At 43.0% G+C, this 143,683-nt stretch overlaps 2 protein-coding genes and 1 non-coding gene across 8 annotated transcripts; all 3 read left to right on the top strand.

Moving 5' to 3' along the window:
* Positions 1-3,689: 3,689 nt before the first annotated feature.
* On the top strand, positions 3,690-68,861 carry TBC1D22B (TBC1 domain family member 22B). 4 transcript variants are annotated; one of them, XM_060162760.1, is made up of 14 exons: positions 3,690-3,876; positions 16,488-16,544; positions 24,421-24,728; positions 27,030-27,209; positions 27,745-27,815; positions 29,185-29,328; positions 30,585-30,650; positions 34,631-34,745; positions 52,800-52,906; positions 53,371-53,446; positions 55,751-55,878; positions 56,144-56,239; positions 66,659-66,713; positions 66,862-68,861. In XM_060162760.1, exons 1-14 carry the CDS (start codon positions 3,821-3,823, stop codon positions 66,933-66,935), a joined length of 1,533 nt encoding a protein of 510 aa, XP_060018743.1. In that variant the 5' UTR covers positions 3,690-3,820; the 3' UTR covers positions 66,936-68,861. The 4 variants fall into 4 exon arrangements, with proteins under 4 accessions (XP_060018743.1, XP_060018742.1, XP_060018744.1 ...); XM_060162759.1 differs by lacking the exon at positions 66,659-66,713; XM_060162761.1 differs by lacking the exon at positions 66,659-66,713 and having other exon boundaries at positions 29,188-29,328.
* On the top strand, positions 39,092-39,210 carry LOC132528272 (5S ribosomal RNA). The gene has a single exon (XR_009543156.1). It is a non-coding gene; the product is annotated as a 5S ribosomal RNA (ribosomal RNA).
* A 14,935-nt stretch (positions 68,862-83,796) lies between the features above and the next one.
* On the top strand, positions 83,797-120,751 carry RNF8 (ring finger protein 8). Of its 3 annotated transcripts, XM_060164164.1 has the most exons (9): positions 83,797-84,034; positions 89,617-89,745; positions 101,095-101,835; positions 105,037-105,099; positions 109,922-110,011; positions 112,065-112,172; positions 114,625-114,829; positions 119,708-119,748; positions 120,276-120,402. In XM_060164164.1, exons 1-8 carry the CDS (start codon positions 83,924-83,926, stop codon positions 119,716-119,718), a joined length of 1,458 nt encoding a protein of 485 aa, XP_060020147.1. In that variant the 5' UTR covers positions 83,797-83,923; the 3' UTR covers positions 119,719-119,748; positions 120,276-120,402. The 3 variants fall into 3 exon arrangements, with proteins under 3 accessions (XP_060020147.1, XP_060020146.1, XP_060020148.1); XM_060164163.1 differs by lacking the exon at positions 119,708-119,748 and having other exon boundaries at positions 120,276-120,751; XM_060164165.1 differs by lacking the exons at positions 114,625-114,829; positions 119,708-119,748 and having other exon boundaries at positions 120,276-120,751.
* The last annotated feature ends 22,932 nt before the right edge of the window (positions 120,752-143,683 follow it).

Below are 143,683 nucleotides of genomic sequence, written 5' to 3' on the forward strand. Positions count from 1 at the left end.
AGCTCTCTTGCTTTTAGATCCCAGCTTGACCTCGCCGTCCCTTTGGTGGTCCAACATTCTGCAGTGCATTGTGAGGGCTGCTGCTTGCTCTCATTTCTTAACCCTTCCTCTTAGCACAGGGTCCACTCCACTCCTACACTGAGGTTAAAGTCAGCCAGTGATCTCTTTGTAACTTAGTCCAAAGGCTTTTTTCTTGATTTTTATCTCCCCCTGGAGCTGCTACTCTGAAAGGTCCTTCAGGTCTTTCTCTTTCTTTGCCTGCATGTGTCTCTATGCACAGTTTATCTCTTCCATAGAACTTTCTCTAAGGATTGGGATAGCCCACTCTTTTGAGTGCGCATTCAACCCAGACATAGCTCATTCCCTTTGCTCCAAAGAGCTTGCAGGCAGACAATATTGAGAGTCTTCTACTTAGAGTTTCAAAATAATCAAACCTTTGTGATAAATTTAAGGATCATAGGCCATATTGTGCCAAGTAACAGAAGATCTACAAAGTGAGGCCCGCAAATCAGCAGCATCAGTGTCACCTGGGAGCTTGTTAGAAATGCATAACTGTAAGCTCCATCCAGGCCTGCTAAATCAGAATCTAGACATTTAACATGATCCCCAGGTGATTCACATGTACATTAACGTATAAGAAGCACCAGTATAGTGGACCAGTGAGTGCCTATCACTAAGAGTCTCCATCAAAAGTACTCCAAGGACCCCTTGGGAACCTCAAACCAATGATTTTCACCTTTAGTTGGGCAAAGTTTGGTGTGACGGTGATCTTGCTGTCACAGCTATCACCCTTTGATGGACAGGTGGCTAGGTGTGTGGCCTCCCTCCTTCATCATTTTAGGTACAGGTTTATCCCTCTGAAGATGCAAAACGGTTTGAAGAGGACAATCTTTCCCAAGCAAGGAAGACTGTTCTTCAACCAAGAGCATAGGTAAGCTTATAGACTCTTTGGTAAAGTGGACACATCCTGCTAGGGGTGAGAAAAATGGTTCCTATCATCTTTTCCAACAAAAAATGTGTGTGAACAACATAGAACCAAAAGACAAGAATAGTTTATACTCTTCATTCTCTCATTCAGTAAATATTAAGCACCTACTGTGTGCCAAGCACTATTCTAGGTGAGAATAGCAGAGAAGAGCAGAGAACAAAGCAGACAAAATCCTTGCCTTAGTGGAATTTACATTCTAGGGGGTGGAGATGGACAAGAAACAGGTATATAGTACGGAAGGTAGGGAGAGTGCTTTAAAGAAAAATAGAGTGGTGGAGCCCGCTATTTAAGGTGGGTGGTAGGGGCAGGTATCCCCAAGGTGAAGACACTTGGGAATATGGAATGTGGAGCAAGCCATCCAGATATTTGGGGGAAGAGAATTCCAAGCAGAGGAAATGGCTAATACAAAGACCTTGAGGTAGGAACATGCTTGGAGTGTTCAAGGAATAGCAAAAAGGCAATAAGTGTGGTTGGAGCAGATTAAGCAAGGAAGAGAGTGGAACCAAATCATGTAGGGTCTTTAAGGAGCTTGAATTTTATGCCAAGTGTGATGGAGCCATTGCAAGATATTGATCAGAGTAGTGACATAATCTGACATTCTAAAAGGCTCTCTCTCTGCTGTGTGGGGAACAGACTCTAAGGGGGCAAGAGTGGAAGCAAGAGGCCTAATAGCAGGCTGCTGTAAAGCTGTGGGTGGTTTCGATTTGGGTGGTCATGGTGGTGGTGAAAAAAGGCCCAACAATCTCAACTTCCCTAACAAAGAGTATTTTTAAAGTTATCGCTAGACAAGTAAACTTTTTTTTATCTTGGATGGGAAAATGGTTTAGATGTAAAAAATAAAGAGTAAGAATATTAAGGGCTTCTCTGGGTTGAACAATGTTAAGGCATCCCCTGGGAATTGGTGTTATTTAACATTTCATAAATGATCAAGAAAAAGGAATACTTTGAGACATTTCTAGGTACACAAATTATACTCTGCTTTCCACATAGGAAAATATCAAGTCAACAGGGGGCATCTCCTGGAACATTTCTAAAGCTATGTGAATTGGCTGGAAAGTGGCACGTCACTTGCCAGGTGGACAAGTGTAAGGCAGCTCACATAGGGGGAGACAATTCAGGTGACATCTTTAAGATAATGAACTCTGAACTGCCAGCTGCCACTGAGGAAAGGGATCAGAAGTTGCTGTAGATTAGCCCTTCAAGACATCAGCTCTTGTAAAATCCAAAATGCCAGTAAAAGTTCTGGTGGTCCAGAGTAAAGACAAAGCATCAGTTTCAACAAAAACCTCAGGAAATCCCTTTTGGATCTCAGTATGCAGTGCTAGCCACCGCATCCTAAGAAAAAGAGCCAAAGAAAGGCAGCTTAAAGGATTAAAAGGATAGAGCAGTTTTTGTTTGATGGAGCAAATGCCCATAAAGGTGACCATCTGAGACAAGATAAGATGAAAGTCTATAAAAAGATGAGAAATTCAGAGAAAATTAAAATAGCCCTTTTCATACAATCTCATGATTGTAAAATCAGGGGACAAAAGAAGCTTGAAAATGGAGGTATTTCTGTGTAGAAAGGGGCCATCAGAGGGCATATAAAAGAAGGTCCTTTAGACCTTCCAGTATGTGGAAGGACTGTGCTAGCAGTAACCAGGAGTGGGGTTGGAGAACGATCAGCCTATCTCATCAGTCCTTCGTTGGGACAAAAACTACTCTGGACTAGGGTGTGCTCCCTGCACCACCCCCACCCCCTGCCCGGCCCCACCTCAGTCTCTGTGGTATACAACCACAGAAACTCAAAAAGAGCAAAAAACACCGACAAGACATTAAAAGGATTCAAAATGCTAATATTAAATCTCATTCTGAGTCAAAACTAGGTTGAAAATAAATTCAAGGGCGAAGGATATACAATTGATTAATAAGGGACATTAAGGGTGTTTGAGGGTACATCCTTAATCTTTGTGATTCATGCCTTGGAGATGCGCTATGTCCTCTCAAGAAATGTTACTTTGTAGTCTGAACTGGATAGATAAAATAAGAAGTTTGTCAGCATCTGGGTTCTCATAGTCAGAAAGTGACAGTTATTGGTTGAAACAGAGATTTGATCATTTGAATTTCACCTACAGCACAAGTCCTTTAATAGTGATCAATTACCTGAGGAGAGCGAGGCTCTTGTGAACCAACCGTTACTCACGTGTTGAACAGTTAACAACTCTGGGCCATCGGGTCAGTATCGATCTTCCTCCACAAATTAAAATATATCAGGGTCCGAACGGAACGGGGGAGGGGAGAAGGTAATAACGAGTGTCGTTGAGTTGGGAGATGTTAAAAATGGGCTGCAACCAACACATGGGCCTTTATTTTTAGATCAAAGATTTATGTATATAAATATATATGCTCTCTCTTTCCAAAAAGTATTAGACTCAGGAACCTCATTACCCCCCAAAGAAAACAGCACCCTCTCCTCCTTCCCATAGGTCCCTTTCTTTACCTGCCGCTTCTCCTGCCAGGGTTAAGGAACTTTCAGCCCCGCCTCCCGGCTCGTCCAAGCTCCGCCTGACCGGTTCACCTGTGTGCCCAGCCCCTGACGTTACCGTTCGGCTTCAGCGGCCTGCAGGATTCCAGCTTCCGATTGGTCTGTCTGACCACAGCCTGCGCAACCCACCAATGGCAGCGGCGCTGGGTGGGAGGGTGCCCACATCCAAGATGGCGCCCCCGGGAGCTGGGAGAGGGTGACCGGCAGCGGGGAAGCGGCCTGGGCTGGCCCTGCGATTGCGGGGTCCTGGGGGCATCTCGCTGGGTACCCCCCTGGCCAGCCTACAGGGCCTTCCCCGGGCCGGAGCAATGGCCGCCGAGAACAGCAAGCAGTTTTGGAAGAGGAGCGCCAAGCTACCGGGGAGGTGAGCCTAGGACGCTGAGAAGAGGGGATTGGACCAAACCCTTCCAGATCCTAAACCCTAAATCCCGCGGGCCTGGGGCGTCAGCGACCCAAGAAGGCTGGGGGAACCTGGGCGGGGGGAGCTGGGGCTGCCTGGTGGCGGGAGGACAGCTGTCAGGCAAAGGAGCGGGCACCGAGCTTTGGAGGTGGCTGGGTGTGGGAGCAGACCCGGGACTGGGGGCGTAGGGCTCTGGAGCGGCTGCCCTCGGCCGGGAGGTGGCCGGAGTTCGGGCATAGGGGACAGTGGAATTGGGTGAATAATCAGTGTCGGTCCTGGGTTTGGAAGGCCATCCCCAGAGCTGCTTTTCACTTTAAACGGAACTCCTTCGTGGGGGGAGGGGGGTCTCCACCGCGCACAGGTAGTTGTTTGCACGAGGATGGCCCCTTCCGTCGCTCCCCCAGCTCTGCACGTACGAATTTTTCTCCTGGACTCCCAAAAAAGTTCTGGTGGGAGCGTCTGCGGGGGGACAAGAAAAGTGAGGAAAATTCTTAAGCTCGACCTTACTGTATCTTGAGTTGGCCCTTTCCCGTTAGGAATTATTACAGGGTGACCTAGAATTGAGAATATTTCTTTAGCGTTTTCTAAGGATTTGTTCAACCCCAAGTGACCTCTTCCCCTCTGCCTGGTAATGTACTTCTTGCATTAAATTGTTTAGTAGGAGAACGGACTTTCTAAGTTACTCTCCACTCCCACCATCACCCCCTTTTTGGTATATGTTGAGTCTCTTAGCAATTGTACATTCGTCAGTCTACTGTTGGTTTATAGTTTAAATCTGTTTGGGGGTAGTCCTAAGGAGTAAAAGGAATGTATATTACAGTCTTAAATTTAAGATTTCTGACAGCCACAGTCTACTTGATAATGAAATTCATGTTTGGTTGTGCCCCACGTGCTACCCTTCCTTATTGATTGATTCAGGGATAATCCTTTAAACCTGTGGGTTTTTTTTTTTTAAATAGCAAGAGAGAAATGAGGGTCAGTGGTTGTTATGCAGCAGTCTTATTTTATTTAGGATCCTGTTAGACATCTGGGGATCAGCTTTAAGTAATACAAGGTAATGCAGAAATAGCTTCAGGTTAAAGTGCTGTGGAATCCCAGTGTTAATATTAATGCTAAAGACTTCTATGTTTTTAGATAGGCACCACTTCCTGCCAACTGATTCTTTTTCCTTCCTGGTCTAGGGAGCTCTCCAGTCTCGCTAACTGCTGTTCTCTGGGGATTTCCATGGTGAGCTCATTAAATTTTGACATCTGAAGGTTATAATCAGAACCTATGGGAAAACTGTTAAATCAGGAAGCAGTGTTTGAGATGTGGGACATGGCAAAGTATTTTGTGCCTACTGACTGCTGGTCGTTATTAACAATTTTTGTTTTCATATTTCCTCTTTTGGATTGTAGAAACAGTCATCTTTTTTGCAAAGCACTACTTTTGTGAGATAGGAAGAGCAGTCTTTTCAGTTTCTTCAAGTTTCTGGCTTCCTTTTTCATTTTGAAGAGGAATATACAGGAATAGAAGAGAGAACATTTGAGTTCTGAAAGACTTGGATTATTATGGGGCTGTTATCTGTGTGATCAAGGGCAAATGATTTACTTAATCTCTTTAGGCCTCAGTTTCCTTATCTGTGAAATGAGGATAAAAATACTTTCTTAAAGGTTCCTGTGAGGACTGAATTAAACACCGTATTTGTGAAGAACCTAGGACAGTGTTTATTTAGCGCATTATAGTTGCTTGATAAATAGTAGTTATTAGTATTACTGTTATTATTAGAGAAAGTAAACATTTAAAAGAATGGTTCTCTGATCCTTACTCCAGTGCTAGGTATTTATTTTCATTGTTTATCTTAAGGCATTAAAATGTTGCCAGAATTCATAATAGTACCTTGCTTGTTGAAGAGAAACATTGTTCAGCTGTGTGCTTTTAGCAGGGAAGCTCCAGGAGCCCCTGGTTATGGGAGAAAACTAAAGGTCTTTTAGATAGAACGTGCTTTGATTTAAGGAAAATATTAGGACGTTTTCTCAAGAACAGAACTTTTGCATTTGTGCTCTTTCAGTCATACTGAAGAAAAACTTTCTCTGGTTGGGGAAATGACACAGATAACTGTGTCTAGGTCCATGGCAACCTAGAAGTGAAACTAGTTTACTCTTTGCAAATTGAAAGGTAAAAATTCAAAGAGATGGCAGATTACTTTCAGTTTCTTTGATCATGATCCAGCAACCTTAATTACAACAAATAGGAATTTTATGTAGTAAAATAGCCTCAAGTTCAAAATGATTTAAACATCCTTTTGGGGCTTCCCTGGTGGCGCAGTGGTTGAGAGTCCGCCTGCCGATGCAGGGGACATGGGTTTGTGCCCCGGCCCAGGAAGATCCCACATGCTGCGGAGCGGCTGGGCCCGTGAACCATGGCTGCTGACCCTGCGCGTCCGGAGCCTGTGCTCCTCAACGGGAGAGGCCACAACAGTGAGAGGCCCGCGTACCGCAAAAACAACAACAACAACATCCTTTTGTAAAATAATAGCTTTATTGAGATAATTCACATATCATAAAAATTCACCCTTTTAAAGTGTATAATTCAGTGGTATACAGTATATTCATCTAGAGTATAAATGGTTTTGTGCAGCCATCACCACTAATTTCAGAACATTTTCATCACCCCGAAAAGAAACCTCATAGCCATTAGTCACTCCCCATCCCTTCCTCCCTCTGGCCCCTGGCAACCACTAATCTTTCTGTTTCTATGGATTTACCTATTCTGAACATTTCCTATAAATGGAATAATGTGATATGAGGCCTTTTGTGCCTGGTTTCTTTTATTAAGTGTAATGTTTTCAAGGCTCATTCATGTTGTGGCATGTATCAGTATTTCATTCCTTTAATGGCTAACTAATATTCCTTGTATGGAAGTACCTCATTTTGTTTATCCATTCATTAATTGATGGACATTAGGGTTGTTTCTACTTTTTGGCTATTATGAATAATGCTATGAAATTCACGGTGCAGGTTTTTGTGTGAAAGTATGTTTTCTATTCTTTTGAGTATATGTAGGAGTGGAATTGCTAGGTCATATGGTAATTTGATGGAATTAAACATCTTTTTTAAGTTCTTTCAGTTATTCATAAGAGCCCCATGTACTTAATACATCAAATGGTCCTTGTGTGGATGCCTAGGAAGACAGGACGTAGTATGTACCATGTGGTTAAGAATACAGACTCTGGAAACTTGAAACTAGTAGATAAATAAGTTCTGGAGAGTTAATGGACAGCATAGTGATTATAGTCAACAACACTGTATTATAAACTTCAAAGTAGCTAAGAGACTAGATCTTAATTGTTCTAACCACAAAGAAGAAATGATAATTATGTGACATGATAGAGGTGTTAGCCAATGCGACAGTGGTAATCATATTGCAGTACAGTCAGCCCTCAGTGTCTGGGGGGGGATTGGCTCCAGGACCCCCTCAGATACCAAAATCTGCAGATGCTCAAGTCCTTTATATGAAATGGCAGTATGGTTGGCCCTCAATATCCGTGGGTTCCACATCCATCTGCAGATTCAACCAACCGTGGATCAAACTTCGGAGGGCGACTGTAAGTGTACTGAACCAACAGAATGTACATCTTAAACTTACACAATGTTATATGTCAATTATATCTCCAAAAAAGGAGAAAAAACAAAAAAGAATGCAAGCTCTGGAACCTGACTGCCTGGTTTCAAATCCCAGCTCTGCCACTTTCTAACTGTGTGACCTTGGGCAGTTACTTAACCTCTTTGTGCCTTAGTTTCCTCATCTGTAAAATGGGGACAGACTACCTTATAAGGCTGTTATGAGGATTAAATGAGATAATGCATAGAAAGTACATAGAAGGTACTCATTAATATTAGGCATTATGAAAATGATAGTTGTGATTACAGTAGCTCCTATTTTTATTTGTTTCTCCTAGTTGCTCTAGTTTCTGAAACTGGAATTGAAAAACTTTGATCAGTGGTGTGTCTGGAACCCCCAGTGAGTCCTGGGTGGAAAAAAATACCACCTATTGTTAAATAGGCAGAGGGTTTACGGAGGCACAAAGAAGCCCAATGCAGGGTCTCTGTGGCTGTCAGGTGTTCGTTAGCGATGAAGAGTATGATTTTGAGCAGTGGTTCTCAAACTGTAATGAGTCACTTGGAAGGCTCGTTAAAACACAGATTGCCAGGCCCCACTTCTAGAGTTTCTTTTTTTTTAAATTAATTAATTAATTAATTTTTGGCTGCATTGCATGTTTGTTCATTGTGGTGCGTGGGCTTCTCATTGCAGTGGCTTCTCTTGTTGCAGAGCACAGGGTCTAGGGATGCGGGCTTCAGTAGCCATGGCTCAAAGGCTCTAGAGCACAGGCTCAGTAGCTGTGGCTCACGGGCTTAGTTGCTCCGCAGCATGTGGGATCTTCCCAGACCAGTCCTCGAACCCAGGTCTCCTGCATTGGCAGACAGATTCTTAACCACTGCGCCACCAGGGAAGCCCACTTCCAGAGTTTCTAATTCAGTAAGTCTGAGGTGGAACCTGAGAAGTTGAGCTTCTAAGAAGTTCCGCTACTGCTAATCTGGGAGCTGCACTTTGAGAACCACTGAGAAAAATAGCCCTGAATTAGACTGAAAGAAACCTGATTTCTAGTGCTGGATGCTTTTGCCGTATGGATACTGAACAATTTTTTTTGGCCACACCACAAGGCATGTGGGATCTTAGTTCCCCGACTAGGGTTCGAACCTGTGCCCCCTGCAGTAGAAGTGCAGAGTCTTAACCACTGGACTGCCAGGGAAGTCCCTGGATACCATACAGTTAATGCATCTCTGTTTTGCTGTCTAATAGCATCTCTCACGTAACACATCCAAGCAGAACTCTTGATTTCCACATCTGCCCACTCCTGCAAAGGTATTCTGTCCATCTCACTTAATGGCCCATTGACCAAGTTCCTCAGACCAAAAATCCTAATGTCTTTCATCCTTCTCTTTATCTTCCTGCCGCATCCAATTCATTAGCAAGTCCTGTGTTGGCTTGTCACAATATATCCTGAATATGAGCTGTTCTCACCACTTCTCCCCCTACTACCAGGATCAGACTGAGTCCTCTCTTGCCTGGACCACTGCTATACCTTCCTAACTGGTCTCCCTGCTGTGAGTGGAGTCGGTGACCCTAATCCCCGTTGTTCAAGTCAGCTATAGTTAGGAGGCTACTCCAGTTAGTAGAGGGAGAGGTTAAGAGGGCTTGGACTAGGGCAATGGCAATAAAGGACATGTTTGGGCATATCTACAGGACTTGGTAAATCATTGGATTTGGGGAGTAAGGGAGAAGGAGGTGCCAAAGAGATGTCACCTTCAGGTTTCTGGCTTGGGTGGTCAGGTAAGATTGTGGTGTCCTATCCTCAGAAAAAGCCACATTTTTGGACAACGTACTAACTACTCCATGCTCAGTTTTCTTATCTATGAAATGAGAAGTCTGGATTAAGTGAGTTCTGAGGCTCTTACCAGTTCTGACGTTGAATGTTAAACTTGCCAACTCCAACTTGTGTCACTGGATATTTCTCTTTTGCGCTGTCACTCACAAAAGCATGATCTACAGGTAAGAGTAGGTTTGGGGGGGGCACGCCAGAAGTGGGTTTTTCTGTCTTGTGCTTTTGAAAGCAGTGAATCACTGGCCCCACTGAACATCTGAGTGTCACGAAATTGTAGAACGTTAGAATTCCACCCTAAGAGCACTGCCAGTGAGGAAACTGAGGCCAGAGGGGGAAAGTGACTTGCCCCAAAGGACACTGTAAATTTCTTGACTTCTGATCCACACTCTGCTACTGCTTCCCCCTTCCCTCAATCTCTGCGAAGATTTAGACACCGTCTGTCCAAGCACCTCATCCAGTCCAAGGGTGTGGACGCTGCCATTGAAAAGATGCGGATGAGACTTGGAGTAGGAGAGACAAATGTGAGCCAAAGCCTGGCCCATTTCCCACGTTCTCATTTCCAACCCTTCTGGGGAGGGCTTCTCCCTCTTTTTAAGCAAAAGTGTTTATTGTGAAAGTCAAGGAGCTCTTTGAACATTCAGTGAAGTTGAGAAAAGTGTCTAATCACTCGAATCACTTAGGAGCCCATGGATTTTTAACTGAAACCGTCTCTGTCATTTGGTCATTTTTCATAACACTAATGAATCTGATAGTAGACTCGGCGTAATGGTCCCAGCCTATCTGGGCAGGTACATTACCACCTATTCTTAGCTTGAAAATGCTTTATTGATAAAGTCAGTGACTAGGAGATACTGAATTATCCCTGAAACAGCCAGTTCTGGAAGACTTCCATCAAGTGAGTGTGTGACCCTGCATTGATTGCCAGCATGTTTGGCTTTGAATTGGATAGCTCTGTTCCCATGTTTGCTTTAGCTCCTCTGTCAGTGCTGAACAAACACCTGTTGATTTTTTTCCTGCCAAGCTTTACGCACCATTCCGACTACGTGAACCAGCTATGCCAATACATCCTTTGGCGTTGGTTTATTGAAGAGAACAACGGAGATTGACCGAGATTTTTGCTTCATTTTGTCTTTGTTGTAGCACAGCCCGTGGCATTCTTTTCTCTGTGTGTGCAGTGCGATTTCTCTGAGAGGCAGTGTGATTGCCTCTTGTTTTTAGGTCTAGCTAGACAGGAGTCAGCTTAAACAGAGGCCTGGGTTTTGTATAGTTCCAGCCTTGACTCACTAAGGATTGTTAAGTGCCTGCTGGTGTGTGTCATGCTCTGCCAGGTGGTGAGGGGACTCCAGAAAAAGACATGGTGCCACCACTGCTCAGTAGAAGCTGAAAAACTCCTTGGCAGCACAGCTTCCCCTGGTGAGGATGCTGCATATTACTGCCTTTCCAGTTTTTCCACTTAACATATGTTACTTCTGTAATCAGAAAAACTTAAAAGCAGAGCTGGGTAAAAACACATTGTTGAGTGAGAAAAGCAAGATGTAGACCGATATGTACATGCAGTCTTTTATGTAAAGTTTTAAAACATAAAAAAGATATTATATGTTGTTTATGGATACATGAATATATGTAAAAGTATAAAAGCAGACGGGAAGGATTTTGTACCCACTTCAGGATAGTGGTTATCTCTTGGGGAGGCAGGGGAATGGGGCTGGGGACTGCAACTGGGACTTCAGAAGTCTCTCTAACGCTTTATTTTCTTAAAAACAGAAATGTGACAAGTGCTAATATTTGTTAAGTCAGAGTGATGGGTACATGGATGTTATATCTTTCTCTGGACTTTTCTTTGTTTTTGAAAATGTGAATTAAATGCCTTTTACATTTGTGGTAGAGCAAATGTTTCTTAAATTTGTGTTGGAGAAATCAGCCAACCAGCCATGAAATTAAGTAGTATTTAAAGTAGCATTTATGATTTAGCGTCAAAGTAAGTCATAAATACAGTATGATGTCATTTATATAAAGTCTTTAAAACATGCAAAGCAACACTATATATTGTTTAGGGATACATACATAGAAAATGTAAAAACAAAAATGAGGGTGAAAAATGCCAGATTCAATAAAATGGTTTCCTAGGAAGGGAGGAAGCGTTGTGCTGGGGTTTCAACTCCATAGTGTCTTATTCCTTTTCTTTTTTTTGGCTGTGCCATGCAGCATGTGGGACCTTAGTTCCCTGACCAGGGATCAAACCCACGTCCCCTGCATTGGAAGCGCAGAGTCTTAACCACTGAACCGCCAGGGAAGTCCAATAATGTCTTATTTCTTATGTAGGTGTTAAGCACCTACCTGGGTGTACCCTATATTATGGTCTAAATCTAGTTTATTTTAAAAAATAGCTTATTTTTTTTAAAGCAATATAAGCCCTGATGTCTGCATTTTAGGGAATCAGAGAAGGAATGGGTTAGTGGATGCTCAGAGAAGGTCTTCTGGGGCAGTGGGTGTAGAATTTGAAGGAATTTTTTAGGACAGATAAGATTTTGAAAATGGAGTAGGCAGAAGAGCCCAGTTTAGTATTTAAGGTGTTTTTGGAAGGTGGAGTGGAGACCAGCCTGCTCTAGAGTTGAGTTTGGGTTTGGGAGGAGTGGATGGTACAGGTTGATAGGTGAATTATACATGCCAGGAAATTGAGCACCTTAATCACCAGGATCTTTCTGTCTGTCTTCATTTAGTCTTTGGATGGTAATTGATGCCTTTGGCCTTTAAACCTGCACAATTAGGATTGTTTTTTTTCTGCATGGATTACTGGCAGGTGGTAATACTCATTTATGGAGAGAACCTAAGGATTCTCTCATATTTTTCTACTCAGTCACCCAACCCAACTTACCCATTGAAATCTTCCTGCAAATTTTATTCTCTGATCTTTATATTTTACTAACATAGAAGCTTATGGACTTGGAGAGTTCAGGTGTACTCAGAGTATTTGCAAACATTAAAGTAGAAATCAATGTCCCTTTGGGTTTTCTAGTTTGTTTGTGCTTTTTGTTTTGTCTAAGCTTTCTCTCTCTAAGCCAAACTTTCCTGTATTCTTTAATCCCTCGTATTTTCTCTCTTCTTTTCCTCTGCCTAGGATACTCTATAAATACAGTCAAGTAGTACTGTTTGTATTTCTGTGGTCCTACGTGTGATGGTTAATTTACAAATTACTTAACCTTCCGGAGAAGTTTAGGGAGTAGGGATTCTTACAACTAAAAAAGTCAGGGACATAGTCATAACTAAAGATTGTACACAAGAATATTCCCTTTGGGGAACCTCTTGCACTGTTGGTGGGAATGTAAATTGATACAGCCACTGTGGAGAACAGTATGGAGGTTCCTTAAAAAACTAAAAATAGGGCTTCCCTGGTGGCGCAGTGGTTGAGAGTCCGCCTGCCAATGCAGGGGACACAGGTTCGTGCCCCGGTCCGGGAAGATCCCACATGCCCCAGAGCAGCTAGGCCTGTGAGCCATGGCCGCTGAGCCTGCGCGTCCGGAGCCTGTGCTCCGCAACGGGAGAGGCCACAACAGTGAGAGGCCGTGTACCGCAAAAAAAAAAAAAAAAAACCAAAAAAAAAAAAACTAAAAATAGAACTACCATACAACCCAGCAATCCCACTACTGGGCGTATACCCTGAGAAAACCATAATTCAAAAAGAGTCCTGTACCACAATGTTCATTGCAGCTCTATTTACAATAGTCAGGACATGGAAGCAACGTAAGTGTCCATCGACAGATGAATGGATAAAAAAGATGTTGCACATATATACAATGGAATATTACTAAGCCATAAAAGGGAACGAAATTGAGTTATTTGTACTGAGGTGGATGGACCTAGAGTCTGTCATACAGAGTGAAGTTAGTCAGAAAGAGAAAAACAAATACCGCGTGCTAACACAATAAAGACGAAGACATAGGGTATGAACTTGAGGACAAGGGGAGGGGGAAGGGTAAGCTGGGAGGAAGTGAGAGAGTGGCATGGATTTATATATACTACCAAATCTAAAATAGATAGCTAGTGGGAAGCAGCCGCATAGCACAGGGAGATCAGCTCCATGCTGTGTGACCACCTAGAGGGGTGGGACAGGGAGGGTGGGAGGAAGACGCAAGAGGGAGGAGATATGGGGTTATATGTATATGTATAGCTGATTCACTTTGTTATACAGCAGAAACTAACACACCATTGTAAAGCAATTATACTCCAATGAAGATGTTAAAAAAAAAAAGAATATTCCCTTTGGAATCTTAGTAGAAATCAATGTGAATTGGCTACATTTTTATTTAAAAGCAACTTTAGGATCACATCTGTTATGTCAAAGTAGGTACTTGGTAAACTTGTTCTATTTTCTAAATGTTAGGTAAGGAATAAATTACAAAAATTGGAAGGAGGAAGAAAACCAACATTTCTTAATCACTGAGTGTGTGCCAGGCAGCGTTCACCTCACTACTTGCTAGTGTTACTACCTGCAGAAATTGTGCTGAAGGGCTTTGTACACATTATCCCGTTTAAACCTCCCAACCCTCTTAAGATTGCTTAATTTATTTCTTAAAAAGGTGATAATGTACACAATACTAATTCAGAAAGGTACAAAAAGGTTTGCACTGAAAACTAAGTCTCTGTCACAGGGCCCTCCAGTCGTCAGTTCCACTTCCATACCACTGCTACTGGTGTCTTATGTGTTCTTTCAGAGATACACTATAAATACATAGACATGATCATATATAATTATGTGGATATATTTTATTTTAAAGATTTTTACAAAAATGGAGATATTATTGTGCATATAATGCTGCATCTTTTTTCTTTAAAATAAATTTATTTATTTTTGGCTGTATTGAGTCTTCGTTGCTGCATGCGGGCTTTCTCTAGCTGCGGAGAGCGAGGGCTACTCTTCATTGTGGTGCGCGGGCTTCTCATTGTAGTGTCTTCTCTTGTTGTGGAGCACAGGCTCTAGGGTGCGTGGGCTTCAGTAGTTGTGGCACATGGGCTCAGTAGTTGTGGCTCATGGGCTCAGTAGTTGTGGCTCACAGGCTCTAGAGCACAGGCTCAGTAGTTGTGGTGCCCGGGCTTAGTTGCTCTGCGGCATGTGGGATCTTCCCGGACCAGGGTTGCGACCCATGTCCCCTGCATAGGCAGGCAGATTCTCAACCACTGCACCACCAGGGAAGAGCCCTCTGCATCTTTTTTCAATGAATGTTTCATGTCAGTGGATGTAGAACTGCCTAATTCTTTTTAACAAATGTACTGTAATTTATTTAACCAGCCCCATTGACAATAATCCTTTTTCTTTTAATAGGAAAGTTCAGCCCATTTATATTTATTGGAAAGACTGATATATTTGGTTTTAGTTCTGTTTTTAATATTTTCTTTTAAAAAAATCTTTCACTATCAGGACAGTACTTGCTTTGGGAGGTGGGTGTGCGTGTGTATATTCTGATGATTTGAAAGGTTTATCTTTTTATTCTAGTGATTGCGTATAACTTTTTACCATATTTCTTCAGACAGTATCTATTGACTCCCTGCCATGAGTAATGATAAAATTAGTAGTTATATTTCCTGCCTCCTCCTCACTTGCTTTTAGTTGATTATATTATTTTTCTTAGTTTTATTTTGTATCTTGAAACATACTTATACCTATATTACTTGAGCTGTCAGCTTTAAATATCTTTTGAGCCTTGTCAGTAAAAGATGAGGAAATCAGTCTACTTATTTCAATCTACTTTTTCCTCCATCCCACTTTAACATTTGCCAATTACATTATTTTTACATTCTCTTCTGCAACCATAAAGCCTCAAATTTAAGACTCAGGCTTAAGGTAAAATCAATTAAATGCTCTCCATCAGTCCTTTTGCTATAGTTTCTCCATTTATTTCATTATTAATAGAAGTTTTTCCTCTAGTAGTTTCTTCAGGAAGGAGTCAGGGAGACCATATTCCCTGAGTTCTTACATATTGAAACATGTTTTTCTGTCACCTTTGTACTTAACAGTTTGGATTGATAAACAATTATTTTCAGAACACTCTTTTTTCTTTTTTTTTTAAAAACTGTGAACTACTACAGAAAAGTACATGAAACAATTGTTTGGTATAATACTTGATAAATAATCTCAAAGTGAACACCCCAGAATCCCCCTGTGTCTGTTCTCTCTCACACCTCCTTCCTTCCCCTCAGTGATAACCACGTCCTTTTATGTTAATCAGTCCTTGCTTTCTTTATAGTGTTACTACTATGGATGCATCCCTAAACAATAGAAATCATTTTTGTCAGTTTCTGACGTGTATATATATATATATATATATATATAGAATTATATAGTATCTACTCTTTTATTCTTTGCTTTTTTGCTCAACATGACATTTGTAAGATCCATTCACATTACTTTCAGCCTTACTCCATTTATTTACATTGCTGTAAAGTATTCTATTATGTGAACACATGACAGTTTATTTCTCTGTTGATAGACACTTGGGTTGTTTCTAGTTTGGGGCTAAAAGGATCCATAATGCTATGGACACTTTTATATGTATCTCTTGATACACATATCTATATATTTCTCTAAAGATATATATTTGGGAATGAAAATACTGGGTCTTAGGGTATGCATATTTTGTTCGTCCTAGATACAGCCAAACATTTTTGAAGTGGTTGTATCTCTTTATACCCCTACCAGCAGTGTGTGAGAGTCCCGTGGGTCACTCTACTCTTGATTTGTGGTGTTGCTTCACTGTCTTGTAGTCCAAGTGGTCCTTTGGGGTAGGTGATATTCCAATTTTATAGATGAGAAAGCATATTCAAAGTGGTCAGGTAATTTAATGCAAGTTTATAGAGGTAGTAGATACCACAACTGGCATTTGAACTCTGTTCTCTCCAACTCTAAAGCCTTTCCATGCTGCCTTCTTTACAGATAGAACTTCCTGACAGTCAGTTACGTAGGGCACTGAAACCTCACCAGGGAAGATGAACATTTTTTTTTAAAGAGTAGGGTGCTATCCTTTGGCTTGGGTATAGTTGTTCTTGGAGGCAACCTGCTTCTCAGAGTCCCTTCCAATGTTGTGATTCAGGTGGTACTCACCCAACATATTTACTTTCCTGACAACTTGCTTCTTCCTTTTTTCCTTGCTTTTAGCATCCAGCCCGTGTATGGAGCACAGCACCCTCCTTTGGACCCTCGGCTCACCAAAAAGTAAGTCAAGATATTTTTCCTTTCATGCATGTACTTCTCCTAAAACCCTGAAACCCTCCCCTACTTTGTTGAAATGACAGTTTCCACTTGGACCTTTTCTAGTGTCTCCTCTGCTCTGTTTTGGATCAGAAGATGAGCAATCTTCTTACCTCTAAGCAGTCCATTACTAAGTGGAAAATTAACTTACATCAGAGATTTTTTTCTTATATTGGAAGGTGGTATATGTAGGGGTTTGGTGTTGGATTCTCTGTTCTGTGAGAAGGTCTTTATTGATTAAATAGTGTCCTGAAATTGAATGATTGATGACCTTCTTCTGGTTTCTGGGGCCCATTGCTTCTGAATATATATATAGGTCTGCCCTCTTCCTTATTCTCTGAGAATTGAGGCAAATAGAACATAACTGTGGGACTGACAGTTTTCAGGTCCTCTTTCTCTTTGACACACTCAAGGAAACGCAGCCAGACAATGGAGTTAAAAGCTCCCTGGAGACTATTTCTTTTTTTTCTTTTTTTTTTTTAATCCCGCCCCACCCCCTGTCCTAGAAGAAGGCTATTTCTTCTAGTAAAATTCTAGTAAATTATTTTCTAACACAGCAGAGACCCTAGTTAAATCCAAGATGTGTGGATGTGTATTTGTATCCCCAGTTATCGCTTTATCACATCTTTCTCTCATAGGCCATCATTCAGCCACAATAAATTTAAATGAGGAGGTGGGTCGTCTTCTCGCATGTTCTAAGAACTTTTGCCTCTATCTTTGAGCAGGCTTAATCTTAGAGACTTATTTCTAGGAAAGTTGTTGCTTGTAATGAAAGCTGAATGATTTGAGAGGTACAGGAGACCTAGGTTCTCATCCTTCAGGGACCTGTGTGATAATATCTACCCTTTCTTTCTTCATAGTCAACGGGGAAGTAAAGATAATGTACATTAAAATATTTTGAATACCTAGAAAAATACCTTATCAAATATGCATCATCAATATTTTAATATTCTTTTAATAACTTAATGTGTGGTGAACTTTCTATAATTCTACAAACTCATTCTTTTTGCAATTTGGCCAATGTGTAGAAGGTACAGTCTTCTGAATTACTATAGAGGCATGACTGCTGTTCATTTCTGTAAAATGCACAATTTTTATATCAGGAACCGCTAGAGTGTAAGCTCTTTGTTCACCACTGTACCCTTAGCACCTAGACCAGCAGGTTGCACATGGTAGGCACTGAGTAAATATTTATGGAATGAAGGAATGAAGTCCCTGCATTTACTTAGACAATGGGTTTTTCTTTAACGTTTCTTAGTATGTACCTTGTATTAGATCTTCTTAAGGGGAAACATGTTTTCTGTGGTAGTTTTGTGATATTTTCATTAAGTATAATGAATTTTATTTCCTCATTTTACCATCCGTGGACTCTCTGGTCTGTTGGCCAGTGTAACAGGCACTGTTAATTACCTTCCCAACAGTCTTCCCTGCACCTGCTTCTTCCTTGCTCAGGAACCACAGTTCTATTCAGTTCTTGAGCCGGTGACAGTGTACTTAGAGTAGGTATCTGGGTTAGTTTAAGCCTTTTATAATAATTCCTTGGTAATACCAGTGACTGGTCTATGATGGGCTCATCTCATTGGTTCTGGCCAATGAGATGTAAAAGAAAGTCTCCTGAAGGAGGGTTCTTGGAAGGATTTTCTTTTTTTGACCAGAGAGAGAACATTTTGTGAAGAAAGCTGCATTTTGCCTCCACTCACATTTCCTGCTTTTCAGTGTGTTAGTGTGAAAATGAGATGCAAAGGACTTCCCTGGTGGCACAGTGATTAAGAATCCGCCTGCCAATGCAGGGGACACAGGTTCGAGCCCTGGTCTGGGAAGATCCCACATGCCGCGGAGCAACTAAGCCCGTGCGCCACAACTACTGAGCCTGCGCTCTAGAGCCCATGAGCCACACTGCTGAGCCTGCATGCCACAACTACTGAAGCCCGTACGCCTAGAGCCCGTGCTCCTCAACAAGAGAAGCCACCACAATGAGAAGCCCGCACGCTGCAACGAAGAGTAGCCCCTGCTTGCCACAACTAGAGAAAGCCCACGCACAGCAATGAAAACCAAACGCAGCCAAAAATAAATAAATTAATTAAAAAAAAAAAAAGAAAATGAGATGTGAAGAACTGTAACAGTTAACTTGTACCCTGAGGGAAAGACAAGAGAATTGCAGAGACACCAGCTCAGTGCCCTGACATCGTGGTCTTTACAACTTAAGCGTCATAGTTGAGTATTCCGTTCCTTGTAGCCAGTTCTGTTCGCAGCCAGGATTTGTTGATTAGTAATAGATCCATTACAGCATAATTTATAATGGCCTTTGATAAACACATGGCTAACGTAAAATCTGCCATCCACCTGTATATAAGGCAGTGGGATGTACTATCCTATTTTATGTTTGGGTCAGAGTCACCATACCTTCTCTGCATCTGTCATCAACTGAGTTTTCCCTGATTCTGTATTTAGGGCAGGTCTTGAGGAATATCACCATATCCCAGACTGCCAAGGCAAACTTTATATACTCTTGTTTTTCCCACCTATTTTTAATTTATTTTTATGTTCATTTTTTGGCTGCACCACAGCATGCGGGATATTAGTTCCCCGATCAGGGATCAAACCCGCGCCCCCTGCAGTGGAAGCGCGGAGTCTTAACCACTGGACCGCCAGGGAAGTCCCCTTTTCCCACCTATTAATGATATAAAACCATGAATGTTTCCACTGGTCATTCAGCAGAGTTGCATTCATACTTTCAGTAGAAGTAGTTATTCAGCTCTGCAATTTGGGAGGAATATAATTGTCACTGAATAAATTGCATCCCTTTTTTGTGCATGTGGTGGTTTGGTATTACCACTCTACAATCTGGGACAACATCTAGGTCTGCACTGGACCATTTTACAATTCCAGATTGTTACAATAAAACATTTATTGCCCTTATTTGAGTACCTTTGTTGGGACATTTTTATTACTTTCTCCGCTACCTGATTACCGTTCCATTTCAAGCTACCATTAATTACTGTGTGGTTAATCCTCATTACAGCAGAAGCCTTTACATTGGGTCTTCAATCATCTAAACTGCACGAGCACAGCAAGTCATTACCTGTCTGTGTATTTTGACTTCCATTTGCCAAATTATTACCATTAGTGATAATATTGCCTGCAATAATTTTTATAGCTCAGATGAAACTAGTCTTACCGCAGAGCGGCCCCATTGGCCACTTGATGGTATAATAAACTTCTAAACTTATTGTTTTCTGAATTGATATCCTAGTTCTGAGTTATAAATCTAGTTCATGTGAAGCCACACTAGTCATTGATATGACTGGATTTAGCAAATTCCCCACTTGCTGGGCTTCCCTGGTGGCGCAGTGGTTGAGAGTCCGCCTGCCGATGCAGGAGACATGGGTTCGTGCCCCGGTCTGGGAAGATCCCACATGCCACGGAGCGGCTGGGCCCGTGAGCCATGGCCGCTGAGGCTGCGTGTCCGGAGCCTGTGTTCCACAACGGGAGAGGCCACAGCAGTGAGAGGCCCGCGTACCGCAAAAAAAAAAAAAAAAAAAAAAAAAAAAATTCCCCACTTGCTTCACACCACTTTACCAGTGTCAAACGTTATTTTTCTAAATAAATTTGTGTTGTATTTCTATTAAGTGAACAGCCGTCTCAGTAAAACAACATAGTATTCATCAAATCACAGAATGATTGATCTTTTGTTTCCTAACCCATATAACAAACAAACTATAATTTGGCATACAGATGTAAGGAGGTATGGTGAAGGTGTCTATGCGAGGCCAGGTTGGTTGTAACTTTGATATAGTTCTGTTTAAGTAATTTTGGTTAAACTTCAAGCCACACTGTGGCATTATTGTGCCTCAGGTTAGTTATAGATTAGTTGGGACCATGTTAAAATTAGGCAGCCTATAAGCCAAAGGCACCCCCAGCTAGAATTACCTGGATTAATATTTTACTGACACTCACCATGGCCCATCTCTTGGTGCAGTATTTTTTTGTTTGTTTGTTTTTTAAATTTATTTATTATTATTTTCGGCTGCATTGGGTCTTCGTTGCTGCGCGCAGACTTTCTCCAGTTGCAGCGAGGGGGGCTACTCTTCGTTGCAGTGCACGGGCTTCTCATTGCCGTGGCTTCTCTTGCTGCGGAGCACGGACTCTAGAGCGCAGGCTCAGTAGTTGTGGCTCGCGGGCTTAGTTGCTCCGCGGCATGTGGGATCTTCCCGGACCAGGGCTTGAACCCAGGTCCCCTGTACTGGCAGGCAGATCCTTAACCACTGTGCCACCAGGGAAGTCCCTGGTGCAGTGTTTTGATCCACTCCAGGGTGTGCATATGCTTCACCCAATGTTAGACTAATAGCGTCTAGTCAATTCCTTGACCTGAGTTAAAATTCAGCTTCTTGATTCGTGGTTTATTTAAAGAATTCTTAAGACATCAAGAGGGTATTTAAGAAACATCAACCAAGGGAAAAAAAAATAACCTTGGCGTCCAAAGTACTCTTTATCACTCCATTGGAATCGTCCTGTGCAATCTTGAGGTACACGTGGTCTCTAAGGAGGAAAACAATAACAACAGCCGCATACTCCTATGCAGCATGTTTTTGATGGCAGATCTTTCTTACACATCCACCTATTTGTTCTTGACAGTGAACCCACTGGGGTGAGTACTGCAGGTTGTGGATCCTGGATCTCCTTTCACAGAGGAGAAGCATAGTGATGACTCCAGAACATACAGCCTCAAGAGGTCTGCAGAGAAGTAATTTGCCTCTGGCTCATGGATGATTTTTTTTTTTTAAATATTTCCAGATGCTTTTTTTTAAAAAAGAATCTTTATTGGGGTATAACTGCTTTACTGGCTCATAGATTTTTGACGTGCAGATTTTTGCGTTGCACTGCCTCAGTTTTGTTTTCTTTTATTTGGACTCTTGGTTTTTTTTTTTTTTTTTTGCGGTACGCGGGCCTCTCACTGTTGTGGTCTCTCCTGTTGCGGAGCGCAGGCTCAGCGGCCATGGCTCACGGGCCCAGCCGCTCCGCGGCATGTGGGATCTTCCCGGACCGGGGCACGAACCCATGTCCCCTGCATCGGCAGGTGGACTCTCAACCACTGCGCCACCAGGGAAGCCCCTCTTGTTCATTTTTGATTGTTCATTCAGTACTTTTACTTTGGGGATTGACAAAAGCCAACAAAACAACCTTTTCCAGTGATTAATAAAAATAATATGCTCATTGTAGAAAACATGAATAATTCAGAGAATTATAAAAATTAAATGTATCACCTATAATTTCATAGCCCAGAGATAAGCAATGTTAACATTTTGATGCATTTTATTCCTGGTCTTTTCTGTGCATATACTTTCTAAGAAATATAGAGATCATAAAAAATATATAATTTTGGTTCAATTTTCACTTTATTGAGATCATTTTCTAGTGTTATTAAATAGCCTTCAAGATGTGATTTTCGTTAAGCAGTATAGCATTCCATCTGGTGGCTGAAACATAATATATCTCATCATTTGCAATTTCTAGATGTTTATATTGTTTGTAGTTTTTAACCAAAATAAATAATACCATTATAAACTGTTTTAGATCACCTTTGTTTGATTCAATGATTATTTTCTTATGGTCAGAAATTATGAATCATTTTCAGGCTCATGGTGTGTATGTTGCCAGATTGTTTTCCAGAAGGTGGTACAACATACACCCCCACCTGCAGTATTAGAGAGCTGGTCTCACTACACCTTAGTTAGCACCAAAGAGGATGCATCTTTAAATCTTTACTGATTTAGTGGGTGGAGAATGGTATCTTGTTTCCTTCATGTTTTTTTTTTTTTTTTGCGGTACATGGGCCTCTCACTGTTGTGGCCTCTCCTGTTGCGGAGCACAGGCTCCGGATGCGCAGGCTCAGTGGCCATGGCTCACGGGCCTAGCCGCTCCGCGGCATGTGGGATCTTCCTGGACCGAGGCACGAACCCGTGTCCCCTGCATCGGCAGGCGGACTCTCAACCACTGCACCACCAGGGAAGCCCTCCTTCACGTTTGAACTGTTACTTCTTGTAATCTTATGTTATCTCCTGCATCCTCAGTGATAGCGTGATATATTTCCCTTTCCTTTGTGTGAGACTAGTGTTTGAAAATATGCCTCAGTGATATCTTTTTTGGTGTTAATAATAGGGACTTTCCGATGAGCTGTATGAGTTACGAGTCTGTATTTATCAATGTTAGGAACAATTATCTTTCAGAATAACTATTGGACATATCTAGGGAGATGGAATGGGTATTAGACCACCCACCTCTACCCAAAGGGAAGAAACATCTCTCGGAAATGGGGGAACTTCAGCTCTTCCAGCAGAGCCTTGTTTTTAGTCTAGAGTTGCCCTGCCTTGCTGAGGGAAACAGGCATTTTAATGATGTTTTTACGCCTCGCATTCCAGTCCTCAGGGATGCTAATTAAGACTGAATTAGAAATGTCCCAACTACCTAGTCCCCTGGAACCAGAATAAGGGCCCCCAGCCCTTAAGGAGTTCACAGAGAGGAAAAGTTCAGGGGGATTTCCCTGGCGGTACAGTGGTTAAGACTCCACACTTCCACTGCAGGGGGCACGGGCTCGATACCTGGTCAGGGAACTAAGATCCCGCAATCCACATGGTGCAGCCAAAAAAAAAAAAAAGAAGAGGAAAAGTGCAGGAAAGTAGGAAAGGTCTACATCAGTGGTCCCCAGCCTTTTTGGCACCAGGGACTGGTTTCATGGAAGACAGTTTTTCCATGGACTGGGGGGCGGCGTGGGGAGATGGTTTCGGGATGATTCAAGCGCATTACATTTATTGTGCACTTTATTTCTATTATTCAGTCATGTACTGTCTCCACGATTTTTTTGCTGTATTCTATGCTATTATTTATTAAATACATTTGAAAAAATAAACTTGTATATACTCAGTTAATTTATTTTTAAAATAAACCTTATTAGTTCCCTAAGTGGAAAACCAGTATCATTTGCCAAAAATAGAAAGTAACCTTAAAAATAAATACAGTGAAACACAAAACAATCTTATTAATTAAATTCTAAGCCAGATTCTGTCCTTACAAAATGTTGATCCTGAGACTGCCCTCACTTTGTTAAAAAACAGTTGTAAAGACAGAGTGGCAGCGAACTCAGATCTCTCCTCAAGGGCAGCAGGACTTCAACAGAATAAAAAGGGAACAACTTGTTCATTTTGGAACTCAGTGTTTCATAATACAGGTGGGCTACCTAAAATTGTCTCTTGTTCTACCAGTAGTTGATGTCCTGCTTTAAAAAATAGTTTAGGTCATGTTGTCATAACAGATTAACTCTGAAATCTCAGTGGATTGACACAACAAAGGCTTATTTCTCACTCACACCACCTGTCCAGAGTAGAGTCAGGTGCGTGTGGTGGGCAGGCTCTGCTCCACGTGGTCACTCTGTTATCCAGGCTGAGGGAGGCGCCACCATCTGGAGTTGTCATGATAGAAGAAAGCTTACAGAGAACTCACACCTGTTCTTTTATACTTTGGCTCCGAAGGGACTGCCTCACTTCTCTCCTTAGCCCATTGGCCAGAACTAGTCATATAGCGTCACCTAAGTGCCGGGGGGCTGGAAAGTATAGAGGAGCACATGGAATATTTGGAGAGCGTTGCTGTCCTTGTTTTGTCTGGCTCTGCAGCATAGAGGTGGTCTGGATGCATCAGATGAGGAATGGAAATGGATATTTTTTGTTTGAAGAAGGTAATGATTGTGCGTGAGATAGTTTATAATACTGTTAATATTATATTAAGCGAGTGAAGATGGTCAGATGTGTCAGACCATTCCTTCGTAACGGTGTCTCCTTTCTTAAAGCTTCATTAAAGAGCGGTCAAAAGTCAGCACGGTTCCTCTGAAGAATAAGAAGGCCTCCAGTTTTCATGAGTTTGCCCGGAACACCAGTGATGCTTGGGACATTGGCGATGACGAGGAAGAGGACTTTTCCTCCCCTTCTTTGCAAACTCTGAACTCAAAAGTTGCTTTGGCAACTGCTGCCCAAGTGCTAGAAAACCACAGCAAGCTGAGAGTGAGACCAGAACGGTCCCAGTCCACGACATCCGAAGTTCCTGCCAGCCACAAGGTTATAAAGTCCAGCAGTGACGCCCAGCTGTCCAGAAATTCCAGTAAGTCTGTCCAGCTCCCCTCCTTAGGCTCAGCCTCTTCAGCAGAGTGCATTTTAAATAAAAACAGGTTTTTTTAGGGCCTCCCTCAGATCTTCCACTGGGTGGTAAATAGGCGAGCTCAAGCCTGAGGGACATCAGTGAGCCTAACTGGTCCTGAGCTGTACTTACTCCTCCCACCTGGATGGCTGCCTGGCCCTGGGACCCGGGGTTTCACTTCCTGACACCCGAGTGTTGCCTGCCGTTCTCTTCTTCCTTTACCTGTGGTGGGGTCCAAAACTTCTGTGGTTTGGTTGCTTCACATTGCTTTAGGCCTGGTCAGGTTGAAGACTATTGACTATATGTAGTTACAGTTGTTAGTGGCCGAATTTCACAAATGTTTGGAACTGTTGGTTGACTTCCTCAGCTGTGGGGAACAGCCACTAGCATAGGTTGTCTTTTTCCTGTTCCTGAGGGACAGAGTCCCTGTGTCACGGCTCCCTGCCCACCAGGTTGGGTGGGGCGGGAGGAGATACCCTTTCTTTTCAGGAAACTGGCAGCAGTAACTGGTTGAGATGATGGTGGCTTTATCAGATGTTTGGGGATGCCCGGTGTACTCTTTTAAATATCCATTGCTGTATTTAATGTTGCCCTGAAGGGTTTTATGGAAGCCAGTTATTCTGAGCTGGAAGGGGAAGTACCCTCAAGCTGGTGAAAGTTCAAACAGCTGACTGGTAAAGGATGAAAAGAAAGTAGAATGCCAGAGCCCTGGCGCGTGTCCTGGCTCATGTTCTAAGAGAACTTCTTTTACAGTTTCAGACTAAGATTGTGGTCAGGAAATTAGGCCGAAAGGCCTTTAAAATCATTCCATAGTCACTTTCCGTGGCTGATTCGGGCCCCAGCTCGAACCTTCAATGACGTGCCCAGGACAGGCATTCAGTGTCTACTGACCGGGTGGCCACAGCTACAGGCTGTGGCAGTGTCTTCACACATGATTGAGGGTCTCCACAGGGTCCCAGTGTGAGGGAAGGCCCCACCACAATCCCTAATGAGCTGCCCTTGTGCAGCCAGGACTGCCCAGACCATTCCTGTTACGAGGTTCCCTCCTGGGAGCATCTGTCTGTCAGTCACTGATTCCAAAAGTGCGCGCTGGTCTGAGCTCTGCAGCGTGTGGTCTGCGTTTCCTAGGCCCCGTGTTACACTAGGCATCCAAGCCAAGTACTCCGTGGCACTTGTTTCTGTAAACCTTCTTGTCATGCTGGTTGATGAGTATTCACTCTTTTATTCTTGTTGTGACTACTACTTTTTAAGGCCCTAATATGTAAAGAATATGAAACAGTCATGAAAGGACAGTCAGAATTTAAAACTGAGTTTCATTTGGGGTAGTAAAATAAATAAGGGTTTTGGAGTCAGGCAGACCTAAGGTGGTATCTCAGCTCTCTCTTGCAAATTACTTAACCTCTCTGAGCTACAGTTTCCTAATCTCTAAAATAGCGATAAATTCCTACCGTATGTTGTAAGCATCAAATGAGATGTCATATGTAACTGTGACGAGCATAATGCCTTAATAAGCATTCAATAAATGTTAGTCCTATACTGCTCATTTCTCCTACCTACCATCTAGTTTAGAAGTGTCTAGAACTGGACACAGAGTTCAGCTTGAGTCTGTGTTCCTGTTATTTCAATTAGAGAAATGTGATTGGCTGGTGAGAAATATGCGAGCACAGAGGAACCTGCCTTAGGCCAGAGCCTCTCACCTGTGTGCAGAGCACAACTAGTGGGCCAAGAACAGGTGAGAGTTGTGCCAGAGCTATTGACCCTCTCAGCCCTTGGGGCAGCTGGCTAGGGCTGGGGCTTCGGGAGAGCAGCCACCTCCTTTCATTGCGGTGTGCTTTACAGTGTCATTTTCTCTGTGCTCTGTGACGTGGAGAAGGAAGGCAAGCACTGCCTTTGACTGCGTTGCCCCAAAACTTGCTATTAGGCGCCAAGAAAAGTTCCAGGTTGGGGTACAAAGAAAACAATTGATTTTCCTCTGAAGTCACAAAAAAATGTTGTCAAATTTGCTACCGCAGCTGGAGTCTCTGTTTGCACATAAGGTGCCTTGGTATGTATGATAAAAACGCAGCCCTTCCTCTGGGTGGATGAATGGAGCGCAGCTGGGTTTCCATCCCCTGGCCGTTTCACACCGAGCACCTTCAGGCAGCGCACAAACCATGAAGCCGCAGCTCTGGTGGAGGAGACCAGTGCTCGACAGTCAGGTTTAAGGTTTCTCAGAATCTGTGCTCTTCACACAGCTTGTTCTCTTTCTCTTTCAAATTATCTCAGGTGATACATGCCTGAGGAACCCACTCCACAAACAGCAGTCACTCCCTCTCCGACCCATCATCCCCCTTGTTGCCCGGATCTCGGACCAGAACGCTTCTGGGGCACCCCCGATGACTGTCCGGGAGAAAACCCGCCTAGAAAAATTCCGTCAGCTTCTCTCCAGCCACAACACCGACTTAGGTGAGTCCCCGTGAGCCCTGGGCCAAAGCTAGGACCTCTCGGTGACTGGAATTCTCAGAGACCTGGAAGCTATTGCTCTTTATTCTTCCTTCTTTTACTTTTCCAGCATCTCCTGATCTGGTGCCCATTGAAGTGACATGCAGGTATTAAGTCAGAAATATGTTACTAGGAATTAGGGACCAAATTAGGTGGGACTGGATTCTGTGGCCTGTAGCTATTCTGGCTTTGGTCTCCCCTACCTCCAGGTGATTCTTACTGAAATCCACACCTACTGGCCTTTCTCTTCCCCTGTAACTCTAATCTCTGAGCTGACTGGATCACTGCTGCAGAGCACTTTGCTGCTCAGGGCTGTGTTTTGGGCTTTTTCCCTGTGCTTGTCGGTAGCTGGTGGCGGTGGTGGCAGCGGCAGTGGTGGCGGTGGCGATGGCAGTCGTCCTACTGGAACGGTGGGAGGCACCAGGCGGCGCTGGCTGGGGCTTGTCTTAGGGCATCTGTGGGAAGGGCTAAATCCAACAAAGCCTTTATCTATTTGCAGATGAACTGAGGAAGTGTAGCTGGCCAGGGGTTCCCAGGGAGGTTCGGCCTGTAACCTGGAGACTCCTGTCGGTGAGTTCTACCCACTGTGTAGCGAAGCGTGAGCCTCACACAGCCCTTCTTACCTGCTGAGGTTAGTCTGGTCACATAAGTCTTGCACCGTAGACTTCTCTAGTCCTACCGGATGTGACAGACCTGTGGGACCGTAGTCCTATTGCTTTGCATAAAGAAACACATTCTTGAGAGTTTATTCCCACACATGTAGAAGAGCACACGTTTGTGCCTATAGTCCTGATCTCGCCTTCTCAGCACCAAGGAGGAAGAATACAGTGGGGCTGGGTGAGCCAGTACTTGTTTGAACAGGCTCCCACATTCCCTGGGCTTCCCTCCTTTTTCAGTAGGAATAACCAAGGTGGTTGAAACCCACTTTGCAACTGTGAAGAGTTGATAAACGGGCCTCCCTCAGAAGCCTGCACTAGTCCCACTTTCACTAAGTAACGGAGCACTGTGCCTGTCACTGTGATACGAACACTTTGATTTCCTGAGCCTGTAAAATTCATTCATTCGTTCAGTAAATCCTATAAGGATTTATTGAGGGCCTGCTGTTCGCCAGGCATGGTGCCAGGTGCTGTGAGGATATAGGGAAGTGAAGACGGCACAGCCCCCGCTCTCCAGGCGCTTGCTCGCTCGCTCGCTATGGAATGTATCCCTTAGCTGACTGCCCCCACCCCCAGTCTTGCAGCCGTGTAATCATTGCCCCAGCTTCTTCTAAGTTTGAATGCTATTAGAAGTAGATGTGGTGAGAATGGAAGGGGAACAGGAGATGTAAGAATTGAGAGTGGGATCTAGACCAGGGCTAAGAATGTAAGTTGGCCTGGAGCTGGGGCCAGGAGGGGGGCTGCTGCCAGCAGTTCTGTGTCTGGACGTTGCAGCTGCTGTGTCGCAGATTCCATTCAGGTTCCTAAGCTGGTAATTCTGAATGTTACCGTAGAAAAGAATGTGTAACCGGCACCGACTCACGTGGCACACCAGTGAGATATGCCACAGAGGTGGCCACCTCCCCGTGACCCTGGGAAGGTTTGCCTCGTGCACACGCAGCCCCAGGAGGTCCTGACTCGGGTCCAGTTCCCTCCTACTGACCTACATTCGCTTCTCTACTGTGCCAGCTCCGGAGCTCCGCAGTGCTCCAGTAGTACCCGCTCCTAGCGCAGTGCAGGGGGTGCAGGGGTAAATAACCCTGGCTGGCCGTGCTTCATCTGCCCACATGTGCATCTCATTGAATGAGGAGAGGGCAAAACACTGGGTGGCCAGAACCAAGACGGGATTTACGCTTGTGTCTTGGCAGCTTTCTTTCGGTTCCTTTGATAGTTTCCAAGCCACTGCTCAGGCTAAAATAAAAATTAAGGATTCATCCAACCAGTGCCTGTCCCCATCTGACTAGCAGTCCTGTCTACAGGGCTATCTCCCAGCAAACACCGAGAGGAGGAAGTTGACCTTGCAGCGGAAGCGGGAGGAGTATTTTGGCTTCATTGAACAGTATTATGACTCTCGAAATGAGGAACATCACCAGGATACCTACAGACAGGTACAGTCATCGCCTGCTGCCCTTTTGCTCACTAGTCATAATCTTAAGGTGTGGCTCCTGGAAGTGCTCTTGGGGTGCGAGTTTTCCAAGTCTTCAGGCTACAGTGTGCTGGTTAGGAATTAAATTTATTCCCAGAACTACTTCCCCTCTTTCTAATTCAGTAGCTCTTATCTTAGCCATTTTAAATAGATAGATTCTGGGGGGTCCTGGTCAGTGGCAGTGCTTCTCTGACTTTAATGTGCGTACACATCATCTAGGATTATGATAAAATCCCAACTAGGGATTATGGTAAAATGCAGATTCTAATTCAGGAGGCCTGGGGTGAGACCTTCACTTCTAATGAGCTCCCAGGTGATGCCACCTGCTGCTGGTCCACAGACCACACAGAGAGTAGTAAGGGTTATGGGACACAAGCTGAAAGATGAGTTCACTCTGTGGTCCATCCCTCTGGACTGTGACATCAGTGTGTCCTTCTGGCAGCTGCAGTGCCTCTTTAGCAACCGTGTTTGTCTGTCTGCAGGAGCCATAGCCCTCAGCAGCCTTAGCAGGGAGTGTTCTATCGTTGCGCATAGTGGTCCCCACAGCCTGCGGAAAGGTGGAGGGTGTGAAGGGGAGTCTCATGGTTGCAGAGGGGAAAATACTGGGGGAGGCAACTGTCTACAACAAGCTCCAAGAATTGAAGTAGCCTCTGCGGCTATTGACACAGTCCTTAGGATTGTTAGACATCTGGGAAATCCCGAAGCCAAAACCAATCATCATGACTTCTTTGGTAACAGAAGTCAGAACTTTCAGTGCCAGTTATTAAAGGCCAGCTCCCTCTAGTTCTCTATCCTGGCATGTTTTTGCAGCTTTCAGAGCTCTTTTACTTCTTGGGAACTGTTGAGTAAGAATCTGAAAGAGACATACACATTTTGATCATACCTGTTAAATAAGTACCAGCCCAGAGTAAAACAGATTCCAGACAATAGGAAAAAAGCGGGTGATTCTCTTAAGTTGTGAAGCCTGTTGCTGTTTGGTGTAAGTGGTTTATTTGGGAAGGTTCCCTCACTGTTCAAAAAGCTATTGCTGTCATGGGAATGTATTCCAGATGCACAGGTAGGTAGGTTTAGCTAGACTATTTTTGTATGTCAGTCAATTCTTTCTAAAGGTAAATTGTGCTCTCACTCTTACTCCCGTGATTTCCAGTTCCTAAGAAAATAACGTCTCAAAAGAACAAACTGGCATTTGTGTTTTTGGATACGGCTTCTCTTTTTCAGATTCACATCGACATTCCAAGGACGAATCCTCTCATTCCATTGTTCCAGCAACCACTTGTACAGGAGGTGAGGGAAGTGCTCAACATTCTCAGTCCCCCTCCCCCCATCCTTCTGTGGCACCATCTGTGTGGCTGTGTGCCTAGCCCTCCCTCCAGGCATGGGCAGGTTTAAGGCTAATCGTGATCGTACCTTGGTTCCCATTTGGAGCTTTGGTCCTTTCAGAGCACTTTCTTACGCATTCTCATTCAATCCTCATAACAAACCTGTGGGCTGAGTAGCACTTTGAGAGGCTAAGGGACTTGCCTAGCATCTTGAGTCTACCTGGTGACAGAATGAAGACAGAAACTACACCCTAGAATTCCTAGTCCTGTGTTTGCTCTGCTTTATCTAGCTGGTAGTGGTGTGTGTGTGTGTGTAGAAAACATACGTAACAAAATTTACCGTTTTAACCATTTTTAAGTGTACAGTTCAGTGACATTAAGTACATTCATATTGTTGTTCAACCATTACCACACTCCATCTCTACAACTTTTTTTCATCTTCCCAAACTGAAGCTCTGTACACATGAAACAATAACTTTCCATCCCCCAGCAACTGCCATTCTACTTTCTGTGTCTATGAAGTTGACTATTCCAGGTACCTCAAATAAGTGGGATCATACAGTATTTGTCCTTTTGTGACTGGCTTGTTTCACTTAGCATAATATCTTCAAGGTTCATCCATGTTGTAGCATGTGTCAGAATTTCCTTCCTTTTTATTTTTATTTATTTATTTTCTTGACCGCACCGCGCGGCATGTGGGATCCTAGTTCCCCAACCAGGGATCGAACCTGTGCCCCCTGCATAGGAAGCACAGAGTCTTAACCACTGGACCACCAGGGAAGTCCCTTTCCTTCCTTTTTTTTTTTTTTTTTTTTGTGTGGTATGCGGGCCTCACACTGTTGTGGCCTCTCCCCTTGCGGAGCACAGGCTCCGACGCACAGGCTCAGCGGCCATGGCTCACGGGCCCAGCCGCCCCGCGGCATGTGGGATCTTCCTGGACCGGGGCACGAACCCGTGTCCCCTGCATCGGCAGGCGGACTCTCAACCACTGCGCCACCAGGGAAGCCCCCCTTCCTTCCTTTTTAAGACTGAATGATATTCCATTATATTTGTATAAGACGTATTGTTGATCTGCCATCTGTCAGTGGACACTTGAGTTGCTTCCACCTTTGGGGTATTGTGAGTAATGCTGCTGTGAACGTGGGTGTGCAAATATCTGAGTCCCTGTTTTAAATTCTTTCGGATACCTACCCAGAAGTCAGTTAGTAGTGATATGTTGAGACCTAACAAGTTGGCAAAGCACATGAAAGGTTTCAGTGGGACTGTTAATCTTTTGACCAAGCAATAAGTATTGATATAAACTCCTGAAGATTAGGGATTTCCTTTGCAGCTTCATAGTAGCTAGGATACTGGATGTAAGTGCTCTTTGAATTATATTTTCACTCATCCTCATAATAGAGAAAACGTGATAAAAAATGCTCAAAATAATTTCTGTTTGACTTTAGATTATACTCATAATTCCGTTTAAATATAGATGTGTCTACTGATGGGATCCCTCATAACTTACCACTAGCATAAAGAAGATTTTGAGGGTGACACCATTATTTTACCTGTAAGAGTCAGCTCAAAGGAAGCTGAAAGCCGCCCGGGATCCCTTTGTGTCTCCCGTTCAGTTTCCCATGGCTCAGCCCTACTTATTCCTCATTTTAACTTGAAGATGTTCCGATTCTTCTCTCTTGCCTGTGCATGGTTACTTTAAATTTGGAGACAGGGAAAGTAGTTTATTTAAAAGGCTTCTCCTAGTAGTGGAACCTGCCTACAGAGAAAGAAATTCAAACTGTAGTCTTCCCAATTTTTCTTGAATCACCTTTCCATCTAGCAGACTGTAGTTATCATAAACAGAATAAATTAAGTAACATTGAGTATTGAAAAACTCGTTTTATAAACCTAAAGATACTTGAGAATTGACTATAGCAAGTGAGAATTACCCACACTAGTAGAAGAGGTGTCTCAGAGGTAGACAGGATTGTCCCAGGCTTTTTCTGTAGGGAAGATTCCATGGTCTCCCCTGGTAACCAGGCTTGGTGCTCATCTATTTCCATCTCTTTGGCATTTTCACTTGTACAGTGTGAGTACAGTGTCTGCACTGTCCCATCCTTACTAGAGAGGGATTATTGCAGGTCTCCTGATTCTGAATGGCTAGCTTCCCTGCGCTTGGCCATTGTTTAAGCCAGTCACCAGGGATTTGTGTATTCACAAGGAGCTGATAGTGTGGAGTAGAAGCCCTGATAAGTCCTTCAGAAGGATTGATCTGGAAGAGCTTTTAACAGAGACATCCAGACAGACACAGGCCACCGGAGGTGTGAGGAGACAGAGTGGAGCAGGGAACTCTTGAGATCTTCCTGGTGGGTCTAGCTTGAGCCACAGTTTCAAGGGAGGGAGGAGGGTATTTAGCAGCAAAGAATGTAAGAGGGGTCCCATTGGAGTGTCGGGCCTAACACAAATGAGGACGCCACACCCTTCGCTCAGCCCCGGGGAGCAAGTGGGCCCATCTAGTGGAGGCAGAGGCCAACTCCTTCCAGGCTGGGCTTTGCTCTCACTGCCTGCGAGGGCAGGGGTGTTGACAGTGGGAGTATTTCTTGGCTGTCTCTGCCAGCTGGAAGGCAGACTCAACACAAGGGCTGGGAAACATCCTTTATTGTGTCTAGATTCTCCACGTCTCTCCTACACTGGCTAACCAACTCCAAAACCATACGACCACTTCCTTTTTACTTTTCCCCATGGGAGGTTTTTTCTCCCTTGCACCTGACCTCCGAGAGGGCCTGTTCAATTTGCCTGCAGAGCTGACTGACTCTGGGCTCTGCAGAGCCAGGTGCTGTGGAGGCCCCAAATCTCCTGTCCCTCCGCATGTAGTCATTACCACCTCTGTCATCCCTCTGGTGTGGTTCAGAGACCTGAGGCAGCCCAGTCAAAGCCTGTCTAAGGAATGTATTGGGCCCAGGAGTTGTGGTCAGCAGGATGAAGCCAGGGGATGAGTGTCAGCAAGCTGAGAGAAGACAGGGGAAAAGCTCCAAGGGCATAGTGAAAACAGAGAGGAGTGTAACAGAGTGCGACAGGGCCGGACTCTGTAAAAGGACCATAAAGATCTTTTCAGGGACATCCCTGGTGGTCCAGTGGTTAGGACTCTGTGCTTCCACTTCAGGGGGCACGGATTCGATCCCTGGTTGGGGAATTAAGATCCTGTGTGCTGTGCAGTGCGGCCAAAAAAAGATTTTTTCTTTCTCCCCAGTCTAGTCCTCTGGCCTCTTGTGGCTAATGTACTTAACCCCAGAAGCTTTCCCCGTGGAGGCCCTGGCTGACATCTCTGTTCTCAAGTTCCTGGCTGGAGGAGTCCATAGGATTTGATTTATTTGACTTCCTGTCCCCAGTAAACGTCTGGGTTGCATCCTGATATGTGAAATGACTTCCTGCATTTAGAGTCTGTCACTGGTTCCTAGTCAAGCTGGGTTAGAACTAAATCCAGATCTAGATCTCCTTCCGTCTCAGCAGGGAGAAAGGGGAGTGTGCTAAAGAAGGCATTTCCTCTTTAAATCCTGTAATGACCAAAAGAGATTTAGAAAATGTATCAGAACTTAGATATTCTGATATCTTGCTCCTGGAAATAGAGAAACAGCATCTACAAATGAGCATGGTGGCCTGAATTAATGACATCCACAGCAAACCTTTTTCTAAGCCATTTGTGTCACTCTCCTTTGCGTTTCCCAATTTTATATCACGTTGGCTAAATACTGAAAAGAGAAAGGGCAAGAAGCACCTACCCCTGTTTAAAAACAGTTAGTGTCTTAGAAACTTTATATTTGTAGACTGCCTTTGTCCACAATATTTTAAAATTTTTTCTACAAATTCTGTAGCAACGCTGAGTTAAATTGTGACGTAGGTAAATGGAGGGAGGGAGAGTATCCCCGTGATTTAACATCATGTTGTCTTTTTTTCTCATTTTCCTAGATCTTCGAAAGAATTCTATTTATTTGGGCCATCCGACACCCTGCCAGTGGGTATGTCCAAGGAATTAATGACCTGGTCACTCCGTTCTTTGTCGTCTTCCTCTCAGAATATGTCGGTAAGAAGCATGAGTACCAAGTTGAACAAGCTATTGCTCTTTCTTATCTGTGGTCTGTTTGTTTTTCCCAAGAGTGCAGCCAGTGGGCACGTGTTGCTGAAAAAAAATAGTGGCTTTAGAATACACAGCTAAACCTCTTTTAACAGCAGCTGCAGCAGCAGCCAGGAATTTCTCTCTCGAGATGGTCACAGATCTCACCTAAGAAGACCTTTGCCAAAGAATGACCAAATTGATATATTTATGTTCTGCCATAAACAGATGGTTTGATGGTTTGAGGTTCCTTTTGGATTATTTTGAAGTCGTCTCAAATGCAGGCCCTCATCTGTGAAAGCTGGAATTTTAGATTATACATTAGGCCTTCACACTTCAGTTCACATGCTGTATCTTAGGAGCAGGATGTGGACGTATAGAGCAGGAAAGGTGCCAGAATCCAGCTCACACTGGAGGTAATGGAATGGGCCAAGGAGAGCTCTGGGACCTTGGTTTCTCCTCCTCTTTCTTCACCTCTTACCCCACTGGGTTCTTGTCACTTTGAACAGAGTGATTCGCTGTCACGGCAGCAGTTAGGTTTTCTTACAGCTCCAGCCACCTGCTCCAGCCAGGCCTAAATCAGGCAGAGTCTTAAAAGGCATCGAGGATCCTCCACTTTTTTGGTTTCCTCAGTCACTTGTGCTTCAAGACTCATAGGAAAACCTATCTGTCATGGCCTGGTGCTTTGTTCTCTTAGTCAAAGAGAAGTTCATGTGGGAACAAGAGCATTGAAAAGGATTTTAGAAAACTATCCGTCTACTCCCCTCATTTCACAGATGGATTGTGAGATTCCCTGCCTCCTTACTAGTGGCAGGGCTAGGACCAGAACCCTCTTCTTCAGACTCTGAAGGCGGTGGGTTATTCTTTTCATAGAAAGCCATTGCAGGGGGTAGGATGGTAATGAGAAGGGGACTGGAGTGGAGCCCCTTGGAGGGGGAGGGCATAAGAAATGTCTCACTTGATCCTTCCCATTCAGGTTTTCTGGTGGGACTCAAAGGCGTGGTGTTTTGGTCTTTCATGAGGCAGCCTTTTTTATTTTTCATTACTCAAAACGTAAGGCAACCTAATGATGCCATTCCTTGTTCCCCTTAAGTGACAGCAGCCAGGGCAGAACTGGGAGTATGGGTGGAAGGTCACACTCTTGTCCACTCTGTCCAGTGACCCTAAGCAAAAGCACATAAATAAAGCTTTTGCTGGAGAACTTTCATTTTCCCCTCACATTAATAGGTCAGTTTTCAGAGGCACCTTAATTCTGTGTGGTTTAACTTTATTAAAGAGTGGTGCAGCTGGTCTGTTGGGATTTGGGGGTTGATTCTTGCAGTAGTACTATTCTGAAATGGTATTCAAGGATGAGCCTAGGAAGGTATTAATCCATTCATTAATCTACATTTGAGGTCTGAACGCTGGCATTGCCAGTTTTTATGCCAATTAAGGGAAATCCTCAGCAGCTGCAGTTCTAATTGGATATTAACTATCTTGTTAGCTGTCATTTATATTTTGTACCAAATTTTCCTTTACCTTCTATAGGCGCCCATCCCTTTGCTACCATCAACCCCACCAAGCACTGTGCCTTTCTCTTTTGTTTTTTAATAAATTTATTTATTTATTTTTGGCTGCATTGGGTCTTTGTTGCTGTGCACGGGCTTTTTCTAGTTGCAATGAGCAGGGGCTACTTTTCGTTGTGGTGCGTGGGCTTCTCATTGTGGTGGCTTCTCTTGTTGCGGAGCACGGGCTCTAGGCCTGTGGGCTTCAGTAGTTGTGGCTCATGGGCTCAGTAGTCGTGGTTCGAGGGCTCTAGAGCGCAGGCTCAGTAGTTGTGGCGCACGGGCTTAGTTGCTCTGCGACATGTGGGATCTTCCCAGACCAGGGCTCAAACCTGTGTCCCCTGCATTGGCAGGCAGATTCTTAACCACTGCACCACCAGGGAAGTCCACTCTGCCTTTCTTTGATGGATATGACTGCATTCTGATCTGGGTGTTTAGTTTGTCAGTCTCACCTGCTGACCAGTGAGACCATTGCTGACCCACAGCGTTTACACAGTGAAGCATGTGCTTCTCTGCCCCTCCTCAGCAAGGAAGCCTTTCTTGGCAAGGCTGTACTCAGTTTCACCTCTGCAGCAGACTTCAGATGGGTATTTGGTACCTCCTCCTAGAACTAGGAAGGCGGGGCCCATTCTTTTTTTACAAAAACTTTTCAGTTTCAAGCATATGTACAAGTAGAAAAAATAATACCATAAATCCTTATGTACCTGTCATGCAACTTCATAACTCTGTCCATTCTTCACCCACTCATCTTTGTGAGTAAGCAAATCTCACTGTCAAGCACCATATAATTTCATCCATAAATATTTCCATATGTACCTTTCGAAGATAATGATTAAAGAAACTCACAGCTGTAATGCAATTATTACATCTAAAAAGTTATAATAGGTCCTTAATATAATCTAATATATAACACTATTCAAATTTTCTTGATTCCCGTAAATATATTTAACAGTTTGTTTGAATCAGGGTTCAAATCAGGTCCACACATTCTACTGATTGGTTGATATGTCTCTTAAGTCTCTCTTAATCTATCAGTTCCCATCCATGTCTCTTTTCCTTAGGAGTTTGTACCTTTAACCCTTATTTTTCCAGTTTTCAAACTAGGACATGCCAGGCCAACCAGTAATATAACCCTGATTTTTTAAAGCACTTTACCGTTTGCAAAGTACTTTGACTTACCTGATTTCATTTAGTAGCCCCCAATATCTCTTTAAGGTAGATGTATCAACCTATTTTTTTTTTTGTGTGTGTGTGTGTGGTATGCAGGCCTCTCACTGTCGTGGCCTCTCCTGTTGAGGAGCATAGGCTCTGGACGCGCAGGCTCAGCAGCCATGGCTCACGGGCCTAGCCGCTCTGCAGCATGTGGGATCTTCCCGGACCGGGGCACGAACCCGTGTCCCCTGCATCAGCAGGCGGACTCTCAACCACTTGCACCACCAGGGAAGCCCTGTATCAATCTATTTTAAATGAGCTTCCCAAACTCAAACCTAGGTCTTTGACCTAAATACCTGTGCTTTTTATAAGAATTGGTGGTATCTCAACTTAGAGGTAGCACCAACTTAGAGATTGGTGGTATCTCAACTTAGTGGCTCCCTCTTCTCCATTCCCTGCTCCAAAGCAGGCAGCACGTTTCTTATTGCTCCTTTTCTTAAAAAAAAAAAAAAAAGTACAGTAGAGGTACATACTCATTTTAAAAAATCAAGGACTTCCCCGGTGGCGCAGTGGTTAAGAATCCACCCGCCAATGCAGGGGACACGGGTTCGAGCCCTGGTCTGGGAAGATACCACATGCTGCGGAGCAGCTAAGCCTGTGTGCCACAACTACTGAGCCTGCGTTCTAGAGCCCGTGAGCCACAACTACTGAACCCGCATGCCACAATTACTGAAGCCCGCGTGCCTAGAGCCTGTGCTCCGCAACGAAGAGAAGCCACTGCACTGAGAAGCCCGCACACCACAACAAAGAGCAGCCCTCGCTCGCCGCAACTAGAGAAAGCCCGCGCACAGCAACAAAGACCCAACGCAGCCAAAAATAAACAAATAAATTTATTTAAAAAAATAAAAACAATATAGAATTTTTATTACCTCACCGCTCCCCCCCCCCATCACCAGAGATAACTACTATTGACCTCTTGGTGTGTATTTTTCCAGTCCTTTTCCTGTGTGCGGATAGAGCTGCATATATTATTTTTCTTTGTTGTATCCAAAAAACTGGGATCAAACTTATCCATACTTTTCTCTATCTTGCTTGTTTTCATTCACAAATATCTGGCCAGCTTTCCAAATTTGGACATATGGATCTACCTCATCACTTTCAGCAATTACTTTCATCAAATTTTACTATAGTAAACAATTCTTTTATAATAGGACATTTAAATAATCTACAATTTTTAGCTATTATAAAGAACATTTCAATGAATATCCTTGTACATATTTTCTTATGCATTCGTGTTAAAATACATGTTTCCCTGAAAGAGAGCCCATAGAACGGAAATTACTAGTCCTAAAAGCATGCCAAATAGGTACCACTCCAAAATTACACTGTAAAAAGGTTTACAGCAGTTTATACTCCAGCCACTAATGTTTGGGTGCACTCTTCACATCCTTAGCAAAACTGGGTATTTTAGTCTAACTGTGTTTCACCAATTTGGCAAATAAACCATGGTTTGTGTTTCAATTTTTATTTCCACTTACTCATCAGTGAGGTGGTTTATCTTTTCTTTTGTGTATTAGCATTTGTTTCTTCTGTCATCTGCTTGTTCAGATCTTTTATCCAGTCTATGGCCATACCACCCTGAATGTGTCCGATCTCGTCTGATCTCGGAAGCTAAGCAGGGTTGGGCCTGGTTAGTACCTGGATGGGAGACCGCCTGGGAATACCGGGTGCTGTAGGCTTAAAAGAAAAAAAATTCTTTTATCCAGTTTTATCGTTTTTTTAAAAATAACTTTATTTATTTATTTATTTATTTTTGGCTTCATGGGGTCTTTGTTGCTGCACGCGGGCTTTCTCTAGTTGCGGCGATCGGGGGCTACTCTTCGTTGCGGTGTGTGGGCTTCTCATTGCGGTGGCTTCTCTTGTTGAGGAGCACGGGTTCTAGGTGCACAGACTTCAGTAGTTGCAGCACATGGGCTCAGCAGTTGCCACGCCTGGACTCTAGGGCGTGTGGGCTTTGGTAGTTGTGGCACGTGGGCTCAGTAATTGTAGTTCGTGGGCTCTAGAGTGCAGGCTCAGTAGTTGTGGTGCACGGGCTTAGTCGCTCTGTGGCATGTGCGGTCTTCCCAGACCAGGGATCAAACCCATGTCCCCTACATTGGCAGGCGGAGTTTTAACCATTGCACCACCAGGGAAGTCCTATCCAGTTTTTTCTATTGGACTGTTGGTCTTGTTTTGTAAGAGCTTTGTGTGGATTAGATATATTCATTTTTCATCTGCTATGTGTTAAAAATATTAGGTCAAACCACATGAAATTGCTAATATTCAACAATTTTTGCCGCATCCCTCCATGGGATTTTTATATAGTTCAAGCTAATTCTTTTTTTTTTCTCCCAGACCATCATTTGTCTTTTCAAATTTGTTTATTGTGTCTCCTAATGTAGCACTTCCTAATTTTTATGTGGTCAAATCTGTCCATTCGACAGGTATTTATTGAGCTCCTCCTATGTGCCAGAGGATAGAGTGACTAAGATAACAGATGTGGGCCCTGCCCTTACGGAGCCTCCCATCTAGTGCAGGGGTTAAGGGGCTCACAAAAAATTAAACAAGTCATTGCAAAGTGTGAGAAGGACATGAAGGAAATACCTCCTCCTTTATGGTTTTTAGATTTGGTATATTGCTTAGGAAGTCTTTCCCCACCCCAATATTATAAGAATATTCTTCCATGTTTTCTTCTAATATGTTTGTGGTTTTGATTTTACATTTAGCTTTTTAAATTCCATTAGTAATTTATTTTCCTGTACAGTGGGGGCTGAGATTTAAAGTTACTGTTCCAACTGGATAGTTCATTTTTTCAACACTATTTATAAATAGTACATCCTTTCTTCACTCATGTGAAATCCCTTTTCATAATATAATATAAATTTCTTTATTTATATGGTTTACTTATTTCTGTTCCATTTATCTCCATTTCTATGCATGTAGCAACAGCTTGGATTTTTGACCTTTGTAGTGTGTTTTATTATTATTTCAGGGCCAGTCTCTTTCATCATCCTTTGGTAAAAATTGTCTTGGCTCTTCTTCCAGATCAACTTTAGAATCAACTTGCCAAATTCAGGATGTAGGGAACCCTTCTGAATTTTTATTGGAGGTGCAGTAAATTTACAAATTAGTTTGTTGGGGTATTTTTTTCTTTTTTTGATAGCAGCTTTGTTGAGATGGCATTCATATACCATACAATTCACCCATTTAAAGTGTACAATTCAGTGGTTTTCAGTATATTTATAGAATTGTGTAACCATCAGCACAGTCAATTTTAGAATATTTTCATCAGCCCAAAAAGAAATCCTGTACCCCTTAGCCATCACTCCCAAGCCCTTGCACCCCCCCTATTCCTAGGCAACCATTAATCTACTCTCTGTCTCTATGGATTTGCCGTTTCTGGACATTTCATAAAAATGGTCATTCCTTTTCATGGTCAAATAAATATTCCATTGTATGAATATACCACATTTTATTTGTCTGTTCATCGGTTGCTGGGTATAAATTAAGCTTCAAAGAAACAAGGCATACAGACTTCCCTCCAGCCTCAAGGCCTTTCCTGAACATAGATTCAACATTGTTTGTGGCCTTCAAGAATAGTTCTCTTGTCTGAGTAATAATGCTGCTTTTCTTCCCTTCTCTAATAGTGCCATATCCTAGTAAGGCAGCTACTGTGAGAGGTGTGTTGTTATGACCTCTCTGATATGACTCTCCCTACCACAGGAGGCCTCAGGTATCCTTCACCCATGGAACAGGCCAGGCAGTTGCCCTCATCATCCCAGGCAGGTATCATCAGGCAGCCTTAGCCCACCGCCCCATCTTACTGAGCTGTAGCGTGGAGGATGTGTCCTAGTAGAGCTGTGGGATCCACATGCCACCAGAACACTGTTTGGCCTCTCTCCTATCTCCTCCCCTGTCTCTTCTTTATTACTTTTATAAATTGGTACCTGAGCTGGCTTCATGCTTTGTGTCATGTTTGTTGTAAAATAGTTGAAAACGGGGGGGAACCAGTGACTCTCCTCTGAGTTGCTAGAGGATTTTTCTGTAGCTGGCTTAGCCCCCCAGTAGCCTGTTTATCTGCTGAAACCAGCTGCTCACATAGAAGTGGGTCCTCTGTGGATAAGCCAGCTATGTCTGGGTCCAGAGGTGACAATGCTGGAGGGTCACCCCTGGGGAGATACAGTCTCTGGACTGTGACCCCTGAGATGGTGGAATGCCTGTAGACTCTCATCTCCAAAACCTTTTGGACTTAGGTGACATTATTGATCTAGCTTGGAACATATTAAGGTCAAATGTAATCGATGATGTGGCCATCACCAAATTAAGCTGCGTAACAGCAACTGTTTAAGTGATGCAAATGAGGAAATTGTATAGAAAAGTGGGGCTCATGACATGTCCTGTTTTCAGAAGAAGAGTGGTGCCTGGTGATTTCTTTCGTTACAAAATGAAACACTGTCAAATAACTCTTCCCCTTCTCCTCCGCATGAAGTAGTACAGCAGGATTTTCATTTCAGGTTTTACTTAGAAGCATGACAGCAGTAGAACTCCCAGAAGGGAAGTCTTTCCCATACCTCTGACTCGTGTTCCCTGCGTGACATTTACACTTAGATATGTCATAAATGACCAGTTAGGATTAGCTTGTCTGCACTGACAGGGAACCAATACCTTAAGCAAGAGAGAAAAGCTTACTTCTCTCACATTAAAAGTCAGGAGGTAAGTAGTCTGGGGCTCCATGGTATCAGGGATCCAGCCTCCTCTCTCTGTTGTCCTGCCATTCTCAGCATGTGTTTTTGTACTCATGATCCAAGATAGCTGCTTGTGCTCTAGCCATCACATCTATATTCCAGCCAGTATGGAGGGGGAAAGGAAGAAAGGCATACTCCTTCTGTTGAAGGACACTTCCCAAGTACATGACACTTGGTTTTGAATCTCTCTTGTCTGAACTTAGTCTTATGGCCATTCCCATCTGCAAGTGAGCCTGGAAAACACAGTCTGTATCCCAGGTGGCCAGTACCCTTATGGGTCCTTTCACCAAGGAGGAGTGGGTTATAGTTATTTATGTATAGTGACAATCTTTGCTATCCCTAGGCTCCTCAGACTCAGTGTTTGACTAACTCCTCTCCATACCCAGCCACCCTTTTCTCTCAGTTGCCAGCATTTCCGGTCACTTAAGTCAGAAATGCTAAGACTTGTTCGTAATTCTTTTTTCTCATTCTTTTTTTTTTTTTTTCCAAAGGAGATGTTGGGAGTAGGAGTTTATTAATTAATTAATTTATTTTTGCTGTGTTGGGTCTTCGTTTCTGTGCGAGGGCTTTCTCTAGTTGCGTCAAGCGGGTGCCATTCCTCATTGCGGTGCGCAGGCCTCTCACTATCCCGGCCTCTCCTGTTGCGGAGCACAGGCTCAGTAGTTGTGGCTCACGGGCCCAGTTGCCCTGCGGCATGTGGGATCCTCCCAGACCAGGGCTCAAACCTGTGTCCCCCGCATTAGCAGGCAGACTCTCAACCACTGCGCCACCAGGGAAGCCCTTTTTTCTCTTTCTTGCATATCCAGTCAGTTACAGAGCTCTGATGATTTCATGTCCTAAATATTTCTTGAATCTGCTTCCCCCTCTATTCCTCCTGTGACTACCCTAGTTTAGCCCTGGATTGCTGAAATGGCCAAGTGTGTTTTCCCATCTCTGGTTTTTGTCCCGTTCTTCCCATCTTTCACACCATTTAAACACAGACTTGTCGGTGCAGCTCCTTTGCTTAAAACCCTTCACTAGCATCCTGTCACCTACAGTTAAAATGTCCACATTCTCAGGAGTTCCCTGGTGCCCTAGTGGTTAGGATTCTGGGCTTTCACTGCCATGGCCCGGGTTCAATCCCTGGTCGGGGAACTGAGATCCTGCAAGCCACACAGCACAGCCAAAAAAAGAAGTCCAGATTCTCTAGCTTGTGCAAGGCCCTGTGTGCTCTACCTCCTGCCTCACCTCTTAAACTCAGAAATCCAAAATTGACAGTTTTAATCTAAAGCCTTGTCCTGTACCACCTTTTTATCCCCTGGGCTAGTCCTTTTGCATCCTTTAAGACACCCCTACTTCCTGGAAGCCTGCCCTGAGACTTCTTCCCTACCCCCACCACCCCAGTGGTACTCTTTCCATAACCCTGTGCATTTCCCCTTTGTAGGACTTTACCACACCAATTATTGTGTTTCCCTCCTACCCTCTCCCACCAGACTGTATGGTTCTTTGAGGCCAGAGACTATTTTAAACATATTTATATTCCCAGTGCTTTTATTTTGGTGTCCAAAATAGGCATTCCATACATGTCTAGATGAATGAAAGAATGAAAATTTCATAACGTTGCTAGATATTCAGGAAATAGTGCAGCTTTGCTGGGCTTGGCCACTGGAGGGCAGTGAATTACAGTATTCTGCTACTATGCTGAGATAGTCAAAAGTTCTCTCTCGTAAGGGATGGAGATGGAGTTCCATCACTCATTCAGCAAATACTTATTGAGGAACTACACCGTGCCAGGCGCTGCTCTAGGCACTGGGGATACGACCATAAACAAAGTGGACGAAAATCCCTGCCTTTCACTTCTAGGTATTTATACAAGGAAAATGAAAGCGTATAGTACCCCAAAGCCTGCATAGGAATATTCATAACAACTGTATTAATATAGACAAAAATTGGAAACAACCCAAATATCTGTTAATAGGAGAATGGATAGTCACACAATGGAATATTACTCAGCCATAAAAAAGAATGAACTACTGATAAAAGCAAGAACATGGAAGAAATCGTCTCAAAAACCATTATGTTGAACAAAAGAAGCCAGATACCGAAAAAGTACACATTGTATGTATGATTCCATTTAAATGGAGTTCATAAATAATCTACAGTGATAGAAATCAGAACGATGGTCGACTCTTGGTGGGACATTGATTAGGAAGAGGCAAGAAGAGACTTTATAGGGTGTTGGAAATGTTCTCTCTTTGGACTGGGGCACTTTTTTTTTTTTTTTGCTGTACGCGGGCCTCTCACTGTTGTGGCCTCTCCCGTTGTGGAGCACAGGCTCCAGACGTGCAGGCTCAGCAGCCATGGCTCACAGGCCCAGCCGCTCCGTGGCATGTGGGATCTTCCCGGACCGGGGCACGAACCCGTGTCCCCTGCATCGGCAGGCGGACTCTCAACCACTGCGCCACCAGGGAAGCCCTGGGGCACTTTTCTACACGGATGTATACATGTGTCAAAACAGAACCGTGAGCTTATGTGTAGTCTAATGTATGTAAATTATATGTAAAACTAAATCTCTTCCACTGAGTGTAAATTCTGATGAGCAGAAACTGACAATAAATAGAAAAATCAGTAAGGTATTTGTCACCTCGACCGAGCTAAGTGCTACGCAGGAGAACAGAGGAGGAAAGAAGGACACAGTTGTGCCCTGTTGGCAAGAGTGGGAACAGGAGCAGGTTTTAATCAGGGTAGTGAGCTGGGGTCACACTGAGAAGACGATGTTTGAGCAAAGTCCTGAAGGAGGAGAGGGGGTGAACCATGTAGTTAATTTTTGGTAGTTAACACTCAGATTTTCAGAGGAAAGGAGTTGTTGTTAATAACTCCCCACATGCCCAGGTACCGTGGCCCCTGTTGCCGTGTCTTGCTCCTGGGCTGCTGTGGATTATACTCCAGCTCCGTGCTCTTAGATCCTGGGAGGCTTCATTGTCCATCTCACACCCAACTCTGCCCTGCCGATCCTGTTCCTCCCCACCTGGCAAGGTGTGGAGGCCAAAGATGAAACTGGACAGACTTCCGTAGTCTTTCATTGTCTTAAGAGGACGTTCCTTTTATTCCTTTTAAAATGTAAATTTCGTATTGAAGTATAACATACACTTTTTAAAGTACATATGTCATTACATGCACAGCTCAATAAATTTCCCCTAAATAACCAGCACCCAAGTGGAACATTTCCAGCGCTGCAGAAGTTCCCTTGTGTTCCCTTCCAGGCCCTCCCCTCGCCCCCACAAGGGTAACTATTTTACTGACTTCTAACACCTTGATTAGTTTTGCCTGTCTCTAAACTTTATATAAATTGAATCATAGAGTAAGGATATCCCTTTGCATTTTCATGCTACTGGTTTGGAGGGAACTGGGAGTGAGACCGATGCTGAATTTTTAGCGCTCACCCTGTTTGGAACTTTACCCCTTTCTTCAAGGTGCCTCCTGGCCCCGTCTTCATAGATGCAGCAGCCTCATATGTGATAGTTGAGACATATGAGACTCTTTCCAGCAACAGACATGTATGTGGAGACGCCCAGTCAGAGTGCTGAGCTGAGCTGCTTTCAGCGGACAGTTGAGAGCAATGTGAGCATTTGGTGGGATGTCCAGTGCTGGATTTTCTCCCCTGTAGGAGGTAAGCTCTCCAAGGGCGAGTTGTAGCTTGTCATCTCCGGCACTGTAGGACCCGGCCTGCTCTCTCCCTGGTGGTAAACCAAGTGACACATGCATGCTCACTTGCTCTCTCTCTCATCTGACCCCCCCAAAAATGAGAAATTATAACAGAGGAGAAATTGAGGTAGCCGACATAGTCAAGATGTTTGAGCCTAGATGAGGAGCCTCTGGCACAGGGGACCTTGGACTCCCTACAGCCTGTTGACATACACAGTGTCTTGGTGACATGCTGCCTGGCTCTGTGGGTAGTCTTTGGACAGGTCCTAGAAGGTGAAGTGTGTGCTGGACCTGGCCCCTCCCTTGCCCCATAACCTGAATACTCATATAGTTCAGGTTCTTGTAATCTGAGGTCATAGCCAGCAGTCACTTGTGTTTGTTAAATAAAAGTAAAAGTAATCCAGGAACCTCAGGAAAGTAGAGACAGTTTAGTGATATGGTTTTTTTTTTTGCGGTACGCAGGCCTCTCACTGCCGTGGCCTCTCCCATTGTGGAGCACAGGCTCCGGACGCGTCGGCTCAGCGGCCATGGCTCACGGGCCCAGCCGCTCCGCGGCATGTGGGATCTTCCCGGACCGGGGCACGAACCCGTGTCCCCTGCATCAGCAGGCGGACTCTCAACCACTGCGTCACCAGGGAAGCCCCTATGTTGGTTTTTAAAATTAATTTTAGCCAGGCTGCCCCACGCTGAGTAGTGGACAGCCAGAGATCATTTTGAGTTAATATTTACCTTTTAGTCACTGCCCTGATTGACAGGCACAGCGTCGGGAAGGGCTCCATGGTCAGCTGCTTCTCTGTGTCTTGGAAACAGCACGTCTCCTCTCACTCAGTCTGGAATACGGTCCTCATGAAGCAGAAAAGCCCGGCATGGGTCTCTGCTCTTTAGGAACCTCAGAAGAAGTCTTTCCTCTAACCTCCTCCCTGTCCTCACTGCCCTTTCTTTGTTAGGTGGTTTGACTTTTCTGGGTTTAACCAAGGGGCCCCTCTGCTTTTTTTTTTTTTTTTTTTAATATTTATTTATTTATTTGGCTGCGTTGGGTCTTCGCTGCTGCGCGGGCTTTCTCTAGTTGGCGGCGAGCGGGGGCTACTCTTCTTTGCGGTGCGCGGGCTTCTTATTGCGGTGGCTTCTCGTTGCGGAGCACGGGCTCTAGGCATGTGGGCCTCAGTAGTTGTGGCACATGGGCTCAGTAGTTGTGGCTTGCAGGCTCTAGAGTGCAGGCTCAGTAGTAGTGGTGCATGGGCTTAGTTGCTCCACGGCATGTGGGATCTTCCTGGACCAGCGATCGAACCCACGTCCCCTGCATTGGCAGGCGGATTCTTAACCACTGCACCACCAGGGAAGTCCCGGGGCCCCTCTACTTTGTACATGCTGAGCTGTGGTGGCCTTGTCTCAGCTGCTGCTATCAAATACTTGACTGAAAATACCAGATGAGTAACACCCAACAATAAGTTTCTATAGCACTTGAACCACTTAAAAATTATTACATACAGGTGACCAGATGAATTCCTTGACACTTTTCTTAAAACTGTGTTTCTTTTTCTTTTTTTTAATATATATATATTTTTAACTTTTTATTTTTGGCTGCGTTGGGTCTTCGCTGCTGCACAGGCTTTCTTCTAGTTGCGGTGAGTGGGGGCTACTCTTTGTGGTGGTGCGCGGGCTTCTCGTTGCGGTGGCTTCTCCTGTTGCAGAGCACGGGCTCTAGGCGCACGGGCTTCAGTAGTTGTGGCGTGCAGGCTCAGTAGTTGTGGCTCACGGGCTCTAGAACACAGGCTCAGTAGCTGTGGCGCACGGGCTTAATTGCTCCACGGCATGTGGGATCTTCCCGGACCAGGGCTCAAACCCATGTCCCATGGATTGGCAGGCAGATTCTTAATCACTGCGCCACCAGGGAAGCCCCAAACTGTGTTTTTCTGGATGAAATGTTTAACTTTTATTTTATGAAGTTCTTTAGATGTATAGCTGAAAAGATTTTTTTTTCTTTTCTCAATCAGTTTACTTTTGTGATCAGAAAATATTATGTAAGGTATTCTTGTGAGTCCAGTTTAAAAAAAAAAAAAGAGAGGCATCAGGTAAGCCAGAGGCTTTGGAAAATAGAAGGGCCGTCTGTAGTCTGATGCCTTGAATCCTCTCATGCCTGCCAGTCAGGCTGATTAATTCTGACCCAACAGATGACAAAATCTAGAAATTGCCTTGCGATCACAGATGGTTCCTGGGAAATGCCTAAAGCAGTTAATGGACAAGTTAACTCTTGTCAGTTTAAGCAAAAGCCGTTCTTCCCGAAGCCGTAGGGGAGTGTTTGAGGCATAGGTGAGGCTGATTTTAGGCCTGAGATCTGGAGTTCTCAGAAAAATAAATACTTGACTGGGGCTACCACTCAGGTGGGACATTTTATCAGCTAATAATGCTGGGCTTGACAGCATGTTCTTGTCAAGCCCGGAATGGGCAATTTGATTTTTATAAAGAACTTTTGGGTTTCCTCTTTTTGGATGCTTTGCGTCTTAAAACAGCCATAAAATATCCCTTAAAATCTCATTCCCTCCCGTCTGAGTCCTGGCGGCTGAACGCTGCATAATGACAACCAGAGATGCTGCCCTCATTGGAGACTGTGTTGCTGGCATGGTTTCCCGTTCCTCTTCAATTATATGTTGAATTTTCTCAAGTGGGACGTTTAATGATCCTTCTGAACAGACTGTTTATGCTGAATGAAGCCCTTCAGAGAGCATTTGGGCCTCCCTTTCTCTGCTGCTTTTTGATGGTGCACTCAGCTCACAGTTTTTGACTGAATGTGTGAATTTTATCCTCTCAGCAGCCAGAACTAAACTCTCCTCCCACTCTCTGAAATGCTGGTGAGCTCTCCCGCTGACTGTGAAAGCCACGGGCTAACGTGCAGGCCAGGCGTAAGGGCAGAACATGGGGAAACAACAACCCCCAACTCGAGGCCCCAAGAGAGGGTTCAGCATCCTGTCTGGTTCCTTTTCCCCCTGGACAGCTAAAGGTTTGGAACTGGCACAGGTACTGAGAGCTGTATCTTACCAACTTAAACCTCATGTTCAGTTTTCTTCCTTGAGACCAGAAGGTGGAAATGGAAAGCTTTGAAAATTGACTTTTATTTTTTAGGTACGTTTGGAATTAGGTTAGGTTTGGCTGCGAATAACAGAGATCTAAAATAACAGTGGCTTAAACAAGGTAGAAGTTTATTGGTTCCTCACATAATAGCAATAATACTAGCTAACATTTGCATAATGCTTATTTTATGACAGGCATTGTTAGCACTTTTCGTGTATTGACTTGTTTAATCCTTACAATGTGCATTGACATTGGTAGGATGTTACCACCTTAACAGATGAGGCGTTGAGGCATGGAAGGGAAAGTCACTAGCTTAAAGCCACATAGCTCATGAGTGACAGAGCCAGGATTTGAGCCACACATTCTGGCTCCAGAGTCTGTGCTCTTAGCCACGTGCTCTTCTGTCTGACAGAAAAGCCACAGGTCACCAGGGCTGATGTGGCAGCTGTGCTCCCCAGTCTACTTGGGGGCCCAGGCTCTTTCTCCCTTGTTACTCTGCTGTGTGTGGTTTCCATTCCCAGTGACATTCCCGCTGCAATGTTCTGGAATGGTAGAATGCCCAGGTAGGAAAAGACCCTTCAAATTATTGTGGCACTCTGGATTTTCTTTTGGGAAACGTGTATGAATAGTGGGGGTGGTTTTGTCTTGAGCCTTCCTTGTGGGTTTCATTTTTTTCTTACAACCCTATTTTCTTTTTCTTTAATAAATTTATTTATTTTTTTTAAATTTCTGGCTGTGTTGAGTCTTCATTGCTGCACACGGGCTTTCTCTAGTTGCGGCGAGCGGGGGCTGCTCTTCGTGGCGGCGTGCGGACTTCTCATTGCAGTGGCTTCTCTTGTTGCGGAGCACGGGCTCTAGGCGCACGGGCTTCAGTAGTTGTGGCATGCGGGCTCAGTAGTTGTGGCTCATGGGCTCAGTAGTTGTGGCTCACAGGCTCTAGAGCGCAGGCTCAGTAGTTGTGGCGCATGGGCTTAGTTGCTCCACAGCATGTGGAATCTTCCCGGACCAAGGATTGAACCCTGACCCCTGCATTGGCAGGCGGATTCTTAACCACTGCACCACCAGGGAAGTTCCACAACCCTATTTTCGTAAAGAGGGAACTACTGCCTTGGACGGTTGGTGTGATCAGTCTCACTCACTAAAAAGGAAAACACACACTTCCCTAGTGCACTGCTGGGGGTCTGGTCCTGGAGAGTGGTCTGGTGGTACCAGAGGTTAGGTCACTTGAACCTGTGGCCCAGAGTGGTTCTCATATGGTTCCTCTGGCCATTGTTCGCGGTAGTGGGAGTTGGAGGCACCTGGGTATCCATCCATGGGGGGAACGGATGTGTAAAGGGGTGGTGCTCTGTGTGGGGCAGTGAACTAGAGGTCTGTACAGCAACACGGAAGGATCTTAGAAATGTAAGATGAAGCAACAAGAAAAAGGAAGTTTCTGAGCTGGGTCTTAGAGCCCAGTATCACTTAAATAAATTAATAGTATATATATGGCCACCCCCCCCCCACACACAAGCCCCCACTATACAATAAGTGTTTAAGTTAGAAAAATAGAAAGATGGTATTTTTGGAAGGATTTTTTTTGCGTGGTTTCTTAAACGGACCTTTATATATTATCTGAAGTCTTCATTTCTTCAGGCTTAGTGTTGTTTTACAATATCTTGTTTGTTCTTTTTTGATGGTGAAAGGCAGATATCGTCAATGGTAGCCCCTTTTTTCTAAAATCATGTGCATTTTTTCCTGACTATAAAAATTATGCTTATTGTAGAAATTTTGAATAGTAAGGCTTAAAGAAAATAAAAATTCTTTATCCCTACCACCTTGGGAATAAGCACTGTAAACCTTTGTGATATACTTTGTCTTTCCTCTGTGATTATACAAACACATAAATATTGTATGTGCAGTAGTTGAGAGTAAACCATAAATAATTTTGTACTTTACTCCTTTCCCTCAATGCTGTGACATGCTTTCCCATGTAATTACAAATTCCTAGTGAACTTCATCTAAAATAAACTATATTGTGCCTACTGTGTGCCAGGCACTGTTGTTGACACTTTACTTGTATTAACTATGGACTTTTACAGTGTTCCCAGGGTCATAGCTTTTCTGACAAAGCACCCTGCCCTCCCCAAAAGGGTTTTTACAGCCCTTGATGTCCATTAGAAAAACGCTGTTTATACAGGATGAGAATCTGAGAGTTGTTAAACATTTCCCCAAGAAGGTCCAGATGTAGGTCTAAATAGAGTAATAATTCTCATAAATGAAAGAGAATACATTTCATCATATGCCTGTGTCTCTCTGCAGCACCAGGGACTGCAGTGAACACCCTGTTTTCAAAACAGGGCTCCAAGAAGATAAGCTGCGTTTGGCACAGAACTCAAGGGCCTGAACATTTCCATGTGTGGCCTCTGACAGGCATGCAGGGACCTGTAGGTTGAGGTGGCCTGTCTTGTCCACCTCTCTCTGGCAGGAAGGAAACATCACATGGCCTCTTCCTTCTTCTAGAAGACTCTTATGTTCTCCCCGCTTGTATCTCAGACCAGATAGACAACCTCTCTCTCTTGTCATTTAGTGTGGGATTTCCATGAGAAGCTAATAGGCGATCCTCTTTCAAAGAGGTCCCATGGCTAAAGAAGCTGGGGAAATGCTGGGTGAGCAAGGTTAAGGAGATTTACTTAATGCAGAATGTCTAATAACTTCTCAAATCCTTTTGTATGCTATGATCTTCGTGAACCTCCAAGACGAGGATATATAATGCAGCATTTCTCAACCATATTTGTCTGTGGCACCTTTTTTCTTGAATATCCTATAGGATTGAGGTTTTGCAGAGCCCATCTTGATAACTTCCAGATTGGTGAGATTAAATCCTGGGAGCGTTCACGGGTTTGGGCCATCTTCCTTCACTCACTCATCTTCACTTCTGAGTGGTGAGACCATGGGTCTGCCTTGTCAGAACTGGGGGATCCCATCTTTAAAATGAACTATTGGGGCTATCTGATCCCACCTTTTTCCACTACCTGTAAGTGTGATAGACAGTTCAGTGAATTTCTGAAATCAAAGAATTTTTCCAGACCATCTCCAGGGGGCTGGATATAGCTCTTTTTAAAAATTCATTTATTTTTATTTTATTTATTTTATTTTTGGCTGTGTTGGGTCTTCGTTGCTGCGCATGGCCTTTTCTCTGGTTGTGGTGAGCGGGGGCTACTCTTCGTTGTGGTGTGCAGGCTTCTCATTGTGGTGGCTTCTCTTGTTGCGGAGCACAGGCTCTGGGTGCATGGGCTTCAGTAGTTGTGGCACGCGGGCTCAGTAGTTGTGGCCCATGGGCTCTAGAGCACAGGCTCAGCAGTTGTGGTGCACGGGCTTAGTTGCTCCGCGGCATGTGGGATCTTCCCAGACCAGGGCTCGAACCCGTGTCCCCTGCATTGGCAGGTGAACTCTTAGCCACTGCACCACCAGGGAAGCCCCTGGATATAGCTCTTTGAACAGGAGGCCTGAAGTATTTTTTTTCCTCAAACTAAATGAACAAATGCAGTGGAAGAGGAAGATGTGTTGGACCCAGCAAAACTGGTGTGAGAAATGGCCTGTTCAGCATTGTAAGGAGATCCTCAAGAGCCTTCCTGGGACATGTTTGCCCACCTGACAAGGGGACGGGGAGGGCAGGCCCCTGTTCCTTGGCATCGTGTTAGCCTGGCTCTCTCTCCTGACCTTAAGGACCCCGTTGAAGATACTAGACTCTGTCTTTCTCTCTCCATTTTTTGGAGAAGACCTCTGGACTTTCTTCACCTCTTGTTTTACAGAAGAGGACGTGGAGAACTTTGACGTGACCAATTTGTCTCAGGACATGCTGCGAAGCATAGAAGCCGACAGCTTTTGGTGCATGAGCAAACTGCTGGATGGGATACAGGTGAGTGGTTCTGCCCTTGTGGGACACCTGGGTTGGGGCTCCCTGCAGCCCTTTGGGTTCCTTGTTGCTCTTCTGCATCAGACAGGGCCCCCCACCCAGCATGGCTCCTCCCCTTTTTGGTCCATCCATCTTTACCTCGTTCATTAGCTTTACAGCTTTCAAAAGGCAATGGTCTAGTGTCCCCTGGAGCCTAAGGAGGTCTCCGTGTTGCCCTGCCCTTGTCATCAGACCGTGCCCCTCCTTTCCTCTGTGCTCCCGGGCCGTGCTGTTTGCCTCCACAGCACAGGGCTCTTTTAGGCTTTCCTCACACTCTGCTGTTCTATGAGATTCCTTTGTTCCCCCAAACACTGGCACCAGCTTCGGAAAAACAGCTTGTGTTTTATAAATGTATTTCAGTGAATTTGAGGGATGGTGGCACGACTGTTTGGTATCCCTGCTCATCCTGAGTCCTATGTTGTTTGCAGGATAACTACACCTTTGCACAACCAGGGATCCAGAAGAAGGTCAAGGCACTAGAAGAGCTTGTCAGTCGGATTGATGGTAGGTTCAGAGGAAGAATTCTCTAGCAGTAGCACAGTGGGATTCTGACACAAACCAGTTATGCTTGTGGGCATAACTCAGCCCCCTTCCTAGCCACAACCCTTTTCAATTCACTCTGTGCTGTTGGCGGCGCTGGCATCCTTCCACATCTCAACCGGAAGGTGAGGTGAGAACTCTGCTGTTATGTCAAATTCTTTTCTCTCCTTAGTTTTCTACCACTGAGGTCTATCAGTCCTCCTTCAGCATCTCTCCTCAAATTCCCTCTTTCTTCTCGATGTCCATAGCCACAGCTCTGGTCCAGCCTTGCTTGGGTTTTTGCAACTTCCTCCTAGAAGGACTTGCCTTCTCCATACTCTTTGCTCTTCCACACCATCTATCACACACCTGCATCTTTCCAAAGCACTGTTCTGGTCATGTCCCTCTTTTGCTCTGAAACCTCCTGTGCTCTCCATTGCTTTTAGCATCAAGTCAGAGGTAGTCTGACCTTGTCCTTCATGCTGCGATGTGACTCAGGACTCCTGGGCTCCATGCCGGGTCCCCAGGTCTGGCTGATACCCCAACAGGACGTCCCATAGCTCCCTGTGACCTGTCTGGGTGGGGAATATGAGTCGTGGCTTCCTGTTGCAGAATGTCTTTGAGAAACAGGAGCCCTACAGTAAGTCCTCGGCTCTGGCATTCAATCATGGAGTGTTAGAACTGAAGGGAACTCGGGAAGCCCTGCTGTTGACCGATGAGGAAACTGAGGCCCAGGGAGAGAAGTCGGAATTACTGTCACGTAGAGGTCTGACAGCGAGGTCTTCTGTTAAGAGGAATCTCTAGCACCAATTAATTCCACCAGTTACTACACAACTGTTAAATCCCATTGTCTGGTTTTCTATCATGGATTTTTCTGCTTCACCAAAGCATTCCCTTCCCCAGTATAGAGATTGTGTATCTTTCTCCTTTCCCAGGTTCTCTTTCCATGAAAACCTTCTCTGATTTGTTCCACTCACTCCAGCTTCCTTTTATGACTTGGGATTTCAGTCTTCCCAGCATGTTTGATAATTTACTATTTTTATCCTGTGCATCGTATGTGGGATACTTTTAGCCTCTTTGCATTATTGCCCTGGCCCAGCTGTTAGCTCCATGATGGGGCCCACATCCAGCTCTCTTGCATCCCTCACTTGGATCCTGGTACAGGGCCTGCGCTAAGCTGTCTGACAAGGGCCAGGTTCCAGAGGGTCGGAGCTGTGGTTTTTGCCACTTCCTGGCCTGTCCTTTTTTTTTTTTTTTTTTTTTTTTTCCTTTTTCCAGCCCTCAAAAATTCCTGAAAAATACAGGCACAGTACTTTAGGGTGGTGGATTTTTAAATGTATATATCTTTATGCTTTGAATTATAGAAGTAATACTTACTCATTACAAAAATTTAGACACTTGAGAAAAACACAGAATAAAAAGTAAAAATCCTCCCCCTTCCTTAAATTCTACTCCCCAGAAATAACCATCGTTGCTAGTTACTCTTTCAAAAATTGTATTAAGTACTTGCCCCATGCAAGTGCTATTGTAAGCACTTTTATTTTCTCATTTTATTCTCCCCCAGGCTTTGAGGTCTGGATGATTATCTCCATTTATAGATTAGGGAACTGAGGAGGATAGTGATTTTTTTTTAATCCTGTCAAGCAGCATCCGAGGGGCTGTTATGTAGAACGGGTCAGGCTTGTCTGGGTCGCTCCAGAACACTACACCAACACCAGGGGGCGGGAGTGGGGAGGGAGCTAGTGTCTGCTGCTGTCGACGAGGCACTTCCTGGTGAATCACTTAATCATCAGTGGGCGAGGCTGCCCTTGAGTGGAGTCGGTGAACATCTTTCACTGGCGGTTTAAGTTCCTGCTGGCTGCCATCTGTCAGGGAGGCTGAAGAGGAATCCTCACTGGTGGGAGGATGGCCAAGGTGACCCGCACCGTTCTTTTCCATTCTGGGTTCTTCTCTGATGAGTACCAAGGTCAAGCAGCCAAGTGAGCCTTACGTCTCCTGCTCTATGGCTCGAGCAGCCGTGCGAAGGAAGAAAGGTCCCTAGAATATCACTATGGGGTGTTCAAATAGTTCTACTACATGCAGGGCTGAGTCGTAACCGTGCAGAGTTGCTGTGAGGTGGTGGAATCAAACGTAAAGGATGGTCAGATGCCCGTCTGGCCCCTCTGTGTCTGGCTTCTCCAGGGAGAGTGGCTGAAAAGAAATGGAAACCACCTTTTGGGCTCATGTGACTCTTTCAGGGTCCAGTCCCCTAGGTTACTCTCAGGGGGCCAATGACACTTTCTGTTTCAGAGCAGGTACATAATCACTTCAGGAGGTACGAGGTCGAATACCTACAGTTTGCCTTTCGTTGGATGAACAACCTGCTTATGCGGGAGCTTCCCCTTCGCTGCACCATCCGCCTGTGGGACACATACCAGGTATGAGGAGACCCCTGCCCTCTCCATGCCAGGCTGTCCCTGAGGCACCCAGCTCCCTGCCGGGTGTACAGTATAGCTGCTCGGAAGTTCCCGCCACCTCCTTTCTACCTCTGTGTCTGCCTTAGCCTCATGGGCAGGGCCTCTGCTAAATCTTTTCAGGCCTCTGCTCACCCAGCCATTAAAGGGGTGCTGTTCTGCTTTCCCACCTTGCAGAAGGAGTGGCTCTGAGAGGGCTTGGAGACCTAACTGTTTTTTCCCTTCCCAGTCTGAACCCGAAGGGTTCTCCCACTTTCATCTCTACGTGTGTGCAGCCTTCTTGATCAAGTGGAGGAAAGAGATCTTGGATGAGGAGGACTTTCAGGTGAGTGGCCTGGAGCTCAGCCCGCATGGGGAATGAGCGTCAGAATGGGAGTCATCCCGCTAGGGGGGCTGTGCGCATAGAAGCTACCACAGCAGGTGCCTGGCTGGAAAGAGCAAAGGAGAAAGGATGCTCACAAGAGGGTGCCCTTCCCAGTTGTCAGGAAGGCACTGGGGCCCAGAGTTCTTCAGTGTGAAAGGGTCTTAGTGCCAGAAAGGCTGCAGAGCAGCTGGATGGGTCTAAGAGACCTTTCAGTCATTTGCTGACCAGCACTGGTTGAATGCCTGCAACATACTAGGCACCACTGAGGGAGCAGGACATAGAGAAAGTTGAACAGAGAACTCTGCTCTTGTAGAGCTTACATACTAGTTGGGGAGAGAAAGTAAACAAAAGCCTAGTACATAGTAAATTAAAATGAATGTTAGAAGGAGATCAATATAATTTTTTTAAAGGTAGAGTAGGATAAAGGGATTATTAGGTGGTAGGGGAGGGACAGGTTGCAATTTCAAAGTAGTCAGGATAGGCTCACTGAGAAGGTGACATTTGAGCAAAGGCTGGGAGAAAGTGAGGGAGCGAGCCATGTGGACATCTGGGGATCTGCGGGGAGAGCGTCCAGGCAGGAGGAACAGGCTTGCAGAGGCCATGGGGTCGCAATGTGCCTGGGCTGTTGGTGGAACCATGATGGTGGCCAGTGTGACCTGGAGCAGAGTGGCCCAAGGGAAGAGTAGGAAGAAGTGAGGCCAGAGAAGTCACAAGGGACCCAGATCATGGAGGACTTCGTAGCCAGAGTAAGGACTTTGGCTTTTACTCTGAGTGGAAGAGGGTCTTGAGCAGAGGAGGGACATGACCTGACTTATGGTTTCAGAGGTTCACTCTGGTGTGGACTGCAGGTGCGGGCAAGGCTGGAAGCAGGGAGACCACCCAGGAGGCTAGTGTAAGTCCTCCAGGTAACACACGAGAGTGGCTTGGACCTGGATGGTGGAGTGGAGGTGTGACAAGCAGCCTGAGCTTGGATATAGAGCCAACAGGAGTAGAGCCAATGGGAATTCCTGAGGAATTGTGTGTCGAGTATGACAAAGGGATGAGTCAGGGTGGCTTTACAGTTTGTGAGAAGCTGTAGGAGGAGCACGTTTACGGAGGAAGATCAGGAGTCCGGCTTTGGGCGTGTCGGATTCTTAATGCCGTTAGACATCCGAATGGAGAGGTAAAATAGGGAGATAAACCTTAGGGGTCTGGAGTCGAAAGAGAGAGCAATCTGGCTGGACGTGTATGTTTAGGAGCCTTTGGCTAGATGGTCTTTAAAGCCAGCGCCTTGCATGAGATCCGAAGGAGGTGGGAGTGGACAGAGGAGAGGAGAGAAGAGGGCCAGGCCTGAGCCCTGCACCCTCCTACGCAAGAGGTCAGGGAGGCGAGGCAGACAGGCCAGGAGGCAGGGAGGTGACCAGTGGGAGCCCAGCGTCCTGGAACCCGAGGGGGGGATGTGAAGAAGACTGAAGAGGTGGCGGAAGCCAGGCAGCTGCTGCAGGGGGCCCAGGACAGGGGGACGGGGAGTGGGGATTGAGGAGACAGGTTGCCAGGCTCTGTCATCTGCAGAGAGAGAGGCCTGAGGGCAGTTCATGGTCGTAATCTCCAGGGGTGGCAGTGGGCTTTTGTTTTTCTGCTTTGTATGTTGCTGAACTGAGGGATTTGGGGGTTGTTTTTGTTTTTTTGGTTTTTTTTCGGTACGCGGGCCTCTCACTGTTGTGGCCTCTCCCGTTGCGGAGCACAGGCTCCGGACGCGCAGGCTCAGCGGCCATGGCGCACGGGCCCAGCCGCTCCGCGGCATGTGGGATCTTCCCGGACCGGGGCACGAACCCATGTCCCCTGCATCGGCAGGCGGACTCTCAACCACTGCGCCACCAGGGAAGCCCGATTGTTTTTGTTTTAATGGGTAGATATTCCTTTTAAAAATGGGAGGTGAAAAAGCCAGAGGAGGTTGAATGTTTTTCTAAGTTCTAACTGATACCATAGGTGTTCTCAAGAACAGCAGCATCTCCAAGTGACCCCCGGGGAAGTCCCACTCTATAATTGGTGTTAGGTGGTTAAAGCACAGAAGCCTGTTCAGCAGATAAATGGAAAGACAGGACCCAATTTGCCCAAGGAAGGGCTTTGGAAGAAAAAAAGGAAAGAGTGGGCTTCTGTGAGTAGGTGGTAGCCATGGGGCCGAGGCTGCAGGCAGCGGATAAAGAGCCACAGCTGCTGCCAACCAGCAGCATGTGTGACGCCCTAGGATAAATGGGGACGAGGGCCCCATTTACGGACTGGCCACATGCTGGGCGAGCTGTCAGTTTTGATAATGTGGTTGAGGTGGGGCAGGATATCGAGAGCACGAAGTCTAATTTGGTTATCATGAGCCAGGCTCAGAGGGCCTTGTCATATGTGATAAAAGTGCCTCCGAGATTAGCTCAGGGAGGTGGACATGATTCCTGGAATGGCTTTTAGCCATTCACAATATCGATAGAGTACAGGACAATAGTCTGTGACTTTAAAACTCTGGTAGACATGGAGGTATTCTATGCTGGGTAGCATATTCGATTATCTGATGGACCTGAGGTCTTTCTGCACTAATCCACAGAATGACAGTGGACTTTTTGTCAGCTTATTAGCACCTCAGCTAGTCCTACTCATAGAGGAGTCTCCCCTCTTTCCTTTAGATAAAACAGAATGGGTGATTAAAGTTCCTCCCAACTCCGTAGTTCTATAATTCTATGAATAATAAAAGAAAAACTGCACCTGGCCGTGTTAGGATAGACGAGCGGTGTCCCTTAGGAGACAGAAGCATGGCACGGGTGTGAGGAACAAGGGCAGAAGAGCGTTGTGTGGGGTTGTGAGATGCTGTTCTGTGACCTCTGTAGAGAAAGAAGGCCCATACATCCTAACTGCTAAAGGGCTGCCTGCAATTAAATCACTGCAGAGGAAGCTCTGTCAGTGAATACAGGTATCCCAGAGAGCCAAACAGGCCTAGCCTGGGGGACAGAAGTTTTTAGGGCTAAAAGCTGAGTGACTCGAAGAAAAACCAGGTGAAGTAGCTGCAGATATAAAAGTTAGAGTTGTGGCAGTTCCAGCAGACTGGCGATGTATCACCCTTAAAGAGCAGAGAAGGGGAGCCAACTGAGGGTATAGGGTGAAGCAGCAACCCTCCTTCTAAAGTTGGGGACTATGCAGAATAGTACAGTGGTTAAGCCACGGTCTCTGGGGCCAGTCTGCCTGGGGTCAAATCCTAGCTCTGCCATTTTTCTAGGTGTGCAACCTTAAGCAAGTAAATTGGCCCTCTATGCCTCAGTTTTCTTACCTGTAAAATGGGGATGAGAGTACTTACCTCCTAGGACTATTATGAGGATTATACAAATCATTACATATGAAGCTGTTGGTGTACTTTGCATATGGCCCTCAAAACAGTGAGCTTATTAGCACTAATATTACTTCCTGCAATGTACTCTGAGTCCAGGGAGCAGTGAAGTGAAGACAGCTTTAGAAACCCAAGTCTCTGAGTAAACCGTGCTAGGCTAATCCTGGGTGAAACCAAGCTGGATCACCAAACGGGGCTGGAGAGGATGTGTTCAGAGGGTGCAGGGGCAAAGCGCAGTGCCCCAGCTGTGGTGAGAGTTCCCAGAAGAAAGGCATCTGCCTCTCCCTGCTGGGCGATTGTCTGGGGTCTGCCTGGGAGAGGGGACCAAAAACTGACACAGGAGGCTCACTTTAAGAGGTTTCTGGGACTTCCCTGGTGGTCCAGCGGTTGGGACTCTGCACTTCCACTGCAGGGAGCACGGGTTTGATCCCTGGTCAGGGAACTAGGATCCCACATCGCAGCGCGGCCAACAACAACAACAAAAAAAGAAGTTTCCTTCCTGAGACCTCTGAGCAAGGGAACCTCAGGCGTGTCCGTGCACAGGTGCTGTAGGGGTAGAATGGCCCCGTCCTCTGGGCCATAGGCTGCTTCAAATGAGAGCTTCCAGCAGAGCTGCACCAAGGCTCTTTCATGGTAGAGGGGCCTCCGCAATTCTGGCCCTCAGCCTGGGCTGGCGTAATAGAATAATGGTGATAATGTTAGGTTGCATCTTACGAAATTATTTTTATAGGTCAAAATAATCAAGTATTGGCAATTTAATAAGGTTCAATCTAATAATAACTAATTCTTAGTACTTTTAATGTACCAGGCACTATCCTAAATGTCTCTCTATGTTAATTCATTGCAACAGTCCCACAAGATAAGTTGTAATTACTACCCCCATTTCACAAATGGGGAAACTGAGTCACGGAGAGATTGACTAGGCCAAGATCACCCAGGGAGTAAGTGTAGAAACCTGGAACCTGTGCTCCAGGCATGGATTATGCTCTGATGCCTCTCCCTCAGGGCCTGGACAGGCACTTCCTGGGGCACGTGAACTCGGTTTACGTGGTACCTGCTCATGGGCAAGGTTCTTCCTCCCCCTCCCCCTCCTCCATTATTATGGAGGTAATAATTTCCTAAATACATTATCTTATGTAAGTCAGAGAGAATAGGCACTTGAGCAAATGCCTGGTCACCTGCAGCCTAAAGCGTCCCCTCAGGAAAAGCAGCATCTTTGAGAGTCTAGGAGAGCATGGGACCCCACAGATGGCTCAGAAGTGATGTTGAGAAGCCCCGCACAGGGAACTCTAAGACTAATAACCACAGTTCCTTTAAATACATAAAAAGGGAGCTGGCAGAGGAGTTGTGGGACAGCTGATGACTCTAAACCAGAGTAGCAGCTGGTCTCAGAATCCTTTGCTTTCATCTTATGGAAGAAAACCTTGGAGAGATTCCCACTCTGAAAGTGACTTTTGTAGGAGGTAGGTCAGAGTTATTAAATGAAGTAGTGCTAAGCCCGTGGGATGTTCCAGGCCTAAATAACAAACTAAATGTAAATAAATCCCTTGAACCAGATGGCGTCCACCCACCACTTCTGCAGGAACTTAAGGGTAGGATTGTGAAGCATTGCCCAAATGCAGGCCCCATCTTCACAGATATCCAGTAAATTGCCAATTTGAATCCTGCCCAGAAGAAGGGTTCAGGGACAACCCTGGGACCTAAAGATCTTCCACCAAGAACAAGCTGGTGTGAGAAAGGGCACGATTCCTCAACATGTAAACAAAACAAACATTGGAGGGGGACACGGCTTTCTCTGGTGGGGGAGCTTGCTAAAAATACTAGGTGCTTTGACATCAGGGAAGCCTATGAATACGTTTGACTGAAAAAGTTTACATACAAGGACATGTTTTTGAAAGTTTTTATTGAGACCAAGGGAATTGTTTTGCTACCTCACTGATTCTCAAAACAAGAGGGATTTGTTTCAAAATACTTATTTGACTAGGAAAGTATTTTTACATGCCTGAATACACTTAACGTTTGCGAAGAATCTTCTAGTATTGCTAGATGATTCTGTACACAGTGTCATATTTAGTAGTATATATTTAATGTGACCTGTAAGTTCTTTGCTGTTAATTATTACTCATCCTCTTTGGTTGTCCTTGGCCCTTATTACCGAGTAAAATTAATCAGCTCTTCCAGATTTCCTTCAAACAGCCTCTTCTATGACTTCTTTTCATTCCTTCTCCATCATGCCCCACTTTTCTTACTCCAGGCATGCAGCATATAGTATAGTGGTTATGAGCACAAACTCTAGAACCAGGTTGCCTGGGTTCAAATCCCAGCCTCGCATTACACTCTGACCCCAGGCAACTTCCTTAACTTCTGTGCCTCAGTTTCCTCATCAGTAAGATGGAGGTAATAATATGTGCCTCATAGAGTTGATATGAGAATTAAATGTGATAGTAGAGTATGTGTGAAGAACCCCATCTGGTGAATAGTAAGTGCTCAGTAAATGATAATTACCATTATGAAGACTATTATCTTTCATGGTCCCCCTCTTCCTCATCAATTCTTCCATCTGTTGGACATTCTCTAATGACTTTCCCCTGCATTTTTTTCTTACCAAGGCCTCTTTGCTTGTTACCTACTATCCCTTCTCCTTTGGCCCCCTTGTCTAATCGTTATCTTCCCCCCACCCCCTCACACATGGCTCAGATTCTTCCTCTGCAATATTCCGTTTCCTTTGGAATCTGTGGATTCTCAGAAGGTACCTTTTTCAGCCATTTCGAGCTTTTCTTTTCTGAAAGCCGTTGCCCCCTTCTGTTAACGTGGAAACACTCTCTGCTGTTTGCCCCACAAGTTGTCTTCTCACGACTGTAGTGTTTCACCTGACTGCATGTTATGTTTAGTGCTCCCATGAGCTGGCTTTGTAACGTATGTTCAGTTGTTCCCCACCCTAGCAGTGTCTCTTCTCTACGCCTTGATTAAAGCACCTGATTTGTGATTAACACCTTCTTTCCCCACACGTGATAATTTGGTTTCTACTTCTTTATCCCTAATTTATCAATGCATGGGCAGGGTTCCCATTGTTACAGCATTGTGTGGGCGGTGCAGTTCCTAGGCATGGCCACCAGGTGGCAGAATGGTTCCTCCACCTAAGCCTCCCTGCCCTTGGGAGAGGTGGGAGGTTGACTTTGGTCAGGGGAAGAAATATTTCAAGGCTTCTGGGAGCTTTCTAGCAAGACTAGAAGAATTGGAAATTACAGGTAGAGCTTCTCCTATCAAAGAATATTCTCTTCTAGAGAGGTCACCCCTTTGTTGGTTATTTTTGCTTGTCAATTATGCAAGTGTGTGTAACCATTATAGAAAAATTAGAAATACCAATAAGCAAAAAGAAAAAAAAAAAGTTACCTGAAATCTTACCACACAAAGGTGATATATCTCCTTCCAGACATTTTGCCATGCAAATCCATATGAATAAAAACATACTGTATGTACATAACTGTTAATGGAAACATTTTGTATGCGTTGTTTTTGTAACCTCTTTTTATCACTGTACAAAATATAGTGGGTGTTCTATAATGTCAGAAAGCATAGATCTATATGATTTTCCCCATTTCCCCATTTTTGTATTTTTTTCACATTACATGAGTACATGCTTGTACAAAACTTGTGAAAACATTAAAATAATAACTTGAGTGCAGGGTTTTCCAATTTACAGATTTATCTTTTTTCTTTTCGCTGCACCACACAGGCCCTCGGCGGTGAAAGTGGCAGTGAAAGCACAGAGTCCTAACCACTGGACCACCAGGGAATTCCCTTGACTTATGGCTTTGAGTTCTGTTCTCAGGCTTGGAAATCTCAGGGACAGGAGTTACAACTAACAAAGTTTGTTGAATGAGAGTATTCAGTGCTGGTAGAGATCTAGGGAAATAAGCATTTTTCTGGATGAGCTTTAAGTACCTTTAAAATGTTCATGCCCTTTGATACAGTAATTGCATTCCTAGGAATTTAGCCCAAGGAAATCATCTAAAGTATGGCTTTTTGTACAAGGCTGTTCATTATAATTTCATTATAGTGAAAAACCAGAAATGATTAAACGCTCAAAGCAGGAAGATGTAAATTATGGTACATTTGCATATGGAAAATTCTTTGGCCATTGAAAATGTCTAAAAGGAGTTTTTAATATCAGAGGAAATGCTTATGATAAATGCTAAACAGATTCAAAATTATTTAGAGAAAGTATTTCAACTGTGTAAAATGTGCAGAAAAAGGACTAGAAGGAAATATGCCAAAACGTTTAAACGTGGCTTCCTCTTGATTATAAAGTTAAGGGTAATTTATTTTCTGATTTTTCACTTTTTACAAAGTAAACAAAACTTTAAACTTCCAGAGAATGTGTATTACTCGAAAAAATAGTTTATAAGTAGGTAATATACAAAGACTTTATTGTAATAATTGAAAACAAGGGGACGTATGATGAGAAAAAGTGAGTCTCCCATCCCCAAAGGTAACCACTGTTAACAGTTTACCACCTAGCCTTCTAAAAATTTTATATACCTGTGTACATATACAAACATATAGTTGTGTTTTTTCTTTTACCTCAGTGGGATCGTACTATGAGTATTTTTCTGCAACTTGCTTGTTCCCCCGCTCCCCTAAAATGTCTTTGATATCTTTGCACCTTGGCATATGTAGGCCTGCTTCATTTTACAGGTGATGCCTTGTATTTCATGATTTGGATAACTGGTTTATCTAAGTGTCCCATACTGACAGACACTTCCCTCGTGTCCTTTTCCCCACTATTTGAAGCGATGATGCAGTGCAGACCCTTGTACAGGAGTGTGAATATTTCCTAAGGAGAGGTACATAGAAGTTGAGTTGCTGGATCAGAGACCATGTGCATTTCTGGTTTTTTGTTTTGTTTTGTTTTTGTTTTGTTTGTTTGTTTTGGCCGTACTGCCACAACTTGCGGGATCTTAGTTCCCTGACCAGGGATCGAAACCGGGCCCCGGCAGTGAAAGCTCCAAGTCCTAACCACTGGGCCAGCAGGGAATTACCTGCATTTCTGATTTTGATAGATGTGGCCTGTGTTTGTTAAGATGACATAAACTTGTCTCTTGAAACCAAGACCAGAGAATAACAGTGGTGTAAAACAAGGTAGTTGTCTACTTCTCTTCAACTAACAGTCTGAGTGTAAGAGTCCAGGGCTAACAGGGCTCCAGAGTAGCAGGGACTCGGATTTCTTCTCTCGTGTCGCTCTGCCATCTTCAACACATAGCTTTATTCTTACGGTCTAAGGTGACCACTTCCACTCCTCCATTCATAGCCATTTTCTAGGAAGGAGAGAAGGGTAAGCTTAGGGCAGAACCCAGGAGTTACACTGTCTCCAAAATTGGCCAGAACTTAATCATGCTGGCCATACACAGCCTTGATGTGCTGAGGCAGCTTTGTGCCCCGCTAACTTTCTATTACTAAAGGAAGAAATTTTATAAAAGATATGCAGGACCTCTACACTGAAAACTACAAAGCATTGCTGGATGGTGCAAGTCAGCCAAAGGCAGGGTTCTAGCATGTTCTAGCATGTTGGTGGGCCATTGATATTTTGTGTATATCTATTCGCATCCGTTTTTTCCATTTGGTGGTTTTCCTTTTTTTCTTACTGATTTGTAGGTACTCCTTTTTTTTATTGTGGATATTAACCTTTTGTCTTTTATAAGTGTTCTGTTTTCTTACAGTCAGTTTCTTCTATTTTAACCTTGTTTTTGTGCCTCCACATATTGAGGTTTCAAAATTGTATCAAATCTGTCAGTCTCCTTCTGTCTCTGGGTGTTGTCTTGCTACTATTTCTTTAATAATCAGAAAAATAAGAATATCCAGTTCAGAAAGAAGACAGAGAAAGAATACAAAGTAGCAGCAGAAGCATGGGTAGCTAAATTACAGAGATAACCTAAAGTCTCACATTCATTTTTTAAAAAATTTAATTAATTTATTATAAATTTATTTATTTAATTAATTTATTTTTGTCTGCGTTGGGTCTTTGTTGCTGTGCGCGGTCTGTCTCTAATTGCGGCGAGTGGGGGCTACTCTTCGTTGCAGCAGGTGGGTTTTTCATTGAGGTGGCTTCTCATTGGCGGAGCACGGGCTCTAGGCACGCGGGCTTCAGTAGTTGTGGCACGTGGGCTCAGTAGTTGTGGCTTGCGGGCTCTAGAGCGCAGGCTCAGTAGCTGCGACGCACGGGCTTAGTTGCTCTGCGGCATGTGGGATCTTCCCGGACCAGGGCTCGAACCCGTGTCCCCTGCATTGGCAGGCGGATTCTTAACCACTGCGCCACCAGGGAAATCCTCACATTCATCTTTTACTCTAATATCCTCTTCAATAGGCTATCTCCATGGAGCTGTTTGAGGGACCTGGGCTTTGAAAACTGAATAAGATTTAGATAGGGAGAGGAGAAAAGAGGAGGTGTTCCAAGCGAAAGGAACAACCTAAATTAAACCCTGGAGGCACAGATAAATGTGGCTGAAGTGGACTTGGCTGGATGAGGCTCATATGTTGGGAACAGTGGGAAATCAGCTGGATAGGTAGGTTGAGGAGAGTCTTTGGAGAACAGGGCAGAGGATAAAGTGATTACAAGTGAACATTGGGATTCAGAGAAAGATGTCAAATGCAAAAGGGTACATAGCAGCCTTATCAATAAAGGTTTTGTTTTTGTTTTGTTTCCTTAAAGGAAACAAATTAAGTATCTAATAAAAGGGAAAAAGGGAAACGGTTGAGTCAATTAGGGTATAGCCACATGCTAGAATACTGACATTGAGAATAATCATTTTTGAAGGCTGCATGGGAAAACAAAAAATATAGTAAAAAAGGATGGTTAAAAAGCATGTAAAATCATAATTATGATTACAACTATTTAAAGAAATATGCATGTGAAAAAAGACTAAAAAGGAATACTTTGAAATTAAGAGAGGTATATTTGGATGATGACTGATAATTTTTCTCTTTTAAAGATCCTTATTTATTGTTGTCATTCTCTATTTATAATATTATTAAAGAAGCAGGTGTTAGTGGATCAGAGACTCAGCAGAGGCTATTCAAGGCTTCCTGAAGGTGAACTAGGGGCCAAGGGCTGTGTGCCGCCTGGGAGGAGGGAGATCAGACCCTTGGGATGCATGACCCAGGAGAAGGGGCTCCATTCCAGGGCCTGCCGGTCCCTTGGTCAGTGATAAAATGATGAAAGTCCTTTCTTGCATTCCAGGGTCTCCTCATGCTGCTACAAAACCTACCTACGATACACTGGGGCAACGAAGAGATTGGGCTGCTCCTCGCTGAGGCGTATAGACTCAAGTACATGTTTGCCGACGCCCCCAATCACTACCGCCGATAGGTGCTGTCTCCCCGCGGGGACCCAGACTGCCCCCATCTCTGATGGCAATCTGATCACTGTGGCCACTGTGCGAGCCGTGGACCCCGGCCAGGAACCACTCCTGCTGTAAAAAGCTCACATCCGCCACCCAGGTCTTAACTTTTTGGCGTGCCTGTCCACCACTCCATGTCTCCAGATGGCTCTCCTGGACCACTATCAGTATTCCATGACATGTGGATGGGCCCAGCTCTGGGAGAGGACAGAAAAGGAGGTACAGGGTTGTCTGCCCCTTTAAAAGAAACTGGACAGAAGAAGGGGAAGGCTCAGGGTCTCCAGTCACATTGCCCTACATGGACTGGCTGTCTCTTGCCTCCCAGCTCCAACTGATACTGTTGCTTTTTTGTGACATAGTTTGATTTGCTCACAGGTCAAAAACGCCTTATGTTTTCAAAAGACTCCTGGCCCCTCCCCTCTACCCCCAATTCCTAGCCTTTCCCCTTCTGCCCAAGTCTGAGCCAGTGACGGGCAGCTTTTTAAGACCATTGTTCTCAGATGGAGGAGGCACTGATGCTTATAACTCTGGGAAGAGGCCTACACCCAAGGGCTAGGAATTTCATTTTTCCTTTTCTCACCAGACATCTGTATGTGTGCCTGTGTCTGTGTGTGTATGTGGGTATACACACCCATCAGCATTTAGTTACACGTCTGAATGTCTGTGTCCAGACTATCCCCATTGCAACCAGCTGGGAAGGGCCCAGTGACCACATACACAAGCATCCCTTGAGAAGGATCAGGGCGGGGGAGGGAGAAGGGGCTTTTTACCTCTCCAGACGCTTTTTCCATGATGACCCACTCCAAGATATTGTGTGTAAATTGTGTTATTATGTATATGGGTAAAGATGTATAAATATATGTCTTCTTTGTAGCAGATATGATTTTATATTTATAATGTGCATCAACATGTGAAAGCAATCTAGGTCACTAGCACAAATGAAGTTGCCGGGCAGGTGGCTTCAGCACCTCCAGGTTGGCTTCTGGGTGCCCTCCTGTGAGGGGAGTGAACGGGAGTCTGCTAGAGTGAGCACAGCCAAGCAGATGGAGCTGCTATGAAGACCGGGTGGCAGCCAACCCAAGCATCCGTGTCTCAGAGTTTTCTCTCCCTGCCCCCCACCCCTCAATCCCTGCCCCAGGCCTTTGTGGAGCATCTCCCGTGCTCCTTACACGTCTTCAGCGGTCAGAGCTCCCCACCCTTCTCCCCTAGCAGCCTCCCAGAGAGAGGACTACAGAGGCAGAAGCCCTTCTGCATGTTTTAGCCCCTGCCTTTCCCCTGGAAGCTGGGGAGGGCTTTTGTTTTTACATTTTTAAGTCAGCATTGTATTCAAGACAGAAGCTGTGACTGACTGTCAGTGCCAAGGAGAGGGGTTCCTGTGTGTCCCTGGGGTTTTGGGCTCTTCCCAGAGAGAGGTGTTCGGTGTCCCCCACTGTCACCATCACACCCCACACAGCTCATGAGATGTGTGACCTGTGTTGGATGTTGGGTGTTTGGTAGTGAAGAGGTGGCAGACAGCCGGCACCCTCTTGGAAAGCCAGGCAGTTTTCCCCTGTGGGTAAGGCCCTGAGCCTGCCAGTGAAGCCCACCACGCTGGCATGTTACATTTCTCATCGGGAGCTGTTTCTCAGGCATTCTTTCTAGCCCTTTCCTTTTCCCCTTCAGTGTGCCTCAATAGTCTCCTTCACAGAGTGAGAGGGCTGTGACCCTCCCTCGATGGACTAATTAAAGAAAGACACTTGTGTTCCCAAGTGGTGGTTTTATTTTTTTAGTTTTTATGTTTGTATGGGAAATTGTGGATAAAGTGAAAGAATTGTAAATAAACAGTGTATTTCCTCCTCCACTGCTGATTTTTCTGCCATGGATTTGTGTAACCTGGAACCTAACGTCTCCTTTTCTCAGGTTCTTCGTGCTGACGCCAGTAAGTACGGGGGAGAAGCTTTCTGTAGGGCAGGCAGGGGACCAACAGAAGATAAGGCAGCCTCGGAGGATGCAGCAGACACTTGCTGAGCACATCCTCTGTGCAGGACACTGTGGAAACTACAACAATGAGTAACGTGGTCCCTCCTAGCTGACGTTTATAGGGCACCTTGCCGTGTGCCAAGCACTTGAGGATTATTTAATTTATCCAAAAAGGAGTATATAATGTAATGGAAGTTAGAAAATGGACTAGAATTTCAGTGCTGTATGAAAGCCTAGAGATATCTAGTTCAACAACCCTCACTGTTCACAGAGGAAAACCCAACCCAAGGCCAAGGAAGGGAGCATCAGAATAAGAACTAAGAGGACAGGCCTTCCAGCTTACCTGCACTGTTTTTCCCACCAAATCATGCAGAACTAAAATGTTTTCAAAGACTGGCTCTCCATTTAGGGTTTTCATTAAGGTTTTGGTTTTGGGGTTGTTGGTTGTTTTTGTTTGTTTGTGTTTTGTTTTGTTTCGTTGGTTGGTTGGTTTTTCTCTTGGTAACCTTACTGTGAAATGTCTCAAGAAAGGCAGTTGACCGCACTTTTCTTCTACAAAGAATAGACTGGAATGGTGGTTTCTCCACCTAGGACGTCTTCCTGGGAATCCCTGGAGAGTGTTTCTTGGTTTCAGTCATTAGGAGCTATATTAGGATTAGATTCAGCTACATGTAACACAAACCAAAAATAACAGCAGGGTTTACACAACATGGGAATTTACTTCTCCCTAACATGAAAGTCCAAAAGTAGGCAACCCAGGGCTGGTGTGATGAGTCTGTTTCACAAAGTCTTTAGGACCCTGGACTCCTCCAGGTCTTCATGGTCAAGGTGGCAGCTAGCACTCCAGCTACTACATCCACTTTCCAAGCAACTAGATGGATTAAAGAAAGGAGACAGAAAAGAGTGCAGGAAATGTGTGAGCAGTGTTCTATAGAAGTTTCCTGAAGGCTGCTCCATAATATCTCCTCTTACAACTCACAGGCTAGGACTTAGTCCCATGGTAGGTCACACCTAGTTGCAAGGGAGGTTGGGGGATTAGTCTATTCCAGGCCACCATTTGCCTGGCTCAGAATCAGGATTCTATACCATGGAGGAAGGGGAGAACAGATACTAGGATTCAGGTAGCAATCTGTACAGTAAGAACTTAGGAAAATAAGTTGAAAATGGAGACCAGACTTTCCCATAAGCATATGGGGGTGGGGGGTAGATCTGACTGAAATTCAAGTGATTTTTCACGATTAACCTTAGAATTTAACCTTTTTCATAAAACATGGACAGTCAGGACTTCCCGGGTGGCACAGTGGTTAAGAATCCGCCTGCCAATGCAGGGGACACGGGTTCGAGCCCTGGTCCGGGAAGATCCCACATGCTGCAGAGCAGCTAAGCCCATGGGCCACGACCACTGAGCCTGTGCTCCTAGAGGTTGTGCTTTGCAACAAGAGAAGCCACAGCAATGAGAAGCCCACGCACCGCAATGAAGAGCAGCCCCCGCTCGCCGCAACTAGAGAAAGCCCGTGCGCAGCAATGAAAACCCAATACAGCCAATAAATAAATAAAAAAATAAAAATTAACAAAACGAAACAAAACATGGACAGCATTTCTACTTGGTGTTATTTGGACCAAGACCATTAATTGTTCCTGAGGCTGGTAGAGAAAATAACTGACCTGGACTAGCCTTCATTCAAAAATTCTGTTTTTCATTTATGCGGGAAGTTAATCATTTTCTGAAATATGTTTGATCATGATTAGGAAATTGGTGAAAACTTTCAAACTAATCCTGGCATACTTTGACCTGTAGTTTATCTATTCTTTCTGCGATCAAAACCTCTACGGTTCTACTTAAGTAGGCCTTACCTCTGTTTTTATTCATCTGTGAGGGGACAGTGGCACAGATTCTTCGAATAGTGACTGCATTTGCTCCTAGAGGCATGCATCTCATTTTAAGCTTTTGGCTTGTCTTGGATTGGACTTTCCATGTCAAACAGCTTTGTAAAGCTTCAAGGATTGGAGTCAGAACCTAAGGCCCAGTAACTGAGCTCTTCATTCGTCTCCTCAGGACTTCCAATATTCCCTTACCAGTTGGAGACACTTTTGATTTGACTCATGATGGAAAAGATGAGATTCACAGAGGATCAGAGAACATAAAGCACATTGTACAAGACCAGACTCTTTGGAGCCTGTGCCAGCTTGCCAGGATAGCCACAGCTACAGCCGATCAGAGCGTGCCCTTATTTTGGCAAAAGCTGAGTTAGAATTATTGGAAGCAAGGAGAATCCCTGTTGAGTTTGATTCAGCAGGTGGTTTGTGAACTCTGGCTTCTGGGTGATGAATGTGAAAGTCCCTGCTTGAACTGATAGCTGAGGTGGGGAGTCTGGGAGCCAGACTCGGGGGACTCACTGCTTTTGCTGTTGGGATACCATGCTTGTCTCTGTAGTGACCGAAACACACCTGTCCTACCCCACCCAGCTATCTGAGAGAGGAAAACTCAGACCTTCTCTTCAAGCCACTGGTCTCCAAAATTTTTCTCCATCCCTTTAACCTATGTCTTTATATTTAATGTGGGATTCTTAAGACAGGATATAGTTGGGTCTTATTCTCCAATCCAGTCTGATAATCTTTTTTTTTGATTTTTGCATTTAGACCATTTACAGGGAATTCCCTGGCAGTCCAGTGGTTAGGACTCCGCACTTCCACTGCAGGGGCACAGGTTCCATCCCTGGTTGGGGAACTTAAGGTCCTGCATGCCACAGGGTGTGGCCAAAAAAATTAAAAAATAGACTTTTTACGAATGATGTGGGTATGGTTGGATTTAGGTTACCATTTTATTTGTTTTCTGTTCCTGTCTGTCCCATTCCCTGCCACTTTTTGGATTATTTGAATATTTTTTAGTATTTCATTTTAATATATCTATTGACTTTTGGTTATATCTCTATACTTTTTAAGAGGTTGCTCTCAGGATTATAATATACATATCTAACTACTTGCAGTTAATATTTTATCACTTCAAGTAAAATGTAGATGCCTCACAGCTATATAGATCCTTTTACCCTCCCCCTTTTATGTTATACTGTAGTTGTTGTATAAATTATGTCAAGGTACATTGAAAACCTTACCAGATACTGTTATAATTTTTGCTCTCAATAGTTATACATAATTTAAAGAACTTGAGACACTTACAATGTATGTTCTTCCTTAATTCCTTAAGTTCCAAGTTTCCCTCTGCTATTATTTCCCTTCAGCCTGAAAAACTTCCTTGAGCACTTCTCTTAGAGCAAGTATGCTAATTAATTCTCTTAGTTTTCCTTCATCTGAGAATTGTCTTCATTTTGCCTTCATTCCTGAATTTATTCTCTCTGGATATAGTTATTTTCTTTCAGCACTTTAAAGATGTCCCACTGTCTTCTTGCTTCCACAGTTTCTAATGAGGAATCCACAGCCATTGAAATCATTGTTCTATATCTAATTCATCATTTTTATCAGACTGCTTTTAAAAAAAATTGTAACAATATGTACATGTACATAATATAAAATTTGCCATCTTGAGCATTTTTGGAAGGGTGACCTGGCAGTCTAGTGGTTAGGACTTGGTGCTTTCACTGCCAGGGCCCAGGTTCAATCCCTGGTCGGGGAACTAAGATCCTGCAAGCTGCAAATTTTATATATAAAATTTGCCATCTTAATCGTTTTTGAGAGTACAGTTCAGTAGTGTTAAGTACATTCACATTGTTGTACAGCCATCACCACCATCTATCTCGAGAACTCTTTTCATCTTGCAAAACTGAAATTCTGTACCCATTAATAGCTCCGTATTTTCCCCTCCCCCCAGCCCCTAGCAACGACCATTCTCTTATAGTTTCTGTCTCTATGAATTTGCCACTCGAGGTGCCTCATATAAGTGGAATCACACAGTATTTGTCTTTGTGTGACTGGCTTATTTCACTTAGCATAATGTCCTCAAGGTTCATCTATGTTGTAGCATATGTCAGACTTTCTTTTTTAAGGCTAAGTAGTCCATTGTATGTATATACCATATTTTGTTTTCCCATTCATCTGTCAGTTGGCTTGCTTCCAGTTTTTGGCTATCGTGAACATTCCGCTATGAGCATGAGTATATAAATATCTCTCTGAGACCCTGCTTTCAGTTCTTTGGGGCATATACCCAGAAGCAGAATTGCCAGATCATATGGTAATTCTATTTTTAATTTTCTGAGGAACCACCATATTGTTTCTCAGAGTCCTTTTAAGATTTTTTTTCTTTTTCTTTGGGTTTATGCGTCTGAGTGTAAGTTGTTTTGTTTCTTTGGTTTTTGGAAGGTTGGTTTGTTTTGGCATTTATCCTGTTTGGGGTTCACTGAATTTCTTGAATCTGTAATTTTATGTCTTTCACCAAAATTGAGAATCTTTCAGCTATGTCTTCAAATTTGTTTTTTTTCCTGCACCAATCTCTTACTCCTCCTGTGAGACTCTGCTTATAGGAATGTTGGACCCACAGGCTCTAAGACTCTTGTTCATTTGTTTGTTTAATCTTTTTTTCTTCTTTCTGTTCTTCAGATCTGTCTTCATCATCTGTCTTCAAGTTCATTGACTCCTTTTCTGTCATCTCCATTCTGCTATTAAACCCATACAGTGAATTTTAATTTCAGATATTGTGATTTTCGGTTCTAACATTTCCTAAGTCGTCTATGTTGAGCAATTTTGGATTGTATCCTGGACATTTTGAATACTGTGTGTGAGACTCTGGGTCTTATTGAAATCCAGCTCTCTTCCTGTTGTTTTGTTTTGTTTTGTTTTAGCCACACTGCATGGCTTGCAGGATCTTGGTTCCCTGATCAGGGATTGAACCCAGGCCCTCGGCAGTGAAAGCACAGAGTTCTAACCACTGGACTGCCAGGGAATTCCCTCCTGTTTTTATAAGTAAAGTTTTGTTGGAACACAGCCCTGCCTCTTTGTTTACATATTGTCTATGGCTGCTTTGGCATTACAACAGCAGAGTTGAATAGTTGTGATAGACTGTATGGCCCACAAAGCCCAAACTATGTAATATCTGTTCCCTTATGGAAAAAGTTTGCTGACCCCTGCTGTAGAGAGCGTTGATTTTGTTTTGTTTTATCAGGCAATCCAGTTAGGTTCAAACTGCAAGTTCTGTCTCATCTTCTATGGGCTGTAGTTCTGATGTCATTTCAGTTTTTCAGAGGCTTTGCTATGCTGCTTAGGGTTTGTAAAACTTGTGCTAGTTCATACACAGAATTAGGGGATTCCCTTTCTAGCTGGCTCCTCTCTGGGATTCTCCCTATGCTCTCTGGTTCACCAGGGCTCCATTTCCTAGTCAATGAACCAGAACGACAGTGTTTCTCTTGAAATTTTAGCTGCCTATCCTGCTACCACCACTGCCCCACAATTGAGGGCTGCCCTTGGGACAGGTCTGGGAGAGAGAGAAAACATTTTTAATGAGAATTCTGACTTGGAAGAACCCTTTTCCCAAGTCCTCTGGTCAGAGAGATGGGGTTTGTGACATAATAAGAAATATATATTTGGTCTTTGTCTCCAGTTCCTGACACAGAGCTCCTAAAACCCTTGTAATTTTTTGAGGGATAGGGGTGTTAGGAGTATCTTTTTTTCTAGCATTTGGTCTTTCCCCGCCCCCTCCCCCTCGCCCCCCGGTTTCTGACACAGATCTCTTAAGTCCCTTGGAATTTCCTGAGTGGTAGGAGCATCTTTTGTTCTAATGAGGTGACTCTTGGTGGGCTCCTGGGTGGCTTCAGGATGGGGGGGCTGGTCACCAGAAAGACCAAGCCATGATTAGAAGCTTTGAATTTTCAGCCCCACCTCCCATCCTCTGGGGAGGGGAGGAAGGTTGGGGATTGAATTAATAATCAATTATGCCTACATGATGAAGCCTTCATAAAAAACCCTTACCGAAGATTCAGAGAGATTCCAGTTGGTGAACACATCCATGTGCCAGGAGAGTGGTGCTCCCCAACTTCACAGGGACCCTTCCAGACCTCCCCTAATGTACCTCTTCATCTTCCTTTATAATAAACTTCCTTTATAATAAACCTTGAGTTCTGTAAGCTGATATCGCAAATTATCGAACCTGAGGAAGAGGTAGGGTATGGGAACCCCCAATTTGTAGCTAGTTGGTCAGAATATAGGTGACAACCTGGGACTTGTGACTGGCATCTGAAACAGGCAATCTTGTGGGACTGAGCCCTTAACCTTTTTGTTTTTTTAATAAATTTTATATTTTTGGCTGCATTGGGTCTTCATTGCTGTGCACGGAGCTTTCTCTAGTTTTGGAGATCGGCGGTTACTCTTCGTTGCGGTGCACAGGCTTCTCATTGCGGTGGCTTCTCTTGTTGCAGAGCACAGGCTCTAGCGCGCGGGCTTCAGTAGTTGCGGCACGCGGGCTGAGTTGCTCCGCGGCACGTGGGCTCTTCCTAGACCAGGGCTCAAACCCGCGTCCCCTGCATTAGCAGGCAGGGTCTTAACCACCGCGCCACCAGGGAAGCCCGCCCTTAACCTTCGAGGTCTGCACTAACTCCAGGCAGTTAACGTCAGAATTGAGCTGTAGGACACACAGTCGGTGTCTGAAGAGTTAAGAGAATTGGTTGGTGTGGAAAAAACCCCCACACTTCTGGTATCAGAAGTGGAGTTGTGAGTAGAGTAGAAGAAACAAGAGTTGTTTTCTTTTAGGTTTCTCTCAGTTTTTGCTGACTTTGCTACTGTGAAGCTCCCCATTGGGGCCTACTCTCCGGTCAAAGCTGAGAGGAAAAAAAGGAAAAAAATTTGAGAAACTTACCCAATACAGATAGCTTCTCCAAGCTCCCTAATTTACCTGCTTGTTTACTTTGCAGAGTTCTCAGGTAGTTGTATTTTGTCGAGAATATTTAGTTGTAACTGTTGGCAGAGAGACTGCAATGGGCTTATTTCATCTTGTCCGGAACCAAAAACCCTTCAAACGTTTTGATCACAACGTACAGTAAAAACACACATTTTACACTGAGACCCAGTACAGACACACACACAAATATGAACAACGTCTCATAAACAGTGCCCAGCATCCCTATGCGTGATGGCCTCTGACCTGTTCTATTGTATTCCATTTTTCAAAAATGCTGGTCAAAACTCTTTACCGTTAACCTGAGCTTGAAAAACACAGCTCCAGACATTACTACGGAAGTGAGAGAGAGAAGGCTTCTACTAGCTGTAAAAAATGTAAGCACATTTCAACAAGTCCTGAATAATAAATACTAAAGCTGATAGTGCAATGAATTTATGAGTCAAAAAAAAAATGATGAAAATTGCATTATTACCTTGGATTGTAGAACTCAAGGTTCTCCAAATGAGAAATAGCCCCACTCTCTCCCCTTTCCCCAACGCCAGATGAAAGTGAATTGAGTTAGGGATCTTTGTGATTTTTGTAGTCCCAAAGTAGCCAATTCAGAGTGATATGATCCAACTGTAAGTCACCCCAAGCCTGATTTTATATTAGGTGCTTTGTACCATGTATTACTTGCAAAATAAACAGTCTGAAGCCAACTCTGCAATGAGAGGAAAACAAGGCAGTAATTACCTGATTCCCACGGCCTTCTTTCCCTCCCTCTTGCCTACCTCCTCACCCCGCACCCCCTTTAATAAAATCAGATGGGTAATAAATATTTAAACCGGATACTGATCCTTGGCAAGTTAAAGGATATAGATGCTTAAAGAAACAGCCAGGTGCAGCTGCGTAGCACAGGGAGATCAGCTCGGTGGTTTGTGACCACCTAGAGTGGTGGGATAAGGAGGGTGGAAGGGAGGGAGACGCAAGAGGGAAGAGATATGGGAACATATGTATATGTATAACTGATTCACTTTGTTATAAAGCAGAAACTAACACACCATTGTAAAGCAATTATACTCTAATAAAGATGTTTAAAAACATCTTTGCCGGGGCCCCAACAAAAAAGGAAGAAGGTAGTTTCCTCCAGTACTATTTCAAGTACCTCCAAATCATCCACCTTAATTACTGATTACAGATAACTCCAGAATATAATAAATTCGATGACTTATAAGTACTTCCAAAATATAATAAACTTAATTAAAGGTATCAGAAATATCTTACGACTCTATACTTGAAACCCTATGTTTACATAAAATAGCACTTAATAAACAAGCTGTTCAAAGCAGTTGGTCCCTTTTTTCCTTCTCACCTACTTCCTGTTTTCTAAAACAGTTCTCTTTCAAAAATAAAAGACATCTTTCCTTGATTCTTTCAGCATAGAGTCTTCCATTTTGGAGATGGGCAGAGGAGAGAAGGTGGGAGGATAAATGAGCAAGAAAGAGGGTAGAATGAACAAGAATGTGGAGCGTCAGCCTCAACTCTCCACCTCTGACCCCCACCCCCAGACGCAAAGGCTGGATCACCCCTTCTGGGATTTTACCTCCCTTCAGTTACCCTGAATTCCTCCAAGTCTAAGAGACCCATCTGTGCACTCACTGCCCACCCCACCCCCAATTGTAGCAGTCTATTGAAAAACTGGCCTGTGATCTCAAGGTTAGAGAGTACTTAAGGAGAAACACAGGACCTCACCTGAGATGCTACATCAAGACCCCTTTCTTCTCTGCTCTATCTTTCAAAAAAACACAATGAAAAAGTCCCACCTCACCTTTACTGTACCTCACAAAGAGGAACCATGCTTCAAATCAATTGGCAGAGATGTGCCCCAGATTGAATCAACCCTTGCTCACAGAGGGAGCTCTCTCGTTTAGACATTTTAAAAACCCATCTTGCTTGGAGACGGGTAATAAAAGTTTAAAATTGATTGAAGGGATTTCTACTTTATAACTTCACCAATTTAAAGAGAAGAAAACACCTTGTTTTCATGCCTGGACAAGGGAGCATAGAAGAGGCATAGGGAGATAGAGTTTATACCTGCAGGAGGTAGCTTCTGCAGAAGCTGACACTCCATTCTTCAACAGTAGCTAGCAATTATTGGGTACTTACTATGTACCAAGCATAACTATCTTACAGGAATTAACCAAATCAATTTTCACAACAATCCTATAAGTTAAATGCTATCCTTATCATTACCCTTATCTTATAAATGGGGAAACAGGCTTGGAGAGGTCAAGTAATTTGCTCATGATCTCGTAAGTAGCAGAGCTGGGATTTGAACCCAGACAACTTAGCTCCAACTCCACACACCTCACTACCATGCTGCAGTAGCCTCTGGTTTACCACTGAATTGAGTAAGGGCTGGTCCCACAAAAACCACAGAGTGAGCAAAATGTGATCACTTGTACTCCATCCCTTTATGCCACCTCTATTCCAGGGAGATAAAAAGAAAGGAAATGGGAGAGAGGGAAAGAGAAAGCTTTGTCATGATCATCATTTTAGTTCATTAACTTCAGTTCTAAAGTCTGCAGAGACAGCTATCTACCAAAATCCATGCTCCCCTTTCCATAGTATACAACTGTTTCTGGGAATTGGCTGATTAACCGGGGACTACATTTCCCAAACTTCCTTGGATCTAGGTGGTGTCGTGTGACTAGTTCTCTCCAATAAAATATATATCACTTTTGAGACAAGACAGTTAAGAAGAAGGTGTGCCTTCTCCATTCTCTCATCCCCTGTTTTGCTTTCTGGATGCAGAGGACTCCAAGCCCTGGGGAATAGAGAAGCCACAGAATGATAGTAGTTGGAGTTCCTGAGTGACTTAATGGAAGGCTGTCCACCAACCAGGAACACTGCTCTGAATAATTATGTGAGTAAGAAATAAACTTCTATTGTGTTAAGCCACTGAAATTTAGTGTTTGTATGTTACAGCAGCTAGCACTACCCTAACTAGTATATAAAGCAGACAACCAACAACTCTCCAAGGGTCCCCCCACACACACCCTTCCTCTTCCAGTTCTTAATCTCTGTGTAACAAACCATCCCCAAACCAAATGGCTTAACATAACCATTGTATAATGGTCACAAACTCTATGGGTAAGGAACTCAAATGGGGCGCAGCAGGAATGTTTTAGATCTACTCCACGATGTCTGGGGCCTCAGCAGAATGACTCAAAGGCTGGTATCCTCTAGGGGTACCTTCATTCATAAGTCTGCCATGTTATTTGGGACCTCAGACTATTGGCCAGAACATGTACATGTGGCCTCTTCATGTGACCTCTCCACTTCGTCATGGTTGACTGGGCTCTAAGAGCATCCCCAAAAAAGCCATGTGGAAGCTGTATCACCTTTTATGGCACAGCATCACTTCTGCTGGAGTCATATACACACCCAGATTCAAGGGAAGGAAATACAGATGCCATCTTGCAATGTGAGGAATGTCAGTCACACTGTGAGAGCATGTGGCATGGGCGATCTTGTTGCAATCATCTTGGAAAACGATCTGCTGCACTTTCCCCATATTGTTCTTCTCCTTTTCCCTTTCTTCTTCCTGCCCTGTTCTTCCTTTTCTGCTTGCCATTTTCCTTTCCCATTCCCCAAGCCTCTCCTTTGCCAACTCCTCGGCTCTTTTCAATGAACATTAATTGGGCATATGTAATGAGACAGATGTTAGATCTACAGATATAGATAACAACCTACTTCCTTTTCTGCATCCTGCTCTTTCTTGCGCCTCCATTTTTCCCTCTTGAGATGGGTATAAGGCAAAATTTCTCAACCTTAACCACTACTGACATTTGGGACTGGATAATTCTCGCTGTGCGGGCTGTCTTGTGATTTGTAGGATGTTTTGCAGCATGCCTGGCTTTTACTCACTAAATGCCAGTAGCATACCTGTCCCTGTCATGACAATCAAAAATGTCCCCAGACTTTGCCAAATGTCCTCTGGGGCTCAAAAATTACCCCTGGTTGGGAATCACTGTTATAAGGGAAGATATAGGGGAGGTGGAGTTAATAAAATCCCCAAATCTTAGAAGGCAGTAACTCCAAACTGTTTTCATCATGCACTCTTGGTGTCAAAATAAAGTCTGAGCATACAGCCTGATATATGAATATTTATTTATTCATAAAAAGTCTATACATATTCTCTATGTTCTTTTATGTAAGTAAAAAATATTCACAAAACTGGACATTTTTAAAAGAACAGGATAGAATCCTAATTAGACATCCTGATATATTCTTTCCACAAGCAAATGGGCCACCTTGTATACTCCCTGGGATATGGCCATTCCACCTTAGAGACCACTGCCAGCCAGTAATGAATGCAACTTTGGGGCTAGAAAGATCCGGTCTCCAGCCCTGGCTTCAGTTCCCTGTGCTGCCATTTACTATAGAGTTTCATTCATTCATTCAATAAAAATGCCAGGAATGCAATGGAAAACAAGACATAACCTTCAAGAAGCTCATGGTAATGAGACCTTGGGCAACACAGTAGTCTCAGTTTCCTCACAGGTAAATGGATGCAGGATGGTGTGAGAATCAAGTAAGATAATATAAAAAATTTTGTAATAGGTACTAAAAAGTTGTACCTACTAATTCATCGCAGGGCTATTTGTGATCTCGAAAGACTGAAAAGAACACAACCATATATCAATAAGGGACTGGTTCAATAAACAATGGTACATCAGCACAATGGAGTAATATACATCTGAAAAGAGGAAGGAGGACTATATGTTTATACTGCTGTGGAGTGATGTCCATGATATATTGTTAAATAAAACAAGCAAGGTGCAGGTGTGGGGGAGGGTTGAATAGGTAAAGAATGGGGCATTTGTTCAGGGTGATGAAACTATTTTCTGTGATACTGTGCATGACATTATGCATTTGCCAAAACCCATAGAACTTTACATTCAAAAGAATGAACCTTAATGTATATAATTCAAAAAAATCATTTAGGAAGTCAGGGGATTTCAGATAGAATGCAGATGGTGGCAAAAGAATATAACTGTATGAAACAATCTCTTTGAAGGGGGTGGGGAAAAAGGGTGCTGACCTAAGTCAGTCTGGAAATAATCTATATGACTAAAGGCAAAAGACCTGTGTATAAGTTGTGTACTCTAACTGATAAAGTTGTTTTCCATGGGTGTATGGGTTAACAATACTATAACCACTATACATGTATACTGGAAATGATGATTAAGTAAATGGATGGCAGATGGTGGGAGCCAGGTTTCTCACTTTTGGAGTGGTGGAAGGTCACAGGTAAGCAAGAATGATCCAGCAATAATGCATTAGAGTTGTAAGACATCAGTATGCACATGTTTAGTTTACCGGTGGAGATATATATGTATGTTTATGTATATATGTTTATGTATATACACGTTATTACATAAGACATACAATATACATGCATGCATACCTACATAAATATTCATCAATGTATGGATATAAAGGGGTTAGTATTCACACATGTATTCACTGCTCTGCCTGTTGAGAGAACCAGTAACATCCCAGTAGCGATGAGCACACCCAGTGGCTAGATCTTTTTTTTTTTTTTTTTTTTTTTTTTTTTGCGGTACGCGGGCCTCTCAGTGTTGTGGCCTCTCCCGTTGCAGAGCACAGGCTCCGGACGTTCTGGAGGCGCAGGCTCAGCGGCCATGGCTCACGGGCCTAGTTACGCTCCACTTCTTTAAGGGCATGGTAACCACAGAAATTATTTGGAATTCTTCTGCATGGGAAATTTGTCTCTTCGTCCCCATTTATTTACCAAGTCATTATTACATCAGTATGAACTCATGGATGATTATTTTATACTTTGTGCTATAATCCAATTCCACTTTATTTTGTTACTCAAATTGTACCTACTTTGGCTGTTGAGAGCTCTTTCAATTGGCTACATTGTCCCTTTGGCATATTCCCATCATTGTGTTTTACTGAGCACTTCCTTACTTTCTAGACCTGGTATGAGCCATTTCTCCAAAGAGCCCTGCTTCCTTTTATTGGAAAATGGTATTAGAAACCAAGATCTAGCCACTGGGGCTTCGCTGGTGGCGCAGTGGTTGAGAGTCCGCCTGCCGATGCAGGGGACACGGCTTCGTGCCCCGGTCCGGGAAGATCCCACATGCCGCGGAGCGGCTGGGCCCGTGAGCCGTGGCCGCTGAGCCTGCGCGTCCGGAGCCTGTGCTCCGCAACGGGAGAGGCCACAACAGTGAGAGGCCCGCGTACCGCAAAAAAAAACCCCAAAAAACAAAACCAGAAACAGACTCACAGGCTTAGAAAACAAACTTATGGTTACCAAAGGGGAAGGGGGGAGAGGGATAAATTAGGAGTTTGGGATTCACATATACACACCACAATGTATAAAATAAACAACACGGTCCTACAGTATAGCCCTGGGAACTATATTTAATATCCTGTGATAAACCATAATGGAAAAGAATATGAAAAAGAACATATAGGGACTTCCCTGGTGGTCCAGTGGTTAAGACAGTGCTCCCAATGCAGGTGGCCGAAGTTGGATTCCTGGTCAGGGAGCTAGATCCTGCATGCGGCAATGAAGATCCCGCATGCCGCAACTAAAAGTGGGCGCAAATAATTAAATACGTCAATAAATATTTTTTTAAAAAGAATATATATATATGTATAACTGAGTCACTTTGCTCTACAGCAGAAATTAACACAACATTGTAAATCAACTATACGTCAATAAAATTTTTAAAAATTCATCCATTGGAAGTGTATGCTTCAAGGACTTTTTAGTAAATTTATACAGTTGTGCAATCATCACCACAATCTAGTTTCATTTTCACTTATTTATTTTTTTAAAAACTATTTTATTTATTTATTTATTTTGGCTGCTTTGGGTCTTCGTTGCTGCGCATGGGCTTTCTCTAGTTGCAGCGAGCAGGGGCTACTCTTCATTGTGGTGCGCAGGCTTCTCAATGCGGTGGCTTCTCTTGTTGCGGAGCACGGGCTCTAGGTGCGTGGGCTTCAGTAGTTGTGGCTCACTGGCTCTAGAGATCAGGCTCAGTAGTTGTGGTGCACAGGTTTAGTTGTTCCATGGCATGTGGGATCTTCCCGGACCAGGGCTCGAGCCCGTGTCCCCTGCATTGGCAGGCGGATTCTTAACCACTGCACCACCAGGGAAGCCCTATTTATTTTAATTCACTACAGTTGATGTACAATATTATGTGCCGGTGTATACCACAATTCAGTTTTAGAACATTTCTATCACCTCCTTAAATTCCAAGTCCATTGCATTCAACCCCCTGGCTTCCACACCTAGCAGCAGGTAACTGTGCTTTCTGCCTGGATAGATTTGCCTAGTACAGTCTAAGTTTTTTTTGGTTTTCTCTCTCTCTCTCTCTCTCTCTCTCTCTCTCTATATATATATATATATTTTGGCCGCGCCTTACGGCTTTCAGCTTGCTGGATCTTAGTTCCCCCACCAGGGATGGAATCCTGCGCAGGCAACAAAAGCGCACTGTCCGAACCACTGGACAGCCAGGGAATTCTTTTTTTTTTTAATAATTTTTTTTCAGTCTGAGTTTTTAAAAATGCGGTAGTAAAAGAAGATCGTGCAAAAGAGGTACTGTTTAGAAACAGGTTTAACAGATTTTAAATTTATCATAAGTTAAAAGTTGGTTATAATTTTAAATAACATGGAAGTCATTACAAAGTAAAATTTTTAAAAAGAGAGAGGAAAAGCGAGAAGAGGCTCCAGTGTGGGGAGGCTAGAATTGGGGTGGGGGCGCTATAAAGGGTGAGAGAGGTGTGTCGGGAGCATCAGGGCGCGTCGGGCAACAAGTGCCGGCCCTGGGGCTAGACCGCCCTCACCTGGTTTACAGGGTCCCAAGAGCCCTCCTCTCGCGCAGGCGCAGTGACTCCGGCTTACCGGCCTTTGGCGGGCTGGAGGCGGAGCCCAAGCGAGCTTTCGCCTAGATCGCGAATGCTTAGCGATTGCTTCTGTCTGTAGTGTAGGTATGGCTCCCGCTAGGAAACCGGGAGGCGGCGGTAACCCGGGTCGGGGTCTCGCTCTGTGCTGACCGCGACCCAGGGCCGAGTGGGCTATGGGGGATCCTGGCTCCCTGGTCACGGAAGGCCGCGCTGATGACCGGAGCTGGTGCTTGCGGCGTGTGGGGATGAACGCCGAGTGGCTGCTGCTGGAGGATGGAAACGAGGTGAGGGGGAGGGGGTCTTCCTAAGGTGAGGGAAGGGAGTTGGAGGAGGCACGGGCCGGAGGGAGGCTCAACGGGCCGGAGGGAGGCCCGACGTCCCGGCGGGAGGGATGAATGGAAAAGTGGAGGTGGGAGAGGAAGTGAAGAGAGCGGTGAAGGGTGGGCCCTGGTGGGGGAGGGAACGGAAAAGGGGGCTGGTGCGAGTGGTTGGGGGGGGTCTGAGGTGGGCGGTGTCCGGGGGAGGTGCTACAGTGTGGGAGAAAAGATGGCCCTGTGGAGAGCGGCCTAGGCCCGAGGGCCGAGCTGGGGCCGGTGTCAGGGTTGCGGGAAGGAGCCTGGTAGAGGGGCAGAGCGAGAGGCGGGCGTAGAGGATGTGAGGACTGCTGGGGTTTCGCGGGGGAAGGAGGCGACTGTGTTGATGGGTTGGGGGGCTGGCACGGCACCTATTGGGGTCGCACCCGGCTGCTCCCTGCCGGGGCGGCGGAACTGGCAGGCGGAGCTGCCCCAACTTCCGAGAGTCACGGAACCGTCTGGGGTCTGGGGCGGAGCGGGGGGAACCTCGGAGGACTGCTGAGAGCGTGAACTTTCTCAAGTTTATTTTGAAAAAGATTGCGAGTTTGAGGTCGTGTCCCTTAAAATACTCAGACTTCTACGTAAAAATGCCCTTTTCCTTTCCGACTCTTGAGGAAAATTGGCGCTTTGGTATGGGCCACAATTATCCTGTGAGTCTGGGTGCTGCCGACTGGCACCCCCTTAGATGGGTTGAGGTAGGGCTACAGAAATACAAGAATTCTCTCCAGAAGCTGCTTATGATGTTCTCTAATGCGGTTATAAATACAAAGAAAAGAATTTAAAGAGGACAGGTGAGGCATGGTTTCAGTTGGGGGCCGCGAGGACTCGGGAGGTGCTTCTAGAGAGGGTGATGGAAGAGAGGTGGGGGCAGAGTGCAATCAGCTTGGGAAGGAGGGCTGGATCAGGGACCAGCTTGTGGTGATTGGGAACCGTTTTGGTTTTGGAAATGATTTGTGTGAAGGATAAAGAAGTCTTTTGATAATTTTGTATGTTTAACTAGATTTTTCCTGTAAGTTACATAGTCTCAATTCAGTCTCCCAGGTATTTACTGAGTACTTGCATTGTTTGCTGTAGTATGAGAGGGACACATAATAATGACTTTTGCTCTCAAAGAGTTTATTGCTTGAACGGGGAAAGAGGATTTTATGCAGTGAAGCAGTTTGAGAACATCCAGGCAGACTGTATGATCAAGTGCCAAGATGTGGTTTATTTAGTCCTATTCTGAGAACAGTCAGAGGAGGAATTCAGGTCCAGCCTTAAATGTTGCTAGATTTGGGGATTATAAAGGATTACTTGTATGCTGTGGATTGAAGAACACGAGGAAGATACCTCTGCCCCCAGTCTCTCTTCTATCCACGTTATCAGTGCCTAAAAGTCCATTTTAGGCATTCATTCTGTCAGCTCGAGCACTGGCCTTCCCGGCACGACCCTTTCCAAAAGCATATACCTTTAGGAAGTTTAACAAATGAAAATACTAATACCTGAATAATAGTAACTATACCTTATTTTGTATAGGACTGGGCTTTCACATACATCACTTAATCTGAGCCCTGCACATATACCACACTCACACACAACCCTGTAACGAATTTAGTGGTCATGTTAATTGTTCTTTAAGATTCAGTTATGGTGGATTAATTCATTACTTCTGAATAGCTTGGTAGCACTGAGAGTCTTGGGGAGGGGGCAGGCAGAAAGGTTAAAGCCCCTGCAGCAAGGACAAGAGGACTATAAAGTACTCCTACACATATTTTAAACTATCAGATAATTTTGTGTGAGACCACTGCTATGAGGGGAGAGCCATACAAGCCAGAATGAATGGTGAAGATATAGCAAGAAGACTGGCTTGCCTTGGGACCTGTGTGGAGGAGAGGCCTCCCAGGCCTGGCTGTCTGCAAGGTCGGACCTTAGGAAGTAGTTGGAGCATAGCCTGCAGTGTGTATGGACAGAGGCCTGAGTCAAAGCCAAGAGATGAAGTCTCGCTTATACTATAATGGTCCCCAAACCATAGCACAGGCCTGTGTGCACAAGATTTTAGGAGGTGTGCTGATATTACTTAGTTATAATGAGAGTAAAGTCAGTTTCTTGCCTTCCCAGTACCCCTCAGATTCTCAGCTACAATAATAAAACAAGGTTCCTCTCATTTCATTGAAGGGAATACTGTAGTAAATTGTCTGCCTGAATGGATGTCTTTAAACTTCTTAAACCAATCCAGAGAGTTTGGTAGAAAAACAAATTAGATAGAGATTTATTGCAAATTAGCTAGTTCCCAGGCCCTGTAAGTGCTTAGGCCTTTGGGGGAAATCATAGTGTCTTCATTTTTCTCTTTTCTTCTCCTGTATTTGGTTTTCATGAAGCTCTTTGCCCTAAGAGGGTTGGAAAAAGGAAAAGGATGGTCCTAGAGGAGTTGTTGGTCATTTGGGAAACAGCAGGAGTCATGCCTAGGAGGGAAGCATTAGCGAAGGTGGGAAAGGACAAGATGAACTTGTAGACCAATACTGTCAATAAGCTCAAAGGCTTGCAAAACTGTTGTAAATGGAAACAGTCCCCAGCAACGAGTTGGCAGTTTGTTGGCACTCAGTTCCCATGGGGAATTTAGTTTTATGTTATGCATGGTGCTGGGATATTCAAATAAGCTCATGCAGACTCTAACCATGGTGTGGATGAATTATCAATATATCAAGGTCAATTCTAGGACCAAACAGTGAAGGGAAAGACAAAAAAGAGTGTTTCCTTCCTTTCCTGGATTCAGAGTTCATAGGAGGTGATTTCAGAGAAAGGTGCTCATCTCCCTTTTTTGTATTACTTTCTCCAGGCTACCCATAATGGCAATCTGACTGTCTCCCCTCAGGTATTAAAATGGAATATTTAATACTTTATTTATTAGAAATAAAGCTACCTAAATGGAAATTCTTACTGAATATGGATGACAGATAAATCCTTAAACGTTCCATTTTTAAAGGGTATGTATATTAATTCAGAGGAACTTCTATAATTAATGGAATGTCTGGCAAACTGTCAAAGCATTGAAAAACTTCAGATTCAGAGTTTTGGTGGAGGTGATCACCACAACATTTTAGAGGGGAACAAGTCAGATTGTAAGGTTCTTGGCTGCTGCTCCATAGTTTCCAGTGGTAATAACCCATTTTCCAACTTCTGACCTAAAAAAGTGCCCATCTCCTGGAATCTGGGAGGACTCATAAGCAAGATCTCTTTATTCTTCCATTTATTCACAGATATTTACTGAGCAGAAAGAGGCTCTGAGGAGTACAGGGTACTGTGGTATACAAGACAGATAAGGTCCCTGCTCATGAAATTTAAATTCTAAATATAAATTTAGAAAAGTAAATAAAAGTAGACAAAAATAAATGAAACAAGCAGGATAATTTTGGATGTGGTAAGTGCATGCTAATAATGTGAAGGCATGCAATGGCCAGGGAGGGATCAGGCAGCAACTTTAGATCAGGTAATCAAGGTAGGCCTCTGAGGAGCTGAAACTTGAAAGATAAGGAGCCCATGCAAATGGATGACAGAAGGATGTTCTAATCAGAGGGGACAGGTGAAAGTACCCTCAGGTAGTGTTTCTGACCATAATGTGAGATAACACTAAAAAGGTAGAGGGGGTTAGGACATTGAGGGCCTTAAAGGCTGTGAAAGGAAGTTTGGATTATTAGAGAATTTTAAGAAGGGAAAAGATCTGGTTTAAAGTTTTTACATTAGCACCCCAGCTACTGTGTGAAGAGTGGGGGCTGGCACAGGAGCAAAAACAGCATAACTGGAGGAAACAGTGCTGTTTGGATTAAGGTAGTGGCCACTGAGAGAGAGAGAAGTGAATAGATTAGGGCATATTTGAATTAACAGCCAGTAGATTTTGCTGATGATTTGAATGTGGAGATGAGGGATGTAGAGTGAATCAAAGATGGCTTCTGGGTTTGGGGCTAAGCAGTAGGTTGGGTGGTAGTGTCAGTTGCTGAGATGAGAGTTTGTGGGGAGGAATAGATTGGGACAAAGCATCGTGGTGGTCTTTGAGGGACTCAGGAGGACAGGCATGATTTTGAAAGAATTCAACAGGAACAAAAAGTGCAGCTTTTAGAAAACCACAGACTATTTGGCTTAATGTTCCCAGGTTAGGTTGGGGTATGGGTCATTAAAGAGGTGGCATGTGCACCAAGAAGAATAAGCAGGGAATTCTACGACCTGGATCCCAGAAGAATTTTATTTCCTTCCTTGACAGGGTTATTATGAACTTGACTGGTCTTTCAGGAAAATATGATAGATGTGAACTGGGACTTCTTTGCAACCTTTTCTAGAGGCTCTCATGCTGTACTTGTGGATAAGATGGAAAACAAGGACTTTTCCATCTTTTGGTTGAATTATAACTGGTTCAAGGTGTTCCTAGATTGTGTGGTGGAATGTGTACTAGGCTTTCCTGAGAGCTTTGCCTTTGGTTACAACCTGTTTTAATCTTTTTATCTGTCTTGAATGAAGGTACAGAGGGCATCATATCAATTTGGTGGGTGACTCCAAGCTGGAAGGGATATTGAGTATGTCTGATGGCAGATGAAAAATTCAGAAAGGTCTTGAACAAGCTCATGATAGGCTGAACTAACAAGATGAAATTTAATAGGAATCAATGTAAGGTCCTGCCCTTGAATTCAAATTTACCAACTAGTCAAGTATAGGACAGAAGAGACATAACTTAGCATAAAAATTCTTAGGGGAGGGTTAGACCAAGAAATTTAATCATTCCTAAGCCTAAGGATACGTTGGCGGTATGATAGATCTGCTGTGAAAGCTAATGCAATTTATATGCTCCAGTGATAAAATCTAGAACTAGGAAAGTGATACTTGTATTGACTATGTAATAAAAATTAGGTTTATTTTTCTTAATGTGGCATCCAGGAATAAAAATAAACCAGGAGTCTCTTCACAGACCTATTAGGATGGCAAAAAGACTCAAACCTATGCCGTGGAGTTACGTTGAAGTAACTGGGAACGTAGGGCTGAGAAAAGGGAAGATTCAGTAGACACTTTATAGTTGTCATGTGAAGGGGGATTGGAGATTTTCTGGTGGTGCCCAGGGCAGAGCCTGGGCTGATGGATGGAATTTATAGGAAGAAAGATGCCAAGTCAGAGCCATTAAAAAATTGGAAGGACTGTCTTATGTAGAAGCTATAGTTCTTGGCAGTGTTTAAGACTAGTTGATGGGGTTGTGTAGAAGGAATTCCTCCATCCCATGAGTGGCTGAACCAGGTGACCTTTCAGAGTCCTACCAACCCTGACATTCCATGATTAATGTTCAGCTGTCTCTTGTCACAACTTTTTACCTTTCTCTAGCCAGTGGCTCCCATGGCAGCTGAAGGAGGAGATGGCCAGTGAGCTGTTTGGGTTTCATGGGAGTCTGGTTTCATAAGTCAGGACTTGTGGATACTGCTGGTTGACAAGATTGTAAAGGACCTCTCTTTTCAGTACGGTGGTTGATTGTGTCTCTTACATTGTCGTTGTCTTCCTAGGTGACTGTAGGGCGAGGATTTGGTGTCACATACCAGTTGGTATCAAAAATCTGCCCTCTGATGATTTCCCGAAACCACTGTATTTTGAAGCAGAATGCCGAGGGCCAATGGACAATTATGGACAATAAGGTACAGTAATCCATGGAAGCCTAGTTACTTTTATTGAATTTTTGTTTATTTTTAAGTTAGGGTTCCCCCCCCGCTGAGGTAATACATGATACAAAATTGAAAGGTTCAAAATTAAAAGAAGATATCTTCTCCCCTAGCTACCCACTTGTCTTTCCCAGAGACAACTACTTCTCTATGTTGCCAGAGATTAGATTATGCCACAATAAAGTCTAATGACTTGAAGTTAGTTACTTTGTAGGGAACACCTGAATTGGGGCAATAGGTCCTATTCCAGAAACTAGATTAAGTTACCAGGGGACTTGGTCTCTTGTGAGTTGGAGGTCCAGAGATCTCGGGAATCTGACAAAGATTCTGGAGTACAACTGTGATTCAGGACATGGTGGGGGGGGGAGGAACTGAGCTGACTGCACTTAGCTCCTTTTCTTTCCCACTTCTTTCCATCAGAGCAAACCCCTCCTCTCACTTTTCACCTGTTTCATGTATTAGTGCTCTAAGGAAGATTTCCTTTGAATATAGGGGTTTTTGTTGCTTGAAACAAATTTGAAAACCACAGATCAAATGTGAATACTAAGGGAGGTGAAATAGTGTATAAAACCCAGCAATTAGGAAATACCTAAAGTGCAGATATACAAGCACCTGCAAATAGTGAAAATATAGAGTGTGAAGTGAGAGAAATTCTGATGTCAACAGTTAAGGATTAGGAAGTGTGAAAAGTCTTTGGACACCATTTTGCACTGCTCTGGTTGAAAGGATTTTAAAGATACCTGTTAGAAGGAAGGGTATTGAAATGATTCTGAGACCAATTCCAACGGGTGTGGGGGCGTCCCCCCACCCATCTGTCAACCCGAGATAGCATCAGATTCCGCCGGTAAAGGGCTCAGTCCCACAAGACCACCCTCCACTTCACATGCCAGTCACAACCCAGGTTAAAATGCCACGTTAACATCAGTGCTTCTGACCAACTGGCTATAGGTTGGAAGTTCCAAGGACCGTATCCTTGAACTTCAGGTGCCAGTTGCCAAGTCCAGGTTTTCACCTGTACTTCTGGCTGACTGGCTATAAATCAGAGGTCCCCATTGCCGCCTCCCACTTTGGATTTAATTAATTAATTAGCTTCAGGAATACATTTACTTAGATTTATCAGTTTATTATAAAAGGATATGGTCTGGGTTACAGGTGAACATCCAAATGAAAGAGACTCATAGGGCAAGGTATATGGGAAGGGGCATGGAGCGTCCATGCCCTGCCCCTCTCCTAGCACTTCCAGGTGTTCACCAACCAGGAAGCTCTCCAAACCCCATCCTTTTGGGTGTCTATGGAGGCTTCATTACATTTGTGTACTTGATTGAATCATTAGCCAGTGGTGATCAACCACTAGCCCCTCTCCCTTCCCAGGGGGTTGAGGGGTGAGACTGAAAGTTCCAACTCTCCAATCACAGGCTTGGTTCCCCTGGCACCCAGCCCTCATAGGTGACCCTCCAAAAGTCACCTCATTAACATAGCAAAAGTTACCTTGATCTCTTACCACTTAGGAAATTTCAAGGGTTTTAGAAGCTCTGTGCTAGAAATGGGGATGAATACCAAGTATATATTTCTTATTATAATTCATAGTATTGCAGGTATTCTGTAGGCCTGCCCAGCGGCCTCATTTTGCATGCATAAACCTGCTAGATTTAAGCTGTTGGAGAAAGTACCTTCCTGCACTAGGATTAAGTTGAGTTGGCATGGTGTTGAAAGAGAGCATAAATGCTAAGTAAATTGGTTCAGCACTCTTGGCAAGGCACTGTGAGCAAAATATAAATTGATACCGAAAAGGGGACCTTAGAGATGATCTATTTTAACCCCTTCTGTGCACAGTTGAGTCTGAACAAACCTTGCTGCTTGGGACAATTCAACTTCTGGTCTCCCAGCAGCTAGAGCAGTGGTCCTCAGCCCTGTTTCCAATTTTGCCCATACATGGGAGACTTTTAAAAAATACTGGAGATAGCACATTAAAATTAAGAATTTCCATTCATCAAAAGATATCATTAAGAGAGTGAAAATAAGCTCAGAGTGGAAGATACTTGCTACACATATAATCAGTGAAGGGCTTATACTCGGATGTATATAGAACTCCAAATCAATGAGAAAAAGAAAGATAACCCAGTATTAAAAATGGGCAGGGGCTTCCCTGGTGGTGCAGTGGTTAAGAATCCGCCTGCCAATGCAGGGGACGTGGGTTTGACCTCTGGTCCGGGAAGATCCCACATGCCACGGAGTAACTAATCCCGTGCGCCACAACTGCTGAGCCTGCTCTCTAGAGCCCGCGAGCCACAACTACTGAGCCTGCGCACCACAACTGCTGAAGCCCACGTGCCTAGAGCTTGTACTCCACAGCAAGAGAAGTCACCGCAATGAGAAGCCTGTGCACCGCAACGAAGAGTAGCCCCCACTCTCCGCAACTAGAGAAAGCCCATGCACAGCAATGAAGACCCAACGCAGCCAAAAATAAATAAACTAAAATAAATAAATTAAAAAAAATAAAAATGGGCAAGAGGCAGGCACTTCACAAAAGATTCTTTCCAAATGTTCAGTAGCCATGAAACATTGTTCAACTTCATTAATGATCAGATTATTTATTTGATCAATAAATAATACAAATTATTTATTTATTTAAATAAAATAGTACTGCCACTTTGAAAAACAGTTTGGCAGTTTCTTACAGTTAAACATACACTTACCCAGAGATTCCATTTTTAGGTATTTACCCCAAATTAATGGAAACTTATGTTCTCACAGAAACTTGTACCTGAATGTTTATAGTGGTTTTATTCATAATCACCAAAAACTGGAAGAAAACAACTAGGGAACAGAGAAACAAGCTGATATACCCATACTCTGAAGTACTACTCAGCAATAAAAATACCAAGCTACTGTAATGCAACCAAGTGAACACATCTCAGAGCCATCATGCTAAGCGAAAGCAGCCAAACTCAAAAGGGTACATACAGTGTATGATTCCATTTATACAACATTATGGAAAAGGCAGACCTTTGTAGAGACCAGATGAGTAGCTGCCTGGATGTGGGTGAAGGGTTGACTGCAAAGGGGCCCTGTGTCTTAATATGATTATACACAGTGCTTGTGTCTAAACCTGGCTTTAAAAATTCTGATGCCTAGGTCCCACCTCTGACCAATTAATTCAGTCTAAGGATGAGACTCAGGCACTGCTATTTGTTCTAAACGTTTCCAGGTGATTTCACTCTACAGTTAGGGCTGAGAACCACTGAGCTACATAAGTCATCTAGAGAACTGCAAGGAAACATTGGCTTTTGGCTTTGGGTTTCCACTGTTCTCAACAACCAATTAAAAATGCTGGACAGAGATTGAGCATTAAGTGAAGTAATTAGTATTTAAGGGGGTGAGGGTTATTCCACCTTTTCCTCATTGATTACTGAGACATTGGGCAGGCTTTTCTTTGGTTATCACTTTGCTGCTGCTGACATTGTTCAGACTGGTGATTATGAAAACCAGCATCAAGAAAGTATTGAACAGAGTTTGATTTGTTTAAACCATTGTATTTGAAATCATATCCTGGGCAGTACTTGACTGTTCCTGTATAGCCATGGTATTTTCATCTTTTCTACAGTCACTGTGTGAACAGAATCATTTTGGGCCTTTGGTCCAAATTATACTACTAGGTGTCACCGAAGAGTGATTAATGGGTAAACAGAGGCATCCAAGGATAAAATGTGATGGAAAAATTTTGAGAGCTTATTTTTCAGACCTAAAGCGCTCTGAAGGAAGGCAGGTTAATACAGAGGATCTAGTGGAGGGCTGCCATATGTCTCAAGTGTTTGCCCCAGCTTTTTAGGGAATCCTTGTTCTCTCTCGTCTTGGACTGCTTCTATAACCTTTATTTGTTTAACATTATCTTTGCCTTTGAGTTTTTCTTAAACGTCTGTATCTTGGCATTAGGTGGCCTCCTGTGTCATATTACTTTCCCTGAGACTGTTTTCCTATGTATATTTTAAAATTGACTCTTCTGGTCTCCATCCGCCTCCTTTGTTAATTCCTCGTGTGTTGTTTCAGAAGTCTGCAGAACCGATCACTTCCTATAATTTCTCAGGCTGAATATGAATGGAAAGTTTAGGAGAAGGTTGACAGATAAGCCAGGTTAGGCCCAAGGCAGTGAGGTAAAAGCCAGTCTTTCTGTGTGTTTCTGTGCTCGTCTTTCTCTCCCTCTCCCTGCTTGAGCCAAATAATATAGAACCAGAAACCAGGGCCTAATACCAAACCAGAGCTGAGATCCAGTCTCTACTTCCCTGGATCCTCTGTGCCTTGTGGTCCAGCCCCCTGTCTTTCATATTTGGGTTGACCAGGTATTTTTTCTTCGTGAGTGTAGGTAGCTATTTTTACCAACATAAGCATAAGCCTTAGTCCCTGTTCAGATGTGAGCTTCATCTCTGTCCTGTCCCCCAAAGTTAAGTCCTGGATATGGGTTAAAATGCCCACTTGTCTCTTTAAACTTTAAATGCTGCATTTGCTTCAGGTCTATTTTAGGACCTATCATCTCCATTTAGCATCTCTTAGCTAACCCAGCTCTACATGATATTCCTTTACATTTATAGGCTGTGCTATGTAATCCCACATTTGCTTAAATATGCCCTTGTGTTTTGCTTTCCATGGTCAGCTGCTAAAAGATGTTTTCATATCTTCTGCTTTTGTACTAGGTATATTTACTTTGCAAGATGCTGAGCACAGAGTTGACGTGATTGTTGATAAATCAGTTGAGCTAGAACAAAATAATGGTAGTGAACACTTATATATACACTTACATAATGCTTACCATGTGCCAGGTACTTTCCTAAGTACAGTACATACTCTACCTCATTAAATCCACACAAACACCATGAGGGAGAGACTATTATTATCTTCCATTTTATAGATGTGGCAGTTGGGGCATAGAGAGGTTAAGAAACTTGCCTAAGTCACACAGCTGTTAAGTAATGGAGCCAAATTACAAACCCAGGCAGTCTGACTTCAGGTTCATGCTGTTAATCCCCACACTGTGATTTAATTTAAACCACAAAAGTAAATATCGAGCATTTGTTCTATGTGGGTCACTGTGCTAAGTGTTTTGTATGTATAACCTCAGTCATTCCTCACAGGAGCAGTATGAGATAGGAACTGTACTATTTTACAGACAAAACTGAGGTACAAAGAGGTTAAGTAAATTGGTGAAGGCCATGCAACTAATAAGCTGAGTCCAGAGCTCCAGCTCTTAACCACGTGTTCTGTTGCCCATGGACCATTGGTGCTGTTATTTGGATCAGATCCCACCTACGATTTGACCCCAGTACAAGGTATTGGTACTTTCTTTTTTGGTTTATGTGTACTGGGAAGTGTTTTTTCATTCACCAATGTGTTCAGGGGACACACACATCCAGAGACAGTGCCTGCATGATTTTCTTGGCCAAGCATACCTTCGGAACCTCATCATTAGATGCTACTTCCTTCACTCTTAGCAGTTTTTCCAGTCTTGGGCCATTGCCCCCAGTTTACATCAATAGGAGCTATTCAATTTCAGTTTCTTTTAATGCTAATACATTTATTTGAGTAATTCATCCACCAGTAACAAGGTGATTCCTGCCTGTTACACAGGCACTTCTCTGGAGAAATGAACCTCATATAGGTAAAAAGCCAAAGTGCTGTTTGAAGAATGCTGTTTCTAAGGATGGCAGTTTATGAACCTTTCTTTTCTATTTGTTCTCAAGGGTTTTCTTTCTTTCTTTCTTTCTTTTTTTTTTTTTTTTTTTTTTTTGCGGTACGCGGACCTCTCACTGATGTGACCTCTCCCGTTGCAGAGCACAGGCTCCGGACGCGCAGGCCTAGGGGCCATGGCTCACAGACCCAGCCGCTCCGCGGCATGTGGGATCTTCCCGGACCGGGGCACAAACCCGTGTCCCCTGCATCGGCAGGCGGACTCTCAACCACTGCGCCACCAGGGAAGCCCCTTCTAAGAGTTTTATAGTGTCTGGTCTTACATTTAAGTCTTTAATCCATTTGGAGTTTATTTTTGTGTATGGTGTTAGGTAGTGTTCTTTTTTTTTTTTTTTTTTTGCGGTACGCAGGCCTCTCACCGTTGTGGCCTCTCCCGTTGAGGAGCACAAGCTCTGGACATGCAGGCTCAGCAGCCATGGCTCACGGTCCACAGCATGTGGGATCTTCCCGGACCGGGGCACGAACCCGTGTCCCCTGCATCAGCAGGCAGACTCTCAACCACTGCGCCACCAGGGAGTGGTAGTGTTGGTAGTGTTGTAATTTCATTCTTTTACATGTAGCTGTCCAGTTTTCCCAGCACCACTTATTGAAGAGGCTGTCTTTTCTCCATTGTAAATCCTTGCCTCCTTTGTCGTAAATTAGGTGCCCACATGTGCGTGGGTTTATCTCTGGGCATTCTGTCCTGTACCATTGATCTATATTTCTGTTTTTGTGTCAGTACCAGCCTGTCTTGATTACTGTAGCTTTGTGGTATAGTTTGAAGTCAGGGATCCTGATTCCTCCAGCTCCGTTTTTCTTTCTCAAGATTGCCTATTCGGGGTTTTTTGTGTTTCCATATGAATTGTAAATTTTTTTGTTCTGATTCTGTGAAGAATGCCATTGGTAGTTTGATAGGGATTGAATCTGTAGATTGCTTTGGGTAGTATAGTCATTTTCACAATGTTGATTCTTCCAATCCAAGAACATGGTATATTTCTCCATCTGTTTATGTCATCTTTGATTTCTTTCATCAGTGTTTTATAGTTTTCTGAATACAAGTCTTTCACCTCCTTAGGCAGGTTTACTCCTAAGTATTTCATTCTTTTTGTTGCAGTGGTAAATGGGAGTGTTTCCTTAATTTCTGTTTCTGATTTTTCGTTGTCAGTATATAGGAATGCCAGAGATTTCTGTGCATTTATTTTGTATCCTGCAACCTTACCAAATTCATTGATTAGTTCTAGTAGTTTTCTGGTGGCATCTTTAGGATTTTCTATGCATAGTATCATGTCATCAGCAAACAGTGACAGTTTTACTTCTTCTTTTCCAATTTGTATTCCTTTTCTTTTTCTTCTCTGATTGCTGTGGCTAGGACTTCCAACACTATGTTGAATAAGAATGGCGAGAGCGGACATCCTTGTCTTGTTCATGATCTTAGTGAAATGCTTTCAGTTTTTCACCTTTGAGTATGATGGTTGCTGTGGGTTTGTCATATATGGTCTCTATTATGTTGAGGTAGGTTCCCTCTGTGCCTATTTTCTGGAGAGTTTTTATCATAAATGGGTGTTGAATTTTGTCAAAAGCTTTTTCTGCATCTATTGAGATGATCATATCATTTTTATTCCTTAATTTGTTATTGTGGTGTATCACATTGATTGATTTGCTTATATTGAAGAATCCTTGCATCCTGGGATAAATCCCACTTGATCATGGTGTATGATCCTTTTAATGTGCTGTTGGATTCTGTTTGCTAGTAGTTTGTTCAGGATTTTTGCAACTATGTTCATCAGTGATATTAGTCTATAATTTACTTTTTTTGTGATATCTTTTTCTGGTTTTGGTATCAGGGTGATGGTGGCTTCATAGAATGGATTTGGGAGTGTTTCTCCCTCTGCAATTTTTTGGAAGAGTTTGAGAAGGATCTGTGTTAGCTCTTCTCTAAATGTTTGATAGAATTCACATGTGAAGCCATCTGGTCCTGGACTTTTGTTTGTTGGAAGATTTTTAATTACGGCTTCAATTTTATTACTTGTGATAGGTCTGTTTATATTTTCTAATTCTTCCCGGTTCAGTCTTGGAAAATTGTACCTTTCCAAGAATTTGTCCATTTCTTTGTGGTTGTCCTTTTTTTTTTTTTTTTTTTTTTGCAGTATGCAGGCCTCTCACTGTTGTGGCCTCTCCCATTGTGGAGCACAGGCTCCGGACGCGCAGGCTCAGCGGCCATGGCTCACGGGCCCAGCCGCTCCGCGGCATGTGGGATCTTCCCAGACCGGGGCACGAACCCATGTCCCCTGCATTGGCAGGCGGACTCTCAACCACTGCGCCACCAGGGAAGCCCCTGTGGTTGTCCATTTTATTGGCATATAGTTGTTTTTAGTAGTCTCTTATAATCCTTTGTATTTCTGCAATGTCAGTTGTGATTTCTCCGTTTTCATTTCTAATTTTGTTGATTTGCGTCCTCTCCCTTTTTTTCTTGATGAGTCTGGCTAAGGGTTTATCAATTTTGTTTATCTTCTCAAAGAACCAGCTTTTAGTTTTATTGATCTTTGCTATTGTTTTCTTTGTTTCTATTTCATTTATTTCTGCTCTGATCTTTATGATTTCTTTCCTTCTACTGACTTTGGGTTTTCTTTGTTCTTCTTTCTCTAGTTGTTTTAAGTGTAGGATTAGATTGTTTATTTGAGATTTTTCTTGTTTCTTGAGGTGAGCTTGAATTGCTATAAGCTTCCCTCTTAGAACTGCTTTTGCTGCATCCCATAGGTTTTGGGTCATCATGTTTTCATTGTCATTTGTTTCTATGTATTTTTAAATTTCTTCTTTGATTTCTTCAGTGATCTCTTAGTTATTTAGTAGCACACTGTTTAGCCTCCAGCTATTTGTGTTTTTTACAGTTTTTTTCCTGTAATTGGTTTCCAGTCTCCATAGTGTTGAGGTCAGAAAAGGTGCTTGATACGATTTCAATTTTCTTAAATTTTCTGAGGCTTGATTTGTGACCCAAGATGTGATCTATCCTGGATAATGTTCTGTATGCACTTGAGAAGAAAGTGTATTCTGCCACTTTTGGATGGAATGTTCTATAAATATCAATTAAATCTATCTGGTCTCTTGTGTCATTTAAAGCTTGTGTTTCCTTATTTATTTTCTGTTTGGATGATCTGTCCATTGGTGTAAGTGGAGTGTTAAAGTCCCCTACTATTATTATGTTACTGTCGATTTCTTCTTTCCTGGTTGTTAGCATTTGCCTTATGTATCGAGGTGCTCCTATGTTGGGCGCATAAACATTTATAATTGTAACATCTTCTTCTTGGATTGATCCTTTGATCATTATGTAGTGTCCCTCCTTATCTTTGTAACAGTCTTTATTTTAAAGTCTATTTTATCTGATACAAGTATTGCTACTCCAGCTTTCTTTTGATTTCCATTTGCATGGAATATCTTTTTCCATCCCTTCACTTTCAGTCTGTATGTATCCCTAGGTCTGAAGTGGGTCTCTTGTAGACAGCATATGTATGGGTCTTGTTTTTGTATCCATTCAGCCAGTCTGTGTCTTTTAGTTGGGGTATTTAATCCATTTACATTCAAGGTTATTATCGATATATATGTTCCTATTACCGTTTTCTTACCTGTTTTGGGTTTGTTTTTGTGGGTCTTTTTCTTCTCTTGTTTCCCGCTTAGAGAGGTTTCTTTAGCATTTGTTGTAAAGCTGATTTGGTGGTGCTGAATTCTCTTAGCTTTTACTTGTCTGAAAAGCTTTTGACTTCTCCATTGAATCTGAATGAGATCCTTGCTGGGTAGGATAATCTTAGTTGTAGGTTTTTCTTTTTCATCACTTTAAGTATATCCTGCCACTCCCTTCTGTCCTGCAGAGTTTCCGCTGAAAAATCACTGATAACCTTATGGGGATTCCTTTTTTGTATGTTATTTTTTGTTTTTCCCTTGCTGCTTTTAATACTTTTTCTTTGAATTTAATTTTTGTTAGTTTGGTTAATATGTGTCTTGGTGTGTTTTTCCTAGGGTTTATCCTGTATGGGACTCTCTGTGCTTCCTGGACTTGGGTGACTATTTCCTTTCCCATGTTAGGGCAGTTTTAAACTATAATCTCTTCAAATATTTTCTCAGACTCTTTTCTCTTCTTCTTCTGGGACCCCTATAATTCGAATGTTGGTGCATTCAGTGTTGTCCCAGAAGTCTCTGAGATTGTCTTCAATTCTTTTCATTCGTTTTTCTTTATTCTGCTCCTCAGCAGTTATTTCCACTATTTTGTCTTCCACCTCACTTATTCGTTCTTCTGCCTCAGTTATTCTGTTATTGATTCCTTCTAGTTTATTTTTCATTTCAGTTATTGTGTTGTTCATCTCTGTTTGTTTGTTCTTTAGTTCTTCTAGATCTTTGTTAAACATTTCTTATATTTTCTCAATCTGTGCCTCCATTCTATTTCCAAGATTGTGGATCATCTTTACTGTCATTACTTTGAATTCTTTTTCAGGTAGATTGCCTATTTCCTCTTCATTTACTTGGTCTTGTAGGTTTTTACCTTGCTCCTTCACCTGTGACGTATTTTTTTGCCATCTCTCTTTTTTCTTTTTTATGATTGGGATTGTGTTCCTGTCTTACTGGTTGTTTGGCCTGAGGTTTCCAACACTGGAGTTTGTAGGCTATTGGGCAGAGCTGGGTCTTGGTGCTAAGATGATGAACTCCATGAGACCTCACTCTGATGAATATTCCCTGGGGTCTGAGGTTCTCTGTTAGTCCAGTAGTTTGGACTCGGAGCTCCCACCACAGGAGCTTCAGCCCAACCCTGAGCTCGTGAACCAAGATCCCGCAAGCCATGTGGGGTAAAAAAAAAAAAAAACAGTAACAGAGTAAAAAATAAAATTAGACTAGGAAACGAACAGGTATGTTAAAAAGAACATAAAAATAAAAATATAGATGAATCAACAACTGGAAGGTACATCACAATAGGAAAAAAGAGGAAGAGGGAAAAGAAAAGAAAAAAAGGGCGGGGTGGGGGGAAGGCCTTGGCTGTGGAAGGTGGGGCCTAATCAAGGGTGAGGTTTGGGTGGTGGGTGGAGCCAATGCACAGGACCCACAGGGCTGGAAAAGGCCCTGGGGGCTGCGGGGGGTGGGGCTTAGGCTCAAGGAACAGAAGGGGCCCAGGCGTGCCCCTCACCCCCGGTCTCAGAGGGCAGGGGACCTCACCTGGGAGCCCAGCAGGCTTCCTGGGCTCGAGTGGGTGGGGCAGTCACTCTCCCCATCTCTCTCGCTCCTTCTGGAGGGCCCCTCCTGCCTGCCTCTCCTGATCTCCCTGGCCTCAGGGGTGCCAATCCTATCTGGCCTCCACTTCTCCTCCCCCCTCAGTCCCCCTATGTCCTACCGGTTCACTTTGGGGTTCTTCCCATCTCCTTGGGCATCAGAGTCCCCCACCAGTGGTGGCAGGCACCCTAGTTGTGGGGAGACACTAATTCCGTGTCTTCCCACACCGCCATCTTGACTCTGCCTCCAAGGATTTTCTTTCTGAAAAGACAGAAGGTTTTGCAGCAGCAGGAGGGAAATTCCATTAAGAGGAGAGAAATCATGAAACTTATTTTGTCTTTCTTTCCCTTTCCCCAGAGTCTGAATGGTGTTTGGCTGAACAGAGAACGTCTAGAACCTTTAAAGGTCTATTCTATCCATAATGGAGATCACATCCAGCTTGGGGTGCCTCTGGAAAATAAGGAGAATGCAGAGTATGAATATGAAGTTACTGAAGAAGACTGGGAGAGGATTTATCCTTGTCTTTCCCCAAAAAGTGACCAGATGATGGAAAAAAATAAGGGCTTGAGAGCTAAAAGGAAATTTAGTTTGAATGAATTAGAGGGTTCTGGAGCTGAAGGCCCCTCAAATTTGAAATCCAAAATAAGTAAAGTGTCTTGTGAACCTGGTCAGCCAGTGAAGTCACATGGGAAAGTTGAAGTGGCTAGTCAACCTTCTGAATATTTGGATCCTAAGTTGACTTCTCTTCAGCTAAGTGGGAAGACCACAGGGGCTCATGTTGACCCAGGCCCTGCAAAAGTTGTAGAGCTTCATCATAAGAAGCAGAAAGCCTCAAATCCTTCAGCATCTCAGAGCCGCTTAGAGCTGTTTAAGGTAACGATGTCCAGGATTCTAAAGCTGAAAACACAGTTGCAGGAAAAGCAGGTAGCTGTTCTGAATGTGAAAAAGCAGACCCAAAAAGGGAACTCAAAGAAAATTGTGAAAATGGAGCAGGAACTGCAAGATTTACAGTCCCAGCTGTGTGAAGAGCAGGCCCAACAGCAGGCCAGAGTGGAGCAGCTGGAGAAGACTTTCCAGGAAGAGCAGCAGCATCTCCAGGTACCACACAGGAGGGAAGGACAAGAGTGCCCCTTGGGATGGGCAGGCCCTTCGTGAGCCTCTGGCCAGAACTCTCTGTTTCTGGATCAGGGACCAAGTGCTGAGTGCCAGGGACAGGAGATGTAATGGGAACAGAAAACTTTGAGGTTCAGCATGATGATCAGATCAAGAGCCAGAGTTGGGATGTCAAGATGGGGAAAGGTGACTGGCAGAACCAGCCAAGATATAACAGGATGCAAAGGTGAGGCATCTCAGAACTGAGGTAAATTCAGAGAGAGGTTGGATGAAGGTGAAGATGCCCCAAAATTACAGCACACCCCAATTAATGCAATAGTTGTCTTCATGAGTAATCTTTCTCTGTTCTGAGGTCAAAGCCAAATTTCTGTACCCAAGGCAGGGGTAGGTCACCTGATTACTCTGCCCTTGATTTACCTGGCAACTTGTTAGCTCTGTAGCTAACCTAGGAAGTGGGAGGCTAGAAAGGCAGAAAACGTTTGTGTCTGACCTGAGTAGCCAGCATGGGAGGGGACAGGTACACCATGACTCAGTTGTTGGGTTGAGTGGTAAGCCACCTCCCACAGGGCCTTTAGTAGGTAAAATAATGACTGTCTTAGCTGTGTCAAGGTGAGGGCAAATGTGTCTGCATCCCCAAGTCATTTGGGATTAGATGACAAGCACTTGCACAAAGCTTCTAGGCTATGGCTGATCCTGGTTCTGCTCAAAATGTCAGTTCCCATCTGGCAAGAGCCACATGTTTTACTCTCACCTACTTGCTCAGGTAATACTGAATGTCAAGAATTCCCCATTGTTGACTTAGAACTAAGAGGGGCCAATCAGGATTGAAGTGAATAAGCTTTTCTCTTTCATGTACTTTACTCAAGGTAAGAAACAACCAGTTGTGTTGGCTTATTTCTGAACAATTTGTAGATTTCATTCTAATCTCAGCTATCCCCCGTAAACTGCTGGTCTTAGCCAAGGCCATGGATTAAATAGGTCTTTCTAAGGGTATACACTGCTTGCTTATGTGTACCTTTTTGCTGCCCTTTTCCAGCCTGGACTAGTTCTTGAAATTAATAGATGGAGGTTTATCTTCACATATTTAGTGTATGACACCTTCACCAGAGTAGAGCTCTCTTTAAAGGCTTATGTGCTCAGGAACAAGAGTTACTGTTAATATTTGTGGCTCCTTTCAGCATGCTTCAAGATATAGCTGTGAAATCTTTTTCCTTATCAAAATGGTAAAGAAAGGCAAAAAGGACTGGTTTAGAGAATTTCTCCAGGAATGAGAGGGCCATATATAAATCGCTCCTAGTGACGTATATCTAGTCCTTTGTTTATTAGTTGCATTCCCCTCTCCCACCAAGCCCTAAGAATTTATCCTACCCCTACTGCTTGCTCAGAAACTCATTTAACCCTTGCTACTTCACACAGAATTTTTTTTTTTTTGGCTGCGCTGTGTGGCTTGTGGGATTTTAGTTCGCCAACCAGGGATTAAACCCGGGCTCTCAACATTGAGCGTACGGAGTCCTAACAACTGGACTGCCAGGAAATTCCCACAGACTTTTTTTTTTTTTTTTTTTGCAATATAAGGAATTTATTTAAACAACATTAGTTGCTGGGGGACTGGGAAAACAAGGCTGGAAACTACACAGTCAGGAATGAGACAGACCTAGTCCAAGGAAGATGCTATGCTGTTGTCACTGGGCACAAACATCTCACCTGCAGGGCCAGCAGTGCTAATGCTGGGGTCTCAACACAAGCTTGGAATCACTTCTGCTGCTCCTCTGGAAATTAAATGTTATTGTATGATACTTCCACCACCACCCGATGGGGTGGAATCTTGCACTCCCTGTAACCTCAAGTAACCAGTTTCTGAGGGTGTCTGGTTGTTCCAGGATAGCACTTTGGGTTCAGAGGACATCATGAAAGCAAGGATGTAGCATTTTCAACTACTATAATGGAAGGAGGACCCTGTTTGTTACGGAATTCTCCACGTCATTCTTTTTTTTTTTTAGTTATCTATTTTATACGTATTAGCCACACAGATTTTTTTTTTGAGTACCCACATTACCTGGCACTATACTTGAGTTTGGGTGGTTATAAAGATACTTAATAAGTGGTTTTTGCCATTAAGGAATATATCTGGTTGAGGAGACAAAGATGTATTATACACACAAAATAATCAGAACAGTTTCAAGTCAATATATTTAAATTAGAGAACCATTTCCAGTTGGCATATTAAATGGGTAGGTAATTCTTTCTTTTTAAATATTTTATTTATTTATTTATTTTGTCTGTGCCAGGTCTTTGTTGCGGCACATGGGATCTTTTAGTTGCAGCGTGTGGGCTTCTTAGTTGTGGCATACGGACTTCTTAGTTGCAGCATGCAGACTCTTAGTTGTGGCATGCAGACTCTTAGTTGTGGCATGCAGACTTCTTAGTTGCGGCATGCGGGCTTCTTAGTTGTGGCATGCAGACTTCTTAGTTGCAGCATGCGGACTTCTTAGTTGTGGCATGCATGTGGGATCTAGTTCCCCAACCAGGGATCGAGCCTGGACCCCCTGCCTTGGGAGTGCAGAGTCTTACGTGGGAAGTCCCGGGTAGGTAATTCTTAAGGAGGGAAGGGCCCAGAGTTTCTTCTGGAAGGTGCTGGATGTAGGGGAGTGATGATGTAGAAGGCATCTACATTCAAGGGGGTGGATGGAGGAGACATAGCATAAGCTCAGGCAAGGCAGGAGGAGGAGCAGTTTATGGGCTAGAAGTGGTAAAGACTCAGAGTGAGAGACAGAGTGGCCAGAATTGAGGAAAGAAACATGGTGGAGCTTGTGAGTGCCAGCTCAGGGGATTGTGTTTCAGTTTAGATAGTTGGTGACTCAGAAGCTCTCAGTTTACATCCTTTTGGGAGTCACAGCATTAGCCAGTGAAGGGGACTTGGAGTATTAATCCAGAGTTTCTCCAGAACACCCTGAGTGGTGGCTTGAAGGTGACAGCCCTGAGGTGTGCAGTATTTGAGCAGTTTAATTCTGCTTAAGTCCCTTACTGCCAACAGCTTGAAGTAAAATGGGAGATTTTCCACCCACTTGCTGCCCCCTGTCGTTTCCAGATGCTCACGCTAGCAGGTCTGCTCTGCTTGTTACTGGATTTTGTCCCTTTTTCCCCCTTCCTGCAGGGTAACCTTACATTTTGTTTTTGGCTTTGCAGCGTTTGGAGAAAGAGCAAGGAGAAGAGGACCTGAAGCAACAGCTGGCCCAGACTCTGCAGGAGGTAAATCTCTTGCCATTGTCCTGAGCTTATAGTGGGCGGTGGAGTGGGGGGCAACCAGGCTTCTTGTGGCCACCGGCTGCCTCTGCTGCTTAGTGCACACCTCTGTGGCATCTCCAGTCTGTAGACAGAGCAGGTGGCAGCTGCTCGTGCCATCAGGTTGGAGACTTGGAGCCTCACAGACATGCCAGACCTCAGCATGAAAGCTTACGTCTTCATTTGAGCACGAGTTGCTTTGGTGAAGATGAAATGAGCCTGTAGCAATTAGGAGGCTCTCTAGGAGAGTGGCTGCGCTTCCAGAAAGGTGAGAGCAGCAGAGGGAAATTGAGAGCTGTGACTTGGCCACCAGGGCCTGCAAGGGCCTCCATTACCTCACCATTCCTGAGCTGAAGCCATCCTGAAACCATCTGAGAATGTTCCAATTAAGCATTTTAGGTTAGGTTGAGAATGTGCAGTTTAACCGTCAGCAAAACGTATCAATTTACTGAAGGGGGCAAGGCTCACAGGAATAAAATTATCCTAAAAGATTGCCTGTAATTTATTTAGTTTAACTTGACTACCTCTCTCCTCTGTTTATTTTTTTATGAGTTCTTTTGCATCTTTAAAACCTGCTTTGTCTTCTTTATGTGTAATGATTAGTAGTTTGTTATAAGTCAGGAGGTGAGTGTTTGCATCTCCTTGAGAAAAATGAGTAATCGCATTAGAATTTGTTCGGGAGAATTTATCATTCGGTTCTTTCATTGCTTACCTACCTCCCAACCTTTTTACAGTGCTAACAATCACATATTACTTCATGCTTGGGAGGGTGCCTACCTTGGGTGCACAAACAGCCTTGGAAAGAATTGGGTGAAAAATTCAGTCTTTTTAGAATTTTATTTTCTAAGCTTGTGTATTTTCTAGGGTGGGGGGGTAGGCATGTTTCCCATTTAGAGGATTATTAAATTAATATTCAAATAATGTTTTGAAATTGACTGGAAAAGAGTAAGGTTCTGCTCTTGGAAATCCCTGAGGAATCATTAAGCACCCTGCACCCACAACACCTCACCCTCTACTGAGACAGACTGGAAAACACACTATCATTTAGCATAATGCATTTGGCCAGTCTCCATTCATTAACCTAAAATAGGATACTTTTAGGTCATGGTTCTATAACAGCATGCCTGGGGGACCTACCACTCTCAAATGAAACATGGTTATTGTTCGGTCCACCTGGTGGTCCTTCTGAAGCTGTTCTTTTTCATTTTCCAGGCCTATAATTATAATAACTTACATTTACATAGAGCTTTAAAAACTTTTCTGAGTGCTCTCATATATGTTATTTTTTTTCTTATTAACCCCAATGTAGGGGGGCACCTGTTTTCCCATTTTATAAATGAGAAAATTAAGGCACATGCATCTAATTAGTGGCCAAGATGAATACTCAGGACTTCTGACATAACTGCTTTTTTTCTGCAGACCTCACATTTTATTGTTTTTTTATTTTTTAATATTAGTTTATCTTTGGCTGCATTGGGTCTTTGTTGCTGTGCGCGGGCTTTCTCTAGTTTCGGTAAGCAGGGGTTACTCTTAATGCGGTGCGCGGGCTTCTCATTGTGGTGGCTTCTCTTGTGGAGCACGGGCTCTAGGCGCGCAGGCTTCAGTAGTTGTGGCACACAGGCTCAGTAGTTGTGGCACACAGGCTTAGTTGCTCCACAGCATGTGCGATCTTCCCGGACCAGGGCTCAAACCTGTGTTCCCTGCATTGGCAGGCGGATTCTTAACCACTGCGCCACCAGGGAAGCCCCCAGACCACACATTTTAAAATGTGTGTCTTGAATAATATCTTTTCAGAAATACCACCTTCGGCACCTGCCAAGAGGAAGGCGGGGGAGAGCTGGGCTCCAAAAATGTCGCCATGGCGGTGGTGGAGATGTATAGGAGTTATCACAGGCGAATGTAGGTTGGGACTCTTCAAGTCCTAGTGGGTCGGAGGGCAGTGGCCCTTGGTAAATTGTTTTTTGAGGAGGGGAAGACAAGTCCGTTTCCTCGAACAGGACCTGAACAGCCTCTTCAGGTCTGCAGCCAGGGATACCAGCTCAGAGACGAGGAGACTCTACCCAGCCCAGAAAGATCTAGCTCGCCCGGGTTAGAAACCTAGTCTTTCATTAGTTCAAGAACTTAGTGAGCAGCTCACTTTGCCAGGTGTTGGTAGGGGGTGAGGACAGTCAAAGACAATTAAATTAGGTGTTTCCTGGCTTTAAGTTCAGCCACTATCATGGGGATTTACTATTTCCCCCTACTGTACGAGGAGATAATTTTAAAAAAAGGAAGAAGAAAGCAAGCGGCAGAAACTTGGGAAGTCAGACTTGAGTTGAAAATCCTGTTGCTTGCACTTGCCTTTTTCTGTGTCTGTTTATCTGTAAAATGAACGTACCTACAAATGGTAAACTGTGTGTAGCAGTTAACTTTTGGCCAGGCACTGTGCTAAATGCTCTATGTATAGTCTTTTCAAATCCATAACAACAGCCCTGTGAGGTAACTGCTGTTGTTTTCCCCATTTTACTGATGATGAAATAATAATTGCATCAAACTCAGAGTTTTTGTGAGAATTACACAATGTATGTAAGCCACTTTGCACAATGCCTGGCACATTAAATATTTTTGTTATGACTGTGTCTCCTAAAAGAAGCCAGAAATAGGTACTAGCCTAGAAAGGCTGCTGAGTTATAGACAGTGTAATAATTTATTATGTAGGTGCGCAGAAAATGGTTAAATTCTTATTCCAAAGTATTTCCTTATAAGCAAACAATGAGCATAAAAGGACTCCTGTGCAAAAGAAAATGTTTCTTCAAGTTTTAACTCTTCTAGCCAACATTTTAAACACAGCTATAAAAGGGTAAAAAAGCACAAACACAGTTTTAGAAACTACCCGTACTTATATATAGCACTTTGCATTTTACAACGCACTCATCACAAATGCCATTTTGATGTTTGCATCTTATAAGTAACTATACTTTAACCGCAGGTAATTAAGTGACTTGGTTAAGTGACTAGACTTTGTAAGTTACTGGGATTCTAAGTCCATTTCTGTTTTCAGAATGTCCGTTATATAGTGTGATTCTGGACATGTAGAAGGTGAATTGGAGTCAGCTGAGTTATCAGCAAAGCACACTTTCAGCTGCAAAGTGTAAATTAGCTAACTGACTTGGGGGATTTTCTTTCTTTCTTTTTTTTTTTTTTTATATGTTGGTTCATTGGTTTGTTTATTTATTTATTTTTGGCTTGTTGAGTCTTCGTTTCTGTGCGAGGGCTTTCTCCAGTTGCGGCAAGCAGGGGCCACTCTTCGTCGCGGTGCGCGGGCCTCTCACTGTCCTGGCGTCTCTTGTTGCGGAGCACAGGCTCCAGACGCTCAGGCTCAGTAGTTGTGGCTCACGGGCCTAGTTGCTCCACGGCATGTGGGATCTTCCCAGACCAGGGCTTGAACCCGTGTCCCCTGCATCGGCCGGCGGATTCTCAACCACTGCGTCACCAGGGAAGCCCTGTTTTTCTTATGTATATGAAATGTGGAGGTAGGCAGTTTCTGGTATTGGTTCAGCTACCAAGAGTTGCTTTACCATTTTCTCTCTTTCTCCATGTGTATATTTCTTTATGAATTATTTAAAAGTAATGGCATATATTATGTCCCTTTACCCTAAAGTACTTAAGTATTTAAAAGTAATTGCATGTTTTATGTCCCTTTACCCTAAAGTACTTCAGTATTTGTTTCCTCAAAACAAGGGCGTTCTCTTACATCATCCTAGCACTGTTATTAAATTCAGCAGATTGAACATAGATACAATATTATTATTTATTCTTTTTGGCCATGCCACATGGCTTGTGGGATCTGGGATCTTAGTTCCCCTACCAGGGATCGAACCAGTGCCCCCTGCAGTGGAAGCACAGAACCCTAAGAACTGGACCACCAGGGAATTCCCAACCCATGGACTTTTAAGTCAGCAGGTCTTCCTCAGTTTAGTTATGGGCAGAAAGAGTCCACCATTTGAAAATATAGTTCTCATTAAAACAGAAAAAAAAAGAAAAACACCAAATAAAAGAATTAAAATAATAAAAAAGAAAGATCACCTTCTTTAAAAAAGGATTTGAAATGAGATTTAAAATGTAAGCTATACTTAAGTATGAGGGAGCTCAGAAATTATGTTTCATAGAAATGGAACCTCTTGACATTTGATGTAGGCAGTTAGTCACAATGAATGAGCTGCTAGCTCTTGGGCATGCCAGCTTCCAGAAGACACAGCCAGGGTTCAGGCAGCATTACCTTATGAGCATGTAGTATCTGATTTATAGAATAAATAGTTAAAAGTCTTTTTCATTTCAAAGAAAATGATTATCTAGTTTTCCTGAATCCATATTTCCCTGATTATTTTTTAAAAGCTGCTCCCAGTGCTGGGTAACCTTAGAGTTACTTACTAGTTCTTGAGCATTTGTTCTCAGGATCAGTTGTGTGGCTTTGTAAAAAATGTACATCCCTGGGCCCCAAGCCAAACCCACAGAATCAGACTCTCTGGAAGGCAGTGTAAATTCTTCAGTTGATTTGGATGGCCACAGAAGTTGGGTTATTTCCAGAGGGATTAATAGATTTGATGGCATCCCTCCCTATCTGCCCCTTTCCCTGAAAAAAGCAGTATGTAAGTGGGATGTCCTGACGGAACAAAAACATTATTTTGAAATTGCCAATCCATTGATCTCTTGAACCAAAGCTGCTGACAGAGGGAGAGACAGGCATGGTGGCTGAAAGGAACAATGCAGTGTAACGCATCTTGAGTATGTATCTGCTATGTTTCTGCAGCATCGGGCTCTGATGGAAGAGCTAAATCGCAGCAAGAAGGACTTTGAAGCAATCATTCAAGCCAAGAACAAAGAATTGGAGCAGACCAAGGTACTGGAAAGAAGGTGAAGGTTTAGAATTTGGTTAGCACATGCAACTCAGCATTTTCCACAGTGCAAAGGTTGGTATGGTGAATGAAGGGAGAGGTTATGGCTTCCTTCCTCAAGGGAAATAATCTGTAAAATTAGTTAGGGCTGTAGAAGGTTCTGCCTGTAAGACAACATCTATTTCCTTCCTTTATCCAGAAGCAAAATGCTGGGAATAAGACACATCCTGGAGTCTAGTCCACTGTCTGTGGTAAATGCTCCTTCAGAGTGTTTCACTCACATAGGCTAAGGGGTGGTGTAGTCAAAATAAAAAATAGTTCATCTTGATGCATTTATGTAGTTATTCCCCATATCGAATCAGTGGAACTCTCAAATTAGGGGTTGTAAACTCAAGTGCCCACTGGGGTCAGACCGATAATAGGAGTAAAGTGGCCTGGGTGTAAGAACATAGTGGGGAGCTGTGAGGCAGAGGTGCACCCTCACCCCCACCCCCAGAGGCAGCTCTTCTCTGATGCAGCCAGTCATTGCCATCCAGATATGCAAGCCCAGTGTTGTCCGATCTGAGTTTTCCATGGAAGATGGAAATCCAAATGTTTATGTAAAGTATCCCAGTTTTCAAGTATTGGCAACAGTTCAGTGTTTTTTGATACCATGAATGCCAGACTAAATAAGTCTGCAGGCTGGATCCAGTCCACAGGCCACCAGTTTGCATCCTCTGACCTGAAACTTATGCCTGAGTCTGACTGCATCTCTCAGCCCACCCCTCCTCATGTACATATCTGGAGCAGAATACAGAAGAGGAGGAGACTTTCTTGTTTGTTTGATATCCTTATCCTCTGTTTAAATCACATAGTTCCTTCTTCCCCAGCCTCCAAGAAACCACCACATCTTTTTAAATCCAGTAATTCAAAAGTTTTCAGGGAACTTGACTCTAGTTGTAACTGGGTCCAGTCCCTCTTCACTGCCCTAAGCAGTCTGACAGTCTTTGCTTTGATTAGAAGAGAAAGTAAAACATGAGAAATAAATGAACCCTAATATTTAGGGTATATCAAATATACCCTAAATGGCTTTTCCTCTCCGCCTCAGGGGCTCCTCATCCTTTCTGTTTTGGAGATGAGGTGCTAACTTAATAAATGTTGGCTTCAAGAGAGCACACCTGGGCTTCCCTGGTGGCACAGTGGTTGAGAGTCCGCCTGCCGATGCAGGGGACGCAGGTTCGTGCCCCAGTCCGGGAAGATCCCACATGCCGCAGAGCGGCTGGGCCTGTGCGCCATGGCCGCTGAGCCTGCGCGTCCGGAGCCTGTGCTCCGCAATGGGAGAGGCCACAAGAGTAAGAGGCCCGCGTACTGCCAAAAAAAAAAAAAAAAAAGAGCACAGCTAGATCTTCCTTAAAAAGTGTGTCTACAAGCAGTCTGACCTGTTGGGGAAAGCACAGGGAAATTGCACTGCAGGAGTGGGAAGTGACAAGCATCACAGAGTGTGGGGCCTGAAGGTACTTCAAGAGGCCATCTCTCTAGCCTCCTGCCTCTAGGGAACATAGGTATTATCCTTATTTTATAGCAGAGGCAGCTGCAAAGAATGGAATGGACCTTACACACTAATTCAAGCTTCCTACCTTTATGGACTGTTCCTCATTTCTTTCTTATCCAGTGAGTTCTTGGTTGCTTGGGATGATTTTGTATCACCTCTGAACTGCAGTTTGCTATAGGATACTTAATGCCTCATTCTGGTCTTGGGTGGTTGGTGGAGTGGGTATGCTACCTTCAGTTTTTATCATTTGGTTAATTTTTGGGAAGGAGACAGAACCTGCAATGCGAATACATACGAAAGAAGTCGAGAAAGGGAAAAAAAGGAAGATAGTGTCCTATATTAGAAAGCAGTTCTGAGAAGCAGTAACCCTTGCGGAAAGAGTTTTATTCTCGTGTTGCTGTGCCAGGGTGAATTTTTAATTTAGATTCCTTCTGAAGCCTATTGCAGGCTAATAACCCTGCTTCCTGTCCTGTTTTGCATTCTCGTTGGTTCTCCCGAATGACAGGTGGGGTTGTGTGTTTTTGCAGGAAGAGAAGGCGAAGGTGCAAGCACAGAAGGAGGAAGTTCTTAGCCATGTGAATGACGTGCTAGAGAATGAGCTCCAGTGTATTATTTGTTCAGAATACTTCATTGAGGTAATTATGAATGGTGGCTCATGCCTTCTCACTCTCCCAGCCCTGAATGGAGCCTCGGCTACACAGACTGCTTCTGCTGTAGGGAAACATTCTGAAGAATGTTTTTCCTCCAGGAACTTACTGTAGCTATTTGACTTCAAAGTGACTGCTAGAGATGGTCACTTCTCATTTTTTTTTGTAGTCGTCTTTACCTCCACTGTCTTTTTTCTTATTTCATTTGTTCTTGAGTATCTGTTTGGCAGAATCAGTGTTTGGGGCTGTAATAAAGCCTTTATCTCTTTGGTGTTGGGGAGAAAACACTTTGGTTTCAAAGAACCATCTGAGAGCTGCCCCACCCTCCCACAGGTCAGAATGTCCTGTGCTTTCTACTTTTCTGACAACTATGTCCTGTTGGATTTTGTGCCTAGTGTTGAACTCCTACAGGTTTTTTTTTTTTTTTTTTTTTTTTGTGGTACGCAGGCCTCTCACTGTTGTGGCCTCTCCCGTAGCGGAGCACAGGCTCCGGACGCGCAGGCTCAGCAGCCATGGCTCACGGGCCCAGCCGCTCCGTGGCATGTGGGATCTTCCCGGACCGGGACACGAACCTGCGTCCCTTGCATCGGCAGGCGGACTCTCAACCACTGCGCCACCAGGGAAGCCCCCTCCTACAGGTTTTTTACCTCCTGGGAACCACTTGATTCTGGCACAATCCAGAATTAGATGGCATTAGAAATTTGAAGTATCAGAATAAAGCTGCTCAATAAAACTATTCTTTCTTTGCTCTGAATGGGCACAGTGCTGAGAGTAGGTATGCAGTGCAGCCTTTGAACAGGGCGGTAAATGCCATTGATGTGTGGTTGCTGGGAATTCAGTGGCCAAGTGGAACATATTTCAGGAACTCTGAGGCTCCTTATGAAAATGAAACATCTCTCCTAGGTTACCATCGGTTATCCTGTCTTTTTTTTTTTTTTTTTTTTTGCCACACTGCGCGGCTTGTGAGATCTTATTTCCTTAACCAGGGATTGAACCTGTGCCCTTGGGAGTGAAAGCGCAGAGTTCTAACCACTGGACCACCAGGGAATTCCCTGTTATCCTGTCTTGTTTGTGCACAGGCTCTCCTTTTTTTTTTTTCTTTTTATGGCCACACTGTGTAGCATGTGGGATCTTAGTTCCCCAGCTAGGGATGGAACCCACACCCCCTGCATTGGAAGCGTGGAGTCTTAACCACTGGACTGCCAGGGAAGTCCTGCACAGCCCTCTTTTATTTTCACACATTCTACTATCTGTGTCCAGTTCATCTTACACTACAGGTGTTAAACTCAATTTGTTAAATGACAGTGCTTTTCAGACTCCTTTAAAAAGAAAATGCATACACACACTGCTTCCTTTTTTCTGGTGGACTTTAGGGAGATTGGGTCTATTAGCCTCCTGAAAAATCTCTCCTGGGTAGACCTGTTTCTTTTGCTCTGGATCTACTTTGACTTAGGGTCATAATTTCTCCCATAGTTTCTAGTCAATTGATTCCCTACTTTGGAGAAACTCAGTTCGTGCTCTTTTGACGTGGCTTACAGACCCTAATAGAAGAAGACAAGGAAAGGGTGGTTGGAATGGGTGATGAGTTAGCCAACCCAGAGCCAACCCAATCTGTACGACATGTAAGAGACAAATAACTTGACTTTGTTTGGTTTACAGCATGTGCCTGACCTTTTCTGTGGGTCACCTCTTAAAATCAGTGTTGGGAAGAGGTTTCATTTTAATCAGACAGGTTTTTAGTCCCGTTCATGAGAATTTATCTCATTCGTTATCAAGAAGGTCTCCTAGTTGGCTTTCTGGTCTCAACTTGGCATTTGAAAAATACATGATTTCTGTGTTATTTTCCACTGCTATCCTAAAAACAGGAAGGAAGACTTTTGAGCCTCACGAAAGTTGTATCTTAGGAGATGTACATAAACAAGTGTAATGAGGAGAATGGTTTATGTTTTGGGGAGTGAAAAGTGTCCTGGCAGAAAGCTGACCATTGGAGTTACTCATAGGAGCCCCTCACATACAGGCTTCCTTCTGCTTTCTCTCTTCTCACAGGCTTGCTTACTTACTTAAGGCACTATCAGTTGAACCCACTACATTTTTTCCCAGCCTAAGTTCTCTTTTACATATACTTTTTTAGCTGCTTTTGAGTAAAGATGATGCCTCCTACCATTCTGTATACTGAGTATTCACTGTGTGTTCCCCTTCATATATTAAAATTGAGGTGCTAATTCACCATTAGGACATAAATTTGTTTTCATGAGAGAATTAGTGATGTATTTATACCAAACATTCACATGCTTACTAGTCCTACTTACGTCCAGTGATATTTGTTTGCAGGGTAGCTAACCCATGTTGGCAGTGTGATCTGAGTTGGTTCTGAGATCGCAACCGCCCTGGGGAAGTAAGCATCACAGTTCTGATCTGTATATTCACATTCCCATTATAGGCTGTCACCTTGAACTGTGCACATAGTTTCTGCTCCTACTGTATCAGTGAGTGGATGAAGCGGAAGATAGAATGCCCCATTTGTCGGAAGGACATCAAGTCGAAAACCCACTCCCTGGTTCTAGACAATTGCATTAATAAGATGGTAGATAATCTGAGCTCGGAAGTGAAAGAACGACGAATTGTCCTCATCAGGGAACGAAAAGGTGAGTGGGTATGAACAAGAGGTAAGTCGCCTCAACAAAGGACTTACAAATGTAGGCAGAGTTTTTGGATAGGGAAGAGTAAGATAAATGATTCTTGAGCTAAGGAAGAGGTGGAAGAAATTGGGAAAAGTAAAGGGAGTTAAAGATAATGAACACGTAAGAAAGAGTTGAGGTAGAATTAACTTATTTGACCAGCAGGGAATGGGGAGGCTTAGGTGTATGTGTCTTGGTTTTGGGGATAAAAAAGGATGTGATTAGAAAAACACATGGTCACACAGCTTGCTCTGCTGGTCACTAGATGGTGCTGTTGTTCAAGACAGTTTAGTTGCTGTCCGGGTGTTGCAGAAATCTTGGGTTGGGTATACAATAAATTATAAACAGGATGTGGTACAAACAGGTTTCCCAGCCAGAGAGAGTTTAAATAAAGAGATTAGGGAAGGGGTGGGTGAGTTTCCTCAAGGAACCATACTTCCATACTGAATATCTGCTAATTTAAACAAGTGATCTCATCATACTTGGGGCCTGCTGTGTTGAAGGTTGAGACACTCTGCTTGAGACTTGAATGTCCTGGTAGCAAAAGAATGTGTTCTGGGGCAAAGCACAAGGAAGCCAATGGATCGGAAGGATTGGTTATTGGGCAGAGATGAGAGTAAAGAGGAGCAGAGTGGATCTGATTATCATGTTCAGTCCCTTTAGAAATCTAGTACGGTACTACCCTCTGGGAAAGCTCAGAGCCAAAGTGCTGTGAGGTCAATTGGTTGCACATAAAGGCCAATCAGAGGAGAAGAAACAAAAGCTCACTGCCCTTCCAGTTGCTTTCCACCAACTGGCCATCGGGAACCCATGTTCATGTGTGTCTTTGGATATTCCCTTCTCTAAGTCCAGAGAAGCTGGAGGCTTAAAAGCCACACTGCTAAGAACAGGATCTTCTGTCTATCACTCTCTCCTAGCCCTTCAACAGATGTCAGCCTCTTTGAGTAGGGCCAGAAATCTGATGCTGATTTGCAAGCAGCTATGGTATGGAATTGGCCCTCTGTTGGTCAGCCATTGTGAGGGCAGCAAGCCTGTCACAGGCCAGGTGTTGAGCCTGTTATGCCCAAGGAAGACATTCTGAGGGTGGGGTGGTCCTCAGGCAGTTCTTTGAAACCAGAGGGTTTTCTACTTCTCTGACAACTATGTACTATTGGACTTTGTGCCCAATTTTGAGTCCCCATAGGTTTTTTTACCTCCCAGGAGCCACTTGAATCTGGCAGAATTCATTGCTCTTCCTCTCCACCTCCCATCACTCCATAAGCATTTATAGGAACACTACACTATGCACTGGGATAAAGAGATAAACAGGGTATTATCTCAGCTCTCATAGTCTACGGAGGAGACAGAAAAGCAAGTAGGTAATGTGACAAGTTCCATAATAGGGTGCTGGAAAATTGCAGAGGAGAGGACAGTCAATTCGGCCTGGACAGGTGGAGGTATGGGAGCAAGCTTCACAGAAGAAGTGCCATTTGAACTGAGTCCTAAAGGTTCCCTAGGGACGTAGCTTTCCAAGCAGAGGAATTAGCATAAGCACAGAGGCATGAGAAGCAGTGACCTGTTCTAGCAGTGCCGCCCTTGGTGGCCCAAACAAGACATGTCTACACAGTGCCAGAGGAGCATGAGGACAGCCAAGGCTTAGGAAGTGTCTACTGAGGTGTTGTGAATGCCTTCTGTTTTCTTTTCTCTTTCCTTTCTGAGAGGAACACTGACCTGGGAACCCAGATTTGACCGAGGTCAGCCTTTGAGCTTAAGTTTGCTGGGTCTCTGTGTGGGTGGGGACACCCATGTACTTTCTCTTTGTTTTTTGGGGATTATTCTTGTTTTTATTTTTTTCTTTGAAGTATAATTGATTTACAGTGTTGTATTAGCTTTAGATGTACTACATAGTGATCTAGTTACCATCTTTCACCATACAAAGTGATTACAATATTACTGACTGTATTCCCTATGCTATACATTACATCCCCGTGACTTAATTTATTTTGTAAGTGGAAGTTTGTAAGTGGAAGTTAATTCACTTCCCCTGTTTCACACATTTCCCCATCCCTCTCCCTTCTGGCAACCACCATATTGTTCTTTGTATTTATGAGTCTATTTCTGTTTTGTTATGTTTGTTCATTTGTTTTGTTTTTTAGATTCCAGACTTAAGTGAAATCATATGGTATTTGTCTTTCTCTGCCTGACTTATTTCACTTAGCATAATACACTCGAGGTCCATCCATGTGTTGCAAATGGGAAGGTCTCATTCTTTTTTATAGCTGAGAAATAGTCCCTTGTATATATATACCACATTTTCTTTATTCATTCATCTATCGATGGGCACCTAAGTTGCTTCCATATCTTAGCTATTGCCAAAAATGCTGCAGTGAACATTGGGCATGGATTTATCTTTTTGAGTTAATGTTTTCATTTTCTTTGGTTAAATACCCAGAAGTGGAATTGTTGGGTTGGGTTGTGTGGTAGCTCTATTTTTAATTTTCTGAGGAACCTCCATACTGTTCTCCATAGTGGTTGTACCAGTTTACATTCTCACCAACAGTGCAGGAGGGTTCCCTTTTCTCCACACACCCATATGTACTTTCTTCACCCAGCCCACTGTCCAGGTTTTTTCTCAAAAGCCTGAGCATGGTAGATGCATGCAGCCACTGGAAAAGGAAAGAAGAACCCTGTGTCCTAAATTCCTCTCTGACTCTCCTCACACAGAGTTAATACCACAGAGTAGATAATATCAGACCCCTCTTTTCTCTGCAGAGGCTAAATCTGGTGTCTTGCTGCCTTTTTAGTAACACTAGGGGCCAACACAGTAAACCGAATCGGCCTCCGTGTCCCACTCACTGGCTGAGAGCAGTTCTGGCACCAGTCTCGGTTTCTGCATTTATCGCAGCGAGTGCAGCTTTGAGGTTTTCTCTAGAGACAGACAGAAGGTTCTGAGGCCCGATTTAGGAAAATGTGCCAGAGCCATCAGCAGCTTCATTGGGCTGCAGTGTGGAGTTTAGAGAAAATTCTCAGTTCAAATACCAACCTTCTTTGCCAATTGAAAGCTGGTTTAATCCCCAGTGCATGGGAATTTTTAAAGGACCAAATGTAGGATCTGGGAACTAGAATTGGCAAGCCTGTAATTGTCACAGTTCTGACACTGGCAGGACCATTTTCCTCCTGGGCAGCGGTTGCTCTGATCCTGAGTTCAGAGAGAAGGACCTGCCCGTCTGTGGCAGCACAGGCCTCTGATTCCACCGAGAGCAGCCCCACTCCAGGCCTCCTCGGCTGGTTGCTGTCTTCAAGGCCCATATCTGCACGGGAGGAGTAATGCCTCATGACTGATTAGCCATAGATCCTTTGTAAAGTCTGGGAGGCCAGATTATCCAGAGGAGAGGAGGAGGAGGAGAGTGTTAGGATGCCAGATCCTGTGTTTGGAGAAAGGGTGCCCTGGAACTGGGGCAGGTAACGAATGTTGAGTAAGTGCTTGTCGCATGAGTAATTGTGGCTTGCTGGGATATTGACGTGAGATTTTCCTGAAGAGAAGACATTTTGTGACATCCGCTATGGAGGATCTCCCTCTGGAGCTGGGGAGGTGCTGGAGCAGAGTCTTCTGTCAACTGCTCCCCCATTCCCATTTGTTCTGTTCTCATTAAGTGTTGGTTGGTTGACAAGAGTGTTAACATTCTCACTTTAAGCTTTCCCTAGCAGTTTCTTTGGGTTGTGCTCAGAAAAGAAAAAAGCAAATGATCTAGAAATAAAATCTAGTTGGTCCTTTAGAACAGTGACTTTCAGTACAGGGGCTTTTTCAAACTGTACTTCCCAGCTCCCTTGATACTATAATATTGAGCCGAGGCTACTGGTGGGAGTGTGCCTTGGCCTTCAGGGGTGCTGAGGTGGGGAGAAAGGTTTATGAACCATAGCTTTCCTGAATCTGAGACAGAGGTCCCTCCAGAGGTTGGTGGTCTCTGGGAAGATTGGCCCAGGTAAGATCACATGGCCTGTGGCTCTTGCCAGCTTCCTGTAGGCTAGGAGGAGCGTGATCCAGACAGAGGACAGGAGAAACTCACAGTCTCTGAAGAGGGTATCTGCCTGCCCACCTGGAAGGCTTTCCCTGGTGTTACCCATCATCACTTGTTGAAAGACAGAGCCTTGTAAAGGACTATATGGGGAATGGCAGCAGTAACAGTGTCTGCCAAGTTGACCTCATCCATAGAGGATACTTGTTAGCAAGTACTTTTAATCTACCCAGTATTGCCTCAAGAATCCAGGGTGTCATGTGCATGAAGTCAGCATGGCTGCCTGGCATAGGACAGTGTTTAAGAGAAAGTGGCACTCAGCAAGATTGGCATGGGTTGGGGTGTCCACCTGCATGCACTCAAGTAGTTTATAACACTGGATTCTCTAAAAATTTTGACTCAAAAATTCATGCTTTGCAAAATTACCATGGGATCAAAAATTAGACTTATTAATAGAAGCTTTTTTTCTTATTCCTCCATCACCACATCCCATTTTTGCCCCACCCTTTTTCCTTCCCTTCTCTTCTTTTGTCACTTACTGTCCTTCCTTGCCTTATCCCTTGATGTGTGTCTCCCCCCAAAACTCTTATTGTTCCCTTGTATATAAATTTAATAACACTTTCAATCTGCCTACCAAAGGATTCAAGACCTTAACCTCAAGGAAGGTCTTGAGATTGCCCTTTGTGTAAGCCAAGATCCCTGCTTCTCTGGGATCAAGGAAGCACAGCTATTGGAAAACACTAGAGGCCAGTGAATAGCCCCTCGCACCCCCCCTCTCTCTGGACAGAGGAAAAACTTGCACCTCTCCCTGCCTGTTGCTGTGTATGTAATTCCTTCTTTCCTCCAACAGATATTAATTGAAGGCCAGCTTTGTGCCAGACACTCTTCTAGGTATGAAGAATAGAAGGAGAAGTGAAAATCTAATAAGTTAGATGTGATTTGTGCTATGGAGAAAAATTAAGCAAGAAAGGGGTCGGGAGTGATGAGGAGAGCATTGGCAGTTTTTGATAGAGTAATTAAGGTAGTCACTGAAGAAGGTGGTATTTGAGTAAAGCTCAGTAGGCAGTGGCCATGCTGCCATCTGGGGAAAGGGTGTCCTAGGCAGAGGGGATAGGAGGAACAGCAAGGAGGTGGTGTGGCTGAAGTGGAGTTAACGATGGGACGGGGAATAGAAAGTGAGGTCAGGAGGTTGGGCAGGGGGCACATTGTATAGGGGTTTATAGACCTTTGGAAGGACTTCGACTTTTACTCTGGTGAAGTGAGGAGTGGGCTTTGAGCAGAGTGATTTGATCTGCCGTCTATTTTCTTGGTTCACCATGGCTGCTGTGTGGGGAAAAGACTGAGGGTGGCAGCAGGGAGGCCAGGGGAGGGAAATGCAGGCTCCTTCTTTATCTCTCTCTGTTTTTTTCTCTCCAAAGCAAAGAGACTGTCCTGAAGACCGTGCTCCAAGGACATTTGAAAAACTGCCAGGCGGTGGGAACTTGGGATGGTCTGGAGGATTCTCTATGGACAGGCGTGGGGCCACTCTGAGACAGAGCATGGGATAGAGCCACGTGGGACAGAGACTGAGTTAGGAAGTCCTCCGTCACGACCCTCCATGTTGGCCATCCCTGCTGCCACCATTGTCTGAAGCACCGACTGCTTCAGAGTACTTAAGAGACTCTGCTTCACTACACTGAACAGGTTATGTATTTCTGTTGTGCTTTTTAAATTTGTTGTTGTTGTTGTTGTTGTTTTGGTACCTCAGAAGCACCTCTGTTGATATATGTTTTGGGCAGGTTGGGTGTATCCCTATGGCTGCCCCTGAAGGCGAAGGCAGCCTCTCTTTGAGAGGATGGCATACCTCTTCTTTGTGAAAACAATGTCATTTCCTGGAAATAAAATGTAAAACCTATCAGTTGCTCAGCTGGGCTTTGGTATATTTATCTTCCTTCCCTTCCAGCTCCCAGACAGTCTCACAAGTAAACACTGGCAGCTCATAAATTGCAACCAAGAAAGTGACTCTATCCGATGATAGACTCAAGTGCATGTCAGCCTAAGAAGCCAAGGCCAAGATCATGGCCGTAGCAGATGGGCTCTGTTAAGCCCCCAACTGGTATGTCTCCTTTTCATTCCAGAGATGAGTCACTGCTACCTGGTTTTGGGATGGAGTGAATTCCCTTCTTTCAGCTGGGGTTCTGAAGTGGTTTCCAAATCTATTTTACCCAATGTCAGCAAACATGGGCAGTGATTTTATGAGAACTTGATATGCTTTTTAAAAAAAATTAAAAGTGATTTCTCTTTTACTGCTTTCCCATTTTAAACAAAGAAAACTAGTTTGATGTTTGGGAAATAGGAGCTTAGGAAAATCTGTGGTATCCTTGGTTACCAGTGATGAGAATGAAGGAAAACACAGGAAGTTGAAGAGTAGTTATTTAAAATGAGGAGCTCTAGTAGGAAACTGGTTGTGCTTTATGTCATTCAATGATTTGCTTCCAGATGGAAAGGTATTTTCTTCTCCCTTTTTACTGCCTACCTAGAGAACAGTTCTCTGTAGTTCTTTATTTATACCCCATGTGTTTCATAGGGATGGTAGGTGTTTCATAGGGATGGTAGGTTTTTCCTTTGTTGAATCCTGTGTGTATTGGGATTCTGGTGTCCCTAGTCTTCATTTTCATCTTTCTCAGTGGGATTACTGATTGAAATACTGGTGTAGTCAAGGAAGAAGTTAAGTTAAACATAGAAAATAATACTTTAAAAATAGCCATTATAACCAAATCAAAAAATTCTGGAGAAACAGAGAAAAGAAGGAAAAGATTATTACATCTTGATGTAACAGTCTCCTGTTTCCCCTATACATATGTTTTGTTTATAGGTTGCGTGGGATATATAAATTTTTAGAAGAGTACAGATATACCTTTTTTTTTTTTTAAAGAAAGGAAAGGTGCTTTAATAAGAAAAGTCGGCAATCTAGGGAGATGGTGGACTCGTGTCCAGAGACCAACTCCAAAGATTCTGCTCAGCCATGACAGTTTGTTTGTTTTTGTTTTTTAATTTTTTAAATTGAAGTACAGTTGATTTACAATGTCGTTAATTTCTGTTATACAGCAAAGTGATTCAGTTATACATATATATATTCTTTTTTTTAATAAATTAAAAAAAAATAAATTTATTTATTTATTTTTGGCCATGTTGAGTCTTGGTTGCAGTGCACGGACTTTCTCTAGTTACGGTGCGCAGGCTTCTCATTGTCATGGCTTCTCTTGTTGCGGAGCATGAGCTCTAGGTGCGCAGGCTTCAGTAGTTGTGGCACGTGGGCTCAGTAGTGGCTTGCAGGCTCTAGAGCTCAGGCTCAGAAGTTGTGGCGCACGAACTTAGTTGCTCCGCAACATGTGGGATCTTCCCGGGCCAGGGCTTGAACCCGTTTCCCCTGCATTGGCAAGCGGATTCTTAAGCACTGCTCCACCAGGAGAGCCCATATATATTCTTTTTTTAATATTCTTTTCCATTATGGTTTATCATAGGATATTGAATATAGTTCTCTGTGCTATACAGTAGGACCTTGTTGTTTATCCATTCTATATATGATAGCTAACATCTGCTAACCCCAACCTCGCACTCCATCCCTCTCCCAACCCTTTCCCCCTTGGCAACCACAACTCTGTTCTCCATGTCCGTAAGTCTGTTTCTCTTTCGTAGATAAGTTCATTTATGTCATATTTTAGATTCCACAGATAAGTGATATCATATGGTATTTGTCTTTTTCTTACTGACTTCACTTAGTATGGTAATCTCTAGTTGCATCCATGTTGCTGCAAATGGCATTTCATTCTTTTTTATGGCTGAATAGTATTCCACTGTATATATCTTCTTTATCCATTCATCTGTCAGTGGACATTTAGGTTGTTCCATGTCTTGGCTATTGTGAATAGTGCTGCTGTGAACATAAGGGTGCATGTATCTTTTTGAGTTAGAGTTTTGTCTGGATATATGCCCAGGAGTGGGATTGCTAGATCATATGGTAATTCTATTTTTAGTTTTCTGAGGAACCTGCATACTGTTTTCCATAGTGGCTGCACCAACTTACGTTCCCACCAACATTGTACGAGGCTTCCCTTTTCTCCACAGCCTCTCCAGCATCTGTTATTTGTAGTGTTTTTAATGACGGCCGTCTGACCAGTGTGAGGTGGTACCTCATTGTAGTTTTATTTTGCATTTCTCTAATAATTAGCAGCGTTGAGCATCTTTTCACATACCTATTGGCCATTTCTATTTCTTCTTTGGAGAAATGTCTAGGTCTTCTGCCCATTTTTCGATTGGGTTTTTGTTTTGGTTGTTGTTGGATTATATGAGCTGTTTGTATATTTTGGAAATTAAGCCCTTGTCGGTTGCATCATTTGCAAATATTTTACCCCAGTCTGTTTCATTTTGTGTATGGTTTCCTTTACTGTGCAAAAGCTTGTAAGTTTGATTAGGTCCCATTTGTTTATTTTTGTTTTTATTTCTATTGCTTTGGGAGACTGACCTAAGAAAACGTTGGTACGATTTATGTCAGAGAATGTTTTGCCTATGATCTCTTCTAGGTGTTTTATGGTGTTATGTGTTAAGTCTTTAAGCCATTTTGAGTTTATTTTTGTGTATAGTGAGAGGGTGTGTTCTAACTTCATCAATTTATATGTGACTGTCCAACTTTGCCAACACCACTTGCTGAAGAGACTGTCTTTTTCCCATTGTATATTCTCACCTTCTTTGTCTGTAGGTGTGTAGCTTTATTTCTGGGGTCTCTATTCTGTTCCACTGAGCCTCATATGTCTGTTTTTGTGCCAGTACCACGCTGTTTTGATTACTGTAACTTTGTAGTATTGTCTGAAGTCTGGGCAGGTTATGCCTCCCACTTTGTTCTTTTTCTTCAGGATTGCTTTGACAATTTTGGGCTTTTATGGTTTCATATAAATTTTAGGATTATTTGCTCTAGTTCTGTGGAAGATGGCATGGGTAATTTGATAGGGATTGCATTAAATCTGTAGATTGCTTTGGGCAGTATGGCCATTTTAACAATATTAATTCTTTCAATCCAAGAGCATGAGATATCTTTCCATTTCTTTGATTCATCTTCAGTTTTCTTTATTAATGTTTTATAATTCTCAGCATATAAGTCTTTCACCTCTTTGATTGGGTTTATTCCTAAGTATTTTATTTTCTGGGGTGCAATTTTGAAAGGTATTATTTTTTTTTTACATTCTGTTTCTGATATTTCATTGTTAGTGTAAAGAAATGCAACCGATTTGTGTATATTAATCTTGTATCCTGCTGCCTTGCTGAATTCATTTATAAGTTCTAGTAATTTTTTTGTTCAGTCTTTAGAGGTTTCTATATATAGAATCATGTCATCTGTATATGATGACAGTTTTACCTCTTCCCTTCCAATTTGGATGCCTTTTATTTCTTTTTCTTGTCTGATTGCTGTGGCTAGGACTTCCAGTACTATGTTGAATAGAAGAGGTGAGAGTGGGCATCCTTGTCTTGTTCCAGATTTTAGCAGGAATGCTGTCAGCTTTTCCTCATTGAGTATTATATTGACTGTGTGTTTCTCATAAATAGCTTTTATTATGTTGAGATATGTTCCCTCTCTACCCAATTTGGTAAGAGGTTTTTTTTTTTTTTTTTGGCCACGCACTGTGGCATGTGGGATCTTAGTTCCCCGACCAGGGATTGAACCTGTGCCCCCTGCAGTGGAAGTGTGGAGTCTTAACCACTGGACTGCCAGGGAAATCCCTGGTAAGAGTTTTTATCATAAATGGATGTTGAATTTTGTAAATTGTTTTTTCTCCATCTACCAGATATACATTTTTTGAATAGGCAACATGGTCACATGTTTTGAAATCAGAAGGTACAAAAGGACCTAAAGAGAAAAGCCTGTCATCTTTGTCCCCCAGTGACATTTCCCTGCACTGAAGTGACAAGTGTTGCTGTTTCCTTGTATATCCTTCCAGAGATCTTCTCTGTCTATACTAGCAAAAACACACATGTAGGCCTTCTTTCCCTTCTTTTCCACAAATGATAACAAACTGTACAGTATTTTGTACCTTGCTTTTTTTCAGTTATATCTTGGTGATTGTTCTATGTCAGAACGTAAGGAATTTCCTTTCTTTGTTACAGATGCCTATTATTCCATTATGTGTTTGCACCATAATTTGTTTTTCCAGTTTTCCTTTTTTAAGATCCAGGTTGCTTTAAACCTTTTACTCTTTCTTTTCTTCATACAGCTCTCAAACAAAGTCCTATTAAATAAATATCAGAGTATATACTTTTAACTAAAACAACAAAACAAAATAATGGCAACAAAAATGACATAGAGGGCTTCCCTGGTGGCGCAGTGGTTGAGAGTCCGCCTGCCGATGCAGGGGACACGGGTTCGTGCCCCAGTCCGGGAAGATCCCACATGCCGCGGAGCAGCTGGGCCCGTGAGCCATGGCCGCTGAGCCTGCGCATCTGGAGCCTGTGCTCCGCAACGGGAGAGGCCACAACAGTGAGAGGCCCGCGTACCGCAAAAAAAAAAAAAAAAAAAAAGACATAGAACCCATAAAGTGGTATGTGAAGAAGGAAAAAAGGGAAATCTGGAAATCCACCTAGTGGGAGTTCTCTATTAAAATCAAGGAGGCTCAATCTGTTTCTTTTAAAAAATATTTACAGGGCTTCCCTGGTGGCACAGTGGTTGGGAGTCTGCCTGCCAATGCAGGGGACATGGGTTCGTGCCCCAGTCCGGGAAGATCCCACATGCCGGGGAGTGGCTAGGCCTGTGAGCCATGGCCGCTGAGCCTGCGCGTCCGGAGCCTGTGCTCTGCAACTGGAGAGGCCACAACAGTGAGAGGCCCGCGTACCGCAAAAAAAAAAAAAAAAAAAAAAAAAAATTTACAGATATAACTTTTTCTAAATGTTTTGTTAGTAATGGTCTAGTAAGTCTGGTTCTATAATCTAGTATAACTACTTCCATCCAAAGGTCCATTAGTCCACATTGAAATAAGAATGAAATCAATTAGGCTTCTGATTCCACAAAATCCTACAGTGCAAAACTTCAGTAAAGCCAAGGCAGGGTATCTGAGGTAAAATCAATCTGCTCCCAACCATCCAAGAAAAAGATAGTGCAACCATCACTTTGTATGAATAGCCATTTACATCTTGACAAGGTAAGGGCTTCAGAAAATCAACTTCATTTCTAGTAAGATTCGTGTCATTGCCACTGAAATTCTTATAATTTATGTTGAGTGACGTATAATTGTGTTGGGTTACTACAAATGAGCTGTGTAGTTTGTATAGTTAACTGGTTCTTTCATGGTCAGGTGGCTATTATATTGGGGACCAGTGCTTCCCACTTTTTACTCTTTAAGACAATTCTGCGGTGAACCCCCTTGTACATCATTAGAGGAAAGATCCTCAAAGGAGATACATCTCAACTCAAAGAGGCTGAAGGCCGTCTGCAGAGACTGATCTCACAGAATGATCCTTCTCTTCCTTGGCTGCTGGACACAAGAGTGACTTGCAACCTCTCCTTCCAGAACACCACATTCCTCCCAAGTGTGCCACACAGGTTAAGAAAGTGAGCTCTTAAATACAGACTTAAAAAAAAAAAAGAAAAGAAAAAAGAAAATATTTGAAAGTCAGACTAGTTGGGTTTGAATCCCGGCCCTGCCATTTGTAATTGTGTGACCTTGGGCAACTTAACCTCTCTGAGCCTCAGTTTTTTCATCTCTAAAATACCGTGATGTGTTATAGTGAGGCCTAAATAATTATTCCAGTTATTGCACTGCTCACAAACATAAACTTGAATGTTCTATTATTAAAGGACACAAACCAAAAATTAACCCAAACTTTGAAATCACTTCTCCAAGCTACAATATGTTCTTTTCCTCAAGGGAAATCTGATATTAAACACCATCTACATTTTGCTTGCCTAGAAAGATACATGGTAACTTTTGTGCCTTGTACCAAAGGCAGAAAAGTTACCATGCACCAAGCACCAAACCACAGTATAGCTGAGCCCCACCACTGTGCTGTCTGGCTCTAATTAAAGGCATATTCTCTAAAACAGGGCTCTGAGAAACTGGGTAAAGAGGGTTTGTTTCAGATTCTGGCCTTATTAAGCAGATGAATGCAGCCAGCTAGCTCTGTGAAGTGCTTTGCAGTGAGTGGCAGGTGTCCCATATCCATCTGATTACATTAACCTAGAAAGGGCTTACTCTACCTCTAGGCAGCCTTCATCCCAGCAATCAGGCTGTGCCAGGGTGGGGGACTTTGCCCTTTGTGGGTTGGATAGCTGGATACCTGTTATCTGTTTTTCTGATTTGAAACTGCTGTTTTTATAGAAAGACCTAAATCCGCTCATTATCTCCAGCTCTTGTCTCTCACTACTTTTTGCTCTGTGAACAACCATCCAGGCATTCACCACATCTGCAAGAGTGCCTGGGATGGGCAGGTCTCTCCCACTGCCTGTTTGCTTTTTATAGCCTGACTCTGTATAGAATCGCCTCACTTCATATCTAAGGATAACTCAGGGGTGCCCTAGGTTTGTTTGTCTCAACAACTCATTCCCCTAGGCCTCTAAAAAATTCTACAATTAAATTTGCTTGACATAGAAATTAAGAGAAAGGACATCTAACTTGCATTGTGGTCCTAACCTAAGAAGTATCTAAGAAGGTTAGAATCCTGGAATCATTGTCTCTTACCCAGAGAAGCAGTCTTGTTAACAGATGCAGGGCCTGATTTTAGCAGAATGCTGCCATTGTTAAGCGTAGGCCAAGGGCTTGTTCTTCTGAACACCAGTAAAACTTCCCAGCTGGTCAACTCTTTTAGCTTTTTCCATAAATGGGGGTTGAGGCAGTAGGAGTAGGAGTTCCTGAGGAGAAGATGGGGCCTTGTGTTGATGAAAAGTAATGAACTGTCTTGTTTAGCTGATTTCTTCGTTTTAGAAGAGCCTATGAATCCTGCACAATAAATGCTCAGTTGCTGGACTTTCTTTCTCTGCAGCGTCCCCAAACAATGTCCCCAAACAATGTGCCCACCAGGGGTTACCTGAGCTCATTAATTTAATCTCCAAGTGGTATTTTCAGCGTGTTCTTGCTTTACCAGAGTCTAACCTAGATCCCCACATTAAATCCAATTTCCAGACCCACTATCCCTGCTGTCCACCTCCTTGGGGCTCTGTGAATACGTGAATCTGGTGTGACTTTTTTGTTATCTAGTGGCTATTTGAATTCTGGATATTTCCAATAAATTCTATTCAGCAATAGTTATTTGATGCCCATTTTTTACTAGGCACTGCTCTAGGTGTTTACGCCCTGAACAAAAGAAAAAAGCCATTGTGAGCTACATCCTAATAAAGGGTCAAAAGGTCAAAAGCTTCCCACAAAGGTTTTATCAGATTCTGTGGAAGTGGTTTAGCAGTGCTGCCTACCCACACAAGAGCTAGCATACTGGGTGTGTCTTCACCCACACCCACACATTACAGAGTTGGGATTTTGGTTAAGGGGGTGCCATGGGGTTGAAGTGATGGAGCTTGGATTCAAGGCTGGTTAGGGTGAAAAATGAAGACAGGAGGGAGATGATAATTAGACAGTAAATGAGTCCAGGGCCTGCAGGAGGTATCTACAGGGTCAAAGAACAGTATTTGAAGGAGAGAGCTGGAAGTCAGAGAACTGATGTGTGGATTTAGTATTTAAAGGCTGGAACAGTTCTACAACCAAACATGGATGTCCTTATCCCAAAATAAAATGATGGGCTTTGTTTCATGAGCACTCTCCCTCATGAAAATAATTTTGCTCTTTTTAATTATATAGATCATATATATTTATATAATAAATTATTGTTTTATTTATATAATAAATTTATTCAAATATAAAATTATAATTTATATATAAATTTTAATATTATATATGTTAATACACTGTTCTTATGGATATATTCTTATAGGTATATTAATTTTAAAAATAGTATATTAATATATTCATAAGAACCCTTTTTTTTTTTTTTTTTTTGTGGTACGCAGGCCCCTCACTGTTGTGGCCTCTCCCGTTGCAGAGCACAGGCTCCGGACGCGCAGGCTCAGTGGCCATGGCTCACGGGCCCAGCCGCTCCCCGGCATGTGGGATCTTCCCGGACCGGGGCACGAACCCGTGTCCCCTGCATCGGCAGGCGGACTCTCAACCACTGCGCCACCAGGGAAGCCCAGAACTCTGCATTTTTGAGAATATATTCTTCTTATACCTCGTAATCTCCCCCTCTGTCTTCCACCTTAATCTCCAGCTGCAACAGCAGGAACAAATTAAGCATTATTTTAAGATGCTGTTACAAAAGTCTTTGGTTCCTGTTCTTTTCCTGCATCTACCTCACCTACATTTGTCCTTCTTTTTGGCTATCCAGCACCCAAACTACTTTCACATTATTAACTAGTTCCCTTCCTCATGAAGCAAAGCCCACTTCCCCAGAAAGAAGCTGAAAGTATCAGATACTTGCTTTCCCAGAATCCCTTGTGGCTAGAACTGCATACAGAACAAGGATCCCTTAATTAGGCATATTCAAGCTGTGAACTGGAAATGTGATGCAAAGATGCTGGGACAAGCAGAATCGTGTTCTGTGAGAATCGTGGCTGATGAGGTGTTTCTAGAAGCAGTCGTGACAGTAGTGCTTGCAGCATTGTCCATAGTCACAGGTATTTGCCATACAAGCTTTGTTGTGCATGCCCAGGTGCTGGCAGCAGTAGTGACTATAGAACCACCAGACTGGTTCTGTAGTACCATTTGGGGTGTTATTCCTGGCCGCATAGCTGCTAAACCTCTTTCTGATATATCCTTTTAATCCTTTCAATATATTCCGTTTCTAACTACTGTACCCAGAAGCCATTTCTGTTGCTTACACCTGAGTCAGAAGACTGACACAGCCTGGTCCAGCCTTGCCTTAATCCTGTGAGCGGGCCTGTATCCTTCCAAAACATTTTCTTTTGGTTTGAGTTGGCAGCATGAGGTTCCATTACTTGTGTAGGTGGCAAATGTGATGGGGAAGAGTCTGAGCTTCAAGTCTACCTTTTTCTTGCTCTGTGACCTTCAGCCAGTTACCCAGCTTCTGTGGGTCTCAGTAACCAACTCTAAGACATAAGAGGGCACTTCCCACTCTGACCTGCTCTGAAAAAGGGCTCATCAAGGAAGTGAGCCTTCTGCCAGCGACCATTTGAGTGAGCTTGGAGGTGGATCTTCCAGCCCAATCAAGCCTTCAGACGGCTGTAGTTCTGGTCAATACTTTGACTTCAACCTCAGGAGAGACCCTGAGCCAGTACTACTGAGCTAAGCTGCTCCTAGATTCCTCACCTTCAGAAATGGTGTGAGATAATAGATGTTGTTTTAAGCTACTAAATGTTGGGGCAATTTGTTATGCAGAATTGATAACTAATACAGTAGGCAACAAGCCCCAGAACATTAGATTATCTGTGTTTTTGCCATCAATAGAAACCACAGCTATTTTCATATCACATTAAAGTTGCTGTGGATATTTAAAAATATTTCTACTCATCCTTCAGAATTTAAGTATTATTAGATTTACTACTAGATAATACATGACTATGGTCTTCCATGTTTGTATTATGTAGCTGGCCAGCCACTGGGCAATTCTGCACTGAGTGATCAGTGTGTTTCTCACATTGATATCTTTGCTGCTTTTGAGGAATTTCTATCGAAATTCCTCGAGGAATTTTTGTTGATCAAACAAAAACAAACAGAAGTACATTGTTTCCATTTTTGGTCCAGGTTTTGCAAACTAGACAGTTCAAATGAGAATTCTTAACTTTCCATAAGGCAGCTTGGCCTTGTGTAACATGAGCAAGTGTGCAGTCTAGAAGTGTGGACTAGGAATTTTCAAACCTAACAGTTGAGGTAACTGTTACAGGATATTATTTAAGATAATTTATTATTGCTGACACATAATACAGGCCATGTATAGAGTAACAAGTTATGCAAGTAGCAGAGGTTCTTGCTTTTACTTTTCCCTTTGAACTCTCTTTTTGCACATTGTCTGTGTTTTGAAGTAAAGGCATGAATGAACACACAGTACTTGTACAGGCTATATTTGCATATTATTTTTCCTTAGAAAATACTGAGCATTTAAAATAAGAAAACTGGAGGCAGGACTTTCAGGTATGGCCAAGTGAAGAGATCAGCATATCATTTACCCCAAAAGAAACTAGGACAAAAGGAATAGTTGACATAAAGAAAAATTGACAAAACCATTTCAGTTCTCCAGAAACGAAACAAAATCATACAACAATCTGAGAAGCATTTATGCTTGAAAAACTGCTGAACTTCAGGTAAGAATAGTGAGAATCTGTGATGTTCTGGCCTGGGCCTGCTCCATCACACTCTCCCTCTGGTTATCTGACACAGAGGTTCTAAATTTTAGGACAGTCAGGACCAGCACCTTCTCTGCTGTGGTCAATGGGGGCTCACTCAATTTGGAGCAGAGGACAGTGGCCACACCCAACAGTGTTTTTGGTGAAAGTGACAATCTCAGAGGTAGAAGTGAGGAGGGCCAGTGGCACTGCTAGCTTGAGGTTGTAGTCTTGGGTGGGGCAAGCATGTTCCAGGCTGAGGCTGCATGCATGCACAGAGATCAGAGAGGGCCCAAGTCAGCGACACACTCCTGGCCACCCCTGAGGCTTTATGTATGTGCAGAGGAAATACAAAAGGATGTGGCAGAAAGTAAAAGCTGGATAAGACTGAAAATGGCCTAAACTATGAATACACTCCCCACCCATACACAGATCTGTCAGTAGAGAACAGAAGATTTACTGGCTTGAGGTGGCTGTAGACAAGCTCTGTTTGATCAGGATCATTGGCTGGCCACTAAGCTACACAGTACACGAGGCAATCCTCAGGAAGACAGAAATAAAAATAAGAATAAAAAATAACAGGGACTTCACTGGTGGTGCAGTGGTTAAGAATTGATTGCCTGCCAATGCAGGAGACACGGTTCGAGCCCTGGTCCGGAAAGATCCCACATGCCGTGGAGCAACTAAGCCTGGGTGCCACAACTACTGAGCCTGCGCTCTAGAGCCCCTGAGCCACAACTACTGAGCCCACGTGCCTAGAGCCTGTGCTCCACAACAAGAGAAGCCACCGCAATGAGAAGCCCACGCATGGCAATGAAGAGTAGCCCCCGCTTGCCGCAACTAGAGAAAGCCCGCACGCAGCAACTGAAGACCCACCACAGCCAAACATAAAATAAATTAATTTAATAAAAATAACAGAACAGAGACATCATTAGCCGTGTACTGCAGGAGAGACAGATTTCACGGATTTAGCCCAGACAAGTTGCTAATCAGAGAAACAATAAAGAAACAAATAGCAATAACAGTAACCTGCAGGGGGGGGATTAGAATTCAGAGTTGCTACAAGACATTATCTAAAATGTCCAATTTTCAACAAGAACTACAACAACCACAAATTATAAGACACACAAAGAAATGGAAATGTGTGACCCATACTTGGGAAAATAGTCAATATAAATTGACTCTGGGGGACTTCCCTGATGGTCCAGTGTGTAAGACTCAGTGATCCCAATGCAGGGGTTCTGCGTTCGATCCCTGGTCAGGGAACTAGATCCCACATGCATGCCGCAACTAAGAGTTTGTATGCTGCAACTAAGGAGTCCGCATGCCGCAACTAAGAAGTCCACATGCTGCAACTAAGGATCCTGCGTGCCACAACTAAACATGCCTCAACGAAGATCCCGTGTGCCGCAGCTAAGACCTGGAGCAGCCAAAATAAATAAATATTTTTAAATAAATAAATAAATTGACTCTGAGTGACTATAGATATTGAATTTAGCAGACAAAGACTTCAAAGAGGCTGTTATAATTATGTTCAAAGAACTAAAGGAAATTTTGTTTAAAGAATTAAAAGACGTTATGGCAACAATGAGTCTACAAATAGAGATTCTTCATAAGGAGATGGAAATAGTAAGAAAGGAACCAAAGGATGTTCTGGAGTTGAAGAATACAGTGACTACCCAAAGCAATCTCTACACTCAGTGCAATCCCTATCCAAATCCCAAGAACATTCTGTTTTGTAGAAATAGAAAAATCCATCCTAAAATTCATATGGAATCTCCAGGTACCTCATAGCCAAAACAATCTTGAAAAACAAGTTGAAGGTCTCACACTCCCTGGTTTCGAAACTTACTACAAAGCTACAGTAGTCAAAACAGTGTGGTACTGGCATAAAGACAGACATATTGACCAATGGAATAGAATAGAGGGCCCAGAAATAAACCCTTGCATATATGGTCAAATAATTTTTGACAAAGATGCAAGAACCTCAATGGGGAAAGGACAATCTTTTCAACAAGTGGTGTTGGAAAAATTGGATATCCATATTAAAGAAAAGGAGGTTAGACCCTTACTTTACATCATCTACAAAAATTGACTCAAAATGGATTCAAGACTTAAATTTAAGAGTGCAACTATAAAACTTTTTTTTTTTTTTTTTGCGGTACGCGGGCCTCTCACTGTTGTGGCCTCTCCCGTTGCGGAGCACAGGCTCCGGACGCGCAGGCTTAGCGGCCATGGCTCACGGGCCCAGCCGCTCCGTGGCATGTGGGATCTTCCCAGACTTGGGGCACAAACCCGTGTCCCCTGCATCGGCAGGCGGACTCTCAACCACTGCCCCACCAGGGAAGCCCTAAAACTCTTATAATAAAATATAGGGGAGAATCTCATGACATTGTATTTGGCAATGATTTCTTGGATATGACATCAAAAATATAGGCAACAAAAGAGAAAATAGATAAATGGACATCATCAAAGTTAAAAACTTCAGTTCATCAAAGGACACTGTCAACAGAGTGAAAAGGCAGCCTGTGGAATGGGAGAAATATATGCAAATCATATATCTGATAAAGAATTAATATCTGGAATATATAAAGAACTCCTACAACTCAACAACAAAAAACCCAACCCAATTGGAAAATGGGCAAAGGATTTCAACAGATATTTCTCCAAAGAAGATATACAAATGGCTAATAAGCACATGAAAAGATATTCAACATCAATAATCATTAGGAAAATACAAATAAATACCATAATGAGATTGCAATATCACTTCATTATCACCCCCATTAAGATGGCTATTATGAAAATAAACAAAACCACTAAAAATCCCCAGAAAATAACAAGTGTTAGTGAGGATGTGGAGAAATTGGAACCCTTGTGCATTGCTAGTGTGGATGTAAAATCATGCAGCTGCTGTGGAAAATAATATGGCAGTTTCTAAAAATATTAAACATAGAATTACCATATGATCTAGTAATTCCATTTCTGGGTATATACCCAAAAGAATTGAAAGCAGGGACATGAGCAGATACTTGTACACACATTTTCAAAGAAGCCTATTCATGATAACAAAAGTTGGAAGCAACCTGAGTTGCCCATTGATGGATTAATGGATAATTCCTTCTTTTCTTGACTGTCCTAAAAACCATGAGATTATAACACTGTATTACTATGTGATATATATGATAAAAACTTTGTGAAAAATCTGTGATGTAAAAAACAAGAACCATTATTTCTAGGAAGGCACAGAAAACCATTCAACACCATGTTCAACAATAGTGAGATTCTTGGAAGGATACAATTTTTGAGCTACTGCTGCTATAATCCATATATCTGTCTGAGGATTAAAAGTCATTAAAGGTGATAAAACCAGATAAAGTGTAAAACTTGCCATGTTTTATAACTTAGTATACATATTTCTTGAATATCATACAAATTACTCATTTATCTGTAGGTTCATAAAAACAATTTACTGAAAAACCATATAAAAATTGTGTCAAAAATGTCACTTGGAGCATTAAAATAAATAACAGTAATGTATAATAACCTAATGCTATTAAAACCACATACATATATACATACTTACATTAGGGAGAAGGAAGAGTTCTTACTTATAATAGAATGCCAACCATAAAATTCAGAAGGAATGATGGAGTTAGAAAGCCACCGTTTAGAAGATAATACGGTGAACATTGGTTTAGGCAAGAGTCATCCTCAGATGCTAAAACTAGTTGGTAAAGGTTTGATGAGGAACAGAACATGTATATAGTTTCAAAATACTTATTAATTGCAAAGGGAAAAGTAGTAACTTTACAGGGGAGAAACTTAGACATCCCCTTAAACAGCTGATCAAATTACTACCGCTAGTAATGGTACAGATTGACATCATGCCCCTCCCCTGCAATAAGAGGGGCACAGTAGTGCCGTTTCTGTGCTATCCTTGCCAAAAGTTCATGATTCCAAGTTAATCATGAGGAAACCTTAGATTCCAATTTGGGAGCATTTCACAAAACAACTTTTTAAAAATGTCAAGGTTATGAACTACAGAGACTTAGGAACTGTTCTGGGTTAAAGAGAACTAAAGATACATTCCATAATTTGATGTATGATACTGGATAGGTCCCTAGACCAAAAAAATATTTCCAGCTTATTGAGGTATTATTGACAAATTAAATTGTAAGATATTTAAAGTATACAGTGTAATAATTTGATATATGTATACATTGTGAATAGATCCCCCTCCCCATCAAGTTAATACGTCTGTCACCTCATGTATTTACCCCTTTTTGGTGAGAAAATTTAACTTCTACTCTTTTAGCAAATTTTAATTATACTATATAATATTATCAACTATAGTCACCATGTTGTACATCAGATCCCCAGACCTTATTCATCTTATAACCGACAGTTTGTGTACCCTTTTACCAAGCGCTCCCTATATCCTCCACCCCCCATCTCCCAGCCCCTGGCAATCACTTTTCTATTTTCTGTTTCTATGAGATCGACTTTTTTCCCCTCTAAATTCCTCATATAAGTGATACCATACAGTATCTTTCTCTATCCGGCTTTTTTCACTTAGCATAATCCCCTCTAGTTATATCTGTATTGTTGCAAATGATAGGATTTCCTTATTCCTTTGTATATGTATATGTGTGTGTATATCTATATCTATCTATCTATCTATCTATATCTATATCTATCACATTTTCATTAGCCATTTATCCAAAAAAAATTATTTACTACAAAGGACATTATGGGACAATTGGTGAAATATAAGTAAGGTCTGCAGATTAAAGTAGCATATCAGTGTTAACTTCCTGATTTTGATAATTATACTGTGGTTAAGTAAGAGACTATCCTTATTCTTATGAAACAAACACTTTAGTATTTAGGGATAAAGAGGTATCATGCCTGCAATTTACTTTCGAATGGTTCATAAAAACAGTGTGTTTATATAGAGAGGTAAATGTGTATGTATGTGTGTATAAAATGATAATAGAGAAAACTACATATATATAAAGAGCTGCATATGTGTATAAATAGAAAATTATAAAGTAAACGTGGTAAAATGTTAACATTTGGGGAATCTAGTCCAGGGTATCTGAAAATTCTGTGTATTATTCTTGAAACTTTTATTTAAGTCCAAAATTATTTCAAAATAAAAAAATTAGGGGCTTCCCTGGTGGCACAGTGGTTAAGAATCCGCCTGCCAATGCAGGGGACATGGGTTCGAGCCCTGGTCCAGGAAGATGCCACATGCCGCGGAGCAACTAAACCTGTGCGCCACAAGTACTGAGCCTGCACTCTAGAGCTGTGAGCCACAACTACTGAGCCCGTGTGCTGCAACTAACGAAGCCCATGCACCTAGAGCCCACGCTCCGCAACAAGAGAAGCCACCACAATGAGAAGCCTGTGCACCTCAACGAAGAGTAGCCCCTGCTCGCTGCAACTAGAGGAAGCCCACACACAGCAACAAAGACCCAACGTAGGCAAAAATTAAAAAAAAATAAAGTTAAAAAAAAATTGTTTGTTTTCTTACTGTTGAATATTGAGAGTTCTTTATATATTGTGGATACAAGTATGTAGTGGGATATCTGATTTGCAAATATTTTCTCTCATCTGTAGCTTCTCTTTTCATTTTTTTAATAGTATCTTTTACAGAGCAATAGTTTTCAGTTTTGATGCAGTCCAATTTATCAATTTTTTTTATATAGATCATGATTTGGTGTCACATTTATGAACTCTTTGCCTAACCCAAGGTTGTGAAAATTTTCTCCTATGTTTTCTTCTAGAAGTTTCATACTTTTAGAGTTTATGTTTAGGTCAATGATCCATTGTGGTTTAATTTTTGTATCAAGGTACGGTTTAGTTGAAGATGATGGTGATAATGACAATTGCATATGGATGTTGAAATGGTGTTCCAGCACCTTATGTTAAAAAGACAATTCTTTCATCACTGAATTGTCTTTGTACTTTTGTCAAAAAGCAATTGACCACATTTGTATGAGTCTGTTTCTAAACTCTACTCTGTTCCATTGATTATGTGTCTATTCCTTTGCCATTATTACAATGCCTTGATCACTGCAGCTTTATAGTAAGTCTTTTTCTTTTAGTAGTAAGTCTTAAACATCAGATAGTATGGACTCTCCAGATTTATTCTTCTTTTTCAAAATTGTTTTTGGTATCCAAGTTCCTTTGCTTTTCCACATAAATTTTAAAATCAGTATGGTTATATCTACAAAAATTCCTTCTGGCATTTTTATTGGAATTGCACAAAGTTGATAGATCATTTAAGACTAATTGAAATCTTAACTATATTGAATCATCCAATCCATAAATGTGGTATTTCTCTCTCTATAGGTCTTTGATTTATTTCATCATAATCTTGTAGGGTTTTTTAGCAGATACATTCTGAACAAGTTTTTTAGACCATTTCATTTTCTTGACACTTTTGTAAATGGTATTTAAAAAAATTTGATATCCAATTGTTAATTGCTAATATATAGAAATATCCACTTTTGTCTGTTGACCTTGAATTCTTCAAACTTTCAAAACTCACTTATTAACTCTAGGAACTTTTTGTGTAGATTCTTTGGGATTTTCTATGTAGACTTCATGTCGTGTGTATAAGATCCTCTTCTTTCTTCCTTTCCAATCATATGTCTTTTATCCCCCTGCCTTATTGCACTGGCTAGGACTTCCAGTAGGATTTGATTGAGCGGTGAAAGTGTTTATCCTTGCTTTGCTCCTGATCTTGTTACCAACTCCTAGCTCACACTGTCACCACATGACAGGCCAATAAATCAAGAGACGAGGTGTTGGGGCAAGGAATAGCAACTTTATTTGGAAAGCCAGCAGACCGAGAAGATGGTGGACTAGTGTTCCAAAGAACCATCTAACCTGAGTTAGAATTCAGGCTTGTTTTATATGAAAAGAGGAGGGGGTGTGGCTGGTTGTTGCAAACTTCTTGGTGCCAGCCAGACGCAGAGAGGATGTGATAATCCTTTGTTCTTGTAGTTATCCATGTAGGGTCTGGTCAATGATGTTCCTGTAAACCTCCAACAAGACAATGTTATTCTCTATTCTGCAACTTTTTATATGTGAATGAAAATTGTTATACCTTTAAAGGTCAAGCCTGGGAGGCAGAGTCTTGAGAAAGGGCTATTATGTATATTTCAGGCTATAGGCTGCATTCCTCTGCAGATGTGCAGAGCAGGCAACAGAGCACAAAGGTTAGAGCTAAAGGAATATATCTAATGTAGAGGCAGGTTTGTTCTTCAGGTTTGTTGCAGTCTCAGTGGGAAAGCATTCAGACTTTCACCATTATGTAGGATTTTATACATGTATGTATGTATATATAAACATACTAATTGTAATAATTAATACATGAGTATATATACCCTTCCCTTTTATCACTAGTTTTTAATCATAAATGGGCATTGAATTTTGTGAAATGCTTTTTCTGCTTCAATTAATGTGATTATGAAGTTTGATTTTTATGTCTGTTAATAGGAATTACATTGATATTTTAATATTTAACCAGTCTTGCATTCCTGGGATAAACACTACTTGGCCAAGGTGTAGAATTCTTTTCATACATTGCTGGATTTGATTCACTAGTATTTTGTCTAGGACTTTTGTTTCTAATGTTCATGAGGGATGTTGGACTGCAATTTTCTTTTCTTTTCCTTTCCTTTCTTTTCTTTTCTTTCTTTCACCCGTGCCATGTGGCTTGTGGGATCTTAGTTCCCCAACCAGGGATCAAACCTGCACCCTGGCCAGTGAGAGGGTGGAGTCCTAACCACTGGACTGCCAGAGAACTCCCCAATTTTCTTCTATTGACCTTTTCTGGTTTTGGTATCAGAATAATGCTGGCCTCATATAACACTTTGGAAAATGTCCCTTTCTCTTTTATTTTCTGGAAGATATTGTGTAGAATTGGTATAATTTCTTCTTTATATGTTTGTAGAATTCTACAGTGAAGCCATCTGACCCTCAATTTTTTTGAAGTTTTTTTAAAAAATTAAAACTATGAAGTCAATTTAAAAAAAAATATAGAACTATTCAGGTAATTTATTTCTTCTTGGGTGAGTTTTGGTATTTTGTAGTTTTTAAGGAATTGGTTCATATCAATTGGTCCATTTATATGTATAGAGATGTTCTCAGTATTTCCTTGTATCTTTCTAATGTTTGCAGCATCTATAAAGATACTCCCCATTTCATCCTGAAATTGGTCGTTTGTATCCCCTTTTTTTTCTCTGGATGGCAAGAAGTTTATTAATTTTACTTACTTTTTCAAAGAACCAGCTTTTGTTTTCTTTATTTTTCTGTTTTGAATTTCATTGGTTTTTGCTTTCATTTTTACTACTTCCTTCATCTGCTTACTTTGAATTTATTTGCTCTTCCTTGTCTAGTTTCTTAAGGTGGAAACTTTGATTGTTGAATTGTGACCTTTCTTCTTTTCTGATAGAATCATTTAATATAATAACATTTACTTCTAAGCATGATTTAGCTGCATTCTGCAATTTTTGATATGTTGTACTTTTATTTTCATTTTCTTAAAAATATTCTGTAATTTCCTTTGAGATTTCTTTTTGACCCATGGATTATTTAGAATAATTTCCAAATATTGGAGATTTTTTAGGTATCTTTCTGTTACTGATTTCTACTTTAATGCTATACAGAGAACTTACTTTGTTTGATTTCAATTATTTTAAATTTGTTAAGGTTGTTTTATGATCCAGGATATAGTCTATCTTGGTACACATGTGTACTTGAATGTGTATTCTGCTGTTGTTGGGTGAAGTGTTCTGTATGTGTCAATTAGATCCAGTTGACCAGTGATGTTGTTTGTTTTTCTATATCCTTGATGATTTCTGTCTCCTGTTCTATTGATTACTGAGAGATGAGGGTTGAACTCTTAAACCATAATTTTGGGGTTGTCCATTTTTCCTTTAATTTCTATCAGTCTTCACTTTTATTTCGAAGCTCTGTTGTTAACATACATATTTAAGGTTGTTATGTCTTCTTGATGAGTTTACTCTTTTATCATTATTGTGTCCCTCTTTCTCCCTGATAGTTTTTCCTTACTCTGAAGTCTACTTTGACTGATAATACTGTAGATTTTTAAGCTTTCTTTTGATCAGTTTTCTTGGTATATAATTTAAAAAATCCTTTTAATTTTAACTGACCCTTGTATTTAGTGGAGTTGTATAGGCAGCATATAGTTAGTTCTTGATTTTTGTAGTCTTTTATGACAGTCTCTTTTAATTGGTCTACTTAGACCATTGACATTTAATACAGTTATTGACGTGTTTGGATTTAGGTCTGCCATTTTATTAATTTTGTTTATTCTCTGTTTTTCATACTTCTGTTTCTCCTTTCCTGCCTTCTTTTGGATTATTTGAAATTTTAAAATATTCCATTTTAATTGGTATAGTGAGTTTTTTACTATATCTCTTTGTATATTTTTAAAATTCATATTATTAATTTTTAAAGTAGTAAATAAAAATACATCTTCTTAAGTTACCTCTGACTTGTTTTTCTGATTAGGAGACAGGGATGAGTGTGGCAGGGAATATAAGACAGAGAATTCTGAATGTAATTTCTTTACTGTTTTCATTTGCCTACTCCCAAAATGAATTTGAAGCAGCCTTTACTGGGTGTTATATATTTCTTTGTGTGGATTCAATTTACTGTCTGGTGTCCTTTCTTTCAGCTTGAAGGATTCCTTTCAGTAGCCTGTAAGGCAGTTCTCATAATGACAAATAATCTGATTTTGTTTATCTGGGAATGTCTTTTTTTTAGACTTTTTTTTTTGAATGTGGACCATTTTTAAAGTCTTTATTGACTTCGTTACAATATTTCTTCTGTTTTATGTTTTTTTTTTGGTTTTTTGGCCACAAGGCATGTGGGATCTTAGCTCCCCAGCCAGGGATCAAACCCGCACCCCCTGGATTGGAAGGTGAAGTCTTAGCCACTGGACTGCCTGGGAAGTCCCTATCTGGGAATGTCTTAATTTTTCCTTTATGACCCTCCTACCCCCACACAGTGATTTTTTTTTGTTTTTTGCAGGATAGTTTTGCTGGGTATAGAATTCTTAGTTGATGGTCTTTGTCTTTCAGCAATTTGAATATGTCATTCTAGTGCCTTCTGGCCTCCATGACTTCTGATGAGAAGTCAGGTGTTAAACTTGAGGATCCCCTATTACTCCATTTAACCTTAATCACCTCCTAAAAGCCCCATCTCCAAATAAGTATCATTGAGAGTTAGGACTTCAACATATGAATTTTGTGGGGGACACAATTCTTCCCATTACAAGCCTCAGTAGTGAAATTTTCATATCAGTTACTGTATTTTTCAACTCCAGAATTTCTATTTGGCTCCCTTAAAAAAAAAAATTTCTTTATTGATGTTTTCTATTTGGCGAGACATTGTCCTCATACTTTCTTTTAATTCTTCAAACATGGTTTCCTTTGATTCTTTGAACATATTATAATAGCTGATTTAAAGTCATTGTCTACTAGGTTCCACTTCTGGGCTTTATCAGGTATGGTTTCTATTGACTGCTTCCCCCCACCCCGCTGTGTTTGGGTCATACTTTACCATTTCCTTGTGTATTGAAACTGAATATTTAAAATAATGTGGCAACTCTGGATATAAGACACCCACCCCCCTCCCCAGTTTGTTTTTGTTGCTGTTTTTCAGTGATTTTCCTGAACTAATTCTATATAGTCTGTGTTTTTTGTCATGCATGGCCACTGAAGTCTCTGCTTGGTTAGCTTAATGGTCAGCTAATGACTGGACAGATTTCCTTAAATGCTTGAAGCTAATAAATCTCCTAGCCTTTGTTGGGATGTGGCTTCAATGAACTAATAGGCAGTTTACAAATCTGCCTTAGCCTTCACCCCCTGCTTGTATAGAGCCTCACCATCAGTCAGAGGTGAGAGATTAGGGCATTCTCAGGTCTTTCCTGGGCATTTGCACAGCCCTGCACATTCATGTGGCCTTCTAGATACCCAGGAATATTCTGGGGCTTTTCAGAGATCTCTATGGGCAACTCATTTCCAGATATTCCTTTTAAGGTTTTTGTTATCTCCATCTGGTAATGATGCTTCAGGCAGCTGCTATGTTAAACAATTGCCACTGATTATTTTTGATAATGCCTTGCAAATAGAACTGTTTGCACAGAGTGACCTCTGAGTCAGGTAAAATAAGACAAGCCATGAGAATGGAGACTTTCAGCAAGCTGCCAGATAGGTCAAATAGTGACAATTCTCTGGGGATAGGGCTTTTGGGGAGCTCCAAACCTGTTTTATTCTCTTCAGTGGCTTCTAGGTTGCTGGTTTTCACAGCCACCATAGTTACAAGGCTGGTTTTCAAGTCTCCCATGGAGCTGGCAATAAGGAGATAGGATTGGGGCAAGTTAAAATGCCACAAAGTGCATTGTTCTTACTGAAACAATTTGTTTTTTTTTTTTTTTGCAGTATGCGGGCCTCTCACTGTTGTGGCCTCTCCCGTTGCAGAGCACAGGCTCCGGACGCACAGGCTCCGGACGCGCAGGCTCAGCAGCCATGGCTCACAGGCCTAGCCACTCCGCGGCATGTGGGATCTTCCCGGACCGGGGCACGAACCCGTGTCCCCTGCATCGGCAGGTGGACTCTCAACCACTGCGCCACCAGGGAAGCCCTGAAACAATTTTTATTGAAGAAACACTCCTTGGATTTTTGCAAGTCTTTGGTTAATTTCCAGAGTTCTGAAAAAGTTGATTTTGACAAATTCGCCTGTGCTTTCATTGCTTTTATGAAGGACTGTATTTTCAGAGGTCCTTACTATGCCACTTCAGAAGTTGGAATTCCTGAATCTTTTTTTAAGAAGTTCTAGGAATTATAATATACATACTTAACTTTTCACAGTCTATTTAGAATCAATATTTTACAACTTTCGTGGAATATAGAAACCTTATCACTGTATAGGTCTTTTTGCCCCCCCCCATTTATGTTATAGTTGTCATAAATAGTATGTTTATATACATTGAAAGCGCCATCAGACAATGTTATATTTTTTGCTTTCAACTCTCATGTAAACTTTAAAGAACTTAAAAGAAGAAAAACAGTCTATTATATTTACCTAGATATTTTCCATTTTTATTGTTCTTCCGTCATTCCTGAGATTTCTGATGTGAAATCTACAGTTGTTCTAATTGTTGTTCTCCTATATGTGATACATGGTTTTTCTCTGTTTTCAAGATATTGTCTTTGCTTTTAGTTTTCAGCAGTGTGATTATGACAGGTGTGGGAATATATTTCTTTGAGTCTTTCCTGTTTAGAGAGTTCTAGGCATCTGGAATCTGTAAGTTTATGTCTTTTGCCATCTTTTGGAAGTTTTCAGTCATTATTTCTTAAAATATTTTTTCTGCACCAAGTATTTTTTCTTTCTTCTTTCATTCTGGGACTCTGATGACACGATTGTTAGACA

This window comes from Lagenorhynchus albirostris, chromosome 10 (assembly GCF_949774975.1).
Source record: "Lagenorhynchus albirostris chromosome 10, mLagAlb1.1, whole genome shotgun sequence".
NCBI classification, from domain to species: Eukaryota; Metazoa; Chordata; class Mammalia; order Artiodactyla; family Delphinidae; genus Lagenorhynchus; species Lagenorhynchus albirostris.

What these genes read in the sequence shown, in the direction of transcription:
- TBC1D22B (XM_060162760.1), top strand. Translation starts at nt 3,821, where the DNA reads ATGGCCGCCGAGAACAGCAAGCAGTTTTGGAAGAGGAGCGCCAAGCTA. An exon ending in GCCTGTGGGACACATACCAG is followed by an intron (nt 55,879 to 56,143) that starts GTATGAGGAGAC and finishes TTCCCTTCCCAG; the next exon opens with TCTGAACCCGAAGGGTTCTC. An exon ending in CTATTCAAGGCTTCCTGAAG is followed by an intron (nt 66,714 to 66,861) that starts GTGAACTAGGGG and finishes CTTGCATTCCAG; the next exon opens with GGTCTCCTCATGCTGCTACA.
- RNF8 (XM_060164163.1), top strand. Translation starts at nt 83,924, where the DNA reads ATGGGGGATCCTGGCTCCCTGGTCACGGAAGGCCGCGCTGATGACCGG. An exon ending in TGGCCCAGACTCTGCAGGAG is followed by an intron (nt 105,100 to 109,921) that starts GTAAATCTCTTG and finishes ATGTTTCTGCAG; the next exon opens with CATCGGGCTCTGATGGAAGA. An exon ending in AAGAATTGGAGCAGACCAAG is followed by an intron (nt 110,012 to 112,064) that starts GTACTGGAAAGA and finishes GTGTTTTTGCAG; the next exon opens with GAAGAGAAGGCGAAGGTGCA.